The sequence below is a fragment of the Triticum urartu genome, chromosome 4A, assembly GCF_056163025.1.
Source record: "Triticum urartu cultivar PI428250 chromosome 4A, HENAU_Tu73, whole genome shotgun sequence".
NCBI classification, from domain to species: domain Eukaryota; kingdom Viridiplantae; phylum Streptophyta; class Magnoliopsida; order Poales; family Poaceae; genus Triticum; species Triticum urartu.
The window spans coordinates 3,471,074-3,597,666 of NC_141876.1; the positions used below are offsets into that span (position 1 = coordinate 3,471,074).

The window sequence follows — 126,593 nt, forward strand, 5'->3', positions numbered from 1 at the left end:
GTTTAAAGGCTCCACAAAAGTCTATGCCAGTACACTGATCATGAAAATGCTCACCACTAAGTATGATGGTGCAAGCGGTGTGAGAGAACATATCATGACTATGAACGATATGGCCGCAAAATTAAAGGGCATGGACATGGAGATTTCTGAGGGCTTCTTGGTTCATTTCATTATGACCTCCCTTCCAGTGGAGTTTGGTACTTTCAAGATCAACTATAACACACAGAAGGAGAAATGGACCATGGGTGAGCTCATGGCTATGTGGGTTCGAGAAGACGAGCGACTTAAGATTGAGAGAAAAGATTACGCTCATCTTACTTCCAGGAACTCAGGGAAGAGAAAGTTGAATGGTGAAAATAAGACTCAGAAAAAAATTAGGTCCTTCACATAAGGCAGAGTCAAGCAAGTCTGGGGCCAAAAGGTCAAAGCCTTCTATTGCTAATGAGCCTTCTGCACCTAAGAAGCCTTATTGTAAGTTCTGCAAACATGACGAACATAAGCAGAAGGATTGTGATGGCTTTAAGGCATGGCTTGTAAAGAAGGGTATGGACACAATTTCCATGGTTGATGAATCCCTTTACACTGATTTGCCTCCTAATACTTGGTGGGTTGACTCAGGTGCCACCGTGCACATTTCTAACTCATTGCAGGGATTCCTTACCGTGAGGACGCTTCAAAGGGGGGAGCGAACTCTTAGAGTTGCAAATGGACAGGAGGCTAATGTTGAAGCTGTTGGGACTCTCCCGTTAGTGCTAAAAGATGGCTTCACCCTCCTTCTTAATAATGTTATTTATGTTCCTACCATGAGGAGGAACCTTATTTTTGTTTCTCTATTAGATGATGATGGTTTTGAGACATATTTTGGGAACAAACGATGTGTTATTAAGTTTGGTCATGATGATATTGGTCATGGCGTTCACCATGACAAACTCTATAGACTCCTTTTGAACGACTCCTCTGAATCTTTGAATGTTTGTGATGTAATAAATAAGCATGAGACTTCGTCGAAATTATGGCACTGTCATTTAGGCCATATTTCGAAGGGGAGAATGGAGCGTCTCATTAAGAAGAGATACTTCACCCCTTAGACTTCTCGGATTTCGATCACTGCATCGATTGTATTAAGGGAAAATTCGTAAAAGAAATTAAGAAAGGAGGAATTCATAGTAGTGGGGTTTTCGAATTAATCCACACTGACATTTGTGGTCCATTTCCTATTACTTCTGCCGATGGATATGACTCCTTTAGTACTTTCACCGATGATTATTCTCATGATGGATATTATTTTCCTATTCGCGAACGATCTGAAGCACTCGATAAATTTAAAATCTACAAAGCTGAAGTAGAAAATAAGCATAATTTGAAGATTAAAGTAGTGCGATCAGATCGAGGCGGAGAATATTATGGGAGACATGCTCCTTATGGACAAATTTCTGGTCCCTTTGCTCTATTTCTTCAAGAAAATGGAATAATCGCCCAATACTCAATGTCGGGTGAACCTCAACAAAATGAAGTCACTGAAAGACGCAATCGTACACTTATGGATATGGTACAGAGCATGGTTTCCAACTCCAGTTTACCGGTTAATTTGTGGATGGAAGCATTAAAGACAGCCGTGCATATTCTTAATCGGGTTCCTAGTAAATCAGTACCCAAGACAACTTATGAATTGTGGACTGGGAAGAAACCAAGATTAAATTATTTGTGTGGGATTGTCCTTCTGAAGCTAAGATTTTTAATCCACACATTGGAAAATTAGATCCTAAAACCATCAGTTGCCATTTTATTGGATATCCCGCAACATCCAAAGGCTTCCATTTCTATTGTCCAACACGTACCACTAAATTTGTCGAAACGAGGCATGCTAAATTTTTAGAGAATGTTAATGTCAATGGGAGCTCCGAGACAAGAAAAATCACACTTGAGGAAAATGGGACTGACATACCATTACCGATGATCCCAGAGTCTGTTTTTCCCTCGTCTTCAAGCGCAACACCTCCAGTTAATGATTCTGGGTTTATTGGTGCAGCGCCTAATAATGAGCCTCACATCACTCAGGCTTCTGTGATATCTAATGAACCTTTACGTAGATCACAGCGGGATAGAAGAGCTGCCATTAATACAGATGAATATGTTGTTTACATGACTGAAGATGGAAATGACATTAGTAAGGAAAATGATCCCACCTCCTTTGAGGAAGGCATGACAAGCGGACACTCATCTAAGTGGCTTGAGGCCATGAATGATGAAATTAAGTCAATGAGTATTAATGATGTTTGGGATTTAGTAGAAATTCCTGAGGGAGTCAAAAAGGTGGGCTATAAGTGGGTCTACAAAACTAAGCATGACTCTAAAGGAAATGTCGAACAATTCAAAGCAAGACTTGTCGCTAAAGGTTATACACAAAGAGAGGGCATAGACTATGTTAACACATTTTCTCCCGTCTCGCAGAAGGATTCGCTAAGAATTGTTATGGCTCTTGTTGCTCATTATGATTTAGAGCTACATCAGATGGATGTTAAAACCGCATTCCTTAATGCTGACTTGCACGAGAATGTATATATGGCTCAACCGGAAGGTTTTGTCGTAGAAGGCAAGGAACATATGGGATGTCGACTTAAGAAATCTATCTATGGGCTAAGACAAGCGTCGAGACAGTGGTACCTTAAATTTGATGAGGTTATAAAGAAATTTAATTTTAAAGAAAATGAAGTGGACAATTGCATATACATTAAGACCAGTGGGAGCAAGTTTATCATATTAGTACTTTATGTGGATGATATCTTGCTAGCCAGCAGTGATTTAGACATGTTATATGAGACCAAAAGATTTCTTTCATCTAATTTTGACATGAAAGATCTTTGGGATGCCTCTAATGTTTTGGGCATAGAAATCCACCGAGACAGGTCTAAAGGGACATTAGGACTGTCCCAGAGGGCATATATTGACAAAGTCCTTAAAAGATACAACATGCATAACTGTTCTTCCACTCCCGCACCTATTGTTAAAGGTGATAAGTTTGGTCTATTTCAGTTTCCCAAGAATCAATTAGAGATTGATCAAATGAAGACAATTCCTTATGCCTCAGCTGTTGGGAGCATTATGTATGCTCAAGTATGTACGCGTCCCGACTTAGCGTATGTAACTGGAATGCTTGGCAAATATCAGTCTAATCCACGCTTAGATCACTGGAAAGTTGTCAAGAAAGTAATGCGCTATCTGCAAGGGACTAAAAATCATATGCTTACATATAGAAAGACTGACAACCTAGAAATTATGGGTTACTCAGACGCTGATTTTGCAGGGTGTAAGGATACTATGAGATCCACATCAGGCTATATCTTCACACTTGCAGGGGGAGCAATTTCATGGAAAAGCTGCAAACAAACACTTACTGCATTTTCAACGATGCAATCAGAGTTTGTCGCGTGTTTTGAGGCTACCAGGCAAGCCGTATGGCTTAAGAACTTCGTCCCTGGACTTAGAGTGGTAGACAACATAAATAAACCACTTACATTATTCTGCGATAATCAAGCTGCAGTTTTCCTTTCGAGTAACAACAAGTCAAGTGGTGCTGCCAAACATATTGACCTTAAGTACCTTGTTGTGAAAGATAGAGTCCAAGATCAAACAATTAAAATTCATCATATAAGCACTAAATTGATGATTGCTGATCCCTTGACTAAAGGCTTGCCACCAAATCTCTTTCGAGAACATATTGCTAGCATGGGTCTAATGGAAAGCCTATAAGTATTGGGGTAACTAAATGATGAGATCTCAATATTTGAACTTGGAATAAGGAAGTTTGTTTCGCTTACTAAGTGCACATAATGATTAATAAAGAAACAAACTATTAGGACCATAAGTAGGGAGTATGGATGCATGCCCATACAGACTCCCAACCATAAATAATTATTCATTCCGAAATGAAGTCTTAGCTATAGATTTTGGGGTTCCAGTAATTATTATACTATTGCTACGAATACATTATCTTGGTGTGATGCCTTTGTTGAAGTATGGACTAATGACATTAACCATTCAATCAAGTGGGAGAATGTTGGAAAATTAAATGATTAAATGGTTAATATGTTAATTACCATAAGTTAAAGTGGGCCCAATAGTTAATTACGGGATTAACACTAATTAACGGTAATTAGAAATTTGCGCCTGTGATTGGGGGGCTAATTAATATTATGGTTAAGTCCCACGTCATATACAACGCTATATATAAAGGAGGGCATCCCTGCACCTAATTGATCGTCGTATCGTTTAGGATAACAGTGCCCTCTGAAATTCACTCCAAATCCAATCGGGAGTGCGCTGGACGTTGACGTGAAGGCCTCTCCTTACTCCAGCGAGGTGCCGGAGTGATCTACTACGCTGCTGCAGTTCGTCATCAGACTCCACTTCCTCCACCGAGATGGCCCCTCCAAACGGAGATATAAACACACTATTGTCCACTAATTTCCACATTGAATCGAGTAGTGTTCATGTGTATTAGATGAGATCCGATTAGCAATTGCATAATCCCAGTAATATAATCTAGCAGAACCAGCAACCTACGTGAAGGGTGGCCACTTTGGCCTGAGTGACCCAGTAGACATCCTCTGTGCGTGCGAGTGCGAGTGCGACCGGACGAAGGAGAAGAGGATTACATGCGTGCGACTGGAGGAAGAGATAAGTCAATGGCGCGCGACGACAGCTCCAATGGCATGCGCGCGACCAGAGAACCAGATTGCATTTCTAAAATATTTATATGGACCAGAATGTTTTTTAAGAAATGTTTTCAGGGGCCCGACTCCATTTCAAAAATGTTTCTATGGTCCATATTACTTTTTAAAAATGTTTTCTGGGGTTATTTTGTCGAATTGAGGACCTAATTTTGAAGTTGTAAAAGAGCTGGGGGATTTCATGGAGACTGACATGTGGGCCCCACCTATCACACGTCCAACCTAACAGTCAAAGCTAATAGAATTGACTTCTATGCGACGTCATCCATTGAATGTGGGCCAAAACTATCATAAACATGATTAAATTTTAACCAGATAACAATTAGTGGTTTTATAAACACCGAACCCACAAGTGGTAGGTATTAGAAAATTTTGAAAAAAGGTAGTTGTTTGGGACCGTGGCCCAAATTACCGCAGTTTTATGCTATTCACTCAAGTTTTTGTGGTATTTTTGCAGCCATCGGGTGCAAAACAATGATCAAGTTGGGGAGAGAGAAAACTGCCAGCACATGATTTGTTTTATCAAGGAATTGGCGAAATATACTTAAAAACTTCCATAAGGCAATAACATGCAAAAATCACAAGATTTATCTCGGGGGAGGGTACACAGACAAGACCAGCAAAGCAGGTCTTCTGTAATAAGGAATCTATGCCAAAGTTCAGATATGATAGCAAATTTTTGAACCTTCTTTTCTTGTATGCTTTTGTTGCTCCTGTATACACTCTTTTGCAGCCCAGTTCTGCGCCTTTTGCAGCCCATACATATATATACTATCTTGGCGAGGGAAGGTGGATGTGGAAATCGATGGTTCTGGCGTATTTGGCAGAGGAGGGCGGACCAGGGATAGTTGCTTTTGGCAAGAGCTGGTAGCAGTCTCCTGATTTTGCTGTTGATAGTTTTTTCGTCGTTCGCTATGATCCTTGAGCTGGCGACATGCTTCGGTACACGTGTACACGAGGAGCGCAGGTGGCCGTCTGTTGATGTGGCGAGCCTCCTTTTTCCTCAACAGCCTAGCAGTAGAAAATAATACTACTAGTACTCTCGATTATCTCCATCATGCCTCTTTCCCTTGAAATAGAAGCTCCGTAGAGCGCTTGGTGCTTTTTGACTAGGAGGGATTGTGCAAGTGTTTTCCCAATGCATCCTATTTCAACATAATGTAAGTCACTCATTATTTTCATACACCCAGCTAGTTAAAAATAAATTGTGCTTCTATATTTCTTGTGGGCGAGTTAGATTATTTAGTGAACCTTTTGGTGTTGACCGGGTTCTGCGTAGGTGCACGTACGGTGAACATTTTGTTTTCTGGTGTATATCACTTTGATGACTATGGTGTCAATGGCTATGATTCTATAAAGATAAAAGATCAGATGTAATGAATGTTGAGTAATGCGTGCATGCACATGTGTACGCTGTGTGTTTAAACTTGGTCGCTGGTTTTGCCTGCAGATGGTACAGTAGTTTGCTGCCGCCGCAACATGAATGATACTATGATCGAGGGAGATTGACCACGAAAATATTTTGTACACCTGTTTTTTTTAACACCATGTTGGATGAATTTTAAAAGGAAAAGGTTCTATTAGGCTATTCATCGGAAGTTTCTTGGAACCAAATAGCCCTCAAGCCACATAAATTTGAAGAGATTTCAACATAATGTTAAGCTTACGGTCATTTCGTTTATGTCATATAGCTTAATTATCCATGTACACGGTACATGTTACTGCTCTAAAATACCTTTGTTTTACATCACAGCCTTATTTATTTTTATATATAAATAATGGACTGCCACCCTCTTGGCCTGTACATCTTGCAGTGTTGCAAGGTACATATATGGATACTTCATTTAAACGTAACATTGAACAGCTTAAGAAGGAATAAGGACACACAAGAAATATATCCCATCACCGATCACCGGTATAATGACAAAGCTGCAATGATTACAATCATGAACTGACGAGGCGCACAAACTTCCAACTAGTCTATAAACTGAATGTGAAACCATGCGGCCGTCACCCAGCTCCAGCATGAGTATGACATCCAGAAGATAAAAATCGCCTCTAGTTCTATTTTATCTTCTAGAATCTGCATTGTAATTCTCTGCCAAGCAACCTCGTTGCCAAATATCAATTTGTGCTCTTTGATTACGAGCCTAATTATTTGTAGCCAAACATGATGTTAGAGTATGGAGCAAATGATGCTTAGGACAACCTCACAAGAGTCCATGGTCAACTCCATTCACATATTTTCTTATTAATTAATTTAAACATATCTGTCGCCTCAAACATGAATAGCGTTGTGCATTAGATTATTAGAGGATAATATATAGAAGCCCATGTTACATGGAAGGCTAGTATTTAGAAAATTAATGGACTCGTTGGCGGTAGCCAAATAAAATACTCCGACACAGTATGTTACTCTATTGCATATATTGGTTGGACCTTCCGTATCAGCCATATGTAGGCAGGCTTTACTTTTCCCACCTTCCAAGTTTGCTTCCAGTTCCCGCCTTTTTTTATTCTGCATGTATATCTCACGGCACGAACCGGTACTAAAGGTTTGCCACGAACCGGTACTAATGAGAGCGGCCGGCTAGCCGTTGGAACCGGTACTAATGTACACATTAGTGCCAGCTCAAAATCAAACCGGCACTAATGTGCTTGACATTTGACTCTTTTTCTACTAGTGGAACAACATATGATCCACCATTTTAATTCAATGACATATTACATATACGCACAGCTATACTCATATTGTCTTGCAAAAACCTTTGATGAGAAACTTACTTAAAAAATCACAAAAAAAGTACATGATTTTTCTTTAACTAATAATGGGTTATAAGTCTACGAGGTTTGTCACCCCGAGCCTTGCAAATTTCTGAGTCGTCTCAATTCATTTCCATGAATACAGTCCCCTAACGATTTGAACATCATATCTCTCCTTAAAAAGAAACTGGGGTGGGTTGCTTCCGTCATGGCAGGTGGTACGCAAGAAAGAGTACAAAAAAATAAGGTCCTGGTCGAGGAGCTTTTCATTTGTGAATGGTTATGTATTGCTTTTTAATTTTTTTCGTTGAGATAAAGGTTTGCCAGTTCCATTAATTAAGTGTGTAGAAGGACGAGTTATGGGCTGTGCAATCTCAATGTATTGATTGGTGCACCAGGCACGTATATATAAGTACAGAGGTGGGCCACAACCTCAACTATACAAGAAAACAGGAGGTGGGCCCTACACACAAATATACACGTACACAATATACTCAACACCCCCCCCCCCCCCCCCCCCCGCAGTCGAAGCGGCGCCAGTGACGCAAAGACTGGAACGGAACTCCTCGGAGGTAGAAGTCAGCAGTCCCTTCGTCATCACATCGGCGAACTGTTGTCCAGTCGGCACATGGAGAACCCGAATACGTCCAAGAGCCACCTGCTCGCGCACAAAGTGAATGTCCAGCTCAATGTGTTTAGTCCGGCGATGATGAACGGGGTTGGTGGAGAGGTACACCGCAGAAACGTTGTCGCGGTAGACAACCGTAGCCTGGGAGACGTCGTGATGCAGCTCACGAAGTAACTGTCGTAGCCAGGTGCACTCGGCAACAGCGTTGGCCACAGCTCGGTACTCAGCCTCCACGCTGGAGCGTGAAACCGTGGGTTGTCGCTTGGACGACCACGAGACGAGTGAAGGACCGAGGTAGACGCAGTATCCAGAGGTGGACCGACGAGTATCGGGGCAGCCAACCCAGTCTGCATCGGAGTAGGCCACCATCTGCAGAGAAGTAGACGCCGTGAGTGTCAACCCGAGGGTCATCGTGCCGCGGATGCAACGAAGGATCCGCTTCACGAGAGTCCAATGGGAGTCATGAGGGGCGTGCATGTGGAGACACACCTGCTGAACAACATACTGAAGATCCGGTCTAGTGATAGTCAAGTACTGAAGAGCGCCGATGATAGACCGGTAGAAAGGAGCATCCGACGCAGGCGAGCCCTCAAGAGCAGAGACCTTGGCCTTCGTGTCAACAGGAGTAGCATCAGGGTGACAGTTGAGCATGCCAGCATGCTCAAGAAGCTCATGTGCATACTTCTGCTGGTGAAGAAAGAAGCCATCCGGACGCCGAACGACCTCAATGCCAAGGAAATAATGTAGAGCACCCAAGTTCTTAATGGCAAACTCGTCACGCAGCCGGAGAGTAATTTGCTGAAGAAGAGCTGCGGAGGAGGCCGTCAGGATGATGTCATCGACGTAAATAAGCAAATATGCAGTCGTGTCACCATGGCGATAGACAAACAGTGAGGCATCCGGGCGAGTAACGCTGAAGCCCAGTGTCTGAAGAAACCCGGCGATCCGCTGGTACCAGGCGCGGGGTGCTTGTTTGAGCCCGTAAAGAGAGCGGGACAGCAAACACACATGGCCAGGAAGTGAGGCATCGACGAAACCGGTGGGTTGCTCACAATACACCTGCTCCTCAAGATGGCTGTGGAGAAAGGCGTTGGAGACATCCATCTGGTTAACGGGTCAGCCGCGGGAGACGGCGAGCTGGAGGACGGTGCGGATCGTGCCCGGTTTTACAACTGGGGCAAACGTCTCAGTGAAGTCCACTCCAGCGCGCTGGCGGAAACCACTGACCACCCAGCGAGCCTTGTAGCGCTCGAGAGTACCATCCGAGCGAGTCTTATGGTGAAAGACCCACTTGCCGATGATGACGTTGGCGCGAGGAGGCCGGGGAACCAGTGTCCAGGTGCGGTTCCGTTGAAGAGCATCGAATTCTTCCTGCATCGCCGCAAGCCAGTGAGGATCACGGAGGGCGGCGTGAGCGGACGCGGGAAGAGGCGATGGCTCCGCAGTGGATGCTGCGAGGACATACTCGTCGCTCGTGTACCGGAGGCTCGGACAATGAACGCCGGCACGAGCCCGTGTAACTGGGCCAGACGGCGCCGTCGGAGCCACTGGCGAGGCAGCCGGCGAGGTGGCCGGCGTCGGAGCCGGCGAGGAGGTCGGCGTGGGGGCCTGCGAGGTGGCCGGCGTCGGGGCCGGCGAGGAAGCCGGCGTCAGGGCCGGCGAGGAGGCCGGCGTCAGGGCCGGCGAAGAAGCGGCCGAGCCAGCGGCGCCCGACCCTGCGGCGCCCGAGTCGGGGGCAGCGGGTGAAGGAGGGGCGCCAGCTGTGCCGGCAGGGTCGGCCGAGTCGGCCGAGGGGGCGGGCGCCTGCATGACGGCGCGAGGACCGCCAAGTCATCGAAGAGCCGCCGGTGGCCGGCGGTGACGAGGCGACAAGAGGTACCTGCTGCTGAAACGGAAACACCATCTCATCAAAGTAAACGTGTCGGGAGGTGAAAACACGATGGGAGACGGGATCATAGCTGCGGTATCCCTTAGTGTTAGGTGGGTAGCCGAGAAAGATGCAGGCGACGGAGCGGGGTGCAAGCTTATGAGGCGCAGTAGCGGCGATGCTGGGGTAGCAAAGGCAGCCGAAGATGCGAAGCCCATCATAAGAGGGGGGTGCACCGAAGAGAAGATGATGAGGTGTAAAGTTCCCGCGAGTACGACATGGGCGGATGTTGATGAGGAGAGAAGCGGTGGCGAGAGCGTCAGGCCAAAAGCGCGGAGGCACATTGGCATGAAAGAGAAGAGTCCTAACGCAGTCATTGAGAGTGCGAAGGATGCGCTCAGCGCGACCGTTCTGCTGCGAGGTGTACGGGCAAGTGAGACGAAAAATCGTGCCATGTGTGGTAAGAAGATTACGAAGAGCGAGGTTGTCAAACTCTTTCCCGTTGTCTGTCTGCAACGCGAGAATGGGACGACCAAACTGCGTGAGAACATAGGAGTAGAAGGCGGCGAGAGTGGATATAACATCCGACTTGCGGCGCAACGGGAAGATCCACACATAATGCGAAAAATCATCAAGTATGACAAGATAATAAAGAAAGCTCGTATTACTGGCAACAGGAGAGGTCCAAACATCACTATGAATTAACTCAAACGGGTACGATGCAACAAAAGAAGAAGCCCTAAATGGAAGACAAGCATGTTTGCCGAGGCGACATGCATGACACGAGTGATCCTCGTTCTTATTACACGTGAAAGAAAAACTCCAAAGTATGTGACGAAGGGTGGCAGGATTAGGATGACCCAAGCGAGCATGCCAAAGATCCACTCCGGTGGCGAGAGCGACAGGGGCGGCAGAAGTGGTGGAGGTGGCAGAATGAACCGGGTAGAGCTCGTCGGGGCTGTCACATCGTGTAGCGACCAGACCTCAAACAGTCTGATCTCTGTGCTCCAGTGTCATCCCTGGATCAGTAACGCTGACACCACACAGTACTCGAAGGATTTATAGCAGAGTAGCAATCACACACTTATTACATCGAGTGTCTCAAAAGAGAGCTTATTACAATAAATATGGCTTAAGGCCATCTAATAACGATAACAGCGGAAGGCTTGAAAGATAGGTGAGTCCATCAACTCCAACGGCATCACTGAGTATAGAACCACGACCTAAAAACTCCTTAATCGTCGTTTGAAAAGTCTGCAACATTAACGTTGCAGCCCGAAAACGGGTCAGCACATGGAATATGCTGGCAAGGTAACACATAGAGAGTAATGGAATGCAACAGCTATACTATATGCATATTTGGCTGGTGGAAAGCTCTATGGTTAAAGTTTTGCATAAAGCCAATTTTTCCCTACTTCAAAGGAATAAATTTAATTACTATCATGGTGGTTGTTAACCATTGAGAATGGTTGACAGCATTCTCAATCCCAATTAAGCATCATCATTAACCCAACAACATTAATTTTAGAGTAACATGTTGAGATTCACATGATAATTCAGGTACTAGATACTCAAGATGTCCATAACCGGGGACACGGCTAACCATGATTAGTTTATTCCACTCTGCAGAGGTTTGCGCACTTTTCCCCACAAGACTCGATCGCCTCCGTTGGATTTCTCGCACTACATGGTGTTTGAGAAACGGATGACTGAGACACAGTCTTTCAGAAGCGCTAGCACCTTACGATGGATAGACCGGTACACCTACTTTCCCCTACATATGCTAGTCTACCCTGTAAGAGGTCGCATGACTTAATCAACTATGCCAGAGCCCATAATGGCTTGTGGCTGCACACGGAAGTTTCTAGTATGAATAATCTCATGATCCCTTTGAGCCTGGGTGGCGGTCCAAAAAAACAGGCAAGTCCTGGTATACCCAGGTGCCTCAATCCACCCAGATGTGTGTTTAGGTTGCCACCTTAGATAAACCATTAATTAACAATCTCACATCTGTCATGGATATCACTCACCCAATCCACGTCTACTAGCATAGCATGGCATAATAAGCAAACGTAGAAATAACTCCCAAAGGTTTGATAATGAACAGGTAATAGGTACTACCTCATCTACTTCCCATCCCACAATTTAATTAGATCCTAATCATGCAATGTGTGAGGATTGATCTAATGCAATAAAACTGGGTTGTAGAAAAAGGTATGGTCAAAGTGTTTCTTGCCTTGCTGATGATCCGTGAAACCTAGAGATTCAAAGTAACAGGCGGCGCACTCCGGTTATTCTATAGCAGACGAACAAACAAGCATACAATAAGTACTCATCTAATGCACAGGTAAAACTCAAATAGAAGATCTAACCAGAAAGTTCAACTTAAGAGCCCTGGTTTGCAAAAAGAATCAAATCGAACGAAGCAAAAGAAATCAAACGACGAAAGAAAACAACTTCGTTCTAGAAGATCTAAGTCCAATTTTACAGTAGCAAAAACTTGTTTAAGTTGATTATTCGGAAAGAGGGTTTCAAGACGAAACTCCAGGCGCTTGAATCGCCTAATTCCGATAAACGAGTGAAAAGTTATAGTAAAACGAAAATCGGATCAGAAATCGCGATCAGAAAATAACCGCGGAAAAATCCGACGAAAAGAAAAAAACGACGAACGGAATTTTTTTTTAAACGGCACGGATTTCGAGGGGCGGCGAACCTCGGGCGACGCGCGGCTCCGGCGGATCGGCGGCGGGGCGGCGGCGGCGGCTGGCGGCGGCGGTGGTGGCGGCTGGCGGCGGGGCAGCGGCTAGGGCTAGGGTTTCGGGGCGGCTGGCCTTTGGGCTGGCTTGCCCTGGCTTATAAAGGGCCCGGCCAGGCGGAGTCCTGGCCGAGTACGGCCCAAAGTCGGTTCCGTTTTTTTTAAATAATCACGCTCGGAAGAAAAATAAAAAGAAATACTAAACGGACTCCAAAAATCACGAAATAAATTTCCCGGGTTTCTAAAATCAAGCCCGATAAAGTGAACATTTATTTGGGCCCTAAATGCAATTTTGAAAAACGCGCATTTTTCCTAAATTCAAATAAAAATACCGAAAAACTCCTAAATAAATCTTATTTGATTTTTTTATTAAATCCTCAATATTTCTATATTTTGGGAAAGTCATTTTATTCCCTCTCTCATATTTTTGTAATAGAAATAATTGATGATACAATAAATAAAATCAAATGATCCTGTTTTCAAAATTTGAGAAAACTCAAATATGTAAATAACGAAATCCCCAACTCTCTTCGTGGGTCCTTGAGTCGCTTAGGATTTTCTAGGATCAAAACCAAAAGCAAAATAAAATATGATATGCATGATGATCTAATGTATAACATACCAAATTGAAAATTTGGGATGTTACAAACCTACCCCCCTTAAGATGAATCTCGCCCTCGAGATTCGGGTTGGCTAGAAAATAGGTGAGGGTGGTCCTTGAGCAAATCTTCCTCTCGCTCCCAGGTGGCTTCATCCTCCGTGTGGTGGCTCCACTGAACCTTGCAAAACTTGATAACCTTGCTGTGAGTGACTCGGCTGGCAAACTCGAGAATCTTGACTGGTTTCTCCTCATAGGTCAAATTGTTATCCAACTGAATTGCTTCTAATGGCACTGTGTCTCTCAAAGGTATGTCAGCCATCTCCGCGTGACACTTCTTCAACTGAGAAACGTGGAACACATCATGAACTCCTGTCAATCCTTCTGGCAATTCCAACTTGTAGGCCACTTCTCCCATACGCTCCAAAACTCGATATGGCCCTACAAATCGTGGCGCTAACTTCCCCATAACTCCAAAGCGCTTAATCCCTCGAAGTGGGGATACTCGAAGATAAGCTCTGTCTCCGACTTCGTAAACTGTCTCCTTGCGTTTAGAATCTGCGTAGCTCTTCTGCCTGGACTGGGCTACCTTGAGCCTATCGCGAATCAACTTGACCTTCTATTCAGACTCTTTAATCAGATCTGGTCCAAACAACTGGCGGTCTCCAACTTCGTCCCATGACAACGGTGTCCTGCACCTCCTTCCGTACAGAGCTTCGAAAGGGGCCATCTTCAAACTGGTCTGATAGCTATTATTGTAAGAGAACTCTGCATATGGCAAATTATCGTCCCAACTAGATCCATAATCTAGCGCACAAGCTCTCAGCATATCCTCCAAAATCTGATTGACTCTCTCGGTCTGTCCATCTGTCTGCGGATGAAAAGCTGTACTAAATTCTAGCCTAGTACCCAAAGTCTCATGCAACTGCTTCCAGAACTTTGAGGTAAACTGGGTTCCTCTATCTGATACGATGCTCCTCGGAACTCCATGCAAACATACGATCCTGGTCATGTATATCTTTGCCAACTTAGCACTGGTGTAAGTGGTCTTTACTGGGATGAAATGGGCTACCTTCGTCAATCGATCAACTACAACCCAAATCGAGTCATAGCCTGAACGAGTCCTTGGTAATCCCGTGATAAAATCCATGCCTAGCTTATCCCACTTCCATTTGGGTATCGGCAATGGTTGCAACAATCCTGCTGGCTTCTGATGCTCTGCCTTTACTCTTTGACATACGTCAAAAACTGCTACATACTCCGCAATATCCTTCTTCATTCCGGTCCACCAAAAAATATCCTTCAAATCCAAATACATCTTGGTATTTCCTGGGTGAATCGAATACGGTGAATCATGTGCCTCTTGCAGAATCAACTTTCTGATCTCCGGGTCATTGGGTACATAAACACGGTCTTCAAACCATAGGGTGTCGTGCTCATTCTCACGAAATCCTTTAGCTTTTCCTTCTTTCATTTTTTTTATGGAAGCAATCTTCTTGTCAGTCTTCTGAGCTTCCCTGATTCTGTCCATCAAAGTTGACTGAATTTCCACCGTTGCTACATAGCCTCTCGGAACTATTTCCAAACATAGTTCACGAAGATTTTCTACTAACTCCTTGGGTATTTCTCCCATCATTAACGTATTGACATGGATCTTGCGGCTTAATGCATCAGCTACTACATTAGCCTTCCCGGGATGATAATGCAATTTCATATCATAATCCTTGATGAGCTCCAACCATCTCCTTTGTCTGAGGTTCAACTCCTTCTGTGTGAAAATGTACTTCAAACTCTTATGATCCGTGTACACCTCACAATGGTTTCCAATAAGGAAATGTCTCCATGTCTTCAATGCATGCACTACGGCTGCTAACTCCAAATCATGCGTGGCATAATTCAACTCATGGGGCTTCAGTTGTCTTGAGGTATATGAAACAACTCTCCCTTCCTGCATAAGCACTGCTCCAAGTCCTCGACATGAAGCGTCACAATACACCTCATAATCCTTGGTTTGATCTGGCAAAATCAACACTGGTGAGGTAACCAAACGGTTCTTCAATTCCTGAAAACTTGCCTCACACTCCTCAGTCCATTTGAAGTTGGTATCCTTCTTCAGCAACTCCGTCATAGGCTTCGCAATCTTTGAGAAGTTCTCAATAAATCTCCGGTAGTATCCTGCGAGTCCAAGAAAACTCCGGATCTCTCCAACTGTTGTTGGTGCTTCCCACTTGGTCACAGTTTCAACTTTAGCGGGATCTACTGCGATACCTTCTCCGGATTTAACGTGTCCGAGGAATCCTACTTCCTTCAACCAAAACTCACATTTGCTGAACTTGGCATATAATTGGCGTTCTCTGAGCTTTCCAAGTACCAAACACAAATGCTCCTTATGCTCCTCTTCATTCTTCGAATATACCAGGATATCATCAATGAACACTACGACGAACTTATCCAAAAACTCCATAAACACTTTGTTCATCATGTTCATAAAATAGGCAGGCGCGTTAGTCAGACCAAATGACATAACGGTATACTCATACAGCCCATACCTGGTGGTAAAAGCTGTCTTCGGAATATCCTGTTCTCGAATCTTCAACTGATGGTACCCTGATCGCAAATCGATCTTGGAAAATACTTTAGCCCCTTGCAATCGATCAAACAGATCATTGATCATTGGTAGCGGGTACTTGTTTTTGATTGTTACTTCGTTCAATCCTCGATAATCAACAACCATTCTTAAAGATCCATCCTTATTCTCCACTAGAAGTACTGGTGATCCCCAAGGCGAAGAACTTGGGCGAATGTAACCTTTATCCAGTAACTCCTTAATCTGCTTCTTAATCTCCACCAAATCTTTTGTGGGCATCCTGTATGGTCTCTTCGATATTGGCCCAGTGCCTGGCAAAAGCTCAATCAAAAACTCAATGTCTCTATCCGGTGGCATGCCTGGCAACTCTTCGGGAAATACATCAGGAAAATCCTTTACCACTGGTACTTCCTCCTGCACAACTCCTGATAAGGAATTTACTTGTGTCCTATTTGGCGCATGTCGGGATACATACTTGATCCTTCTCCCTTCTGGTGTGGTAAGCAAAATTGACTTACTAACACACTCAATATTCCCTTCATACTTTGATAACCAATCCATGCCTAATATCACATCCAATCCTTGGGATTCCAGAATAATTAAATCCGTTGGGAAAACATGCCTTCCTATACTTAATGGCACTTGAAAACATCCTTGTCCGGCCATGTACTCTGCTCCTGGCGAGCTTACTAGCATAGGTGTTTTAAGAACCCTAGTGGGCAGGCTATACTTTTCCACAAATCCCCTTGATATGTATGAATGCGATGCACCAGTATCAAAAAGAACGAGTGCAGTAAATGACTTAACCAAAAACTTACCTATTACTGCATCGGGCTGAGCTTCAACTTCCTCCACATTAACGTGGTTCACCTGTCCCCTGTTGAAAGGGTTCGGCTTCTTTCCAGAGCTTCCATTGCCGTTTTGGCCTTCAGGACATTCATTGGCATAATGTCCGGTCTTGGAACACTTGAAATAGGTGACTTGACTCAGATCTCTCTTGGCTGGGGTTGAGGGGGTGCTGCGGTTCTGGCCATTGCTTCCTCCATTCCCATTACCATTCTTGGTGCCATTGTGATTGTGCGAGCTACCTACTCCATGGGTATGCTGGAAATGTCCTCCCGGTCTAGGGGTAAAACGTGGCTTCTGCTGAGCTCCTGAATTATACTTTCCTTGTCCATACTTCCTCTTGCGGTTCTCAATTTGCTGCTGCTTCCCTTCAATCATAAGAGCACGGTCTACCAACTCCTGGTAGTTGTTGAAGGTGGCTACCATCAACTGCATACTCAACTCATCATTCAGTCCTTCCAGGAACTTCTCCTGCTTAGCTGCATCCGTAGCAACGTCATCTGGGGCATAACGTGCTAGCTTACTAAACTCCTCCACATACTGGCCAATTGTCCGTCCTCCTTGGCGCAAGTTACGAAACTCACGCTTCTTCATGGCCATTGCTCCTGCTGAAACATGGGCAGTATGAAAAGCCTGCTGAAACTGGTCCCATGTGACAGTGTCGACTGGGAAGGTGGCTGTGAAATTCTCCCACCAAGATGCTGCGGGTCCTTCTAACTGATGTGCGGCAAACTTCACCTTCTCCGCATCCGTGCATCCTGCTGTGGTCAACTCCCTAGCTGTCTTGCGGAGCCAATCATCTGCTACTATCGGCTCGGTGCTACTGGAAAACACCGGCGGATTTAGCCTAAGAAAACAGGCTAAGTGGTTAACAGGTGGTGGTGGTGGTGGTGGGTTGTTGTGGTTGTTCCCCTGATTCTGATTCTGAACTAGCAACTGCATCAAGGTGTTCTACTGCTGGATCAACTGGGTGAGCTCCGGCGGAAAGGCAAATCCGGGGTCACGTCTCGGAGGCATCTGAGGGTTTAGAAAAGATGAGATATAAGAATAGAGGGGGTCTAAAGAGAAAACACTACCCATATGCACATGAGGCAAAAGCAAACAATTCACTTCAGTCAAACAAACAAAGGCATACAATCGATCTAACTATCGCAAAGTGCTCGGACTACTATATTTACATGGTGGACTACTACTACTGATGAGGTGGTCTACTAGAAATATTCTACGGTTGTAGACTCCATGATATCTACTCCTGCTTCATCAACATAGTCATCATTGCTACTATCTTGTTCGGAGTCGGTGCCGTCAATGATGATGTAGTCTTCCGGGCTAATCTCCTTGGGTTCTTCGTCTTCATCTATTGGTGTCGGGCCTCCCATAAATATTCCAATCTTCTTGATCAGATCGTCATTCTTCTCCACCAATACTTCAATTTCTTCTTCATAATCTTCGCGTGTAACCTTGAGTTCTTCCTCCAGTTCCTTGATTCTAGTCTTAGCCTTCTTAAGATCTATCATGTCGGCGCACATCTGATTCTCCTGTCGTCGAATGGGCTGATTTGACTCCTGAATAAAAGCTGCAATTGATCTATCTTTCCTGGTGCTGATCATCTCCCAGTGTTCATCTCGGCGCCCACAAATCTGGTAGATAGTATCCTTGAGATCCTTGTGGTAGAGTTCTCCAAGGCGTCCCATGGCGATGTGAGCTGCCATACTCTTTCCTAGACTCCAAGTTGGTGCATCAAAAGAAAACTCTATGGGCTCAGTGACTGGCATGAACGTCCTTCCTGGAACTTGAACTTGAATCATCCAGCGCTCTTCTTCAGGTAAAGTGGCGTTGTAGGTTCCCGTGAAGCTTGGTATTCCTATGTTCAGATATCTAGTGACTTCCTTCAAGTGGCGTCCAAAGGGTGTATCTTCATCTGGTTGGGTGAACTTGTTCCTTGCATCCGCCATCCTAAAGAGTAGAAAAGATGAGAGGTCAGAAGAGAAGAGAGTGAGTAGTGATCTAGGTCTTTAGCTTAGTGGTCGTGTCCTACAGTCAGCGTGTGCTCTGATACCATCTCTGTAGCGACCAGACCTCAAACAGTCTGATCTCTGTGCTCCGGTGTCATCCCTGGATCAGTAATGCTGACACCACACAGTACTCAAAGGATTTATAGCAGAGTAGCAATCACACACTTATTACATCGAGTGTCTCAAAAGAGAGCTTATTACAATAAATATGGCTTAAGGCCATCTAATACCGATTACAGCGGAAGGCTTGGAAGATAGGTGAGTCCATCAACTCCAACGGCATCACTGATTATAGAACCACGACCTAAAAACTCCTTAATCGTCGTCTGAAAAATCTACAACATTAACGTTGCAGCCCGAAAACGGGTCAGCACATGGAATATGCTGGCAAGGTAACACATAGAGAGTAATGGATTTCTCGCACTACATGGTGTTTGAGAAACAGATGACCGAGACACAGTCTTTCAGAAGCGCTAGCACCTTACGATGGATAGACCGGTACACCTACTTTCCCCTACATCTGCTAGTCTACCCTGTAAGAGGTCGCATGACTTAATCAACTATGCCAGAGCCCATAATGGCTTGTGGCTGCACACGGAAGTTTCTAGTATGAATAATCTCATGATCCCTTTGAGCCTGGGTGGCGGTCCAAAAAAACAGGCAAGTCCTGGTATACCCAGGTGCCTCAATCCACCCAGATGTGTGTTTAGGTTGCCACCTTAGATAAACCATTAATTAACAATCTCACATCTGTCATGGATATCACTCACCCAATCCACGTCTACTAGCATAGCATGGCATAATAAGCAAACGTAGAAATAACTCCCAAAGGTTTGATAATGAACAGGTAATAGGTACTACCTCATCTACTTCCCATCCCACAATTTAATTAGATCCTAATCATGCAATGTGTGAGGATTGATCTAATGCAATAAAACTGGGTTGTAGAAAAAGGTATGGTCAAAGTGTTTCTTGCCTTGCTGATGATCCGTGAAACCTAGAGATTCAAAGTAACAGGCGGCGCACTCCGGTTATTCTATAGCAGACGAACAAACAAGCATACAATAAGTACTCATCTAATGCACAGGTAAAACTCAAATAGAAGATCTAACCAGAAAGTTCAACTTAAGAGCCCTGGTTTGCAAAAAGAATCAAATCGAACGAAGCAAAAGAAATCAAACGGCGAAAGAAAACAACTTCGTTCTAGTAATCTGGATCTAAGTCAAATTTTACAGTAGCAAAAACTTGTTTAAGATGATTATTTGGAAAGAGGGTTTCGAGACGAAACTCCAGGTGCTTGAATCGCCTGATTCTGATAAACGAGCGAAAAGTTATACTAAAACGAAAATCGGATCAGAAATCGCGATCAGAAAATAATCGCGGAAAAATCCGACGAAAAGAAAAAAACGACGAACGGAATTTTTTTTAAACGGCACGGATTTCGAGGGGCGGCGAACCTCGGGCGACGCGCTGCTCCGGCGGATCGGCGGTGGGGCGGCGGCGGCGGCTGGCGGCGGGGCGGCGGCTGGCGGCGGCTAGGGCTAGGGTTTCGGGGCGGCTGGCCTTTGGGCTGGCTTGCCCCGGCTTATAAAGGCCCCGGCCAGGCGGAGTCCTGGCCGGGTATGGCCCAAAGTCGGTTCCGTTTTTTTTAAATAATTACGCTTGGAAGAAAAATAAAAAGAAATACTAAACGGACTCAAAAGATCACAAAATAAATTTTCCCGGGTTTCTAAAATCAAGCCCGATAAAGTGAACATTTATTTGGGCCCTAAATACAATTTTGAAAGACGTGCATTTTTCCTAAATTCAAATAAAAATACCGAAAAACTCCGAAATAAATCTTATTTGATTTTTTACTAAATCCTCAATATTTCTATATTTTGGGAAAGTCATTTTATTCCCTCTCTCATATTTTTGTAATAGAAATAATTGATGATACAATAAATAAAATCAAATGATCCTGTTTACAAAATTTGAGAAAACTCAAATATGTAAATAACGAAATCCCCAACTCTCTCCGTGGGTCCTTGAGTCGCTTAGGATTTTCTAGGATCAAAACCAAAAGCAAAATAAAATATGATATGCATGATGATCTAATGTATAACATACGAAATTGAAAATTTGGGATGTTACACATCGGTGGAGCACCATCCGCGTGCGAGCGTCCTTAACAGAAAAACCATATTCGTCAAATTCAACGGTAACCGGATTTTCACGTGTAAGAGAACTAACAGAAACAAGATTTTTAATAAGTTCAGGAGAAACTAGAATATTAGACATGGATATTGGAGTGGAGTTAGACGAAAAATATGCATGACCAATATGGGTGATAGGAAGAGAAGATCCTGTTGGGGAACGTAGTAATTTCAAAAATTTCCTACGCACATGCAAGATCATGGTGATGCATAGCAACGAGAGGGGAGAGTGTAGTCCATGTACCCTCGTAGACCGAAAGCGGAAGCATTATAACAACGCGGTTGATGTAGTCGTACGTCTTCACGGCCCGACCGATCAAGCACCGAAACTACGACACCTCTGAGTTCTAGTACACGTTCAGCTCGATGACGATCCCCGGACTCCGATCCAGCAAAGTGTCCGGGAAGAGTTCCGTCAGCACGACGACGTCGTGACGATCTTGATGTTCTACCGTCGCAGGGCTTCGCCTAAGCACCGCTACAATATTATCGAGGATTATGGTGGAGGGGGGCACCGCACACGGCTAAGAGATCTCAAGGATCAATTGTTGTGTCTATGGGGTGCCCCCCTGCCCCCGTATATAAAGGAGCAAGGGGGAGGCGGCCGGCCTAGGAGCAGGGCGCGCCAAGGGGGGAGTCCTACTCCCACCGGGAGTAGGACTCCTCCTTCCCTTGTTGGATTAGGAGAGAAGGAAAGAGGGGGAGAGGAACAAGGAAAAGGGGGCTGCACCCCTTGTCCAATTCGGACCAGAGGGGGGGGGGGCGCGCCTCCTTTCTTTTGGCCTCTCTCCTCTATTCCCGTATGGCCTAATAAGGCCCATATACTCCCCGGCAAATTCCCGTAACTCTCCGGTACTCCGAAAAATACCCGAATCACTCGGAACCTTTCCGATGTCCGAATATAGTCGCCCAATATATCGATCTTTACGTTTCGACCATTTCGAGACTCCTCGTCATGTCCCCGATCTCATCCGGGACTCCCAACTCCTTCGGTACATCAAAACTCATAAACTCATAATATAACTGTCATCGAAACCTTAAGCGTGTGGACCCTACGGGTTCGAGAACAATGTAGACATGACCGAGACACGTCTCTGGTCAATAACCAATAGCGGAACCTGGATGCTCATATTGGCTCCCACATATTCTACGAAGATCTTTATCGGTCAGACCGCATAACAACATACGTTGTTCCCTTTGTCATCGGTATGTTACTTGCCCGAGATTCAATCGTCGGTATCTCAATACCTAGTTCAATCTCGTTACCGGCAAGTCTCTTTACTCGTTCCGTAATACATCATCTTGCAACTAACTCATTAGTTGCATTGCTTGCAAGGCTTAAGTGATGTGCATTACCGAGAGGGCCCAGAGATACCTCTCCGACAATCGGAGTGACAAATCCTAATCTCGAAATACGCCAACCCAACATGTACCTTCGGAGACACCTGTAGAGCTCCTTTATAATCACCCAGTTACGTTGTGACGTTTGGTAGCACACAAAGTGTTCCTCCGGTAAACGGGAGTTGCATAATCTCATAGTCATAGGAACATGTATAAGTCATGAAGAAAGCAATAGCAACATACTAAACGATCAAGTACTAAGCTAACGGATGTTAGAAATATGCCCTAGAGGCAATAATAAAAGTATTATTATTATATTTCTTTGTTCATGATAATTGTCTTTATTCATGCTATAACTGTATTATCCGGAAATCGTAATACACGTGTGAATACATAGACCATAATATGTCCCTAGTAAGCCTCTAGTTGACTAGCTCGTTGATCAACGGATAGTCATGGTTTCCTGGCTATGGACATTGGATGTCATTGATAACGGGATCACATCATTAGGAGAATGATGTGATGGACAAGACCTAATCCTAAGCATAGCACAAGATCGTGTAGTTCGTTTGCTAGAGCTTTTCCAATGTCAAGTATCTTTTCCTTTGACCATGAGATCGTGTAACTCCCGGATACCGTAAGAGTGCTTTGGGTGTATCAAACGTCACAACGTAACTGGGTGACTATAAAGGTGCACTACAGGTATTTCTGAAAGTGTCTGTTGGGTTGACACGGATCGAGACTGGGATTTGTCACTCCATATAACGGAGAGGTATTACTGGGCCCACTCGGTAATGCATCATCATTATGAGCTCAAGGTGACCAAGTGGTTGATCACGGGATCATGCATTACGGTACGAGTAAAGTGACTTGCCGGTAACGAGACTGAACAAGGTATTGGGATACCGACGATCGAGTCTCGGGCAAGTAACATACCGATTGACAAAGGGAATTGTATACGGGGTTGTTTAAGCCTCGACATCGTGGTTCATCCGATGAGATCATCATGGAGCATGTGGGAGCCAACATGGGTATCCAGATCCCGCTGTTGGTTATTGACCAGAGAGTCGTCCCGGTCATGTCTGCATGTCTCCCGAACCCGTAGGGTCTACACACTTAAGGTTCGGTGACGCTAGGGTTGTGAAGATATGTGTATGCAGTAACCCGAATGTTGTTCGGAGTCCCGGATGAGATCCCGGACGTCACGAGGAGTTCCGGAATGGTCCAGAGGTAAAGAATTATATATAGGAAGTGTTGTTTCGGCCATCGGGACAAGTTTCGGGGTTATCGATAATGTATCGGGACCACCGGAGGGGTCCCGGGGGCCCACCGGGTGGGGCCACCTGTCCCGGGGGAGCCACATGGGCTGTAGGGGGTGCGCCTTGGCCTAGATGGGCCAAGGGCACCAGCCCCAAAAGACCATGCGCCTAGGGTTCCACTTAAGGGAAGAGTCCCAATGGTGGAAGGCACCTCTAGGTGCCTTGGGGGGGGAGGGAAACCTCCCCTTGGCTGCCGCACCTAGGAGATTGGATCTCCTAGGCTGGCGCACCACCCCCTTGGCCCTCCTATATATAGTTGAGGAGAGGGAGGACTTCATACCTCAGCCTTTGGTGCTTCCCTCTCCCCTGTTACATCTCTCCCTCGTAGTACACGGCGAAGCCCTGCTACTGTGACGCCCTGCATCCACCACCACGCCGCCGTGCTGCTGGATCTTCATCAACCTCTCCTCCCCCCTTGCTGGATCAAGAAAGGAGGAGACGTCATCCGCTCCGTACGTGTGTTGAACGCGGAGGTACCGTCCGTTCGGTGCTAGGCTCTCCGGTGATTTGAATCACGTCGTGTTCGACTACATCAACCCCGTTCTTCGAACGCTTCCGCTCGCGATCTACAAAGGTATGTAGATGCATCTAATCACTCGTTGCTAGATGAACTCCTAGATGGATCTTGGTGAAACGAGTAGAAAAAATTTTGTTTTCTGCAACGTTCCCCTACAGTGGTTTCAGAGCTAGGTCTATGCGTAGTTCTCTTGCGCGAGTAGAACACAATTTGTTGTGGGCGTAGATGTTGTCAACTTTCTTGCCGCTACTAGTCTTATCTTGCTTCAACAGTATTGTGGGATGAAGCGGCCCGGGACAACCTTACACGTATGCTTACGTGAGACCGGTTCCACCGACTAACATGCACAAGTTGCATAAGGTGGCTGGCGGGTGTCTGTCTCTCCTACTTTAGTTGGAGCAGATTCGATGAACAGGGTCCTTATGAAGGGTAAATAGAAGTTGACAAATCACGTTGTGGCTTTCACGTAGGTAAGAAAACGTTCTTGTTAGAACCCTACTTCAGCCACGTAAAATCTGCAACAACAATTAGAGGACGTCTAACTTGTTTTTGCAGCAAGTGCTTTGTGATATGATATGGCCAAAGTTGTGATGAATGATGAATGATCTATATGTGATGTATGAGATGTTCATGCTATTGTACAAGGAATCACAACTTACATGTCGATGAGTATGACGGTGACAGGATGATCATGAAGCCCCAAGATGGAGATCAAAGGAGCTATGTGATATTGGCCATATCATGTCACTATTATTATTTGATTGCATGCGATGTTTATCATGTTTTGCATCTTGTTTACTTAGAACGACGGTAGTAAATAAGATGATCCCTTACAACAATTTCAAGAAGTGTTCTCCCCTAACTGTGCACCGTTGCTACAGTTCGTCGTTTCGAAGCACCACGTGTTAATCGGGTGTGATAGATCCTTACGTTCACATACAACGGGTGTAAGACAGTTTTACACATGCAAAAATACTTAGGGTTAACTTGACGAGCCTAGCATGTACAGACATGGCCTCAGAACACAGAGACCGAAAGGTCGAACACGAGTCGTATGGAAGATACGATCAACATGAAGATGTTCACCGGCGATGACTAGTCCGTCTCACGTGTTAATCGGACACGGCCTAGTCGACTCGGATCCTGTAACACTTAGATGACTAGAGGGATGTCTAATCTGAGTGCGAGTTCATTAATAATTTGATTAGATGAACTTAATTATCATGAACTTAGTCTAAAATCTTTACAATATGTCTTGTAGATCAAATGGCCAACGTCGTATTCAATTTCAACGCGTTCCTAGAGAAAACCAAGCTGAAAGACGATGGCAGCAACTATACGGACTGGGTCCGGAACCTGAGGATCATCCTCATAGCTGCCAAGAAAGATTATGTCCTACAAGCACCGCTAGGTGATCCACCCGTCCCACAGAACCAAGACGCTATGAACGCTTGGCAGACACGTACTGATGACCACTCCCTCGTTCAGTGCGGCATGCTTTACAGCTTAGAGCCGGGGCTCCAAAAGCGTTTTGAGAGACATGGAGCATACGAGATGTTTGAAGAGCTAAAAATGGTTTTTCAAGCTCATGCCCGGATCTGGAGATATGAAGTCTCCGATAAGTTCTTCAGCTGGAAGATGGAGGAAAATAGTTCTGTCAGTGAGCACATACTCACTATGTCTGGGTTACATAACCGCTTGACTCAGCTGGGAGTTAATCTCCCGGATGACGCGGTCATTGACAGAATCCTCCAGACGCTTCCACCAAGCTACAAGAGCTTTGTGATGAACTTCAATATGCAGGGGATGGTAAAGACCATTCCTGAAGTATTTGCTATGCTAAAATCAGCAGAGGTAGAAGTCAAGAAGGAACATCAAGTGTTGATGATGAATAAAACCACTAAGTTCAAGAAGGGCAAGGGTAAAAAGAACTTCAAGAAGGACGGCAAGGAAGTTGTTGTGCCCGGCAAGCAAGCTGTCGGGAAGAAGTCAAAGAATGGACCCAAGCCTGAGACAGAGTGCTTTTATTGCAAAGGGAAGGGTCACTGGAAGTAGAACTGCCCCAAATACTTAGCGGACAAGAAGGCCGGCAACACCAAAGGTATATTTGATATACATGTAATTGATGTGTACCTTACCAGTGCTCGTAGTAACTCCTGGGTATTTGATACGGGTGCCGTTGCTCATATTTGTAACTCACAGCAGGAGCTGCGGAATAAACGGAGACTGGCGAAGGACGAGGTGACGATGCGCGTCGGGAATGCTTCCAAGGTCGATGTGATCGCCGTCGGCACGCTACCTCTACATTTACCTACAGGATTAGTTATAAACCTCAATAATTGTTATTTAGTGCCATGTTTGAGCATGAACATTGTATCAAGATCTCGTTTAATACGAGATGGCTACTCATTTAAATCCGAGAATAATGGTTGTTCTATTTATATGAGAGATATGTTTTATGGTCATGCTCCGATAGTCAATGGTTTATTCTTAATGAATCTCGAGCGTATTACTACACATATTCATAGTGTGAGTACCAGAAGATGTAAGGTTGATAATGATAGTCCCACATACTTGTGGCACTGCCGCCTTGGTCACATAGGTGTCAAACGCATGAAGAAGCTCCATGCAGATGGACTTTTAGAGTCTCTTGATTATGAATCATTTGACACGTGCGAACCATGCCTCATGGGAAAAATGACCAAGTCAGGAACAATGGAGCGAGCAACCAACTTATTGGAAATCATACATACTGATGTGTGCGGTCCAATGAGTGTTGAGGCTCGCGGTGGCTATCGTTATGTTCTCACCCTCACTGATGACTTGAGTAGATATGGGTATGTCTACTTAATGAAACACAAGTCTGAAACCTTTGAAAAGTTCAAGGAATTTCAGAGTGAGGTTGAGAATCAACGTGACAGGAAAATCAAGTTTCTACGATCAGATCGTGGAGGAGAATACTTGAGTCACGAATTTGGCACACACTTAAGAAAATATGGAATAGTTTCACAACTCACGCCGCCTGGAACACCTCAGCGTAATGGAGTGTCCGAACGTCGTAATCGCACTCTATTAGATATGGTACGATCTATGATGTCTCTTACCGATTTACCGCTATCCTTTTGGGGCTATGCTTTAGAGACTGCCGCATTCACTTTAAATAGGGCTCCGTCGAAATCCGTTGAGACGACACCGTATGAATTATGGTTTGGGAAGAAACCTAAGCTGTCGTTTCTAAAAGTTTGGGGATGCGATGCTTATGTCAAGAAACTTCAACCTGAAAAGCTCGAACCCAAGTCGGAAAAATGCGTCTTCATAGGATACCCTAAAGAAACTGGTGGGTATACCTTCTACCTCAGATCCGAAGGCAAGATCTTTATTGCCAGGAATCGATTCTTTCTAAAGAAAGAGTTTCTCTCGAAAGAAGTAAGTGGGAGGAAAGTAGAACTTGATGAAGTATTGCCTCTTGAACCGGTAAATGGCGCAACTCAAGAAAATGTTCCTGAGGTGCCTACACCGACTAGAGAGGAAGTTATTCATGATGATCAAGATACTTCTGATCAAGCTCCTACTGAAATTCGAGGGTCCACAAGAACACGTTCCGCACCAGAGTGGTACGGCAACCCTGTCTTGGAAGTCATGTTGTTAGACAATGGTGAACCTTCGAACTATGAAGAAGCGATGGTGGGACCGGATTCTGACAAATGGCTAGAAGCCATGAAATCCGAGATAGGATCCATGTATGAAAACGAAGTATGGACTTTGACTGACTTGCCCGTTGAACGGCGAGCCATAGAAAATAAATGGATCTTTAAGAAGAAGACAGACGCGGATGGTAATGTGACCATCTATAAAGCTCGGCTTGTCGCTAAGGGTTATCGACAAGTTCAAGGGGTTGACTACGATGAGACTTTCTCACCGGTAGCGAAGCTAAAGTCCGTCCGAATCATGTTAGCAATTGCCGCATTCTACGATTATGAAATATGGCAAATGGACGTCAAAACGGCATTCCTTAATGGTTTCCTTAAGGAAGAATTGTATATGATGCAGCCGGAAGGTTTTGTCGATCCTAAGAATGCTGACGAGGTGTGCAAGCTCCAACACTCGATTTATGGGCTGGTGCAAGCATCTCGGAGTTGGAACATTCGCTTTGATGAGATGATCAAAGCGTTTGGGTTTACGCAGACTTATGGAGAAGCCTGCGTTTACAAGAAAGTGAGTGGGAGCTCTGTAGCATTCCTCATACTATATGTAGATGACATACTTTTGATGGGAAATGATATAGAACTCTTGGACAGCATCAAGGCCTACTTGAATAAGAGTTTTTCAATGAAGGACCTTGGAGAAGCTGCTTATATATTAGGCATCAAGATCTATAGGGATAGATCGAGACGCCTCATAGGTCTTTCACAAAGCACGTACCTTGATAAGATTTTGAAGAAGTTCAAAATGGATCAGTCCAAGAAAGGGTTCTTGCCTGTTTTGCAAGGTATGAAATTGAGCTCGGCTCAATGCCCGACCACGGCAGAAGATATAGAAGAGATGAGTGTCATCCCCTATGCCTCAGCCATAGGTTCTATTATGTATGCCATGCTGTGTACCAGACCTGATGTAAACCTTGCCGTAAGTTTGGTAGGAAGGTACCAAAGTAATCCCGGCAAGGAACACTGGACAGCGGTCAAGAATATCCTGAAGTACCTGAAAAGGACTAAGGAAATGTTTCTCGTTTATGGAGGTGACGAAGAGCTCGTCGTAAAGGGTTACGTCGACGCTAGCTTCGACACAGATCTGGATGACTCTAAGTCACAAACCGGATACGTGTATATGTTGAATGGTGGAGCAGTGAGCTGGTGCAGCTGCAAGCAGAGCGTCGTGGCGGGATCTACATGTGAAGCGGAGTACATGGCAGCCTCGGAGGCAGCACATGAAGCAATATGGGTGAAGGAGTTCATCACCGACCTAGGAGTCATACCCAATGCGTCGGGGCCAATCAAACTCTTTTGTGACAACACTGGGGCTATTGCACTTGCCAAGGAGCCCAGGTTTCACAAGAAGACAAGGCACATCAAGCGTCGCTTCAACTCCATTTGTGAAAATGTTCAAGATGGAGACATAGAGATTTGTAAAGTACATACGGACCTGAATATAGCAGATCCGTTGACTAAACCTCTCCCTAGGGCAAAACATGATCAACACCAGAATTCCACAGGTGTTCGATTCATCACAATGTAACTAGATTATTGACTCCAGTGCAAGTGGGAGACTGTTGGAAATATGCCCTAGAGGCAATAATAAAAGTATTATTATTATATTTCTTTGTTCATGATAATTGTCTTTATTCATGCTATAACTGTATTATCCGGAAATCGTAATACACGTGTGAATACATAGACCATAATATGTCCCTAGTAAGCCTCTAGTTGACTAGCTCGTTGATCAACAGATAGTCATGGTTTCCTGGCTATGGACATTGGATGTCATTGATAACGGGATCACATCATTAGGAGAATGATGTGATGGACAAGACCTAATCCTAAGCATAGCACAAGATCGTGTAGTTCGTTTGCTAGAGCTTTTCCAATGTCAAGTATCTTTTCCTTTGACCATGAGATCGTGTAACTCCCGGATACCGTAAGAGTTCTTTGGGTGTATCAAACGTCACAACGTAACTGGGTGACTATAAAGGTGCACTACAGGTATTTCCGAAAGTGTCTGTTGGGTTGACACGGATCGAGACTGGGATTTGTCACTCCATATAACGGAGAGGTATCACTGGGCCCACTCGGTAATGCATCATCATTATGAGCTCAAGGTGACCAAGTGGTTGATCACGGGATCATGCATTACGGTACGAGTAAAGTGACTTGCCGGTAATGAGACTGAACAAGGTATTGGGATACCGACGATCGAGTCTCGGGCAAGTAACATACCGATTGACAAAGGGAATTGTATACGGGGTTGTTTAAGCCTCGACATCGTGGTTCATCCGATGAGATCATCATGGAGCATGTGGGAGCCAACATGGGTATCCAGATCCCGCTGTTGGTTATTGACCGGAGAGTCGTCCCAGTCATGTCTGCATGTCTCCCGAACCCGTAGGGTCTACACACTTAAGGTTCGGTGACGCTAGGGTTGTGAAGATATGTGTATGTAGTAACCCGAATGTTGTTCGGAGTCCCGGATGAGATCCCGGACGTTACGAGGAGTTCCGGAATGGTCCGGAGGTAAAGAATTATATATAGGAAGTGCTGTTTCGGCCATCGGGACAAGTTTCGGGGTTATCGATAATGTATCGGGACCACCGGACGGGTCCCGGGGGCCCACCGGGTGGGGCCACCTGTCCCGGGAGGGCCACATGGGCTGTAGGGGGTGCGCCTTGGCCTAGATGGGCCAAGGGCACCAGCCCCAAAAGCCCATGCACCTAGGGTTCCACTTAAGGGAAGAGTCCCAATGGTGGAAGGCACCTCTAGGTGCCTTGGGGGGGGGGGGGGAGGGAAACCTCCCCTTGGCTGCCGCACCTAGGAGATTGGATCTCCTAGGCTGGCGCACCACTCCCTTGGCCCTCCTATATATAGTTGAGGAGAGGGAGGACTTCATACCTCAGCCTTTGGTGCTTCCCTCTCCCCTGTTACATCTCTCCCTCGTAGTACACGGCGAAGCCCTGCTACTGTGACGCCCTGCATCCACCACCACGCCGTCGTGCTGCTGGATCTTCATCAACCTCTCCTCCCCCCTTGCTAGATCAAGAAAGGAGGAGACGTCATCCGCTCCGTACGTGTGTTGAACGCGGAGGTACCGTCCGTTCGGTGCTAGGATCTCCGGTGATTTGAATCACGTCGTGTTCGACTACATCAACCCCGTTCTTCGAACGCTTCCGCTCGCGATCTACAAAGGTATGTAGATGCATCTAATCACTCGTTGCTAGATGAACTCCTAGATGGATCTTGGTGAAACGAGTAGGAAAAATTTTGTTTTCTGCAATGTTCCCCTACAACGGAATGGGTCAAGTCAATCACATCATTCTCCTAATGATGTGATCCCGTTAATCAAATGACAACTCATGTCTATGGCTAGGAAACATAACCATGTTTGATTAACAAGCTAGTCAAGTAGAGGCATACTAGTGACACTCTGTTTGTCTATGTATTCACACATGTATTATGTTTCCGGTTAATACAATTCTAGCATGAATAATGAACATTTATCATGAAATAAGGAAATAAATAATAACTTTATTATTGCCTCTAGGGCATATTTCCTTCAGTCTCCCACTTGCACTAGAGTCAATAATCTAGTTCACATCGCCATGTGATTTAACACCAATAGTTCACATCGTCATGTGACCAACACCCAAGGGGTTTACTAGAGTCAATAATCTAGTTCACATCACTATGTGATTAACACCCGAAGAGTACTATGGTGTGATCATGTTTTGCCTGGGAGAGATGTTTAGTCAACGGGTCTGCCATATTCAGATCCGTATGTATTTTGCAAATTTCTATGTCAACAATGCTCTGCACGGAGCTACTCTAGCTAATTGCTCCCACTTTCAATATGTATCCAGATTGAGACTTAGAGTCATCTAGATCAGTGTCAAAAATTTGCGTCGACGTAACTCTTTACGACGAACCTTTTTTTCACGTCCATAATCGAGAAACATATCCTTATTCCACTAAGGATAATTTTGACCGCTGTTCAGTGATCTACTCCTAGATCACTATTGTACTCCCTTTCCAAAAATTAGTGTAGGGCATACAATAGATCTGGTACACAGCATGGCATACTTTATAGAACCTATGGCTGAGGCATAGGGAATGACTTTCACTCTCTTTCTATCTTCTGCCGTGGTCGGGCTTTGTGTCTTTACTCAATTTCACACCTTGTAACACAGGCAAGAACTCTTCCTTTGACTGTTTCATTTTGAACTACTTCAAAATCTTGTCAAGGTATGTACTCATTGAAAAAACTTATCAAGCGTCTTGATCTATCTCTATAAATCTTGATGCTCAATATGTAAGCAGCTTTACCGAGGTCTTTCTTTGAAAAACTCCTTTCAAATACTCCTTTATGCTTTGCAGAATAATTCTACATTATTTCCGATCAACAATATGTCATTCACATATACTTATCAGAAATGTTGTAGTGCTCCCACTCACTTTCTTGTAAATACAGGCTTCACCGCAAGTCTGTATAAAACTATATGCTTTGATCATCTCATCAAAGCATATATTCCAACTCCGAGATGCTTGCACCAGTCCATAGATGAACCGCTGGAGCTTGCATATTTTGTTAGCACCTTTAGGATTGACAAAACCTTCTGGTTGCATCATATACAACTTTTTTTAATAAATCCATTAAGGAATGCAGTTTTGTTTATCCATTTGCCAGATTTCATAAAATGCGGCAATTGCTAACATGATTCGGACAGACTTAAGCATAGATACGATTGAGAAACTCTCATCGTAGTCAACACCTTGAACTTTGTCAAAACCCTTTTTCGACAAGTCTAGCTTTGTAGATAGTAACACTACTATCAACGTCCGTCTTCCTCTTGAAGATCCATTTGTTTTCTATGGCTTGCCGATCATTGGGCAAGTCAACCAAAGTCCATACTTTGTTCTCATACATGGATCTCATATCAGATTTCATGGCCTCATGCCATTTTGCGGAATCTGGGCTCATCATCGCTTCCTCATAGTTTGTAGGTTCGTCATGGTCAAGTAACATGAGCCCCAGAACAAGATTACCATACCACTCTGGTGCGGATCTCACTCTGGTTTACCTACGAGGTTCGGTAGTAACTTGATCTGAAGTTACATGATCATCATCATTAGCTTCCTCACTAATTGGTGTAGTAGTCACAGGAACAGATTCTTGTGATGAACTAATTTCCAATAAGGGAGTAGGTATAGTTACCTCATCAAGTTCTACTTTCCTCCCACTCACTTCTTTCGAGAGAAACTTCTTCTCTAGAAAGGATCCATTCTTAGCAACGAAAGTCTTGCCTTCGGATCTGTGATAGAAGGTGTACCCAACAGTCTCCTTTGGGTATCCTATGAAGACATATTTCTCCGATTTGGGTTTGAGCTTATTAGGATGAAACTTTTTCATATAAGCATCACAACCCCAAACTTTAAGAAACGGCAACTTTGGTTTCTTGCCAAACCACAGTTCAGATTGTGTCGTCTCAACGGACTTAGATGGTGCCCTTTTTAACATGAATGCAGCTGTCTTTAATGCATAACCCCAAAACGATAGTGGTAAATCGGTAAGAAACATCATAGATTGCACTATATCCAATAAAGTACGGTTATGACGTTTGGACACACCATGATGATGTGGTGTTCCAGGTGGCGTGAGTAGTGAAACTATATCACATTGTTTTAACTGAAGACCAAACTCGTAAATCAAATACTCTTCTCCATGATCAGATCGTAGAAACTTTATTTTCTTGTTACGATGATTTTCCACTTCACTCTGAAATTATATGAACTTTTCAAATATTTCAGACTTCTATTTCATTAAGTAGATATACCCATATCTGCTCAAATCATTTGTGAAGGTCAGAAAATAATGATACCCGTTGCAAGCCTTAATATTCATCGGACCACATACATAAGTATGTATGATTTCCAAAAAAAACTGTTGCTTGCTCCATTGTTCCGGAGAACGGCGTTTTAGTCATCTTGCCCAAGAGGCATGGTTCACAAGCACCAAGTGATTCCAAAATCCCATCGGCATGGAGTTTCTTCATGCGCTTTACACCAATATGACTTAAACGGCAGTGCCACAAATAAGTTGCACTATCATTATTAACTTTTCATCTTTTGGTTTCAATATTATGAATATGTGTATCACTACGATCGAGATCCAACAAACCATTTTCGTTGGTGTGTATGACCATAGAAGGTTTTATTCATGTAAACAGAACAACAATTGTTCTCTAACTTAAATGAATAACCGTATTGCAATAAACATGATCAAATCATATTCATGCTCAGCGCAAACACCAAATAACACTTATTTAGTTTCAACACTAATCCCGAAAGTATAGGGAGAGTGCGATGATGATCATATCAATCTTGGAACTACTTCCAACACACATCATCACTTCACCCTTAACTAGTCTCTGTTCATTCTGCAACTCCCGTTTTGAGTTACTACTCTTTAGCAACTGAACCAGTATCGAATACCGAGGGGTTGCTACGAACACTAGTAAAATACACATCAATAATCTTTATATCAAATATACCTTTGTTCACTTTGCCATCCTTCTTATCCGCCAAATACTTGGGGTAGTTCCGCATCCAGTGACCAGTCCCTTTGCAGTAGAAGCACTTAGTCTCAGGCTTAGGACCAGACTTGGGCTTCTTCACTTGAGCAGCAACCTGCTTGCCCTTTTCTTGAAACTAGTGGTCTTGTTAACCATCAACACTTGATGTTTTTCTTGATTTCTACCTTCGTTGATTTCAGCATCACGAAGAGCTTGGGAATTGCTTCCATTATCCCTTGCATATAATAGTTCATCACGAAGTTCTACTAACTTGGTGATGGTGACTAGAGAATTGTGTCAATCACTATCTTATCTGGAAGATTAACTCCCACTTGATTCAAGCGATTGTAGTACCCAGACAATCTGAGCACATGCTCACTGTTTGAGCGATTCTCCTCCATCTTTTAGCTATAGAACTTGTTGGAGACTTCATATCTCTCAACTCGGGTATTTGCTTGAAATATTAACTTCAACTCCTGGAACATCTCATATGGTCCATGACGTTCAAAACGTCTTTGAAGTCCCGATTCTAAGCCGTTAAGCATGGTGCACTAAACTATCAAGTAGTCACCATATTGAGCTAGCCAAACGTTCATAACGTCTGCATCTGCTCGTGCAATATGTCTGTCACCTAGCGGTGCATCCAGGACATAATTCTTCTGTGCAGCAATGAGGATAAACCTCAGATCACGGATCCAATCCGCATCATTGCTACTAACATCTTTCAACTTAGTTTTCTCTAAGAACATATCAAAAATAAACACATGGAAGTAACAACGAGAGCTATTGATCTATAACATAATTTGCAAAATACTATCAGGACTAAGTTCATGATAAATTTAAGTTCAATTTAATCATATTACTTAAGAACTCCCACTTAGATAGACATCCCTCTAATCCTCTAAGTGATTACGTGATCCATATCAACTACACCATGTCCGATCATCACGTGAGATGGAGTAGTTTCAATGGTGATCATCAATATGTTGATCATATCTACTATATGATTCACGCTCGACCTTTCGGTCTCCATGTTCCGAGGCCATATCTGTTATATGGTAGGCTCGTCAAGTTTAACCTGAGTATTCCGCGTGTGCAACTGTTTTGCACCCGTTGTATTTGAGCGTAGAGCCTATCACACCCGATCATCACGTGGTGTCTCAGCACGAAGAACTTTCGCAATGGTGCATACTCAGGGAGAACACTTATACCTTGATAATTTAGTGAGAGATCATCTTATAAAGCTACCGTCAAATTAAGCAAAATAAGATGTATAAAAGATAAACATCATAATATGTGACATGATATGGCCATCATCATCTTGTGTCTTTGATCTCCATCTCCAAAGCATCGTCATGATCTCCATCGTCACCGGCATGACACCATGATCTCCATCATCTTGATCTATATCAATGTGTTGTCACATGGTCGTCTCGCCAACAATTGCTCTTGCAACTATTGCTATCGCATAGCGATAAAGTAAAGCAATTATTTAGCGCTTGCATCTTATGCAATAGAGAGACAACCATAAGGCTTTTGCCAGTTGCCGATAAGTTCAACAAAACATGATCATGTTATACAACAACTTATATCTCATCACGTCTTGACCATATCACATCACAACATGCCCTGCAAAAACAAGTTAGACGTCCTCTACTTTGTTGTTGCAAGTTTTACGTGGCTGCTACGGGCTTAGCAAGAACCGTTCTTACCTACGCATCAAAACCACAACGATAGTTTGTCAAGTTGGTGTTGTTTTAACCTTCGCAAGGACCGGGCTTAGCCACACTTGGTTCAACTAAAGTTGGAGAAACTGACACCCGCCAGCCACCTGTGTGCAAAGCACGTCGATAGAACCAGTCTCGCGTAAGCGTACGCGTAATGTCGGTCCGGGCCGCTTCATCCAACAATACCGCCAAAACAAAGTATGACATGCTGGTAAGCAGTATGACTTATATCGCCCACAACTCACTTGTGTTCTACTCGTGCATATAACATCAACACATAAAACCTAGGCTCGGATGCCACTATTGGGGAACGTAGTAATTTCAAAAATTTCCAACACACACGCAAGATCATGGTGATGCATAGCAACGAGAGGGGAGAGTGTAGTCCACGTACCCTCGTAGACCGAAAGCGGAAGTGAGGGAGTTCTGGATTAGGGGGTGTTCGGGTAGCCGGACTATACCTTCAGCCGGACTCCTGGACTATGAAGATACAAGATTGAAGACTTCGTCCCGTGTCCGGATGGGACTTTCCTTGGCGTGGAAGGCAAGCTTGGCGATGCGGATATTCAAGATCTCCTACCATTGTAACCGACTCTATGTAACCCTAACCCTATCCGGTGTCTATATAAACCGGAGGGTTGTAGTCCGTAGGCAATCAACTCCATATACAACAATCATACCATAGGCTAGCTTCTAGGGTTTAGCCTCCTTGATCTTGTGGTAGATCTACTCTTGTACTACCCATATCATCAATATTAATCAAGCAGGACATAGGGTTTTACCTCCATCAAGTGGGCCCGAACCTGGGTAAAACATCGTGTTCCCCGCCTCCTGTTACCATCCGGCCTAGACGCACAGTTCGGGACCCACTACCCGAGATCCGCCGGTTTTGACACCGACATTGGTGCTTTCATTGAGAGTTCCTCTATGTCGTTGCCTTTAAGCCCGATGGCTCCTTTGATCATCAACAACGATGCGGTCCAGGGTGAGACTTTTCCCCCCGGACAGATCTTCGTCTTCAATGGCTTCGCTCTGCAGGCCAATTCACTCGGCCACCTGGAGCAGATCGAAAGCTATGCCCCTGGCCATCAAGTCAGGTTTGGAAGCTTAAACTACACGGTTGACATCCGCGGAGACTTGATCTTCGACAGGCTCGAGCCACGGTCAAGCGCGCCGCACTATCTCGAGGGGCATGATCTAGCTCTGCCCCCGGACAATGTCCTGGAGGCCGCACACGCATCGGTTCCGACCCCTAACTCGGAGCCTATTGCGCCAATCGAGGATGAGCGGTTGGACGTCACCTCGGGGGCTGCGATCCCGAAAGCGATCGAGCCGAACGCTAGCCCCACACTCTGCACGACCCGTGACTCCAAGGATCCGGACTCCTCCCCGGACTCCGAACCCCCCACGCCCCTGATTGGGCGCCGATAATGGAGTTCACCGCCGCAGACATCTTTCAGCATTCGCCTTTTGGTGACATCTTGAATTCTCTTAAGTCTCTCTCTTTATCAGGAGAGCCCTGGCCGGACTACGGGCAGCGAGGTTGGGATACGGACGATGAGGAAATTCAAAACCCACCCACCACCCACTTTGTAGCCACTGTCGACGATCTAACCGACATGCTTGACTTCAGCTCCGAAGACATCGACGGCATGGACGACGATGTAGGAGACGAACAGGAACCAGCATCTATAGGGTGCTGGAAGGCCACCTCGTCATATGACATATATATGGTGGATACTCCAAAAGATGGAGATGGCGATGGAACAGTGGGGGATGACGCCCCCAAGAAACAGCCAAAGCGCCAGCGTCAGTGGCGCCGCTCTAAATCCCGCCAAAGCAAAAACGGTGATTCCGGCACGGGAGATAATACTACCCCGGATAGCGCCAAAGAACACCCACCTCAGCAAGATTCGGCACAGGAACATGGAGAAGCCAGCCCTCACGAGAGAGCGGCAGACCGAGAGGTCGAGGATGATAACTATACGCCTCCCTCCGAAGACGAGGCAAGCCTCGATGACGACGAATTCTTCATACCATCAGACCCTGCCGAACAAGAGCGTTTTAAACGCCGGCTTTTAGCCATGGCAAGCAGCCTCAAGAAAAAGCAGCAACAGCTTAGAGCTGCCCAAGATTTGCTAGCTGACAGATGGACTAAAATCCTTGCGGCCGAAGAGTATGAACTCGAACGCCCCTCCAAGAGCTACCCGAAGCGCAGGCCGCTACCCCAATCAGAGGAGGAAGCACATACATCACCAGCGCATGACATGGCAGACCGGCCACCTCGCGGCCGCGACAGAGAGGCCTCTCGGCCCTCCACCCAAGCCATGCCCCGACGCCGCTCAACTAAGGCACGGGAAAATGCGCCCGACCTGCGAGACATACTGGAGGATAAGGCAAGACAAACAAGATCGATCTACGGATCGCGCAGGCGCCCTACGGCATGTGACAATGATCTTCACTCCGGATACAACAAATCCGGCCGGGCCGAACACAACAGATATAGCTCTTCTGAGCTGCGTCGTGATATAGCCGAGTACAGAGGCGCCGCACACCCGCTATGCTTCACGAATGAAGTAATGGATCATAAAATCCCAGAGGGTTTCAAACCCGTAAACATCGAATCATACGATGGCACAACAGATCCGGCGGTATGGATCGAGGATTATCTCCTTCACATCCACATGGCACGCGGCGATGATCTACACGCCAACTTAAAGGACCAGCCCGACATTGGCTTAACAACTTGCCAGCAGACTCAATCGGTTCTTGGGAGGACCTGGAAGCCGCATTCCTCGACAACTTCCAGGGCACTTACGTGCGACCACCGGATGCCGATGACTTAAGCCACATAATTCAGCAGCCAGAGGAATCGGCCAGACAATTCTAGACATGGTTCCTAACAAAGAAAAACCAGATAGTCGACTGTCCGGACGCAGAGGCCCTAGCAGCCTTCAAGCATAACATCCACGACGAGTGGCTTGCCCGGCACCTGGGACAGGAAAAGCCGAAATCCATGGCAGCCCTCACGACACTCATGACCCGCTTTTGCATGGGAGAAGACAGCTGGCTAGCTCGCAGTAACAACTTATCAAAGAACCCTGGTAATTCGGATACCAAGGACAAAAGTGGCAGGACACGTCGAAATAAGCAAAAACGCCGCGTTAGCAGCGACAGCAATGAAGACACGGAAGGCAATGCCGGATTCAAAGGCTATAAATCCGGTCAGCGGAAAAAGCCATTCAAAAAGAATACTCAGGGCCCGTCCAGTTTGGACCAAATACTCGATCGCTTGTGCCAGATACATGGCACCCCCGAAAGGCCAGCCAATCACACTAACAGGGATTGTTGGGTGTTCAAGCAGGCAGGCAAGTTAAGGGCCGAAAACAGAGACAAGGGGCTGCACAGCGACGACGAGGAGCCCAAGCCGCCGAACAACAGTGGACAGAAGGGCTTTCCCCCACAAGTGCGGACGGTGAACATGATATACGCAACCCACATTCCCAAGCGGGAGCAGAAGCGTGCGCTACGGGACGTATACGCGATGCAGCCAGTCGCCCCAAAGTTCAACCCATGGTCTTCCTGCCCGATCACTTTTGATCGAAGGGACCATCCCACTAGCATCCGTCATGGCGGCTTCGCCGCATTGGTTCTCGACCCAATCATCGACGGATTTCATCTCACAAGAGTCCTCATGGACGGCGGCAGTAGCCTGAACCTGCTTTATCAGGATACAGTGCGGAAAATGGGCATAGATCCCTCAAGGATTAAGCCCACAAGAATGACCTTTAAAGGCGTTATACCAGGTGTAGAAGCCAACTGTACAGGCTCAGTAACACTTGACATGGTCTTCGGATCCCCGGACAATTTCCAAAGCGAAGAGTTAATCTTCGATATAGTCCCGTTTCACAGTGGCTATCACGCCCTGCTCGGACGAACCGCATTCGCAAAGTTCAATGCGGTGCCGCACTACGCATATCTCAAGCTCAAGATGCCAGGCCCTCGAGGAGTAATTACGGTCAACGGAAACACCGAACGCTCCCTCCGTACGGAGGAGCATACGGCGGCTCTCGCAGCGGAGGTACAAAGTAGCCTTCTCAGGCAATTCTTTAGTCCGGCCATTAAAAAGCCAGACACTGCCAAGCGCGCCCGGAGTAACCCACAGCAGGACCGCCTGGCACACTCTGAGCAAGCATAGCAATGCGGCCCCAACCCCAGCTTTCGCGACATAGCGAAACCAGTACCTCGCGTACATAACTACGCCCTTGAAATACCATGGGCACAAGGGAAGGGGCACAAGAACGGCACGCCCAAAATACGGCTTAAAACGTACTAGGGGCTGCCGGATTCTTTTTTTTCTTACTTTCAGGACTCCATACTTCGGACGACCTGTTCGGCAATTCGACTGCCGCACAAACGATGCAAGATCCAGGGAGGCAGACAAGCCATGCCGCATTATGGAACTCCTAGGTGGTCTCTGTTACGAGCGGTATACCTGTTTTAAATACAATTCTGCGGCCTGCCCCTGGTCAGGACATACTGAATAGTCCAATATCTTTTGCTTACCGCACTATTTGTATCGTTCGGCTTTGATAAATAGCCTCTCTATAAACAATGCTTAGCTTCTTGTGTATTTTTTGCATTATCTTCTTTTCACATTTATGTTTATTAAATGACATGATTGCACCCGTACACCATGGTACGGCAAACACGCCAGGGGCTTCAGTACCCCTCATAATGGTGTGAGAAGTCCGTACACTTTTACAAGTGCGGCACCCCGAACTTATAGCACTATATGCATCGGCTCCGAATCATGATTTGGGTCAATAGTTGGGTTTGCCCGGCTCCTATGTTTTGGTGCCTTACGTTCCGCTTTATCGGGTAAGGTAGCACTAGGAGAACCACTGCGATTGTGCCCCGGTTCAGCTGGGTTAAGCACCTCAGTGGAGAAAGCTAAAACTGGCTTTCATGATGTGGCGAGAGACCGGTCGCTGTTCGAGAGGTTTTTCGAGTCCCTAAAGGCTTATGCCGCTTCGAGCGAGGAGCTGGCTTTGTCCGACCAAGGCGTGGATAGCGCCCCGAACTCGGTCTTCCGAACTAGGGGCTTCGCCGAAATTTAAAATTATAGACTTCTATGGCTAAGTGAGAGTGTTCAAGCATTATAGTCCGATTGCCTGCTTCGTTGTGCTGAGCGCCTCCCTCGAAGGACCCAACTATGGGAAAAAGAGCGCTCAGGTTTATCCCGAACACCCCAGCACTAGTGGCACGGGGGCAGAAGCCGACGACTGGCCATCTCTCAATTTTTGATAAACGGCCGCACAGAAAGTAATATTTTAAATTCAATAAGCATTGCTTAGCGCATATGAACAAGTTTTCAGCGCACGGGATAAACACGAGCGAGTTCATTCAAATATCACATCCTTGGTACATTCATCCGCCACAAGGCGGGCACCTGCAAGAACATCCTTGTAGTAGTTCTCGGGCTTGCGATGCTCCTTCCCCGGCGGCGGCCCGTCCTTCACAAGCTTCTCACCGTCCAGCTTACCCCAGTGCACCTTTGCACGGGCAAGGGCCCGACGGGCACCTTCAATGCAGACGGAGCGCTTGATGACCTCAAGCCTCGGACAGGCCTCCACCAGCCGCCGCACCAGCCCGAAATAGCTCCCAGGCAGGGCCTCTACGGGCCACAGCCGAACTATGAAGCCCTTCATGGCCTGCTCGGCCGCCTTGTGGAGCTCGATCAGCTGTTTCAGCTGGTCGCTCAAGGGCACAGGGTGTCCGGCCTCAGAATACCGAGACCAGAACACCTTCTCCGTCAAGCTACCCTCTTCAGCTCGGTAGAATGCGGCGGCGGCGGATACGCTGCGGGGAAGATCTGCGAATGCCCCTGGAGATCTCCGGATTTGGGTAAGTAACAGGTAGTTCACTTTTATATTTCTGCTTTGCATAAAGAATGCCTTACCCGCTGCTATCTTCCTCATCTCCTCCAACTCTTGGAGGGCCTTTTGGGCTTCGGCCTTGGCAGACTTGGCAGCCTCTAGGGCCGTTGCAAGCTCGGATGCTTGCACCTTCGACTCCAGCTCCAAACTCTCATGTTTTTTCATGAGAGCCTGAAGCTCTTGCTGCACCTCGCCGACCTGAGCCCCAAGTCTGTCTCGCTTGGTGCGCTCCGCGGCTGTTTTCTTTTCGGCCTCAGACAGCGCCTGCTTAAGGGTCGCCACCTCAGTCATGGCCCCTACAATAAGCAGTACAATCCTGTTACTCTTTTTTCAATCAAGCCTTTTTATAGGCACTTTTTCTGTAAGGTATTTCTTACCTTCTTCCTCCTCGAGCCGCCGCTTGGCAAGGCCGAGCTCTTGCTCGGTCCGCTCGAGGTCCTGCTTCAGGACACCCACCTCCGCAGTCAGTGCGGCGGTGGATAGCAGCGAAGCCTGCATACGCATATTGACTCTTTTTTTAGACTCCTGCGAAATTTAATAGATCCTCTATTCAGCTTTTCTTTCCGAACGCCAAACAGAGCATCAGGGGCTACTGTATATGCGGTAATATTTTTACATATTTTTACTTACCTTGAAGCCTGTTAGAAGGCTAGCGCAAGCTTCAGTCAGTCCGCTCTTGGCGGACTGAACCTTTTGGATCATCGTACTCATAATAGTACGGTGCCCCTCGTCGATGGAGGCGTCGTCAAGCACCTCCAGCAGATTGTCCGGCACCTCCAGTTGGACAGAGGCCGCCAGCTCAGAAGGCTTGCTCCTCTTGGAAGGAGTTCGCCTACCGCGGTCCGGATCTGTGGAAGATTCCGGCGCGGTGTCTGGCACAAAGCCGGACTGAGAGCCCTGGGGAGCCTTATCCCCTTCACTCCTGGAGTCCGGGAGGTTGCCTTGCGGCTCCTCCGGGACCACCTCCTCCTGTCCCAGAGCTTGTCGCGACGCCACTTCGGCGTCGTCTGCAGTGCGGGGGGAGACAGCGGGCGGAACTGAGTTCACGTCCGATGAGTCCAGGGAGCCGCCCGACGATTCGTCGAATTCGGCCCGGGGCGGACTGCATAATTACATTCGACATTAGGGAAAGCTGTGCAACAAAGGAACATCATGAGTTACTCTGATATCCGAACTTACGATTTCGCCGGACGCTTGGCCCTGTTTGGTCACTCCTCTTTTCCCTCTTCGGCGTTGGGGGCGTAGTCCGGCGGAGGGGTCTTCCTTTTCCTAGACCCCTCGGCCTCCCCCGTTGGGGCGGCCATCCTCTTCTCTCCTCCCTCTGCTGGGGGGAGAGTTTTCTTCTTCCTCCTCGTTTTCGCGGGAGGAGGGCGTCTTGACGAGTCCGACACCACCACGTTGCGGGCACTCTTTCGAGTCCCCGTGGTCTTCTTCTTCTTAGCCTTCTTCTCCGGCACCACATAAGGCACCGGAACCAGCAGCTTCGCTAATAGAGCTGGGGCTGGGTCTTCGGGCAGCGGAGCCGGACAGTTAATCGGTCCGGATATCGCCCGCCAAGCCTGTCAAAGGTAAGGGAGTTTAGATCCCGCATAGAGTCAAACTATGAAAAAAGCTTAACATCCTGTAAAAGGTGTAGATGGCATACCTCGCTAGCGTGACGCTGCGAGCTGTATCCGCGGTCCTCGGAAGCGGATGCGGGAGCCTCGGCGCCCTTGAATAGTATCTTCCAGGCATCTTCGTACGTCGTGTCGAAGATCCTGCTGAGGGTTTGATGCTGCGCCGGGTCGAACTCCCACAGATTAAAATCCCGTTGTTGGCATGGGAGGATCCGGCGGACGAGCATAACCTGGATTACATTAACAAGTTGGACTGGCTTGTTCACCAGGGACTAGATGCATGTTTGCAATCCGGTCACCTCTTTTTCGTCACCCCACGACAGGCCCGTCTCTTTCCAGGACATAAGCCGCGTGGGGGGTCCGGATCGGAACTCGGGGGTTGCGGTCCATTTTGGATCGTGCGGCTCGGTGATATAAAACCACCTGGATTGCCATCCCTTTAGGGTCTCCACGAAAGAGCCCTCGAACCATCGGACGTTGGCCATCTTGCCCGCCATGGTGCCTCCGCACTCCGCCTGGCTGCCGCGCACCACCTTGGGCTTGACGTTGAAGGTCTTGAGCCAGAGGCCGAAATGGGGGCGGACGCGGAGAAAAGCCTCGCACACGATGATAAACGCCGAGATGTTGAGGATGAAGTTCGGAGCCAGATCGTGGAAATCCAGGCCGTAGTAGAACATGAGCCCCCGGACAAATTGGTGGAGTGGAAAACCGAGTCCGCGAAGGAAGTGGGGGAGAAATACTACCCTCTCATGGGGCCTTGGGGTGGGGAGAAGCTGCCCCTCTTCGGGAAGCCGGTGCGCGATGTCCTTGGACAGGTATCCGGCCTTCCTTAGCTTCTTGACTTTACCCTCCGTGGCGGAGGAGACCATCCACTTGCCTCCCACTCCGGACATTGCTGGAGAAGGTTGAGGTGGGAAGTGCGGGCTTGGGCGTTGGAGCTCGGGTGCGCAAGAGATGGATAGGCAAAGGAGGAAGAAGGCGTAGGTAAAAAGGTGGATCCTTGTCCCCTTATATGGGCGGATGCGGTTGTGCGTCCCCACCTGCCTAGTAAAACTCGCTTGCCTCCCAAGCGCCGTGATAAGTGGCGCGGTTGGGTTACCCACGTCCGTATTGATGAGAATCCTGCAAAAGGGGGGTACACGATCTCTGCTTTGACAAGACGTGCCAAGGAAACCGCCTCGCAAAACACGCGGAGGTGGAAAAGTGAAAACGATTCGAGTGAAGGACTTGGCTGTAGTGTGATGACGCACTGCGGAATACGTCAGCAGATTTGATTTGTGTTAATATTATTCTCTCTATGGCAATATGTGGAAGCTTATTTTGCAGAGCCGGACACTACTCTTGGTGTTTACAATCTTCTATGAAGTACTTGGAGGAGGAACCCGCCTTGCAATGCCGAAGACAATTTGCGCGCCGGACTCGTCGTCATTGAAGCCTGGTTCAGGGGCTACTGAGGGAGTCCTGGATTAGGGGGTGTTCGGGTAGCCGGACTATACCTTCAACCGGACTCCTGGACTATGAAGATACAAGATTGAAGACTTCGTCCCGTGTCCGGATGGGACTTTCCTTGGCGTGGAAGGCAAGCTTGGCGATGCAGATATTCAAGATCTCCTACCATTATAACCGACTCTATGTAACCCTAACCCTATCCGGTGTCTATATAAACCGGAGGGTTGTAGTCCGTAGGCAATAAACTCCATATACAACAATCATACCATAGGCTAGCTTCTAGGGTTTAGCCTCCTTGATCTCGTGGTAGATCTACTCTTGTACTACCCATATCATCAATACTAATCAAGCAGGACGTAGGGTTTTACCTCCATCAAGAGGGCCCGAACCTGGGTAAAACATTGTGTTCCCTGCCTCCTGTTACCATCCGGCCTAGACGCACAGTTCGGGACCCACTACCCGAGATCCGCCGGTTTTGACACCGACAGGAAGTGTTATAACAACGCGGTTGATGTAGTCGTACGTCTTCACAGCCCGACCGATCAAGCACCGAAACTACGGCACCTCCGAGTTCTAGCACACGTTCAGCTCGATGACGATCCCTGGACTCCGATCCAGCAAAGTGTCAGGGAAGAGTTCCGTCAGCACGACGGTGTGGTGACGATCTTGATGTTCTACCGTCGCAGGGCTTCGCCTAAGCACCACTACAATATTATCGAGGATTATGGTGGAGGGGGGCACCGCACACGGCTAAGAGATCTCAAGGATCAATTGTTGTGTCTATGGGGTGCCCCCCTGCCCCCGTATATAAAGGAGCAAGGGGGGAGGCGGCCGGCCTAGGAGCAGGGCGCGCCAAGGGGGAAGTCCTACTCCTACCGGGAGTAGGACTCCTCCTTCCCTTGTTGGAGCAGGAGAGAAGGAAAGAGGGGGAGAGGAACAAGGAAAAGGGGGTTGCACCCCTTGTCCAATTCGGACCAGAGGGGGGGGGCGTCCGCCTCCTTCCTTTTGGCCTCTCTCCTCTATTCCCATATGGCCCAATAAGGCCCATATACTCCCCGGCGAATTCCCGTAACTCTCCGGTACTCCAAAAAATACCCGAATCACTCGGAACCTTTCCGATGTCCGAATATAGTCGTCCAATATATCGATCTTTACGTCTCGACCATTTCGAGACTCCTCGTCATGTCCCCGATCTCATCTGGGACTCCCAACTCCTTCGGTACATCAAAACTCATAAACTCATAATATAACTGTCATCGAAACCTTAAGCATGTGAACCCTATGGGTTCGAGAACAATGTAGACATGACCGAGATACGTCTCCGGTCAATAACCAATAGCGGAACCTGGATGCTCGAGATACGTTGTTCCCTTTGTCATCGGTATGTTAATTGCCCGATATTCGATCGTCGGTATCTCAATACCTAGTTTAATCTCGTTACCGGCAAGTCTCTTTACTCGTTCCGTAATACATCATCTTGCAACTAACTCATTAGTTGCATTGCTTGCAAGGCTTAAGTGATGTGCATTACCGAGAGGGCCCAGAGATACCTCTCCGACAATCGGAGTGACAAATCCTAATCTCGAAATACGCCAACCCAACATGTACCTTCGGAGACACCTGTAGAGCTACTTTATAATCACCCAGTTACGTTGTGACGTTTGGTAGCACACAAAGTGTTTCTCCGGTAAACGGGAGTTGCATAATCTCATAGTCATAGGAACATGTATAAGTCATGAAGAAAGCAATAGCAACATACTAAACGATCAAGTGCTAAGCTAACGGAATGGGTCAAGTCAATCACATCATTCTCCTAATGATGTGATCCCGTTAATCAAATGACAACTCATGTCTATTGCTAGGAAACATAATCATCTTTGATTAACAAGCTAGTCAAGTAGAGGCATACTAGTGACACTCTGTTTGTCTATGTATTCACACATGTATTATGTTTCCGGTTAATACAATTCTAGCAAGAATAATAAACATTTATCATGAAATAAGGAAATAAATAATAACTTTACTATTGCCTCTAGGGCATATTTCCTTCAGATCCGTCACCGACGGTGATGCGGTTGGAAGTGTGGACAGGATGGGCGGTGTGGAGGTTACCGGGGTACGCCGCCATGTCAGCGGTGGCGCCGTTGTCCATGTACCAGTCGCCGCCGCCGGTGTAGTTGGACGGGGAAGGAGTGTTGTGAAGAGCCGCCAGAAGGGTCGGGTCCCACGGTGCCGGCGGGAGAGGCAGCGCGGCCGTCAGGGGCAGCAGCGGCTGCGGCACACCTGGTTGCGGCTGCTGGCCGTTGGGCGCCGCGTAGGGCGGCGACACGGCGTAGAACACCTGGTGTGGCTGTGGCCGGGCGCCGAGAAGTCCCGGGGCAAGGGCCCGAGGAACCGGCATGGAGTAGGCGTGCACAACACCGGTCCATGGGTTCTGGCCGGCGTACCACGGGGCCGACTGATAAGCCTGCTGCGGTGGGCGGGGTGCTCCTCCCTGGGTGTCGGCGCCCCCCTGCTTGCGGCCACCACGACGGCCGCCGCGATGACCCCCCCATTGGCCGCCGGCTGGGGTGGCGGGAAGGGGGCGGCCGGGGCGGGCGGGAAACCTGGCGGGAAGGCGGGCACCGCCGGCTGTGGCGGCGTCGGGCGCGGTGGTGGCGGGACAGGACCCCCGCGGGTGCCGGCGACGAGGGCGGTGTAGGTCGCGCGAGTCCGCGGCACCCGCATCCGGCGCTCCTCCAACTTGTGGTACGCGACCACCTTAGCGAAGGTGGGCTCCGGGATGAGGGTGAGGTTGGAGGCGGCGTTCCCGAAGTCCTCGTTGAGGCCGCCGGAGAGGGTGCTGATGAGGAGCTCGTCGCCGATCTTTTCCCCGAGATCACGGAGCTCATCGGCGAGCTTCTTGAGGCGCATGCAAAAATCATCGATGGATGAGTCAAGTTGCTGGCACCCGTAAAACTCACCGTAGAGCAGGACCTTGCGCTGCAGCCGGTTGTCGGTGAAGAGGCCGTTGAGCTTGGTCCAGACCGCACGGGCGTCGTCCTCGTCGTCCACCACAGTGTGGAAGAGGTCGCTGGAGATGGTGAGGTAGAACCAGCGGATGATGGTGGCGTCGAGGATCATCCACTCCTCGTCGTTGATCATGAGCGTCGAGTCCACGGTGCCATCCACGTGGCCGTGCAGGAGGTACTCACGGAACACAAGCGAAAAGTACCGCTTCCAGGCGGAGTAGGACGCGGTGGTGTGATCAAGCTTGACCGGAACACGCTCATGGATGTTGAGGTCGCGGACGAGAGTGATATCGGGACCGGCGAACGGGTTGGAGACGATGGACGAGGAGGAGCTCATGGCTAGGGTTCGGCGCGGGTGGAAGGAGACGGGGTGCGGGTGCGGCGCGGGTGGGAGGGGAGGGGGAGGTTAGCGGCGCGGGTGGGAGGGGAGGGGAGGGTTGCGGCGCGGGTGAGGGTGGCGGAAGCGGGAGCCCGCGGCGGCGGCGGCCTTGGAGAGGCGGCGGCGGCGAGCGAGGTGGTGGGAGAGGCGGTGGTGACCAGCGGCGGCGGCGGCGACCGGAAGGAGGGTGGCGGCGGCGGCGGCGGCTGGTGACAGCGGCGGGGAGGAGCGGCGGCGGCGGCGGCGCGGAGGCGCGGCGGTGGCGGCGGCTAGGGTTAGGATCGTGCTGCGATAGATACCATGTAGAAGGACAAGATATGGGCTGTGCAATCTCGATGTATTGATCGGTGCACCAGGCACGTATATATAAGTACAGAGGTGAGCCACAACCTCAACTATACAAAGGAAACAGGAGGTGGGCCCTACACACAAATATACACGTACACAATATACTCAACAGCCATCGAGCGAAGGTCGGCGATGAAGGCTGAGATGGCGTCGCGGTCCTGGGGGCGGCTAAGCGGCCGCCAAAGCTGCAAGAAATCAAACAGTTTGAAGATAGCGTCAGTAGCTCGTTGAAGAGGAGCGCGCTGGATTACAAGCTTATTGCGGATCGTCCAGAGGGTCCATGAGAGGACACCGATCTCAAGCCACCTAATGTGGCGAGAAGACAAGGGGGAGGACTGGAGCTCGTCAAATAAGTCAGGGAAGTTGGTGTGACACCAATTTCCGTCCACCACGTCATGGAAGCAACTCCATATGAATCGGGCGGAGACGCAGGAAAAGAAGATGTGATTCGAGTCCTCGGAAACGCCTTAAAGAGGGCAGAGGCCGGAACCCGGGCCATTGCGCTTGCGGATCTCAACGCTAGACGGGAGTCGACCGCGAATCCACTGTCACATGAAGATCCGGATTTTCAGTGGCAGACGGATGGAACACACCGTCACAAGGGGCAAGGGGCGGAGGAGGGAGCGATGGCCTGGTGGTCTGACGAGGACGTAGGGGCTGTTTGGATTGAACCCAAACCAGCCCCGCCAAAACGATGGCCTGCCAAATTTTTGGCGAAGGAAATCGCCGCCAAGAACTCATCCATGTACTAGTACAGAATCACAACGGCTGGCCAAAAAATTGACAGCCATTGGGAGATTCGGCTGCAATCCAAACGGCTGCCCATCTTATGGTCAACGACCAAAATTTTAAAAAGGCAGCCTTTGACAGCCATCTAAACAGGCCTGTAGCGCCGCGGTCGCCCCACGCATGCACGCCCTGGCGATCCGGTCTCCTCCAAACGTGAGCCGCCTGCTCGTCCGCATTACCTGGACGCCAGGTCGCTTCCGCTGCGCCCGCTACGTCCATCCTTCGTCCACATACAATCACAGGCCTAGCCACAACCAGCTTACGCGGCAACGCACCGGCCCTTGGACTCGGCATAGACATGGACACACACACATGCTGACGCCGGTCGCCGCCATGGGGCGTGGCTTATTCTAACAAACTATGAGCTTCCTGCTAGGCAAATCGATGCTCTCTATTGCACAACAATTGAAATTAAAGACTCCCAATTAATAAACAAATCTGATGTTCGAAATACACAATTCCGGATCCAAATAAAAACCAGCCCTTCTTATTTAGGTCTTGTATGTACTGCACAAATCAAAAACAAATCTTTGCACTAAACGAAGCCATTCTAGTATGGAAATCAAGGCTTCAAAAACGGAATCCCACAAATAGAGCTTCCTGCTACGCACATGAAAGCTTTATCGAAAAAGGGTTTTCCTCCGCTTTATATTCCAAAGCAAACCACCATTGTACACATCGCAATGCTGGGGCGAGCAGCACATCAAGCCCAAAGAAAAGCAAGAAGAAATAAATGCCAACAGCGGCAGCTCGACAAAACGCGGAAGACCCGCGACCGCTGCGCCCTCCGGAAACGAACCACCACAGCCCGAGGCTCCGTTCTACCGTGAACTAAGCAGCACCTCCGAGAAGGGATGCGACGCCGATGTCTCTGCTGCCCGGACAAGTCCTAGGGTTTCCCCCAGTACGCGGAGGGAGGTGGGGGATACCTACTCCCGACACCCTCCAAGAAGGGATACTGGCACCCGTCGGTGTCACCGCATCGGAGCCGGACGAGCCGGCAAGGATTTCTCCCGCACGCCAAACCCCACCGGCCAACCGGAGCCGACAAGCCAAACCACCGCCCAACACCATGCGCCATCACGGTTGCGCCGCCCCAACGCGGTCTCGCTGCGAGCACCACCACGAGGCCAAGAAGACCAGAGAGAATATCCAAGCGACGGGAGCAGCAGCACCAAGGCCGAGCGGGAGGGAATCACCTCCACCGTCGTCGTGCGGGAGGCCCGCGCCTCCGGCATCGTCGCGATAGCCGTCCGGACATGAAAGCGGGGCATACCAGGCCACCCCTGGCCTGGCCAGTCCCAAAACGGGCCCGCTAACCCCCGCCGGCCACGCTGCAACAGGCTAGCGTCGACGCCGCCAGCACCCCGCCGTTCATCGCCGCTCCCCCACCTCCCAGGAGTCACGCCGTAGACCTGTCCCGCCGCCGGCCCGCCTAGGCCCAAATGGGCCCCGGAGGGCCTAGATCTGGGCCGAGCGCCGCCGCCAGGCCGCGCCGCTGCGCCACCCCGCCGCCCGCCCACGCCGCGTCAGGGAACCCCGCCGCTAGCCAGACCGCCGCCGCCTAGGAGCATCCCCCCCCCCCCCGGTGCAGCTCCGCCCCGCGCCGGAGAGCCACCGGGACGGGAAAGTCAGGGGGCCGCCGCCACCAGCGTTCCCGGGGCCAGGCCGGCCGCGGGCGCCAGCGACGGCGGCAGAGAGAAAGGGGAGAGGGGGGGCTGGAGGAAGAGGAGGGTGTCGCGTGTCCGGTCGCCCGCAGGGGCAACGCGGTCGCGAGAGGGGATGAGGGGGGGGATGTAGAGCTAATTCGGACATGAAAGCTTTCAATCACACAAATAAAAAACAAAGCTTCTCAATAAACAAATCTGAGATTCCAAATAAGCAAATCCGCCATGATGTGCTTGAGCTGACACTGCTGCTCAAAACATAAATACAAATAGGGGAAAAAAGTGTGAGCTTTATTTGTACTGCAGTACCAAAAATGGAAGTTTTGCACTAGACTAGTCGGAGCCTCCTACTACTGCGAAAATCATATACTGTATACTACCTCCGTCCTGATTTATTAGTTCCCATCGTATTTTGTGCTGAATTTTGATCTTAAATTTAACTAACACATATTAATGCATGTCACCAAAAATAACATTGCTAGAATCTATGTTGAAATACATTGATTTTTTTCTTAGTGAAATTCATGGTCAAAGTTTAGGACAAAATACAAAAAGGACCAATAAACCAGGACAAAGGTAGTAGCTTACAAACTCGGTGCTTTGTATCAAAAAAAATTGGACCTAAACAAGTCAATATCAAAGCTTTGTAGTAAACAAGTCTCAGCTTGTAATCCTGGAGAACCTAGAATCGTCCCCCATAGTCAGATCTGAGGAGATCCGTACTGGCTTGGACGAAGAGGAAGGGGGGCCCTCACCTTGTACAGCGGCGGCTGCAATGTTAGAGGAAGCAACCGTCGGCAGCACCGAGCAGCTCGCTCCGGCAGCTCCGCGAAGTGTGTGGCCCGTCGGCGATGCGTCTCCTCGCAGTGGAGACTCAGGGTGAAAGAGTAAGAGTGGTCACCCAGCCAAGGGTAGGAGAGGAGGGACGGCAAGGGAAAAAGGAGCTAATCAATGAGCAATAGTCAGTCAATGGATCACATTTAAAGGCGCGTCAGATGGTAGCGGGTATGCACACCTCCTGTACACAGACAACTGATCCACGGCCAATAATATGGCTCTCGCTCGCTTTTTATCCGTTGATAAGATTTCACAAATGGAAATTGCCTGATGAGAAGCTGAAATCTGCCAGTTATTAGGGCATCTTCAAATGTCCATTTTTATGTCCGTACGTGATCCGCGAACATGACGTGGGAGGAACCCATCCAATACTAATCACAAAGTATCTGGTTGGGAGGTGAAAATGTAAGTGGGGACCATATGCATGTGGCGTGTGGTTTAGTGTCTGGTTGGGAGAATAGACAGCAGAGGGGGACCATGCATGTATGGTTGAGAGGAGAGATAGGAGAGGGACCATGCATGTGATTTATCAAGTGCATGTCTGGACTCCAGCAAAACCCCCCACGTTTGTCTCTTGGATACTGAAATCCGTATGTCCGGACTATTAAGTGGACATATATAGGTTTCCATTGAATGGCAGAAATTATCCGGACACTATGGTCTAGACATATAGTGAAGGTTTGAGGTCCGCTTTGAAGATGCCATTATACCCATATAAATTGCAGAGAGCATCAAACCAAATTAAGAGCAGCCACATATGGCAATATTACATCTACACACGAAGAAAATTAATATATGGGGAGCAACACTATATGCACTAAAGACCAGACCCATCCTCCGTCCGTGCGTCGCTCCCATGAGCAGACGATGGAAACCCTAGCGCCCCGCCCCTCACACTTAGGCAGAGCCCGGCTATTGTGTGGTAGCAGCGAAGGTCGCGCTGGTCGGGTGGATGCAAGCAGGCTTGCATCCGGCTAGATAAGGCACGGGTCGTAGTGCATGGTGGGGGTGGCCACTCGTGGTCTCTATTGTGACTCCGGTAGGACGGCGCGCGCCAGCGGGGCGGCGCGGCTCTGCCTAAGTGTGAGTCAGGTGGCAGCTTGTTGATGCCGGGGTCACATGGTGGTTGTTCTGGTCAACGAGGCAAGTACAGTCGCTTCGGTGGCGACTTTTGTTTTTGGCGGCGAGGTGGTGCGTGTGCTGGTGGCTCTTCTCTTCTCTTGGGTCCAGGCTGGCGGCGCGGGCTGCCTGTCAGTAGAGACGGCGGGGACCTGGAGCTCGCTCTCGGGCGGTTCGGAGTTCCTGCTTTAGATAGCGTCTGTGGGAGATGAGGTCCCTCTCCTCGCGGGTGCGGTCGTAGTTGGTGGTGGTCAGGACTCCGCAAATTTGTCTGACAGGTCGGTGCTCAAGAGCACAGACATCGCATCATATGAGTATGCTCGGCGATGACTGTCTGTAGTCACGGGGTTGTATCTACCCGGCCCATCGGGACTGGCGGGAGAGGCGGGTGTGGGTGTTGCACCTCACTCTATGGCTGATGTTGGGTTAGGAGTGAAAACAGACAATCACAGAGGCTTTGCTTTAAAGAACGGAGAGCTTCATCTTTGTTCAGTTACAAACAGCAAGTAATTAGTCGAGTGGTAAGTAGTGTAATTAGAAGGATGAGGTTATGAGTTTGATTCCTTCCGTAAACTCGCTCCTTTTCCAGGATTTTTGGCCTTGTATCGGAGGTCTACCCTTTATTACGTAGGGGTATGACGTAATCTCAGCCAATGATGTGTTTAGAGGGTGTACCGAAGTCGAAGTGTAATCATTTCTTATTATTTTAAGCTAAGATTGATTCAAAATTTATTAGTTTAGTACCTGGAAGCCATTGTGGTCAGCAACAAGTTACTCTCAACTACTGGCTATTATCACTTCACATGCCTTCCCGTGTTATGTGAGCATGGATGATTATTATTTTCATAAATAAGTCCCAAGAGTGGTTGCAGCTGGGTTTAGCACGTACTTCTTATTCAAATCCGTGTCTAGCTGAGCTAATTTGATCCATTCCAACTTACTTAGTGGCAACTGGAATGGTCGCGTTGTCACGTACACTATGTATGTATGTATGTAATTCATGCATGCATGCATGTTCCCGGCTGATTTCCCATTCTGTCGCTGGTGGCATCAACGGCCAGTGTGGAATGTGCTCCTGTGAAAATATAATGGATGAACTATATATTAGAGAAATAATAGAATGTGGTCGAGGAGAACTGGAGGCGAAACACACAAAGCTGTGTGCGTCTGAGTGCTTGCACTAATTTGCCCGTGTATGATGTACACTAAACCCTTTGCTGAATAGTTGGCTTATTTATCAGATCCATGCATCTATTAACCAGTTATTAATTGTTACTGATTCCTTACTACCCATCGAACAAAAAATATTGGAGTAAAAAACGGTGGCCGGCGGCCAGCGATGCCAAATGATTGTGATCTGGCTCTGTAGAAGGCATATGCATCCATCCATGATCCATCATCCATCTACTATCAAAATACGTACAACTGCTCACTTAAAGATTTGCAAGTGGATGGCCAACTTGAAACATAAATGTATATACTACATTTTATGTATGAGCTTTCAGCCAACAACTCCTGGTAATGCAAGAGAAGAGGCCCAAAGGATGCGACAAGAGAGAGGCGCGGTTCCCCTGCCCCACAAATATATTTTTTTGAAGAGAGGCAAAAGATTTGCCTCATTCATTAAATAAGAGGAATAGAGTTTATGTTCGTGTTACAACACTGACAGCGCCGCAACACCCGAAATATAGTAGTAGCAAAGATAAGCAATTCTCTGTCGAGTGCAATATCAGCTGTAACAATAAACAAAACTACATTATTTTGTTAGTACCGATGGCACTAACGATAGAAGGTCCAAACTAGAAGATTTCAAATGCGTATTAACTACTGGTAGTACAGCTCATGAGTTTGGCAGCCTGTCTCAATCTCATTAGGGAAGACTGCAAAAGTATGCTTCTCTTAAGGTCTTCCTGGCTATTAGTCTTTTTCATTTTTGTGCTGACTCGGACCATGGATGTGCATGTGCTGCTACCACACTGGAGCCTGGTCTTTGATAGGGAAATATTGATGGATCAACCGGCAGTACTATATTACACAACCTTCGTATAATATAGATGGAACGGAGGGAGTAGTATATAGGTGCTAGATGAAATCAACATACGCAGACGTCTCGCTATAAGCAATTGCAGGTTAGGTTGTGGGTAGCTATCTCAGATTAGTTTACTCTCGGATTAGTGCCAATAGGTTCATTCATTCATGTGCTGGAAATCCAAGAAACAGGTGTCATCAATGACATATGGAGGGAGGGTTGATATATTACTACCTCCGTCCTGGTTTATTATCCCTCCCTCATATTTATGGTCATATTTTGACCATAATTTTAACTAGTAAAACATAAGTTATACATAGAAAAAATAATATTATCGAAAACTAGGTTCAAATATGAATCCAAGGATATAATTCTTGATGACATGTATTAACGTTTTGTTAGTTAAATTTATGGTGAAAATTTGAGACAAAATACAAAGGGACCAATAGACTAGTACGTATTGTCCAATAGACTAGTACGTATTGTCCAAATTTATGGTGAAATTTTAACTAGTAAGCATGTAGTCGCTGGTGTAACTTCAGACACGGGATGGTTGACCGAGGAGCAGCAGGTGGTGTGGATACAGTAGTGCTCCATTTTGACAGGGCAGACATTTAGATTGAGCAAGGCAAAATAATATGACGCCTCTGTTTGATATACATCCGTTCGATTGGCTCATATACAATGCGTTTACCCACGATTTTGGCCATATTTAGCCAGGATCTCACCATCATTTGTTTGGTCCTGTATACATCACTCTGAATTCCTATGACATACAGTTACAATTCTGCAGCCGGGAGCTTGAATTAGCTCCACTTTCTGACAGTCATTTGTGTTGATGCAGTACAAATTAAAAGCTGAAATACCAGTATTGTATTGATTGATGTATCCAAAAAACCATAGTTTTTCAGAGAACCAACGCAAGACACCCACGAAAAAGAAAAAGGAAAAATGCAGCTGCTTCAGAGAACCTGCAACCTGAGCTGCTTTCAAAGAGCAGAGCAGAGTAGCCTAAACTCCAAATTAAAAGCTGACAGTCATTTACATGCACTGCACAAAGAACTGCCTTGCCAAGGTTACCATATTACTGCACCAGCTAGATAGCCCGCCATGAAGTGTACATCTTCAAATTCATAAGTGTATATGTCACACTTCTCAGGAAATTAGTAAGAATACTCAAAATAGTAGAGTTTGTCTGTTGCTCTGAATTCATATGTGTGGACTCTGAATCTTTGCAGGTAAGTGTGTCTGTTGCTTTCCCAGTATCCCTGCATGGATTCGATCATCACGTTAACATGAGCTTCCAATGGTCATGGCATTATTAGTAAGAATACTCAAAACTAGTAGAAGTTGTAACAGCAGACGTACATATATCCTTGCATCATATGGTCCTTTCGCCTAAAATGATATACCCTTCCTCGTTCTGCTGGAGTTGCAGCCTAGTCCTCTTCTTCCACCAATCGACCCTGGCAAGCAAAACAGAATAGTGGGAGATACATTCAGCTATCCTATATCAACTAGATTGAAACAAATATTAGCTAGATTGAAACAAAGAGAGACCGAAGTATTACCTGATGAATATTTGTCTGTATGTTGCAGGATTCAGATGTGTAGAGCACGTGCCATTTCTTCTCATCCTGTCCATCCTCTGCATAAGCCTCGACTTGCTTAATATGAATGAACTTGCCCCACTCGGAGCTAGATTCACCCTCAGCCATGGAAGTGAGTACTGCTAGGTTGCAGGTCAGCAGCAAATGACTAGGCTTTATAGTTTGCAGGTAGTCTGGAAGTTGGCTTTCCCAGGGAGAAACACTCAGCTGGAGTCTTCGGAGTGTAGCCATCTGCTGCAGAGTCTTGAGCTTCGGGCATAAAGCGATTTCAAGCTTCTGTAATTCTGGAAGATTGGAGATCTTGCCCAATTCGGGTATGTCATACAAGTAGAGCTCAACTACAGAAACAAAGTTCTCTAGAGAGTGGAGACCTTGGACGCTCCACATGTCTAGCTTCTTCAAAGCCTTTGCATGAGACATAAGACCCGGAGGCATACGGCCCAGTTTGCAAGAAGTGATACGAAGTTGCTCCAATAAGGGCATAGCTTTCACTTCCGTCTCCCAAACCCACTCCTCCCATTCCTCCATTCCGTGAAAACTCAACTTCTGGAGTCTGGGAAACGTAGCAGCCAACTGAGATGAAGGACGGTGCAGCTGATTGTACTGTTGAACGAATTCAGGACCAATGCACTTGATTACTGGAGCCCCGTCCACTTTTATCCACTCCAAATACGGGAGCCTGCACAAGCCATCTGGGAGTTGGGTGCAGCAGGGCAGGCGTTTGAGGACAAGAATCTTCAAGCTCTCGAGAGGTACCATAGTTGTGGACGTCATCCATTCTGGGAGCCGATGACCAAAATATCTCTCGATGTTGATTTGTTCTATGCAAGGCTGAGGACATAGTACATCAAACACTGCCTCAATCATCTGCTCCTCCTCCTTAGACTCAGAGACTTCTCCTTGGACCAACCCATCTCCCACTCTACCACCACATTTTAAACCAAGAGAGATAAGTTGTTTCTTTGCATTTAGCCTTGCCTTTGCAGACAACAAGGCACTAGATACATTTTCTAGACTCCGTATTGAAAGTTCATTGAGTTGGGAAAGAGACCCCAACTCTTCCAGACTACACCAGTCACCATCAATATAGGCTGGAAACCCAAATAGTGAAGTCAAATTTGTAAGAGCTCGGAAACCCCTAGGAATACTACTTACACGTGTGTCATCCATATCAAGATATCTCAACCCTTGCAGCTTGATAATACTATCAGGAATTTTCATAAAACTTTCACAACCTTCAAGGTTAATATGCTGTAGGAATTTCATCTCATGGATGTTCTCTGGTAGTCTACACACATCAGTCCTCTTTAATGCCAAATATCTCAGGTGCTTCAGTTGGTACATAGATTCAACTAGTGCAGCAATATTTGCAGATTCTATATGCAAAAGACGTAGACTTGGGAAGTAAGTCAATGAATCCCCAAGATGACTTTTGAGGTTTCCAGTTAATATTAGTGACCTAAGCAATTTCTGCTCTCTTAAATATATCCACTCAAATTCATCTGATCCCACACCTTTGGTTTCTACAGACAGTCTAAGAAAATTGGATGATTTAAGGTTTTCTTTAGCAGTATCTCCATTGTGAACTACTAGTGTTTCATCCCTAGCCATAAATTGAGCAAATGAGCGGATGACATCATGCATGTTGCAGATAAGTTGGCTAGGAAATGATGGATCTATCTCTATAAGGTTCCTTAATATTAGCTCTTTATAGTTCCTTTTCCCTTCTTCTTCCAAACTAGTTGAGCCTCCTTGAAGCAATCCTTCACAAATCCACATGGACACAGTTTCACCAAGAGTTAGCTCAGACTTTTTGGGTTTAAGGGAGAAGTGCAGGAAGCATTGTTTTAAGCAAGAGGGCAAGTCCTTGTAGCTAAGATAAATTGCATAGTTTAGTTCATCTGACATTGGAGATACTGACCAGATGTCATCATTCAGGACATCTTCCCATGCAAACTGTGATTTCTCCTTGCTGCATAGAAGTCCCCCCATTACTTTTATAGCGAGTGGTAAACCGTCACAATTTTCTACAATTTGCAACCCAATTTCCTTTAGCACATCAACCTCGTGTCCATTCTCCTCTGTAGTGAGTACCTACAAGCAGTTTAAATGTATAGCTTGAATAAGGGCAACAGAACATCTGAAAGTGGTGATCAGCTTATCTAGTTATTTCATTTACTAATAATATGTTAGTTCAGCAAAGAAACCAAACTAATACTCCTTATGACCATAAATGTATTCTGGTTTGTATATGGGCATAGTTTTCATGGTGAAACAAGCTTTCTGAATCAAATGAAAATTGTTGCTTCAAATGAAAATAATACTACACTATGAAAGTATATTGCACATGGATGTAGTAGTGTCAATTTGATGGTATCAACATCGGTACAAAATCTACAGTTATATCGATGTTTTGAAATATTTGACTGACCCAAGTCCGAAGATAACCTATATTCATAAGGAATAAAAGTTATGCACCACCAAAATTAAATGGCAGTAGAGAAGTTTAAAGCCATTCGCTAATTTCTTATCTACTAAAGCTGACATCATGCACATGCATATTATTCTTTTATGTAATATGTATTATCATGCAAAACAGAGGCTTAGGCACACACACACATACAAAATGAATACTTCATCGGTTCCTGAATATAGTTTATTTAGGATTTGACACGGTCCTGATGTTGATACATTGAACATGGAAGTTATGTGCATGTTAGTTGCCTCACATTACTTTATAAAATTATGTTTTATGATGAATATAAGTGATATTTCAGATGATAGTATTTTCTTTATAGATGCTCAAAATTAGAGACACTTGTCTCGTAAAATTCTAATAACGACCAAGATTTTGGATCATAGGTACTACTAGTTAATTACTATTTATACAAACAAGTAAATATATGTGAATTGTATTTACGTGAACTCGTGTTAAGACTGAAACTTACGGCAAGAGCAGTATAGTTGCATGGTGTACAACGGTACCCATACTATTCTTCTGACAAACAATTATTAGTAACTAATACTAGTCATCAATCAACTGAAGACATGTACAATGACGCACTAGACGGTATGGAGGGACACAATAAATTATATTTAAATTGATTGTAACACCATGAAGTCAAAAGTTCATCTCACATATGTTACCCTGGAATCACTACGTATTGATCCAACAAAGATACATATCTAAATACAGCTCAAGTCAAATTAACAGTGTGTGTGTGTGTGTGTGTGTGTGTGTGTGTGTTGAGTTTGGGGCAGTGCTAACCTGATTCTTGAGCAATGACCATGCATCTTCGCGCCCTAACTTGTCAACGTGGTGGCAGTGTGCAGCTTTCATGTTTCTCGCCACAGTTTCACTTCTTGTGGTGATGAGGACTCGGCTGCCCGGGCCACCATAGCCAAAGGGAGTCATGAGCAGTTTGTTCCATGCATCAGCTCCCCACATATCATCGAGCACAAGAAAGAACTTCTTGTCCTCGATGGCGTTTTTGAGAGAATCAACAAGTAGGGCCCTATCTCGAGTCCCACCCCCTCCAGGTTGGTCTCCCCCAGCGGCAGTAATGGCTGTACTTAATAGCTCAACATCGGTGAAATCCTGTGTGATACTAAGCCATATCTTCTTAGTGAACTTGCCTTTGATAGCCTCGTCATTGAAGACCTTCTTGCCGAGGGTGGTCTTGCCAATCCCACCAACACCAACAATGGCAACCACCATGTGGCGACCAGTCTTGTCGCTGCCCTCCTCACTTGTGAGCACCTCCACGAGTGCTCTTGTGTCCTCCTCAATCTTCTCGCCAACAATACCTGACCGCTCCAACAATGAATCTGTTTTCCGGTCAGTGGCAAGAGATCGAGTCATCTTCATGTCTTGGTACACTTCTAGCTTGGCAAATTTAAATTTATTGCCCCGCTCGCAGATGCTATCCAGCTCCTTGTTCAATGCCTTGATGCGGGTGCCGATGTCGTGGGAGTGGAGAGGATTTCGCATGCAGAAGAGGAGTGGGTTAAGGCACCCCATGTCCTTGGATGGACGCTGCTCCATGGCCTTGAGCTGACATAGGTCGACGATGTCGGTGGCCAGGTACATGGCACGCTTCAGTTCCCCCACCCACCCCCGCACACTCTCATCGGTGATGTTCCGCCTATCAGCGTCTGCAAGGAAATTCTTGAGGTCCCCAAGCTTGATGCTCAGATCTCTGATCCCGTCAGACACGCCGATTAGCATGGCCACCTCCTCTTTGGCCATCTCGGTGAGCATGTTGGTCACGTAGGATGCCAAAGCATCCAGAACCCCCGCCATTGGTTGCAAGGTTTGCTCACGCTTGAACTAGTACTGAAAAGAAGCATGGAAATAAAAATTAGTCCTTTGTATTACTACCTCGCTTTTTCACATCAACAATCCCATGCTAACAGGAAGGATAATCAGATTCACTCACTAGAGGCTAGTAACAAATCCAAAGGAAAATGTGGCTTGCAAAGACGGTGCACAGAAATTCGGCTCGAAATAAAACCGATATAGTATTTGCACAGCACGGGCTCAAAATCTCGGTGCTTCCTAGCTACTAAAAGAAGATCTGAGCTCAATTTGCACAGCACAAAACAAAATCAAAGCTTTGTACGTACTCAACAAATCGGAGCTTTCTATGACTGCGCAAACCCAGAACCCGGTGATTTCTTCTGCTGAGAAAATAGGAGTTCTATACGTGGTACGGAAATCATCTCAAAGATTTGTAAGAAACAATTTAGTCTGAGCTTGCTGCGGCCCCACTCAGATCAGATCTGAGGATCCGCTGGCTAGGACGAAGAGGAGAGGAAGGGGGTCCTCACCTTCTACTTGTATGGCGGCTGCGGCAACGTCGGGGGAAGCGGTCGTCGGCGTCGTGCTGTGCACGGCCGGCTGCGCCGTAGAGAAGAAAGAAAGAGTGAGAGTGAGCAGAGTGCTCACCCAGGGTAGAATGGGAAAAGGGAGGTAGTAATCAATTAGCAGACGGGAAGGGTGAATATAATCTCGGTGGCCGACCAAGGTCTGTAGCTTCACGAGGGCTGATGTCCCAATCAATCAGCCAAAGGTGGTAGCCTCCCTCCGGCCACATCGCCGTCTCTGTCCAGAGCAGTGAGCTCTGCTTCATTGATTCATTGATTGAGGTCCCAGCCAGCGTGCGAGCGAGCGCCACCTTCCCCACCCTACCCCACCCGGCCAAATTTGATGTTTTGATTTTTTTTTATGTTCATCCTAATATGACTCCGGTATAAAAAAATTGAGATCTGACCTTTTTCCTACCAACAGGTAGGTTGACGGTAGGGTTGCATAGCTTACCGCCGAGCATCATCTAACTTTATTATTGCTGACGTGTCCTAACGGCCATACCGCCAGCTATCTGGCGGTAGGGTGTAATAAGCTACCGCCGCACTGTTAGGCGGTAGGGTCTTGCATCTGTGCATAGTGCTTTAGCCTCGCCGACACCACACCGTCGCCCCCAACCAAGGTCAACCTCTCTCCACGGCGCCCAACAATGCGTGAGAATAAACGGCTTATTCTTGTGTCGGGCCTTCAAAGCCTTCAAAGATTGAAATGCCTACACAATTAAAGATGCGGCCACAATTGTAACATGAAAGGACACAAAATGCATCAAACATAAATGGCATGCCAACATGAATGGACACATGATAAAAAAAATGAGAGGCTCATACCAAGTCACCAAGGTCTAAGCCGCTCACGGGACAGGCCTTGATGCTCTCAAGCACGGCACAATACTTGTTGCACTTTTGTTGGATGAACCCCCATCTCTTTTGGATTTAGTTGATGCCGCGGGTGCTAGCAAATTGGAAGGGGGCAAACTTCCTTCGCTCATGAAACTTCTTGTGAACTCTTGACCAAAAGATGGATACTTTTTGCTCGACACCTTTCGTGTGATCTTGGCCTATCTCCATCCAACTCGCAAATCAAAGTGTCCTCATCTTGGGTGTACGATCCCGTGCGAATTCTTTGCCTCCTCTTTTGTGCCACGGCCCTTTGGGCGAGCTTATCGACAAACACCAATGGCTTGCCCGAAATGTCAACCTATTCTTCCTCATCTTCACAATACAAGTCCTCATCTTCATCCCAAGAGTTGCCATGGCCGTCCTCATCTTCATCATGGCCGGTGAATTGAGTGTCTTCATAATGGCCGCGTCCGTCCTGGCTTTGGGTGGCGTCGCAATCAATAGATTGTGCGTGGCCATCGACGTGGAAGGCCTGGCCACGACCCTCGAAGATGACGTTCTACATGAACTCCGCGAACTCAGGGTCGTTGGCCGTGGGCGTCGGTATTGGCATTTCGTCGAACAACCTGCGGGCGTCGGCCATGCTCGCTGAAGGGAACGAACGGGGCTGCTTTCTTTGCATCCTGTCGGACGACTGGCCAACGCTGTTGTACCCCGGCGTGACGTTGAGGTCGATGACTCCCGCGGGCGTGGCCGGAGCGACCACGTTGCAGTCGGCGAGGTGGAGAACCGTGTCTGCCCATGGCCGTGGAGCGGCGGCGCACGATACGTTTCGGGCGTGACAGACGAGCTCGGGGAACCGTACTATGGAGGGCGAGCGCCCGACGAGCCTATGCTGGCCGCGACCATGGCAGCGACCGAGAGGATGGCCTGCAGGGGTCAGCACAACCCTAACATGAGGGGGGGCGTGCGCCTTGGTAACGATGGCGTCCTTGTCGTTGACGTCCGCCTAGTGCTGCGCGGCCCGCCGGCCGCGTGGCGGCCTCGGAGGCGTAGCCCGCAGCGACCTTTTTCTCCTTGTCCTTTGCCCGCCTGTTCCTCCTCTTGTTCGATTCGGCGTCGAGCTTGGCGACCTCCACCGGCGTGAGCTCCCACCTCGGCTTTTTGGTGCCCTTCTCCGTTCAGCCGCAAACGTTGCCCAAAGTTGGGCCGGAAACAGGTCGAAAGTGAACAAAAAAGGACAACAGTCCGTTTGCTTCCGTGCGTTGGGCGGCCTGTTATGTCTTTTTAGCCTCAAACGAATGCGCCCGAACCATTTGGGGTCACGCGTTGGAGTTGGCGTCAAGACGGGGACGAGGGTCACGTGTTGTCTAGGAGGAGACGTCCCTGTGGCCTTGGTCGTCGGCTAGCAGTGGCGGCCGGAGCCCACCGGTGACTCCCCTGCCCTGTTCCTTGATAGTCCCTCCGTCCGCAAATAAGTATACTTCTACGCTTTGGTTTAAGTTAAAGTTTTAAAATTTTGACCAGTTTTATAAAAAAGAGTAGTAACATATATGACATCAAATTGGTATATTATTAAACTACATTTCAAAAGGAATCTAGGGATACTAATTTAGTGCCATAAATACTGGTACTTTTTCCTATAAAATTGATCAAAGTTTTAAAACTTTGATTTAAGACAAAGGCTAGATGTACACTTATTCACGGACGGGTGCGTACGCTCCCCTACCCTGTTGCCACCTGTGGTGTACACAGCACAGTGATGGCCGGAGCCCACCGGTAGCTCCCCGCCCTGTTCCTCCACAGTGCCGTCCAACCTCGCTTTCCCCTTCCCGTCCCTCCAACCCCGACCACTGTGCTCAGGCTTTTTTTTTGAAGTAGTAGCTACTGGGAAGCCTTCATTTGTGTGGTAAGTACTCCTAGGAAGGGACTGTTGATGTTGTACAAATTAATCTGAGATTTTTTTTTTCAGTAGGAAGCTTTCATTTGTCTGTTAATGTTAGTAGGAAGGAATGGATTGTTGATGTTGTTTATTTCGAACCTCAGATTTGTTTGTTAATTAGGAACCTCAGATCATGTTAACTTTCTCCAATCAGAGGGTGAAGATGGACTGCCTCGTTTAGCTGCCTTGATGGAATCTGCGGATGAAGATGAGTAGGATGCAGACAACCCAGAAAAAATAGAGGAGGAAAGCAACAGCATGCAGTTAATTTCATGCGGCTAGTTATGTACAGTAGGTGCTACTCGCACAGCCGGGGACTGAATCTGCTGCTCTTATTGTGCATGCAAATGAAGTGCAGTTAGTCAGAATGAAGTTGCATGTAGGCAGCCCTTGCTCTTGATTTCTCTGTACCATGATTGCAATGCGTGGAAGGAAACAAACATGTAGACAAACTTCTACCCCCCCCAAGGTAATATATATAGTGAATTTGTTTTATTTAATCTCTTGCTGTTGATTGCATTCCATATTAGTAATTCAGTGGTGTATATGCTAGGGCCTGAATATGCTCTTGCCACTGTTTCGTTTTGCTTCGTATATACGAGTGGTCATGGTCTGAAACAGAGTCTGAAGATGTGGAGGATGTACAAGACGACCAATACCAAAATGACCCCGCCGTGAATCATGGAGAAAAGGAGGAGCAGAACTTTTCATGCAGAAGGGCTTACAGTTCACAACTTGGCATGCATCAAGGGGACGCGGATTTTTAGAGCTTAGGCTTATGGACACCTCCTATCCATACCATCTAGTATAGCTTTGAGATCCGTGCTATACAACTAACTTACTGCGTGAAATTTTCTCTTTCTTGTTGCTTCCAAATAAAACAACATATGAACTTCAAACTTTGCAAGATAGCAAAACATTCTTACTACAATGAGAGAAAAAACTTACAGATTTTTTTGACCAACATAAATATACAAAATGAGATTTTCTTTATTTAAAAATGTTATTTTTAGTACTTATGATGCACGAAAAAATCTGAAAGTTTTTTCCCACATTCTAGTTAGAATGTTTTGTTGTGCTGCAAAGTTTAAAGTTCATATGTTGTTTTATTTGGAAGAAACAAAAAAGAGAAAAGTTCTTGTACGAATCGCAATGCAGAGATGGATGGCTAGATAAGGGGGTGCAACTAAGCCTAAGCTCTACAGAATATTTTCCATGCAGCAAGACTAGCTGGACTACTGGATAGTGGACACAGAGCAGGTAGGTACACCAAGTTGGAACAGAGATGTAGCTTGCTCGCTGTTTTGGATCCCTCCCTGTTTTCTTTTGTTTCTAGTACTAGACGTAGTTATTTAATTTGGCCAGCATATAAATTAGCTTAGCTAGATACCTGTTGCCCAAATTGAATTGCATGTACTACTCATGTGTTGATGATGGGTTTCATTTCTACTGACATTCTATCAAGAAAGAAAGAACCATTGGTACTGCCGATTTTGACTCCAGAATGATTGATATCAATTTGTTCGTTGAATCACATAGACGAAGCCCGGAAAAGAACTGTATATGTATGGTACTTTTCAGTTTGTTTCTTGTACTCTGACTTGAAACCTACGTAGCGAATTAAGGAGGCCTTGCAGCTAGCTACTGTCCATGAGTTAGCAAATTAATTGCACATGACTCTTACTTGAAAGCTAGCATTACTTGCTGTTGATTAAGATCTTCTTAGCAGCTCTTTGAATTCATGGAAAATAAACAGGCCAGCCAGCAAGAATTATGGTTGTGAAACTGAAACAGAGCAAAAGCAGGGTGGTGCACAAATTCAGGCCTCACACTGATTTGAAACTGTATATCATGGTTCCTCTGTTTGCCATATGGTTGTGAAACTGAAATAGAGCAAAAGCAGAGTGGTGCACAATTATGGTTGTTCCGCGCGTTTGCTATATTTTTCAGCACATCTCTAAAAGTCTGAATCATGGTTCCTCTGCATAATCTCCATATGGTTGTTCCGCGAGTTTGCAAGATAGTAGTTATGTTTTACAAGTTGTTGGCCTGTTATTTTTGTTTATTGTTCCACGATTTGTAGTCTAAGTAGCGGCGGTAAGCATTCGTAGTGATATTTTTATTATTAGTTGCTTCAGTCAACTCATTTTATTTCCATTTTTTAGATTCTTCCATAGTAGAGCTACATATGTACCCGGTACTGAAACTGCATGCATGCATGCTCTGTTCTTCAGACGATGAACTTAGTTTTGAGAAACTGACATTACATGCGTCGCATGGATGCTGGCTAGTTTTGATGGAATGGATTCAGAGCCTCAAGTGCTGCAGCGCAGAGCTACCGTCGAGGCCCTTGGCCCTGCTGTGCCGGACCAGGTCCGCCATCGTCGTGCTCCTGTACCGCGCCTCGCCGTCGGCGATGATTGGCGCTAGCACTCTTGTGGACGTGGCCGCGTCCTGCCTTCGGAAGAAGCTTGCCACAGAGACGCGAGGCCCGACGCTCTGGGACACCACACGGTGCTCCACGCTCTTGAACCTGTCGTTGGAGACGATCTGCAGGAAGTCGCCGACGTTCACCACCAGCGCACCTTCTACCGCCGGTACATCCACCCACACAGCAGACGACTTCTTCTTGTTGTTGTTGCCATCGCAGTCTTCCTCGAGAAGCACCTGGAGGCCACCGACGGCGTCCTGGAGAAGCACGACGAGGAAGCAAGGGTCAGAGTGATGCGTGGTGCCGAGTGTCAGGTGCGGCTCCGGGCAGGGCGGGTAGTATTGGCCGGCGAGCCTCTCCAGGCATGCGGCGTCCTCCTCCAAGTGGCCACTGCGAAGGCCCAGCGCCTCCGACAGCAGCTCAAGCAGGGTGCGTCCCAGCTGCTGCATCATCCTCACGTACTTGGGTGCAATTCTCCTGCATGTGGGTGGGATCTCCTCGGGCGGCGGCAGCTCCGGCGTCGTATCGATGATCAAGGTATCGCGCCAGTTGGCCGCCTGTGACTAGAACAAGTCAAAGATGCTCCAGTACCTCACAGGCCGACCATAGTCCCGGCCGTAGTAGAGCGCCTTGGCCCCTACCGGCTCCTCGTGGAAACCCAGCACTGCTGCGAGCATCTCCGACATGACCACCTTGGGCACGCCGTGGTTCACCACCTGGAAGCCCACCATTTCTGCGGCCGCCTTCACTGCTGCAAACAGCTCAGCTCGCATGGATGGTGTGGTAGTAGTACCACCTGTGGCAGCCGCGAGGTCGATTACCGGGATGGTGAAGCGGTGATCATGATCTGTGTGTTCTATGGCCCTTGACGCCGGCCTTGGTGTCGTCGAAGGCCTTGCGGACACGAAGATGATCGGAGGCAGAGGCCATCAATTGTTGTACTACTCCACTAGATGATTATTGCTGCTCCTTTAAATCAACCCTGCAGGGCCGGTGCAAAGCGTGCGAGATCGAAAAGCTCGATCCACTATTAATTTTCTAGATTACCTTTCTCTTCCCAACTACTGTGAAAGAGACAACCTAACTTGCACTTCTAATTTATGCAATCAGTGCGGTGGTTGATCCATCATTGTGGCAGGTTATTCTTTCTGCAGTGCAACTAGTGGAGTTTAGGATACCAGCTCAGGTTGCAGTTCTCTAAATCAACATTTTCCTTTTTTGCGGGTGAGTTGTGTGAGTTCTTTATGTTAGAACAAATCCGAGGCACTCCGTTGATCATCCGATGACCAAGCAATCACATAAGCACGACACCGAGATTTGTTCTAACAAGGTTCACCATCATCAAGGCCGGTCCTGAGAAATTGGGGGCCCCTCAATGCTAATAGAGGTAAATACTTTGCACGTAGAGAATTATATATGATCACATCACCGCATTTAATTCATAAGTAAATTTCTAAAAGAAGTATAATTTTCCTTTTTTTCTTTTGAAAGGATGGATTCTAGTAGAATGCACGAAAATATTAAACACCATGGCTTTCTTAATTTCATAAGAATCCAAAGAAATTGAATTTGTAATGATGTGAGTGAGCACGAATATAATAAACATAATGAAAATTTGTAAGAGCTCTAAACTCAAATCAAATGAAAATAAATGTGTAGCAATGTTCTACAAAAATCATACGAAACTATATCCTTTTTTTGTGGGACATATGAAAATATCTCAATCAAATCTGAAACCTTCAGCTTTAAAAATCTACAGGGTACTATAAACTGAAAGATAGTCACTCCATAATTGGTCTAATTAATTATGTCTAGCACAAGTGGTTGATTTTTTAGTGCGATGACCAGCATGTATACTCGGAAGTGGTTGAATTTCAAAACAGTAGTATACCTCGAATTGGCATCGGTCGGTCGGTGATCGGGCTTTTGGCGATCAACCGATGTGGAGTAGACTGGCATCTAGCAGGATGTGCTCGGCGATGTAGTCTAGCCAGCACGCGTGTACATCCAGCGCTTGGAGATCGGAGTTCGTAGGCGTCGTCGTGTTGCGGCTGCCGCTCGCGATTCGTAATTGGAGCAACGGGGCCAGGTAGAATTAGGGATCGTAGCCATGGAAGGAAAAGAAGGCAGGGCGATATCCTGGGCTCGTGGCGTCCTGAGATCGCGGGCAATCTGCATGCCATCTTTCTTTGTCTACGCGCGCACCGTGTCTACCTGGAAATGCCCACTGTTTTCCAGAACTTGGCCTTGACTATCCCGCTGAATACCTGGGCCATGGGCTAGTGTGAACCTGAGGAGGGGCCCCTGCATCTTGGGGGCCCGGGGCGGCCGCCCCCCCTGCCCCCCTCAGGGCCGGCCCTGACCATCATGGCTACATCCCCGGGGCCTGACTACGGGCGCTCCTTCCCGTGACACCGTCACAATACCGCACCCCGGCCGCCCAGGCGTTGGCACACGCCGCCGGCTCCCCCACGTGCCTGTGCTATTATGTTGGCATAGGTTACATCGTGTGTCTACCCCCGCTATATATGAGAGGCCTAGGATACAAGTGTCCTACTTGGACACGACTCCGTATCCTGTCTACACACCGTACGACTCCGAGTCCAACTGTAACCTAACTTGTACAATAATATTCGACACAACTCTAACACTTTCATTTGGCTCTGTGGAAAACTATGATTTTTTTGGATAGACCAACCAATAGTATACTGGTATTAATATGGTTTCTTTAATTTCAAACCCCGCATCTCTCGGTTTGTTGCATAGTATCCTAGAAATTTAGAGAGGGTAACCAAAGATCATATGACACAATGATCTCCAGAGATGATGAGATTCGCCGCATCGCATGGTGCGTCGCGACGTCCCAACTTGCTCTTTGCATTATTGTGTGGATGGAAAGCAACTAATGTAGTTTCAGGTTCTAAAACTGCAACTGTACACGCTGCGCTCTTCTTCCCTTCATTCATCACTCTAGCTAGGAAGGAAGATGATGCAAATCGAGCCGTATGTAATCAACCCAATTGACAGAACCAGTAACCTGAGTAGCAGAGCAGAGTAGCCTAAACTCCATTGGTTGCACTGCATAAAGAACAATCTGCAAAGGACACCATATTTCCTCACCGGCTAGCCTGCCACGAATTTTACTTCTCTAAATTTGTTTGTATGTATGGCCCAATTCCCGAAAAATTGATATGGAATCTGAATTGCTGCACGTAGTGCATGGTTGATGCTTTCCCCGTGTTCAGTTAGCAGCTCACAATACAGAAGGTATCACCTACACTTCAGAGACAAATTAATGGAAGAACTGGGCTATGCGGCCTGACCATCAACAGAGATATAAAATATACTGTGGGTCACAACTTCAACAACATACATCACATTTTTTTAATCTTAATTAATAATGTCATGTTGTCAATGGGTGATTCATCTCTGAATTACGTTACCATACCATTTTCCTCCAAGGCACTGATCTGGAGGGCGGTGGCGCGCCGGTTTCTCCAGCGATGGTGTTGCGGTGCGGCGGCAGCCGATGAGTGGCTCGGCAGGATAGCCTAGTGGTTTGGCCCTAGCGCTCTTCTTCCATCAAATCATCTTTCTGCCGGATGTCCACCTGTTGGATCTGACCGCGGGCGAGTTCCGGTCTTCCCCATCGGAGATCTATACGGATTGGCGTATGTCGCCAATGGATATCTAGATCGGTAAGCCCCCGGTCGCACGCGCTCATATTATCAGCCAACACATCCTCAAGAGGGCGTGACACGAAGCTTCGATTTCTTATTGGTATCATGGGACATGTCTAAGTGAAGATTCTCAAGGCATTGATAGAGGTAGAGAAAGTCATGGCGGCTGCGATCAGTTGAAGGGTGTATTGGATGCGATGAAGACTGTCTGTAAGGTGTTTGGTGACTTGCAACAGTGGCCTCGGCAAGCGGGGGCGGCATCATTGAAGGACTGCATTTTTTTACGGTGCGGGTCGAGTACCGAGTCTCGATTGCTAGGGTGAAAACCCAAGGTCTGACCTTTATTGGTTGTACCTAGAAATGGCCTTGTTGAAGACATTGTTTTTGGTTGAATTCAGACTTTCTAGAGGGTGAAAACCCAAGATCTTCGATCGGACAACAACAACGATTGTGCATTGTTTTCTTGTTGGAGGTGTTGCTCTTGAAGAACCACTTTTGTAATTCAGGTGTTGTATTCGGTGGTGGTTAGAGTGCTGCTGATGCTAGTGATTGATCACCATGACGGGGTGTTTTTTGTTCTTCTCTTCTTTCTATTTTCTTTTTTGGCTATGTGTGTCATTGATGCCTTTGGATATCTTGTTGGTACAGAGGCCGGGTGTGTAATTGATCTTCCGGATATTAGTGTATCCCTTTTGTCGAAAATAGCTACTAAAATTGATGGTATATATGCAAGCCACATTTCCCCTTAAGAACTGTTGATGGTCTCTACTGAGTGAATCTGGTTGTCTTCTTTTTCCATTGGGAAGTCTCGATCAAGACTAGAGTAACCCTAGTGGCTAGTGTGAGCTAAAGAGATTTAGTCAAGAGAAGCACGTGTACAACAGACGCATTATTTTAACTTATATTTAACTACCGTCTTGTTCATGGTAAATTCTTGGATTAAAAAACAGTTTTTCTAATTCAAAACTAGAATTATACATAATTTGGAATACTCCCTGATGGCCAGGTTCATCTAACATGAACTCAGAATAGAAATTGAAAATAAACTGGCTAGCCAAGCATGGACACAAAGCACCAAAAAAGTGCACTAATACTTCGACAGATGGCAAGCGAAAACAAAATCCAGGCTCTAAAAAGGTGAGTGTGACCGGGACCAAATCCAATAGTCGTATTGCGAGTTGCGACAAATCTCTTCCTGCTTTTTGTAGGATGAAACGAGGACCTTGCAGCACCTCTCAAGTCATGGCTTCATCGGCTTAACTGCCAGTCACCCCTCTAGCTTCCGTCCCCTCTACCCCCTCTACATTCTACCCTTTCCTCTGTATATATTCCATTGTAAATGTTTGTTTCTCAAACAAATTTAATCATCAGAGCCCTCATACAGTTTCTAGTTAAGAAAACACTAGTATTAAGAAATTAAAATAGGTATTACTAGAACTATACTGACATCCTAGATTGTAAATTTGATTGAACAAGATACGTATAGTTCAAAAAAGAATTAAGAATTATTTTGGCTATTTGGCAACTCTGCAAGCGCACAGAGACCAGCTAGCTTACATTGAGCCTCATCTGTAGATACCGTCAAGCGTTTCAACTTTCAAGAGGTACATTAGTGATTAGATAATTATATTATTATAAGTTTGGAAGGAAAATGGTAATCCATGGACGATCAGGAAGGCCAAAATTTACACATCAATCCAATACATAAAGACAGATTTACACTTTCTTATGCCAGCCAATTCATAAAGTCATACATTATTCAGATATATACTTTAAAGCCACTATATTTGCATCGCGAATACAACAAACCTACATGTGTATTGCATTATGCAGTGCCCAGTACCTAAATACAGTGCTATCATCAGTATAAGTCCCACGGAAACATGGTAGAGAAGAATGCAGCAGAACAGGAAACGGAGATAACCAAGTACACGTAGTTCACACAGGGAAGACTGGGGTTACAGCTTACCAGTTAAAAAGTAGCTGAGACATAATGATATGCTCAGCATGTCTCTTCAAATGTCACACACTTGTGACTCCCACCAATTGCTCCCGACAGCGAACCATCACTTAAAAAAACTCGCTGTAACACTTTGATCTGCTGTGATAACGTAGCTCTCCAGAGCTTTCTCCTCCTATGGTTTCCCCCCTCTAGAGCACATTTGTCGTTCATGGACTTCATTGTCTGAATCCCAGATTTATATAAACCCCGTGAGATTTCATCCTCCCTGTTGCCCAGAGCTTGTTTCTCTAACAAAGCCATAAGTTGATTCCAGTTTAGCCATTCAGAAGAGAGATATTCAAAATGAAACATCCCACTGGACATCAGAAAAGCAGCTACTGACCTTGAACGCTACGATCTGAACAGAACATCACTCCTGTGTATACATAAAGAAGGTATAAATAAAGAGAAGGCCCTGGACCACAGAAATTTAGCACTTGCTACTAGGCATTGAGACATTGAGTCATGAAGGACTATGAAACTAATGCAGTTAGTTGCAACATCTTATTTCCTGAGAAAGGTAACCATCCATCTAGTCGGTTAGTCATATATAGAAAGTTCAAAGGAACATGTGCAGTATATACATTAAGTAAATGACAAAAAAAATATTGGTGTGATAGACTGCTCTAATATGCCACATCAATTTCCAAGTAAAAAACTTAAGCTATCACCCTAACACGGCAACAGTGCTACAACTCGAAAATTCGGTGACCTTAGATCTAGATGATAAATATATCACTATTAACCTATAAAGCTGTAACAACTGACATGAATGCAATTTGATTTTTTTTCTGAATGACTATGTAACTGAATTTGGCAAGAATTTATTCTTCTACTAAGTGAGTTTGTTCATCTTTTTACCTTTTCTCTTGAACTCTTCCATGATTCCATGGTTTGATACATTCTAGCACTTCCGTCTCCTCAACTTTCTGCAGTTCATTCCTTGCGTGGTTTGATAAATTCTAGCAGTTCTGTCTCCTCTACTTTCTCCAGTTTATTCCTTTTGAATGGTTGACTTATCCCTGTGAGCTTAGGGCAGCTCAATATGTCAACATACTTCATGTATAGAAGAGCGCTAGATCCTTCGATGGATGACAGTTCCGAGCAATGACGAAGAACCAGACAACTTAGCATGTTTGTGTTGATCGAGTTCAATCGAATGAGCCTTATAGTGAGACACGCTTCCAAATGCAAAAGGGTGAGAAAGTTGAGATTCTCCAAGCAATCTGGAAATGAATTGCCAAGCTCACCGCAAAAGGAAACAGAAAGTCTTCTGAGTGCAGGGGGCAAAACCATTTCCCTAGGGCACGCCAACTTGAAGCACTGGTGGATTCTCAGATCTTGAAGGAAAACAAAACCCACAAAACTGTGCACAGGGACCGATACTAGATTTGGACACCAATCAAGCTCTATTGACTGGACAAATGGCAAATGTTCTGGGTCCAGGCACTGATCAAGATTTCTCAGACCACAACACCAGGAAAGGCGCAGAGTAGTGATGGGAAAACAAAGTGGCATTGATAAATATTTCAAGCTGCAATGGGAAAGATCTAGATTTCTTAATGAAGGTAGGTTTTCAGGAGTTAGCCAACTTGGAGCTAAGTTATCAAACCGAAAGCCTTCGAGTACAAGACGTTCAATTCTTGAATGAGGATGCAAGCCTTCGAGTGTATTGCTATTGTCATGTTCATGTTCCTTCGGGAAGAATCTACATTGTCGCCAATGTATAATTAATACCTTAAGGTATTGCTTGTCAACAATTCTAGCCTCGGCAGTTTCTTCCATAGTCTGAACGTTAGCAAAAGATTTGATAGATAGCATTTCTCTCAGCTGATTCATGTTCTTCAACTCACTAATTCTCCTCCCATTACCTTCTCCAACCGTAAAATAGCTCAAGTTCCGCAGAGAACACAAATTTCCAAGACCACTTTTTGTTGACAAATTATGTGAGGCATTCCCTGGCAGTGCTAGATTACGCAAGTTGACTAGCGTTGTTATGCCATCAGGAATTGTTTTCAGTCTTGAATGACTAGCATTGAGAACTTGTAGGCTGTATAGGCACCGAAAACACTCAGGTAGCTCAATTATTCTGCTATGAGATATATCAAGGTGACGAAGATGATTCAAGACACAAATGCTCTCAGGTAGGTTTTTCAGCTCGCAGCCTTTTAGACTCAAAAAGAGGATGTTGGAAAGCTTATTTAACCATGAAATTCTAACTTCGGATCTAGTCCCGAACCTAAGTGAATGCAATTTATCCAAATGGTGAATGTCTGCCATTCTGTTCTGAACTTCACTGTGGACCTCAATTGACATATGGCGAACTGTGGGTGGTATTTTCCTCTGATTAGGATAGTTCTTATCTTGCAACAAAAAACATTCATCTAGTGAAACAGATTGTGCCATGGCATGGATCAAGTCATGCATTACATATCTACTTAGATCACGGAACCTAGGATCAGTTTGAAGAAGGAATCTGCTTCTCAAATCATCCAAGTATGCAACACCCAACTCTTCGGGATCCATGCTTCCTTCCGGCACAACAAAGCCATGTGTCACCCAAATGTCAACTATCTCATCTCTTTCAAATCTATAACCTTTGGGAAACATTGAACAAAGTGCAAGGCATCTCTTAAGTTCCGGTGGAAGATAGAGGTAGCTGAGTTGAAGGGCTGGCAATATCTCATTGTCCTGATGTGGCAGCTCCCACAATTCACTATTCTGGACAGTTATCCAATGGCGTTCTGTGAGCTCCATATTCAACAAGCGGCCAAGAGTTTTAGCTGCCAAGGGAGACCCACACAACCGAGAGGCCACGTCCTGACCAATGACCTGCAACTTTGGATACGATTCTGCACAATCTGTACCAAATGCACAGATGTTGAAGAACTCCAAAAATGTATCTTGAGGCAATCCTTTGAGTTCAATGGTCCTAGTGTTTGTGACAAGGCTGACAATAGTCGCAAATCTTGTAGTCACTAAGATGACACTGCCTTCAAGTACATTCCTGAATGGTGCAAAAAATGTCTGCCATTCATCAATAGCATTTGGCCATATATCATCCAACACTAGAAGAAACTTTTGCTTCATCAGAATTTTCCTTAGTTCCCCTTGAAGAACATTTAAACTGCGGGACCTATCACACACCCCATCAGTGGCACACTCAATGATATCTTTGATTATCTTTTTAATGTCAAAAACGTCAGAAATACAAACCCACATCCTCAAACCAAAGTGGTTTTTCACCCTTGTATCATTGTAAACCAGCTGAACGAGAGTGGTCTTCCCCACTCCACCGATGCCAACAATTGGCAAAACAGAAACAACTCCGTAAGTGTTTATGGTCTGATTGCACAATCCTGTTGCGCTACTCTCACCTTTCAGTTTCTTTGCTCTGGATTTTGAAGTAAAAGCAGCTGCTGCTGTTGTTGTTGTCTTCCCAGAGGAGTAAGAGCTGGAACTCCTGAGTGGCACATGCAGCAAGTCAATCACCAGATCTCTTTCACTGTCACGTCCAAACACTACGGGCTCCTTGATCATTGAACTTGTCTCTGGCATGAGCGGCTTTCCAAGCTGCACTGGCTCAACGTTTAGACCCAACAAGTTGAGTAGCCCCTCTAGCTCAGTGGTAAGTTTGTCAATCCTGGCCTGGATTGCAGTCACTCTACTTTTGCTAGCATGGTATAGGTTTCTTGCAAAGTTAGCAGAGTATGATAAGAGTTGACCTGCCTTTCCTCTGTGGGTGGTGTGTATCTTTTGCCGCAGCTCTTGGTACTCGAACTCGCGGAGAAGATCCTCCGCGTCGCAGCTGGTGTCCCTGAGTTGTGAGAAGAGTACTGAAAGGTCCTTGTTTTTGAATCTGCCCCAGTCAGCACGATGCATGAGGGCACGAGAGCTCTGGGCAAGCTGGTCCGGAGTTGCACCAACTCGTCTTGGAGCCGGAGCGCGTCGAGGAATGATACACCAGTTGAGATGATCCACTGGATCGTGTCTTTCCAATCCATGGTTATGTAGGCGGAGCAGAGGAGAGGGGCGCTCGGGAGGAGGAGCAGAAAGAAAGAAGGTAGCGGCGGCGGAGACAAGGATAGGGAGGGAGAGTGAGAAAATAAGTGCTACACAGGCGCTTTTTATACCCCTGAAACCAACCCTAGTGGACTTGGTGGGCTTCAGCTCAGCAGCGGGTGAGGCCGGCCCAAATCTGACATGTCCAAAAAAAAGATAAAAGTATGTACACAGAGATCTAACCACTAAAAAAATGTATATAGAGATCTAACACGTATATTTGTAAACTTACCTGAGACTCTTGTAAGATTTGGGGCAACCTGTCGGCGAGCTACTCATGAAAGTTCTCCTGGAGTTATTTACCCAGAACCACCACACTTGGGGCTAGGGTAACAGGTCAGTACCATATTTGAGCCATGTCACAAAAAACCACCAACTCTGGGACTAATCGGTAACCCGGAGCACTGACTGGCCGTTTCAGCCGCGGAAACAGCGAATCCGACAAGTCGGGCCCACCTGTTGGGTCGACGTGGCGCGGGCTAACAGACGACGTTAGACGGGGGTTGACGGCCGTTTCCGCGCACGTGTATTAGGTCACGCCCTGCCGTTTCATCCTCCAATCCTCGATTCAGTTTCCCTCCCGCGCGTTCCTCCCGCTCTGCTCATGGCGACCAGCTCTGGCGGCGGCGATGGCAGAGAAGGTCTCGACGGCTCCGGCGGCGGTGGTCGTTCTTCCGGTGGCCGCCGGCCGCAATGCGACCCCGTTGGCAAGTTGGGCCCCAACCCCGATGGCAATTCGCACTCGTCGGCGGATTGGGGAAAAGTTGTCCTGCCGCCGCCGTCGCAGTATGCGGAGGAGGCAGAGAAGGCTGCTGCGAACGCAGAGAAGGCGGCGACGGCAGCTGATTTGTTGGGGGAGGAAGTACCCCTCGGGCATCCATCTCCACCCAGGTAAATCTCAGTGCAAAAAACCTAGGGTTAGGGTTCTAGCAATACTGCTTAGTTAGAGTACTCGCTTAGTTAGGATACCTAGGGTTACTTGTAGCAATACTGCTTCGTTCGGGGAGGAAGCTCCTATGCCTAGATGAAATTGAAGTTTTTTCTTTGTTTTTTTCTGAATTACTAAATGTATCATAGTTTATTCTGCATTTGTTGGCTCTTGTGGCATAGATCTTATTGTTGTTACTTTGCTTTACATGTGAATATGCCATAGTTTTTATTGTGGCACTCAAAATGTCATGGTCCTGAATTTGATTTGTGTTCTGTAGGCCTGAAAATGTTACTGCAAATGTCATGGTCATTAATATGTTTTAATATGTTTTGTGTTCTGTAGGCCTGAGGAGCCATGGTCATTATATTTTCAGTTTCCTTCTAAAGATGCTGCCAAAAAATATGCCCTTGTGAAGATGTATGAGAGAGACATCACTTATGGCAGTTTGCTTAATGTGATGGTCAGAAATGGCTATGGAAGTGATGACAGTATTTGCTATTTGAGGAAGGATGGCACAGGGCTGCAAGGGATTACTTTCATCAGAAACAACACTGAAGTTGATGAGATGATAAAGCAGTTTAAAAGCAGTCAGACACTTTGTTTGTATGTTAAAGAGGGGAAATTAGATATAAAGCAAGCACCAGTTTACAAAAGTGCAGAAGATGAAGAAGTGGACCCAGATGAAACAATTGAAGATTTAACAGTGGACCCACCAGTTGTATTTGCTGTTAATGAGTCAGGTGTTGTGCATAAAACAATAGATGATTATGTTGGTACACAAGAAAGTGTGAACTATATGCCAATAAAATCAGTTCCTCCACCATGCCAGTTACTGCTTGGGACAGAAGATCACCCAATTGAGCCAGAGATGCTAGATGCAGATGAGGAAAACAATGCATTGCAACAGGTTAACACTCAAGTTAGTGTTAATTATGCAGATTTCCAGTTTGATACAGATGAGAAGGAGCATGCAGGAAATGAGGACACATCTGATGAAGATGATGACTCAGTATTTGATGAAGACTTTGTAGCTCATGAAGACCTCCCAGATGCAGATTCAGATTCAGATTCCATGGACTATGAAGAAGAAGATAATGTAGCTAGAGAAGAAGAACAGAGGAGGAAGGTGGACAGTGATTTGAAAGACACAATAGCTGACATTAAGAGGAAGAGAGCTCAATACATGAGCAGTACACACTGTGAAGGGGACACAGACCCTGAAGATTTGTATGACATAGAAATGGAGGAAGAGGATGATGAGTGTCAAGAGATACCTGTTCCTGAGCCTGTTGAGAAGAAGATAAAGAGGCCTGGGCCTACTAGTAGGTCCCACTCTAGTGCTAACAGAAGCATGAATAAGGACTGGTATCCATCTTCAGAAGAGGATGATACAGGCTTTGAAGCTGATGATGATGGCAATGAACCAATGTCCTTCATAATCCCCTCTGGAAGAATGAGCAGAGCTAAGAAAAGACCACCCAGGGTCTGGTATGATGAGAACATGCTGCATCCAGAGCAGCAATTCCAGCTCAGGCTCTGTTTCAGAGATGTGTACCGATTTAGAGAGGCTCTTGTAAATTTGCATGTGAAACAACTTAGAAGATACAAATATCACAGAAACTGCAGTGACAGGGTGATAGTGTGCTGTGATGGAGAGGGTTGTCAGTTCCACATGGTTGCAGCAAAGATCAGTAATGAGCCCACTTTCTGCATTAAGAAGATGTTATTGGAGCACACATGTCCCACCCAATCTGAGAAGACAAGGATCAGCTCAAAGTGGCTTGGCAACAAAATGCTTGAAACTATCAGATCAGACCCCAACACTACTGTACCTGCTATAGTTGACAAAGTAAAGAGGCAGTTTGGTGTTGAGGTGCCCAAGATGATGGCATGGAGAGCAAAGATGAAAGCAAAGGAGATTGTGCTTGGAGATCACAAGAGGCAATACAAGAGGTTGAGAGATTATTTGGGGACTGTGAAAGCTACAAATCCTGGATCAAGATGCATTGTTGCTACTGTGAGTGGAAAAACAAGAGAAAATCCTACTGCGGGACCAAGGTTTCATGGTCTTTTTTTCTGTTTGAATGCATGTGTTGAGGGATTTCTGAATGGATGTAGGCCATTCATAGGCCTAGATGGTTGTTTCATTAAGTTGACTAGTGGGGCACAAATACTAGCTGCTACTGGAAGGGATGCAAACAACAATATGTACCCCATAGCATTTGGAGTGGTTGGAGTTGAAGACACACCAAACTGGTCTTGGTTTTTGACTCAACTGTAGTATGCCCTAGGAGGGACTGAGGAGGGAAAATTTGGGAAGTATACATTCATGTCTGATAGACAGAAGGTGAGTTTATTTTGCACTTAGTTATCTTAGTTCATTATTTTGTTGTGCATTTAGTTAATTTTGTTCATTATTTTGTTGTGCACTAAGTTAATTTAGTTCATTATTTTGTGTTGCATTAAGTTAATTTAGTTCATTATTTTGTTGTGCACTTAGTTAATTTAATTCATTATTTTGTGTTACACTAAGTTATTTTAGTTCATTATTTTGTTGTGCATTAAGTTAATTTAGTTCATTATTTTGTGTCAACCTAGGGTCAAGGTAGGCTAGGGTCACCACTTTGGGTCAACCTAGCCAAAAACAACCCCATCCACCTTAGATGGTATTTGTCGAGTGGTAACGCTTCTTGTCGACACTTTGGGTCAAGGTAGGCTAGGGTCACCACTTTGGGTCAACCTAGCCAAAAACAACCCCATCCACCTTAGATGGTATTTGTCGAGTGGTAACGCTTCTTGTCGACACTTTGGGTCAAGGTAGGCTAGGGTCACCACTTTGGGTCAACCTAGCCAAAAACAACCCCATCCACCTTAGATGGTATTTGTCGAGTGGTAACGCTTCTTGTCGACACTTTGGGTCAAGGTAGGCTAGGGTCACCACTTTGGATTAACCTAGCCAAAAACAACCCCATCCACCTTAGATGGTATTTGTCGAGTGGTAACGCTTCTTGTCGACACTTTGGGTCAAGGTAGGCTAGGGTCACCACTTTGGGTCAACCTAGCCAAAAACAACCCCATCCACCCTAGATGGTATTTGTCGAGTGGTAATGCTTCTTGTCAACACTTTGGGTCAAGGTAGCCTAGGGTAGAAGAACAACTAAATTGAATAATAGAACAACTAAATTGAATTAAAATCAATTTAATAGTAAAAGAATTTAATTTAAAATGTTTTTATAATGTAAAATTAATTCAAATTCCTTTGCAGGGTCTGTTGAATGCAGTCACAACAGTCTTTCCAAGCTGCCCTCATAGGTACTGCTTGAGGCACATTTATGCCAACTTTCAGACACTAGTGCAGAACCGGGCAATAGCACTGGTTCGTAAGGCCCTTTAGTGCCGGTTTAGGAACCGGCACTAAAGTTTCGGCACTAAAGGCCCCCCTTTAGTACCGATTCAGCACGAACCGGTGCTAAAGGGAAACCACGTGGCACGAGCCAGCTCCGGGGGCCGGGAGCCCTTTAGTACCGGTTGGTAACACCAACCGGTACTAAATGGTTGTGGGTTTTTGTTTTATTTTGTATTTTTCAATTAAATTTGTGTTATCAATTTAATTTAGGATTGTTTTACGTTATAATGAGTTGTAGTCGTCGTCATCATCATCATCATCATCATCGCATATTAATAAATAAATAAACTCTAGCTAGCTAAAAATCATCATAGTCGTCTAATTACCACTATTTAATCATCATAGTCATTACCGCTAGCTATCTAATCATCATCAACGCTGGCTAGCTTAAAGAGGAAACATTCACTTTGTAACAGAAGCAAAGATATCATCAAGTTCAACATAATCATCACCAACATCGAAGTTCAGGACACGGACATGAGACAAGTACTAATTAAGAGCATGAACTAGTAGCTACTGATCCTGCTGCTCCCTCTCAGGTAGAATAGCATAGAACATGTATAGCTCCCCTGATTCATCATACTGGAGCATGCAGATGAATCTGTCTCCTAATCTTGGGTTGCGCTTCTCCTTGCTGCCCCCTAGTACTTCTCTGCGATCGTTAACAATTTTGCTCCAATCTTTCACTATTAAGCATTCTTCGCTTTCAGAAATCCTGAATGCACTCATGTGCAATATAGGAAATCTTGGTCGTAAGCTAACCATTGACATGCGACCTTTTGTCTCGATCCACTGAGGCACAACTGTCATCGGAAGTCCCTGTTGAAGAACATCGTATAGTAATTAATATACTAAGCAATGAAAGTTTAGCTTCAAAAATAATGTATGCAAAAGATGCACTAATTAAGGACAAATATTTAAAATCTTACCATCTTTCGATTATAGATGTGATCGTAGTTCAATACGATCACCATTGGTCGCACGTTTTGAGTACTAACATTTCTAAGTCCAGGAAAAAAATTTGTCTTGACAGTATTAAGATCCTCAAGCCATGAAACATAATGACTTATCTCCTCGCAGTTTAGTTGAGCCCCGGGGCAGTAGTAGGTCCTGTCTACCAAGCGCCGGACATGTTTACTTGAACCGAAATAAGCTGACAATACAAATTAGTTGTCAACTATTTTTGAATAAACTCTATCAAAGACATAAACACATATGCATGCATGGTTGAGAAAAACTCACCAAATGGTAGAACTGGAGGCGTTTGCACATCGACCCAGATGTCTATATTACCTTCAATATCATCTTCCGGACGAATATCAAAGGTGATAACCATATCAGGCTCAAATGCATAAGCCTTGCATAGTGTTTGCCAAGTTTTGCATTCAAAATGGGTGTATGTGTCTCCATTATATAATTTGACGTTGAAAGTATACCCATGCTCCGTCTTCAAGTAAACTCTCTTTACCTCCATATCATCTATAGCACTAAAACCTATCTTATCCAAGATAAAAATTCTTGCATGGCAGGGGATGCGCTAGTAGAATAGTGAAAATTTAAAATTATAAGTTGAAGCAAATGAAGCATAAGTTCTGCATTCAAATAATAATTGACAAAGTGACTTACTGTATCAACTTCGAATGTCTCATCCAGCTTGATGCTGAAGCGCCTACCATCAACAAGGAATTTTTTGTCGCACAGGCCGCGCTGGTCTTCACAGTGTTCGCACATAATGAAATCTTTTTCGTCGTCAGATGACATTTTCTATGTTCATATAGGTGAAACATTAAACACCTATATCTAGCCAAAAATATATTCATCTAACATTTGACATTAATATATCTAACTATATTCATCTCTAACAATTGACATTACTTTTCTATCTAATTCATCTAACATTCGACATTAATCTAACATTTATATAAACTCAAATTATATATAAAAAATTAAATGAACAGAAAAACGCGTTAACAAATAATATTTTACTTAGATCATCAAATCTTAGATACCTAAATTTTCTTACTAAAAATAAACTAGTTATATTAATTATTGAATTAGTTCAAATCTCATATACCTAAATAAACTAGTTCGACAATTTTCTTACTAAAAATAAACTAGTTATATTATTTATTCAAGTAGTTCAAATCTCATATACCTAAATAAACTAGTTCGACAATTTTCTTACTAAAAATAAACTAGTTATATTAATTATTCAACTAGTTCAAATCTCTAGTTCGATAATTTTCTATCTATAGCTAATTCATCTAACATTCGATCATCTAATTAACTTGTCTAAAAAACAGAAAATAAGTAAAAAAATGTGTGTGTGTATGTGTGTGTACGTATATATGTGTGTACGTATGTGTGTGTGTGTATGTGTGCATGTACATGTACGTATATATGTGTGTGTATATGTGTGTGTGCCCCCGTACGCCGCCGCACCGTACGTACGAGCGGGGGTGCCGGCGTACGGGGCGGGGGCGGCGTACGTACGGGTGGGGGCGTACGGGGCGGCGGCGTACGTGTGCGACGACGACGGTCGACGACGGCGGGGAGAGCGCGAGAGACGTACCGCGAACGACGACGGACGGCGGCGCGCGGCGATCGGGGCGGCGGCGCGAGACGGCAACGACGACGGGCGGCGGCGGGGACGACGACGACGACGATGGACGACGGGCGCGCGCGAGAGGTTGAGACGAAAGAAGTGGAGATCTAACTGAATTTCGCAAGTGTTGTATATATAGGAGATGCCTTTAGTACCGGTTGGAGCCACCAACCGGTACTAAAGGCCAACTTTGGCCAGACAAAGAGGCGGGAAGAGCAGGCCTTTAGTATCGGTTGGTGGCTCCAACCGATACTAAAGGGTAGTCTTTAGTACCGGTTGGAGCCACCAACCGGTACTAAAGGCCTCGCGCTGCCACCCCAAAGTTTAGTCCCACCTCGCCCGGCGAAGGGCAGCCGCACTGGTTTATAAACCCAGCCACGGCTACCTCTTCGAACTCCTCTATATAGCAGGCTTCTGGGCCTAATTAATTAGGGCGCGCTGCCCTGTGAGTCTGCTGGCCCTTCTAGGCCTGCATTTGCACACCCTAAGTCTGGCAGGCCCACTGGGCAGCGCGCCAACAAATTTTTTATATAGTTTTTTCTTTTCTGCATTACTTATTTTCTTCTATTTATTTTTGAGTAGTTTTTTATATAGTTTTTTCTTTTCTGCATTATTTATTTTCTTTTATTTATTTTTGAGTAATTTTTTTGTATAGTTTTTTTATTTTCTACATTATTTATTTTCTTCTATTTATTTTCTTCTGGAAATTGAATGCTGCATACTGAACAATTAGGTAAATGACCGAAAAACAACAAATGATGTCAGAACATGTTGAAATTGATGACATCGCTTTAAATGCTGCATACTGAACACAAAAGAAGCCCGGAGTTCAAATAAGTTTAAAAAACATTGAAGTGGCCATGTAACAGATGAGTTCTCGTCCGAAACCCTGATACTCCGAAAGAGTTTGTCCAGTTTGTACACGAAGTGCGTCCAGCTTTTGCCTGTTGGGGAACGTAGCAGAAATTCAAAATTTTCTACGCATCACCAAGATCAATCTATGGAGTAATCTAGCAACGAGGGGAAGGAGAGTGCATCTACATACCCTTGTAGATCGCTATGCGGAAGCATTCAAGAGAACGGGGTTGATGGAGTCGTACTCGTCGTGATCCAAATCACCGATGATCCTAGTGCCGAACGGACGGCACCTCGCGTTCAACACACGTACAGCCCGATGACGTCTCCCATGCCTTGATCCAGCAAGGAGAGAGGGAGAGGTTGAGGAAGACTCCATCCAGCAGCAGCACAACGGCGTGGTGGTGATGGAGGAGCCTGGCAATCCTGCAGGGCTTCGCCAAGCACCGCGAGATATGAGGAGAAAGAGAGGGAGGGCTGCACCAACAGGCAGAGATCAGATCGCGTGTTATGGGCAGCCCCAGGCCTCACTATATATAGGGGAGAGGGAGGAGGGTGCGCCCCCTCTAGGGTTCCCACCCCTAGGGGGGGCGGCAGCCCTAGATGGGAAAGGGGAGGCGGCCAAGAGGGGGAGAGAGGGAGGCGCCCCCTAGGGTGGGCCTTAGGCCCATCTAAGCCTAGGGTTTCCCCCTTTTTTCTTCTAGCTGCCCCTTGGGCCTTGTGGGAGGCGCACCAGCCCACTCAGGGGCTGGTCCCTTACCACTCTTGGCCCATGCAAGCCTCCGGGGCTTGTGGCCCCACTTGGTGGACCCCCGGGACCCTCCCGGTGGTCCCGGTACGTTACCGATAAACCCCGAAACTTTTCCGGTGACCAAAACAGGACTTCCCATATATAAATCTTTACCTCCGGACCATTCCGGAACTCCTCGTGACGTCCGGGATCTCATCCGGGACTCCGAACAACATTCGGTAACCACATACAAACTTCCTTTATAACCCTAGCGTCATCGAACCTTAAGTGTGTAGACCCTACGGGTTCGGGAGACATGCAGACATGACCGAGACGTTCTCCGGTCAATAACCAACAGTGGGATCTGGATACCCATGTTAGCTCCCACATGTTCCACGATGATCTAATCGGATGAACCACGATGTCAAGGACTTAATCAATCCCGTATACAATTCCCTTTGTCTATCGGTACGATACTTGCCCGAGATTCGATCGTCGGTATCCCAATACCTTGTTCAATCTCGTTACCGGCAAGTCTCTTTACTCGTTCCGTAACACATCATCCCGTGATCAACTCCTTGATCACATTGTGCACATTATGATGATGTCCTACCGAGTGGGCCCAGAGATACCTCTCTGTTTACACGGAGTGACAAATCCCAGTCTCGATTCGTGCCAACCCAACAGACACTTTCGGAGATACCTGTAATATACCTTTATAGCCACCCAGTTACGTTGTGACGTTTGGCACACCCAAAGCATTCCTACGGTATCCGGGAGTTGCACAATCTCATGGTCTAAGGAAATGATACTTAACATTAGAAAAGCTTTAGCATACGAACTACACGATCTTTGTGCTAGGCTTAGGATTGGGTCTTGTCCATCACATCATTCTCCTAATGATGTGATCCCGTTATCAATGACATCCAATGTCCATGGTCAGGAAACCGTGACCATCTATTGATCAACGAGCTAGTCAACTAGAGGCTTACTAGGGACATGGTGTTGTCTATGTATCCACACATGTATTTGAGTTTCCTATCAATACAATTCTAGCATGGATAATAAACGATTATCATGAACAAGGAAATATAATAATAACTAATTTATTATTGCCTCTAGGGCATATTTCCAACAGTCTCCCACTTGCACTAGAGTCAATAATCTAGTTCACATCGCCATGTGATTAACACTCACAGGTCACATCGCCATGTGACCAACATCCAAAGAGTTTACTAGAGTCAATAATCTAGTTCACATCACTATGTGATTAACACTCAAAGAGTTCTGGGTTTGATCATGTTGCTTGTGAGAGAGGTTTTAGTCAACGGGTCTGAACCTTTCAGATCCGTGTGTGCTTTACAAATCTTTATGTCATCTCCTAGATGCAGCTACCACGCTCTATTTAGAGCCATTTCAAATAACTGTTCTACTTGGAGTTATTCTAAATTGTTGCTCCATTATACGTATCCGGTATCTCTACTCAGAGCTATCCGGATAGGTGTTAAGCTTGCATCATCGTAACTCTTTACGTCGAACTCTTCATCACCTCCATAACCGAGAAAATTCCTTAGTCCACTGGTTACTAAGGATAACTTTGACCGCTGTACTGTGATCCATTCTTGGATCACTCTTGTACCCCTTGACTGACTCATGGCAAGGCACACTTCAGGTGCGGTACACAGCATAGCATACTGTAGAGCCTATGTCTTAAGCATAGGGGACGACCTTCGTCCTTTCTCTCTATTCTGCCGTGGTCGAGCTTTAAGTCTTAACTTCATACCTTACAACTCAGGCAAGAACTCCTTCTTTGACTGATCCATCTTGAACACCTTCAAGATCATGTCAAGGTATGTGCTCATTTGAAAGTACCATTAAGCGTTTTGATCTATCCTTATAGATCTTGATGCTCAATGTTCAAGTAGCTTAATCCAGGCTTTCCATTGAAAAACACTTTCCAAATAACTCTATATGCTTTCCAGAAATTCTACATCATTTCTGATCCATAACATATACTCATCAGGAATTCTATAGTGCTCCCACTCACTTCTTTGGAAATACAAGTTTCTCATAAACTTTGTATACACCCAAAATCTTTGATCATCATCAAAGCATACATTCCAACTCCGAGATGCTTACTCCAGTCCTTAGAAGGATTGCTGGAGCTTTGCATACTTATTAGCATCTTTCAGGATTGACAAAACCTTCCGGTTGTATCACATATAACCTTTCCTCAATAAAATCGTCGAGGAAACAATGTTTTGACATCCTATCTGCAAGATTTCATAAATAAAGCAGTAATCGCTAATATAATTCCAACAGACTCTTAGCATCGCTACGAGTGAGAAAGTCTCATCATAGTCAACTCCTTGAACTTGTCGGAAAACATCTTAACGACAAGTCGAGCTTTCTTAATGGTGATACTTACCATCATTGTCCGTCTTCCTTTTAAAATCCATATGTACTTAACAGCCTTACGACCATCAAGTAGTTCTTCCAAAGTCTACACTTTGTTTCCATACATGGATCCTCTCTCGGATTTTATGGCCTCGAGCCATTTATCGGAATCCGGGCCCACCATCGCTTCTCCATGGCTCGTAGGTTCATTGTTGTCTAGCAACATGACTTCCAAAACAGGATTACGTACCACTCTGAAGTAGTGTGCATCCTTGTCATCCTATGAGGTTTGGTAGTGACTTGATCTGAAGTTTCATGATCACTATCATAAGCTTCCACTTCAATTGGTGTAGGTGCCACAGGAACAACTCCCTGTGCTCTGCCACACACTAGTTGAAGAGACGGTTCAATAACCTCATCAAGTCTCCACCACCCTCCCACTCAATTCTTTCGAGAGAAACTTTTCCTCGAGAAAGGACCCGATTCTAGAAACAATCCCTTATTGCTTTCGGATCTGAGATAGGAGGTATACCCAACTATTTTGGGTGTCCTATGAAGATGCATTTATCCGCTTTGGGTTCGAGCTTATCAGCCTGAAACTTTTTCACATAAGCGTTGCAGCCCCAAACTTCTAAGAAATGACAGCTTAGGTTTCTCTAAACCATAGTTCATATGGTGTCATCTCATCGAAATTAGGTGGTGCCCTATTTAAAGTGAATGTGGTTGTCTTTAATGCCTAACCCATAAACTATCGTGGTAATTCGACAAGAGACATCATGGTATGCATCATATCCAATAGGGTGCAGTTATGATGTTCGGACACACCATCACACTATGGTGTTCCAGGCTGTATTAGTTGTGAAACAATTTCCACAATGTCTTAATTCTGTGCCAAATTCGTAATTCAGATATTCATCTCTATGATCATATCATAGATATTTTATCCTCTTGTCACGACGATCTTTCAACTTCACCCTGAAATTACTTGAACCTTTCAATAATTCAGACTCGTGATTCATCAAGTAAATATACTCAACATCTACTCAAATCATCTGTGAAGTAAGAACATAACGATATCCACTACACGCCTCAGCACTCATTGGATTGCACACATCAAAATGTATTACTTCCAACAAGTTGCTTTCTAGTTCCATTTTACTGAAAACGAGGCTTTCAGTTATCTTGCCCATGTGGTATGATTTGCATGTCTCAAGTGATTCAAAATCAAGTGAGTCCAAATGGTCCATTTGCATGGAGTTTCTTCATGCATATACACCAATAGACATGGTTCGCATGTCTCAAACTTTTCAAAAATGAATGAGCCCAAAGATCCATCAAAATGGAGCTTCTTCATGCGTTTTATACCGATATGACTTACGTGGCAGTGCCACAAGTAGGTGGTACTATCATTACTATCTTTTGGCATGAACATGTATATCACTACGATCGAGATTCAATGAACCATTCATTTTAGGTGCAAGACCATTGAAGGTATTATTCAAATAAACAGAGTAACCGTTATTCTCCTTAAATGAATAACCGTATTGCCATAGACATAATCCAATCATATCTATGCTCAACGCAAACACCAATCTCGATGGTAGAGGGAGCGTGCGATGCTTGATCATATCAACATTCGAAACACTTCCAACACATATCGTCAGCTCACCTTTAGCTAGTCTCCGTTTATTCCGTAGCTTTTATTTCGAGTTACTAACACTTAGCAACCGAACCGGTATCTAATACCCTGGTGCTACTAGGAGTACTAGTAAAGTACACATCAACACAATGTATATCCAATAACTTCTATCGACAGTCTTCTCATCTACCAAGTATCTAGGGTAATTCTGCTCCAGTGGCTGTTCCCCTTTATTACAGAAGCACTTAGTCTCGGGTTTGGGTTCAACTTTGGGTTTCTTCACCAGAGCAACAGCTGATTTGCCGTTTCATGAAGTATCCCTTCTTGCCCTTGCCCTTCTTGAAACTAGTGGTTTCACCAACCATCAACAATTGATGCTCCTTCTTGATTTCTACTTTTGTGGTGTCAAACATCGCAAATATCTCAAGGATCATCATATATGTCCCTGATATATTATAGTTCATCACGAAGCTCAAGCAGCTTGGTGGTAATGACTTCGGAGAAACATCACTATCTTATCTGGAAGATCAACTCCCACTCGATTCAAATGATTGTTGTACTCAGACAATCTGAGCACAAGCTCAACAATTGAGCTTTTCTCCTTAGTTTGTAGGCTAAGAAAATCGTCGGAGGTCTTATACCTCTTGACGTGGGCACGAGCCTGAAATCCCAATTTCAGCCCTCAAAACATCTCATATGTTTTGCGACGTTTCAAAAACCGTCTTTGGTGCCTCAATTCTAAACCATTTAGCATTACGCACTGAACTATCATGTAGTCATCAAAACGTGTATGTCAGATGTTCGCAACATCCACAGACGACGTTCGAGGTTCAGCACACTGAGCGGTGCATTAAGGACATAAGCCTTCTAAGAAGCAATGAGGACAATCCTCAATTTACGGACCTAGTCCGCATAATTGCTACTATCAACTTTCAACTAATTTTTCTCTAGGAACATATCTAAACAGTAGAACAGAAGCGCGAGCTACGACATAATTTGCGAAGACCTTTTGACTATGTTCAGGATAATTAAGTTCATCTTATGAACTCCCACTCAGATAGACATCCCTCTAGTCATCTAAGTGATTACATGATCCGAGTCAACTAGGCCGTGTCCGATCATCACGTGAGACGGACTAGTCATCATCGGCGAACATCTTCATGTTGATCGTATCTACCATACGACTCATGCTCGACCTTTCGGTCTTCTGTGTTCCGAGGCCATGTCTATGCACATGCTAGGCTCGTCAAGTTAACCCTAAGTGTTTTGCATGTGTAAAACTGTCTTACACCCGTTGTATGTGAACGTAAGGATCTATCACACCCGATCATCACGTGGTGCTTCGAAACGACGAACTTTAGCAACGGTGCACAGTTAGGGGAGAACACTTCTTGAAATTGTTATGAGGGATCATCTTATTTACTACCGTCGTTCTAAGCAAATAAGATGTATAAACATGATAAACATCACATGCAATCAAATAATAGTGACATGATATGGCCAATATCATATAGCTCCTTTGATCACCATCTTGGGGCTCCATGATCATATTGTCACCGGCATGACACCATGATCTCCATCATCATGATCTCCATCATCGTGTCTTCTTGAAGTTGTCTCGTCATCTATTACTTCTACTACTATGGCTAACGCTTTAGCAATAAAGTAAAGTAATTACATGACGTTTAAGTTGACACGCAGGTCAAAATAAATAAAGACAACTCCTATGGCTCCTGCCGGTTGTCATACTCATCGACATGCAAGTCGTGATACCTATTACAAGAACATGATCAATCTCATACATCACATATATCATTCATCACATCCTTTTGGCCATATCACATCACATAGCATACCCTGCAAAAACAAGTTAGACGTCCTCTAATTGTTGTTTGCATGTTTTACGTGGCTGCTATGGGTTTCTAGCAAGAACGTTTCTTACCTACGCAAGAACCACAACGTGATATGCCAATTGCTATTTACCCTTCATAAGGACCCTCTTCATCGAATCCGATCCGACTAAAGTGGGAGAGACAGACACCCGCTAGCCACCTTATGCAACTAGTGCATGTCAGTCGGTGGAACCAGTCTCACGTAAGAGTACGTGTAAGGTCGGTCCGGGCCGCTTCATCCCACGATGCCGCCGAATCAAGATAAGACTAGTAACGGCAAGCATATTGAACAAAATCAACGCCCACAACTACTTTGTGTTCTACTCGTGTATAGAAACTACGCATAGACCTAACTCATGATGCCACTGTTGGGGAACGTAGCAGAAATTCAAAATTTTCTACGCATCACCAAGATCAATCTATGGAGTAATCTAGCAACGAGGGGAAGGAGAGTGCATCTACATACCCTTGTAGATCGCTATGCGGAAGCGTTCAAGAGAACGGGGTTGATGGAGTCATACTCGTCGTGATCCAAATCACCGATGATCCTAGTGCCGAACGGACGGCACCTCGCGTTCAACACACGTACAGCCCGATGACGTCTCCCATGCCTTGATCCAGCAAGGAGAGAGGGAGAGGTTGAGGAAGACTCCATCCAGCAGCAGCACAACGGCGTGGTGGTGATGGAGGAGCGTGGCAATCCTGCAGGGCTTCGCCAAGCACCGCGAGATATGAGGAGAAAGAGAGGGAGGGCTGCACCAACAGGCAGAGATCAGATCGCGTGTTATGGGCAGCCCCAGGCCTCACTATATATACGGGAGAGGGAGGAGGGTGCGCCCCCTCTAGGGTTCCCACCCCTAGGGGGGGCGGCAGCCCTAGATGGGAAAGGGGAGGCGGCCAAGAGGGGGAGAGAGGGAGGCGCCCCCTAGGGTGGGCCTTAGGCCCATCTAAGCCTAGGGTTTCCCCCTTTTTTCTTCTAGCTGCCCCTTGGGCCTTGTGGGAGGCGCACCAGCCCACTCAGGGGCTGGTCCCTCACCACTCTTGGCCCATGCAAGCCTCCGGGGCTTGTGGCCCCACTTGGTGGACCCCCGAGACCCTCCCGGTGGTCCCGGTACGTTACCGATAAACCCCGAAACTTTTCCGGTGACCAAAACAGGACTTCCCATATATAAATCTTTACCTCCGGACCATTCCGGAACTCCTCATGACGTCCGGGATCTCATCCGGGACTCCGAACAACATTCGGTAACCACATACAAACTTCCTTTATAACCCTAGCGTCATCGAACCTTAAGTGTGTAGACCCTACGGGTTCGGGAGACATGCAGACATGACCGAGACGTTCTCCGGTCAATAACCAACAGCGGGATCTGGATACCCATGTTAGCTCCCACATGTTCCACGATGATCTCATCGGATGAACCACGATGTCAAGGACTTAATCAATCCCGTATACAATTCCCTTTGTCTATCGGTACGATACTTGCCCGAGATTCGATCGTCGGTATCCCAATACCTTGTTCAATCTCGTTACTGGCAAGTCTCTTTACTCGTTCCGTAACACATCATCCCGTGATCAACTCCTTGATCACATTGTGCACATTATGATGATGTCCTACCGAGTGGGCCTAGAGATACCTCTTTGTTTACACGGAGTGACAAATCCCAGTCTCGATTCGTGCCAACCCAACAGACACTTTCGGAGATACCTGTAATGTACCTTTATAGCCACCCAGTTACGTTGTGACGTTTGGCACACCCAAAGCATTCCTACGGTATCCGGGAGTTGCACAATCTCATGGTCTAAGGAAATGATTCTTGACATTAGAAAAGCTTTAGCATACGAACTACACGATCTTTGTGCTAGGCTTAGGATTGGGTCTTGTCCATCACATCATTCTCCTAATGATGTGATCCCGTTATCAACGACATCCAATGTCCATGGTCAGGAAACCGTGACCATCTATTGATCAACGAGCTAGTCAACTAGAGGCTTACTAGGGACATGGTGTTGTCTATGTATCCACACATGTATCTGAGTTTCCTATCAATACAATTCTAGCATGGATAATAAACGATTATCATGAACAAGGAAATATAATAATAACTAATTTATTATTGCCTCTAGGGCATATTTCCAACATTGCCGTGACCCTCTCTACTCTTTCACGTATGCTATGCAGATGATATGATGATACCATGCAAAGTTTCAACATTTTCAGGATTCATTTTGTAGTGATTTTCAATTTCACGGTCATTTAGCTCTCTAAACAATTAGGTAAATGACCGAAAAACAACAAATGATGTCAGAACATGTTGGAAATTGATGACGTCGCTTTAAATGCTGCATACTGAACACAAACGAAGTCCGGAGTTCAAATAAGTTTAAAAAACATTGAAGTGGCCATGTAACAGATGAGTTCTTGTCCGAAACCCTGATACTCCGAAAGAGTATGTCCAGTTTGTACACGAAGTGCGTCCAGTTTTTGCCGTGACCCTCTCTACTCTTTCGCGCATGCTATGCGGGTGATATGATGATACCATGCCAAGTTTCAACATTTTCAGGATTCATTTTGTAGTGATTTTCAATTTCACGGTCATTTAGCTCTCTAAACAATTAGGTAAATGACCGAAAAACAACAAATGATGTCAGAACATGTTGGAAATTGATGATGTCGCTTTAAATGCTGCATACTGAACACAAAAGAAGTCCGGAGTTCAAATAAGTTTAAAAAACATTGAAGTGGCCATGTAACAGATGAGTTCTCGTCCGAAACCCTGATACTCCGAAAGAGTTTGTCCAGTTTGTACACGAAGTGCGTCTAGTTTTTGCCGTGACCCTCTCTACTCTTTCGCGCATGCTATGCGGGTGATATGATGATACCATGCCAAGTTTCAACATTTTCAGGATTCATTTTGTAGTGATTTTCAATTTTACGGTCATTTAGCTCTCTAAACAATTAGGTAAATGACCGAAAAACAACAAATGATGTCAGAACATGTTGGAAATTGATGACGTCGCTTTAAATGCTGCATACTGAACACAAAAGAAGTCCGGAGTTCAAATAAGTTTAAAAAACATTGAAGTGGCCATGTAACAGATGAGTTCTCGTCCGAAACCCTGATACTCGGAAAGAGTTTGTCCAGTTTGTACACGAAGTGCGTCCAGTTTTTGCCGTGACCCTCTCTACTCTTTCGCGCATGCTATGCGGGTGATATGATGATACCATGCCAAGTTTCAACATTTTCAGGATTCATTTTGTAGTGATTTTCAATTTCACGGTCATTTAGCTCTCTAAACAATTAGGTAAATGACCGAAAAACAACAAATGATGTCAGAACATGTTGGAAATTGATGATGTTGCTTTGAATGCTGCATATTGAACACAAAAGAAGTCCGGAGTTTAAATAAGTTATTAAAAATAAAAAAGAGGTGCAATGCTGGTTAATTTGCTTCAAGCCATTCGGAATAGTGTAGACTGCACTGCACATAGCTCAGTGCAATCTATGCTATTCCGCAAGGCTTGAAGCTAATCAACATGTAGGTGAGCATTGCAACTCTTCGTCATTGTCTGTGCACTAACGGCTTATAAACCACTCATACTGCCTCTCTCTTGGCGAGGTGGGACTAAAAACATCTTGCCATAACCTCATTAGTACTGGTTCGTGGTACGAACCGGCACTAAATGGTGATGGTGGGGCCATAGCCTGACCGCAGGCTGACACAGCCTCTTTAGTACCGGTTTCGTGGCATGAACCGGTACTAAAGGTTCGCCACGAACCGGTACTATTGATCGCCGCCACGAACCGGCATTAATGTGCTTCACGTTTGACCCTTTTTCTACTAGTGAGAGAGCAGGATTCAGAGGAGAAGACTTGAAGAAATGCATGGATGAAGCTGCATATGCTTACACTGAACATGACTTTCAGTTGGCAATGGAGAGCATGAAGGCTGAGTGTAAGGAAGCTTGGGAGTGGATGTCAAGGATTCCTGCAAAAGCTTGGTCAAGACATGCAATGGATACTAACTGCAAAACTGATCTGGTGGTCAATAACTTAAGTGAAGTTTTTAATAAGTACATACTTGATGTAAGGAACAAGCCAATTGTCACCATGATCAATGGGATCAAGGACAAACTTCTGGTAAGGTGTCAGCAAAAGAGAGAGGGTGGACTAGTTGCAAGATGGGAAATTGCACCAACTTATGTTGAGAAGTTAGAGATGAACAAGAGATTTGCAAGGGACTGCAAATCATTGATAGCTAGACCAGGTCTTTTCCAAGTGAGTAGTGGGGACAAGACCTACTCTGTTGACACTAACCTGAAAACATGTGGCTGTAAGAAGTGGGACATCTCTGGAATTCCTTGCAACCATGGTTGTTCTGCCATCTACAGGTCCAAACAACTACCAGAGGACCATGTAAATGTGTTCTTCAAAAAGGCTATGTACTTGGAGTCATACAAGCCTATAATTTACCCAGTTCCTGGTCCTGATTGTTGGGTGAAAACTGCAACTCCTGACATTGACCCACCTCAGTTCAAAGAAGACAAGAAGGGACCAGCAGAAGAAAAAAGGAAGAAAGGCAGGTTTGAGCCTCCTCAAGCAAAGCAGACATCAAGGATGGCTACAATAACTTGTAGTAACTGCAAGTTGCAGGGCCACAAATACACAAGTTGTGCAAAGCCATTGAGGCCAGATCTGCAAATCAGGAAGAACAAACACATGGTATGTTCTTTTTGACTTCCTTCTCTGTCTCCTCATTCATTAAGTATCACTGAAATTTATGCAACAAAAATGATTGCAGGAAAATAGGACAGCCCCTGCATGGCAGTAAGGTGGAAGCTCAACATCTGGTACAACAACTCCTAGGGGTGCAAGCTATGCATCTGCTTCAAGGGGTTCTTCTGCTGCTGCTTCAAGGGGCAAATCTGGTAGAGTTGCTGCTACATCTGCTAGAGCTGCTGCTACAGGCACTAGAGCTACTGGTTCATCTGCTAGAGCTGCAAATTCTTCTCCTTCTGGTGTTGGTACTGCTGCTGCTTCAACAGGTGCAAGAAGAGGTGCAAGAACAGGTGCAAGAAGCTTCAATCCTCCAAGAACTACTGCAGAAGCTTCAACTAGCCAGCCAACAGGAAATAGGTCCAAAAGGACAAGATACATGAGCAAAAGGATGGAGGGGTACTTCTATGCCAGTGGGAACTACTGAGAGTTCTTGTTTGACTATGTATCCAAGTGCATTTGTGCTCCATCAGGCACTAGAGCACTTTATCTATGCCAAGACTAAATTTGAACTTATGTAATGCTATGTTGAACCTATGTGTGGCACTAAGAACTACTGCTGTGTAATGCTATGTTGAACCTATGTGTGGCACTTTATCTATAATTCTGTGCTTGCACTGCTATATTTACTTTGTCCTGCTATGTTGATTGCACTCCCTGATCATCACATTATGTGCATAATAATAATGCCAGAAAGTTCCTGGTATACTCATGGCATAAGTTACTAGTATATCAAATTTTTCTGTGCACAAAAATTTGACTATCACACCAGTTTCACCTGGAGTGAGGTAATTATAATAGAGTACTCAATATAATACAAGAGATAGTACTGCAAATTAAGTTCAAATTCATGCCATAAGTTCAAATTCTAGACTTGCATAATTCAGTACAAATTTAACCATTACAATACCAGTAGAATACCACATTACAATACCATTACAAACTTGTAGTTAGGTCTGGTTATTCAGTGCAACAGAGCACAACTACACCAGTACAATACCACATTACATAATTATAATTCATCACATATCTCCTTCAACTTCTTGATCTTGTCCTTGTAGCCATGCTTCTGTTTCAGCAAATCAGAGATGATGTACTCTAGCTTTTTCTTCTCTTCCTTTAGTTGGTCTCTCTCTGTCAGCACTTGGTCTCTCTCTACCACAAGCTTGTCCCTCTCCTTCTCTGCCTTTGCCCTGAGTAACTGATGTAGGTTTGTGCAACCATGGTCTGCCAGCTTCTTCTTCTCCATCTCCTCTTTCAGATCATTGAGAGCCAACCTAGTTTTGCCCAGCTCAGTAATAGCATCCTCCTTGTCAGCCACCATTTTTGCAAAATCAAGTTTGAAAAATCTCAGCTCTTCTTCCATCTTCCTCTTTTCTCCAACTACTTTGTAATTGTGTTCAGCAAGCTGAACATTGTCTCTCAGTCTGTCCTTGTTTTCTTTGTCATACATGCTCCACAATTCAGTTAGGCAAAACTGCAAAACCAGTGACCACTCAGGGTCTATCCACTTCAGATAGTTGCACTTTAGTTCAGCCTATAATTTAGAAAAAATATTGTCAATCATACTACACAATAAATTGTGTTCATTGAAATGCACAAACAATTAAGAAAGCCTATGAAATTAATATGTGTTGTCAATAAGAATTTTTTGTCACTTTTAACAACATATAAACTAAATATATGTTGTCACTCATTATAACAACAATTGTATTATTTCCACCAAATTATTTAACATAGCATAATTTCCTACTGGCACTAACAATGTTGTACACTACTAAATTATTTGGAACAAATTACACTGTAAGAGCATAATTATATCCAACTGTGGGCAGTGACAATTCTTCACACTAATAAGCAGAGCAAAATTTCCTTCTGGCATTTGAATGGAGCAAAAACTAACAAAGATTAACTAAAGACAGTACTAACCAACATACCTTCTCCTCAGCACAAGCAAGAAAGCGTCGGCTAGTGTCCGTAGAGTCAAATGCTACTAGCCTGAGGCAAGGCTCGCGATGCAGACAGCGAGAGGAGAGCTCATGAGCAATGCCACTCCATTCATAGCATGGGATGGTCCTAGGAAGCTTAAAACCAAAGAGATTGAACAAATGAGCGAGTTGGTAAGAAATCCCCAACTCAAGAACCCTAACCCTAAATGCTGGAATCCCCAAATGAACGTACCTGGCTAGTCACTGACTCGTCATCGGAAGAAGAAGAGCTTGAACCCTCGCTCCAGGAAACCATGGCGTACCGGCGGACGGCGGCGAGACGACGGTGGCGGCGGCGGCGGCGGTCGTCGAGGTCGAGACAGAGTGGTCGGATGTGGATGAGTGCTCTGGTGCGGTCTGGTCGGACCAGCGACCCGCGCGGCTCCTAATACACGTGCGCGGAAACGGCCGTCAACCCTCGTCTAACGTCGTCTGTTAGCCCGCGCCACATCGACCCGACAGGTGGGCCCGACCTGTCGGATTCGCTGTTTCCGCGGCTAAAACGGCCAGTCAGTGCTTCGCGTTACCGATTAGTCCCAGAGTTGGTGGTTTTTTGTGACATGGCTCAAATGTGGTACTGACCTGTTACCCTAGCCCCAAGTGTGGTGGTTTTGGGTAAATAACTCGTCCTCCTGCAATGACGGCGGCTGGGTGGAGAGGATCCGGAGGATCTCAGCCGGAATGTTGCAGCCCGTGTACTACTCGACGAGGCAGCGTCCGGAGGATATCGAATTACATCTTTGATTTTCTATGTACAATATTAAATCACTACATGAACTCATTGGTTACTAACTTGGATCACTTTCGAGATACATCTTCTGTTAGAGGAATAAGAAATAAATACTTTGGTAGCTTTTTGTGTGAGAGAAAGACAATTTGGTAGCTCATGTGGTACTCTTTCAATTATATGATGAATGGATGTAGGGTCATATAGACCAAATATGTGTAGCATAGACATTAGGTAAAGTCAGATGGTTCTTGAGTGGATAAAAGAAATAACAAATACCACTATTAGCGATTAAACATTTCAAATTTGATCCACCGGGGGTGCCCCTCATTACCATAGAATTCCTCGCTGAGGTTCTGGCTCCTCCCTCTCTAGCTAGTTCTCCACGAATAGCCTCTCCGAAGGGCTGCTCTTGCCTGTAGATCTTCTCTGCTACGGCCTAGCTCTGGACGGCGAAGCCCTTGCATTTGAATGTGTGAAATCAGACAGAGGAGGCAGAGTCGCTGGAGCAAAGGACGATGACCTCCCCACCAGACAGCCCCGCCTCGTCAATAGCCCCCTTCTTGTATTACTCGAGACATCAAGAGTCCTTGGTGACAAACCCTTGATGATTCAAGCAGAGCTTGGCCAGGTACTCATCATGGGTGTGCGCCACGTCGAGCCGCTTGAAGGCATCCCAATTCTCCTGCTCCTCGCCGCGGGAGACCACTCGAGGGTCAATGGTGATGAACTCCGGGACCTCCCGGTTGCTGAGGGGGAAGTTGATATTGGTCCAGTTGCCATAGACACCCACTGCCTTCACATTGTACGCCCTCACCGCTAGCTCCTCCGTCTGGAAGGAAACAATCCAGTAACGTTGGATCGTGTCCCTATCCTTGATTTCTGACACCAGCATCCCCCACAGCCACCGCCGCATGTCACGGTTCTTCCTCTTAGGTGGCGGCATGTTGATGAAGCAGTTGGAGGAGGCTGCGCCGCCACGTTTGTGCAGCATGATGCGCACGATGCGTGTCCACGCTTCTAAGTGGCGGCGGGGACCTCAAACGGCTGAATCCCGCCATTTCGGGGGCAACGCCGGTCTATTGAAAGTGCTGGCGTGGGAGCGGTGTGGCTGCGGTGCTGGCGTGCCACGTCAATGCGGTGAGAGAGAGAGAGAGAGAGAGAGAGAGGCGGCACAGGGGGGGTATTTATCCTCAGATTCAGCCGCATCTCGGTAAATATTAGCGATGGTCAATGGGAGGAATATAACTTTTTAGGTGCTAAACCAGATAAGTGTTTGGCTAGGTCTGGTTTAGCTCCCTAAAACATAATTTTTACTCCTTTAACAGGTTTTGAGGGATCGGGTAGAGATGCTCTTACATTGCTAGTGGTACATGTAGCCATGTCTACGTTAGTTTTCTTGAGTGTGAATGCCATTCATAATTATACCATATATATTCTTGCGCAGTTCACCACGATCTACTTATTATTTGCACTTAAAGTCAAAATCAGTAGCTCAACTTTCATTATAATATATAATTGCACAGCTACTACTACACAATGATCCATCATCCCTAGTTGAACAGTTTCCCTCTTGCCCTTTGTGTGCTCCATCCCGGATGAACTTCTCTTGTCGAGTTGTAACGGTTAGTAGGGACAGAAGAGAGACTAGCTTCCTGGATATACGAGGATGATGGTCATTGGGGTGTATCCATGTGGTTCATGGTGGGATTCAATATTACAGACTGTGAATAGGATGCATCGGCCGGGAATATAGGTCCCAGCCTGAAAAAGAGACTCTGTATGCCTTGGGAGTATGAGTTGAAGCCATAACTGTGGTGTTTCGTGTGCATTGTATATCTTGAGTTTGTATGTGGGATGGAGTTTGTATGTGGGCTTCTTGAGTTTGTATGCGGGCATATTTATATTGTTATCTGCAGCATGGGCGTCTTGTCCGCCTCCATGAAGAATTCATCCTCAATCCACAAGATAAGTGTTGGGTTAAGCTCATCAACTGCTGGGCTGTGTAGTTTAGGGTCATTTTGCTTTTCTGTTTTTGTTGTAATAATGTGTGTGCATGGACATGACATGCGCATGCACGTAGATGGCAGAGTGTGGCGTGCTCGCCCACTCCCCAACTCCTTCCTACTTTCTCTCCCGGTGGACTTGGTGCTTTGGTTCGTGGTCGTGGGATGGCGTGGCCGGCTCGGATCATGGCATTTCCACCGGGAGTTGGTTAGCTAGGCTGTTGTATCTAGCATATAGGAAGGAAGAGAAATAACAGAAAAGCTGTGAGGTTTGACAGCGCAATACTCTCTCTCACTCGCGAGTTCTCCTTCCCCTCTCCCTCAAGCTCGATCCGGCAACGACAATAAGTATGCCCGCATCAGTTGGTCGATGAGCCATCGCTAGTCACTCCTTGCACCTACTTGCATGACTGGAGTTTATACAGGCTCATCTCAACTACTTCTCTACAACGTGAATAGACAATAAAAAATGTCTTATCATTCCCGACGTTCTTTCCACGCTGAAGTTGACATTTCCTAACAAACGGAACAGGGGACTCGGGCAAGACCATGATGTTCTGGCGAAAGATCGTCTAGAATATGCTGAGACGATATTTTTTTTGTAGTGAACTCACATGTACAAAGCTGTCCCTTTGTTATATTACTTGAAACATATAGTACAGTGTCGAAGGTGGCTAGAATATATGGTACAAATAATTGGTCATTCATGGTTCATACTAGATAGTAAAACAATCTCATATTATATCTAGGAGTTCATCAGGCTGTGTTTATTCTATATATAGGAGTAGCATTGACTACTACTAATGATATATATTTTTAATAATTAATTAATGGATCTTGTGCTTCCGTAGGTTCATGCGACAGGGTAAGATGCCAGCTTGTTAACGCCGCAGGCGCCCTTGCCTCTCTGGAGCTTCATGCTGTTAAACACAATATGGTGTAGCGTGACAGCCTTGGCGAGAATATAGACTTGTGCGGCATAATTAGGTAGTTAGATGAGATAACTCAACTATGTAACCATATATTCTTATCTCTATCTTTTCTTCTCCCTCAAGTTGTAATCTCTAACTGTATGCGCTATCCAGGGAGGTGCGCCCCTGTCTATAAACACGCAGCGCGTCCCCTCTCGCTGAGGTAAGACGCTTTCGCCTAAAGCACACATGTAACCTTCTTCTCCCCAGTTTTGGCCCCATGAGTTCCTGATGAGCCAGTAGCTTGTCCCATCCAGCTCGACACCGTAGCCCACCACGGTCACCGCGTGATTTGGTGGGTCTTTCTCGATGTGATTCTGTTGTATCCGCTAAGAAACCCATATTTATATGGGGAAATTTCTGCGTTGGTACTTGTATGTACTATATTAGTGCTACAATATCACATGGTGGCATTTCTTTTTTGTAGGTGGTGGGAGAGATGCGGAAGATTGATATGTTTTTATAGGCCGGTTGCTGTTGATTGATTTGAAAAAGGATTGGCTCTATAATTGAATACCTCAATCGAATTGAAGAGCTTCAAAATTAGGTAAATAGTGACTTAAAATAATTGAATGGGAGAGCTCCTTGAGCAATTGTTGACCCAGTAAAAATTGAGTGACTTAATTTAAATTGAAGACCTTAATTAACTGTGAGGCCTAAAAAATTAGAAAGTACTTCCTCCATTCCAAAATAGATGACCCAACTTTGTACTATAGTTAGTATAAAGTTGAGTCATCTATTTTGGAACGGAGGGAGTAGTGTGTAGTATAAAATAATTGAATGTGAGCGCTTTGAAAAATTGTTGATGGTCAAAATCGGGCGACCCAATTTCAATTGGAGACCTTAATTGATTGTGAGCCCTTTAAAATTAGGGAGCTTAGTGTTATAGAAGATATTAATATTCTCTCCATTTCCGCCCTTCAGATATGGCCTCTTTCAAAGTCTGAATAGCGGACAATACGCTTTGCCATGTGTAAGAGCTTCCCTTTTTCAACTCACAGCTTAAGAGATCACCTTATGGATAGTACTTAGTCCTTAGAACTTGAGCACCAATAGAATCAGGTTCCAAAAGTAAACGCCAACATTGTTTCGATAACATTGGTATATTAAAAGTGAGGGCCCGTATGCGGGTAGTTGGGGATGAGGCATTCCGTCTGATCATTCATGGAATTTTTGCCTGACGGAATTGACATTTTTCATGACGGACCGTGGGTAGTTTGGGTCTGGGGCATCCTATCTTAATTATCATTCCTGATGTTCTTAATTTCCACACTGAAATTGACATTTCCTAGCAAACGGAAGAGGGGCGAAAAATCACCTAGAATATGTTGAGACAATATTTTTTTTTGTAGTGACCTCACATGAAACATACAGTACAGTGTCGAAGGTGGCCAGAATGGATTGTACAAATAATTGCTCATTCATAGTACATATTAGATAGTAAAACAATCTCATGTTACATCAAGGAGTGCCCCTTAATAATCTCTTCAAAGCAAGCACATGCGGTTAATCAGGTTGTGTTTATTCTATATATAGGAGTAGCGTAGTAATAATTTTAATTAATGTATCTTGTGCTTTGGTAGGTTCACGCGACAGGGTAAGATGCCAGCATGTCAACGCCGCAGGCGCCCGTGCCTCTCTGGAGCTTCATGTAGCCTCCTTCTCCCCAGTTTTGGCCCCACGAGTTCTTGATGAGCCAGTAGCTTGTCCCATCCTGCTCGACACCGTAGCCCACCAGGGTGACCGCGTGGTTAATTTCTGTGCCGCAGGCGTCGCCGGTCATGATGCCGCCATTGTACATCTGGAAGCTCGGCTGCTTTCCATCGATGCCGACGGACACGGGCTAGTTAGCGACGGCGGCGGCGAGCGCGTCCTCGTTGTTGGCGGGCACGACCTGGTAGCCGCGGATGGTGGCGGCCGGCTGCGTGGCATCGGAGTCGCACCTGCCTTGGGCCGTGACGTATGGGTAGGCGTCCTCGGTGGTGATGCCTCCGTTGTCCACTATGTACTCGAAGGCAGAGGTCATGAAGCCGCCGCCGCACCCGTGGTTCTCGGTGGTGCAGTCGAGCAGCTGCTGCTCCGAGAGGGAGACCAGCTGGCCGGTGGTGATCTGGTGGATGCCCTCCACGGCAGCCACCGCTGAGAAGGCCCAGCAGCATCCTGTACGTAGCAAACCAAAGGTCGTCGTGTAAGTTTTACTTATCACAGACTACTCACGGTAAGGAACGATGCATGCATGCACTGAGTTGGTACGTACCACACCGTCCTTGGTACTTTACACCGGTAACTGCGCCTGTGGTCCTCCAGTCAACGCCCTGCTCGTCAGCGGCGGAGAGGCTGACGTTCTCGTACTTGAATCCCGGCAGCATTTTGGGTCCCGGCGGCGCGGGCTTGAACCCGGTGTACCTGGCGGCGAACTCCTCGCTGGTCAGGTCGGCGAACTTGTTGACGGCCAGGTGGTACTTCTTGGTGCCGTCGGCGTTGGACCTGGCGACAAGCTCGGAGTTGGCCTTGAACACCTGGAAGCGCAGCGCCTTCTCTGCGTCATCCTTGTACTTGCGCCCGTGCTTGGCCATCCACTCCTCGTGGCGCGCCTGCATCGCCGCCTCCTCGCCGCCGGCCAACTCACGGGCCGCGACCACGCTGCTCATTAGGGCAATGAGGAGCAGCAGCAAGAAAGGGGTGGTCATCTTGGTCCCTGCCATGTACGCAGCTAGCAAGCTAATTAAGTGAGTAACAAGAGTGGTAGTTGTAGTTGTAGTTGGTGCTGAAGCTATCGGAATCGGGTGCTTAAATAGGCGGCCTGCTGAAACGGCTTGATCGTAGGTCACGGCAGATGTGGCTGAATATTCCCAGCCCCAGACAACACGGTGATCCTAGGTCACGGCAGATGTAGCCTAATATTTCCAGCCCCACACAACACGGTGCTAATTTTTGGAGTTGTGTGTGGAAAAATAATACGTAATTCTAAGTTTGAACTTCATCGAGTTTGGCAATTTTAGCCGAATACGGAATACGCTTGTGGACTCATATATATACGGTCACTGGTCTACTGTGACGCACGTCGTATTTATCCACTTGGCAAGATGTTGACACAGTCTGTTTGCAAAAAGAAAACTGTAAGAGACTTCATTGAGCTTTTCCATCGCCCTCTCTAATTTGGTACGTATGAGTTTGACTGCTGACCAGAGATTCAATCGAACCTTCCACAAAGAGTGCCATTGTCCAAGTTCAGCATCCGTTTACTTGCTGCCTGGTAGTACTAGCATAGTATCCTAACGTGTGCGTCGTGCACAATGTCATACCCAAATGACCGTGTCCTCGTTGAGCTAATTAAGGGTATACGATTAAGATAAGTTGAGTATGTAAAATGCTACTCCTTAGTTACAACCTACAAGCTTAGCTTAATGGTCCATCTAATGAGTTAATCCAGAGGGAGAACCAGCCCGTAGCTGGATATTTTTCGCTGGAGCCCACTCCTTTAAAGCCGAATGACGCCCAGCTCACCTTCGTCATGACGCCCTCTCTCCTTTACACCGTACGTTCACCACGCACCGCCAAGGTGGAGTTCCCCGCCACCGTTATCTGGGCGAGGAGGCGTGCGCTGCCCGTGACACCCAAGAAGGCAGATCCAATGTCTCATGAGTCTTTGTCACATTGTAACATATAGTTGAATGTCATGCATTCCGACAAAATAAAAATATGATATCCATTCAATCACGCCACCGTGTCCGTTATTAACTCCTGAGTCAACCTACCAATACTTTTACCCTTCTATACAAAGATAAGAAGTTGTATGATTTGATGAAAAAAAATACAAACCTCTCACTCATGCAATTTACAGCAAAGCCATCTCTAATGAAATGCAATTTGCCACATTTTCCAGAATAGAAAGAATATTCTGCTCAAGACAACTGTTACTGAACAGGACAACTCCAACCCGCACCCCGCTCACTCTCAACCCTTACTCTTATCACAAAATTCCACTAACTCGTGTTCTAAGTTCTAACTGAGCCAGTGATCGACGCCATCAAATGCTTCAAGAAAGTAGGCGGTAGCACCAAAAATAAAGCAAACTTCCTACTGGGTTGGCAACTCATCCAAGTATATTTGCATGGACCATTATAATTAAGGCAAGATAGATAAACTTAAACATAAAAAACAACAATGAACACAGGTCTACTGTTGCTCGAAGATCACTTTCCTTCTCATCCCGAGCAAAAACTTCAGCTTTGTTTTCACATGATCTCTCTATAGCGTAGGTCAGGGCACTTGGTTCTCTACAAACATACAACTTGAATTAGACATCACCGATGCATGCAAATCATTAATGGGAGAAAGTTATTCCGTGCTTTCAACAAATAAAGGTCAGCGGATGTTTTGCTAGAACAACTCTCAGAACTAGCATGAATAGTAGAAGAATGGAATGGTTATATGGCTCTATGTAAATCCACCCATGGAAACCGGACAACAAAGCAAATAATGGAGAGCTAAGAATGACATGTACATCAAATAAGATTTCTAAATTAGCTGTGGAAGATAGTATGTTCTGTTGAACTACTCAATATGGCATTTCATACAATGCAATTAAGAAAAACTGAAAATTTCTTTAAACCTAAATTAAATCATGCTATTCTCTGTTGACTACTGTACTTAACAATTAAGCATTTAAAAAAATGTAAAAATAAAACAGATCATGATTCAAACAACCAGGGTGCTGAGAACTTCTATTCGATGGCAAAGGGGGAAATCAATTTCTAGTAGAAACCATAGTATTTGTTTATGGAAAATAAAAGGAAACATCAACATCATGATCAAACACCAGATCACCGAATGATTAAACGAAAACCATTTTGTTCAGGGCCAAACGCTGACATACACCGTCAAACGACACTGTTGACAACATATATGCAAAAAATATTTCAAAAATGAGAACGGAAGAGGAAAACATAACCAGTTAATTATACTGATATGAACTAAAACCCCCAAACAAGATTAGACTCCATAAATCATAAACCTTAACGAGTAGCGCACTACAGCAACCCATTCTATATAGAATTGTATTCATCATACATGATTCTGGTAATAAGACCTTCCTACATCCAAACCAAGGCTATCTAAAGATAAGATTTCTCAAGGCTCAAGCTGTTCTGAATGGAGTTCTTTTATCAAACCAGCTAGGTTGCCAAAATATCTTTGTTGAATCTGACTGTCTAGAAGTTCTTGGTACGCTACAGGTTAGAGGATTTTCGGCAATAGCAGCATTCAAGTTTCTTCTTTTGTTAAAGTTTTGTATTTCTTTAGCCCGAGAGAAGTCAATTTTGCTATAACAGTTGTATTTGGGTAGATGACAAGGCCACCAGTCGTAGGCATCATCCGAAACTATTGAACAGGAGTAACAAAGACGAATACCGAAGAACAATTATTGCATGCAAAAAGGAAGATAATATCACAAGTGTTATCACTACCCCACGAATTCCACAATGCCATCAAGAGGAAAGTTGAAAAAAGGAAAAAAGATCAGTTTGATTTACTAGATTTACCAATAACTACAGATATTCTATAACATTTGAGGCTACCAACTATGAATTTAGGCACTTCTATTTCTTCTAATACTGCAAAATTAACTACACAGTGGTCAACTAACCTTTCCATCTATATTTCATAGCATTTACAAGAAAATAATGATAAGGCATTGCCAACGGCTCCAAATTGCAATAAGCTAATACTAGTTTTTAATCTTGGGCCACCATATTTTTTTACTCTCTTTAGTTAAAAAACATGGCTTGATGCTCACAATTTTTTGAATTGAACAAAATAAGCATGTAAGAGATCAGTTAGCTCCCTCTAGTGAATGCACACCAGTGGTGTTACGAATAGGTCTTCCTTCTGATCTCTAGTCAAAAGAACAAAAATAAATATCAAGTGGAGGATTACATAAATTGGACTTACTAAGCGAAATAAGAAAACCATTCAATCACTAATATAGATTTGTGTAACCAGCTTCTTGACAAGGCCAATTACCATACAGACTGAATATGTGGACATACATGTACTGATTCTTCATTCTTGTACACACAGATATGCATATAGTAATTAGTACTATTCATGCACAACCAAACTAGAAAAGGATATAAGATTGTCTTCATACATGAAATCCACTTAGCTGTGATCATTTCAATTCTGATAGAGAGAGTAGATATGTCCCAAAAATAATGAGAATACAAGATTACACCTGCCGTAAAATATTGGAATGATCTAAAATTATGTGTGAGATTTCATAAGAAAGCATAATTCATGAAGTGCGATATTTCTCTTGCTTTTATTCTTCTGAAGGGATAGCTCAACATAAGTTGAAAAGAAGCGACTAATGCCATTGAGTATTTTAATCAAACACAATGTGCCCAACTATATATGCCACCAAGTCTAATAAAACTGAACATGGTAAAACATATCCATATTGGTACCGTCCCTAGTAGAAGCTCCATGTAATTTAATGAGAAATGAAATTAGCATGAAAAAGGACCATATCTAGTTCAATTATCTTTAATGGGATATGGAAGCACCCCTATGCATATCCCAAACAAACAATGCCCTATGGCGACACGGAAAATAGCATGCGCGACAGAATAATTTACTTAAAATATTAGAATACAAGTTGTATGGCATCAAATAGAAGAATTTGTTTTGTAACTATGTATTTGCAGGACCTTTAGCGAATATTGTTGTGTTCTGAGTATTCTGATGTGGGCCAAAATGGTGAGCATTTAAACATAAGCCCGAATTAATAAAACTGATAAGTTCTACTTTCAATAAACAGATGAACCTAGATGCAACAAAGCTCTTTCATTAGCCATGGGGATTATCAGTTCATGTGTATTGTGGTCTTTTTGTCGGTTAATGTATTTTCTTGTTGGTGAGGTAGTGTGCATGTTTGTTGTCAGTTCATATCTATGTGTATTGGTGATCACTGCTATTGCTCCTCGCTATCGATCAGACTGTGGTATTACTTCGGCTGCTCCATGTAATTAGCCCTTTGTTGGGTGAATCTCCTACTACTTGCTAGCTTTGGAATTGTAAAAACACAATAAGTTCACAATTTAAAAAGTTGTAAGTTCAACACAACGTCCTAGATAAGTTTTAGGAAAAAGTTGAAACACAAAAAAACCCCAAAGAAATTCAAATGGTAACGTTCAAGTCGCGGGATGAAAGAAGTCCAGAACAGCGTTGAAAATGGTAGAGTTGACACACAATATTTTTTTTAAAGAAAATGTCATTCAGTTCAACGATATAAAACCATGCAAGTTCGGGGACGATAATATCGTAAACCGTTGAAAAGTTACAAAGAAAACGATACCGCAAAAACAGAGTAAAAGTCTAGTATGTGAAAAACACGCTCAGTACAAAACCATACGGCCATGCGTTCAAGTACAATTTTTTGGAACCATTCAAAACTAATGTAAAAAATACCTCAGTACAAACACATACATACAACAGTACAAGTATTTTGTTTTTAGACAGGAAAAAACAACATGTTGTGTTTTACCTTATTCAAAATTACTCTTAAACGGTTGCGAAGTAGAGAAAACGTTCAACATGACTAAGTTTTGCATTTTTGATAGCTATCCAACGGTATATTATTTGCCCCATTTCGACAAACTTTTAGAAAAATCACGTTCAAAATCAAATTTGACCATATACAAATTCGTTTTTAAACAGTAGGGAATTAGAAAAACATTTCTGTACGAAAAAGTTGCGCATTTTCCATAACTTTCCAACGCAGTATCATTTGCGTCAATCCGACAAACCTTTTGCAAAAAAAAGCAAAAATACGTTTCGCCCAGAATTTCACCGTTTTTAAAATTACATTTATATTGTATATAATTTGAAAAAACAGGAGATATATGGAAGGTGCGTATTTTTACCAGCTTTCCAATGCCATCTTATTTGCCCAATTCCGACAAACCGTTTGAAAATTGAGTCCAAAATACGATTTGCATTTTCCGTTTTGAAAAAAACGGTTTTTCAAAACTGCTCTTAAACCATGATGATTTTGCAAAAAAAAATCCTATATATTTGTAATGTAGATGTCAAGAGTTTTCCAACGATATATTACACGCCCCATTCCGACGAAAAACATCAGTTCGACGAGATGAAAATCATCAGTACAACCGCCTGAAACCATCAGTTCAAATATTCTGTTATATGGGACCGTGGGGCTCACTTAAAAAGGCTGGCGTCATATGGGAGCAAGACGTGGATAACCTATGCATATTCAATTGCTATATGACCGTTGCCTCTAAGAATTCTTTTCTTGGATAGCAGAGCAGCCGTAGAGAAGGCATGATTAGAACCTAGTGGCATCTGGCCCATTTTTAAAAAAATCTATTTTCTAAGGCGATTTAAAATGTTAAAATAAATTGAAACAAAATTTGAGTGTATAATTCCACAAAACATGTGTGCTACATAAAGTTTTTGAAAAACATATTGGATGTTTGACACCGAGATACAGCGATTTCCTAGAACACCCAGACAAGGTATAGTCCCTAGCAAGCATCAGACGCCAACTATGGATCTTGATCTTCGCCGGTGCATGTAGTGACTAGATGGCCCTCCATACGGGATTTGACGCTGACCATGCTGGAAATCACACTCATAGTTAGACGATATAACTAAGAAAATCCCATTCTTATTAGAGTGCAATGATAGAAAACCATTCATAATCCCCCTCAGCCAACGAAATTCTTATAATTCTTTCTATGTCCACCTGCCAGAATAATTCTCTGATGAATTCCTTCTACCATGATCAGGTCTCAATACTAATCAATTTCAAAAATTTCCCGTCCTCGTCATAACCGTTTTTGCTTGTGCTGCCATTGGTGTTGTTGGGTTTCTTTGAAACTTTACTCAGTATGTTTCAAAATATAAGACATATTACATTTTTAAAAGTAAACCTTTTTAAGTTTGATCAAATTTGTAGAGAAATATATCAAAATCCATAATAATTAATCGGTATAATTAGATTCATCATGAAATGAATTTCCATTTTTTGTGTTTAAAATTGTGGATGTTGACAATTTTAGCTCTGAACTTGGTCAAAGTTAAAGGAATTTGACTTTCCCAAAAATAATAGTGTGTTTTATTTTTTTCTGGTTTGATGATTTGGTGGGTCTTTCTCAATGTGATTCTATTGTATCCGCTAAGAAACCCATATTTATATGGGGGAAGTTTCTGCGTTGGTACCTGTATGTACTATATTAGTGCTACAATATCACATGGTGGCATTTCTTTTTTGTAGGTGGTGGGAGAGATGCGGAAGATTGATATGTTTTTATAGGCCGGTTGCTGTTGATTGATTTGAAAAAGGATTGGCTCTATAATTGAATACCTCAATCGAATTAAAGAGCTTCAAAATTAGGTAAATAGTGACTTAAAATAATTGAATGGGAGAGCTCCTTGAGCAATTGTTGACCCAGTAAAAATTGAGTGACTTAATTTAAATTGAAGACCTTAATTAACTGTGAGGCCTAAAAAATTAGAAAGTACTCCCTCCGTTCCAAAATAGATGACCCAACTTTGTACTATAGTTAGTATAAAGTTGAGTCATCTATTTTGGAACGGAGGGAGTAGTGTGTAGTATAAAATAATTGAATGTGAGCGCTTTGAAAAATTGTTGATGGTCAAAATCGGGCGACCCAATTTCAATTGGAGACCTTAATTGATTGTGAGCCCTTTAAAATTAGGGAGCTTAGTGTTATAGAGGGTATTAATATTCTCTCCATTTCCGCCCTTCAGATATGGCCTCTTTCAAAGTCTGAATAGCGGACAATACGCTTTGCCATGTGTAAGAGCTTCCCTTTTTCAACTCACAGCTTAAGAGATCACCTTATGGATAGTACTTAGTCCTTAGAACTTGAGCACCAATAGAATCAGGTTCCAAAAGTAAACGCCAACATTGTTTCGATAACATTGGTATATTAAAAGTGAGGGCCCGTATGCGGGTAGTTGGGGATGAGGCATTCCGTCTGATCATTCATGGAATTTTTGCCTGACGGAATTGACATTTTTCATAACGGACCGTGGGTAGTTTGGGTCTGGGGCATCCTATCTTAATTATCATTCCTGATGTTCTTAATTTCCACACTGAAATTGACATTTCCTAGCAAACGGAAGAGGGGCGACAAATCACCTAGAATATGTTGAGACAATATTTTTTTTTGTAGTGACCTCACATGAAACATACAGTACAGTGTCGAAGGTGGCCAGAATGGATTGTACAAATAATTGCTCATTCATAGTACATATTAGATAGTAAAACAATCTCATGTTACATCAAGGAGTGCCCCTTAATAATCTCTTCAAAGCAAGCACATGCCGTTAATCAGGTTGTGTTTATTCTATATATAGGAGTAGCGTAGTAATAATTTTAATTAATGTATCTTGTGCTTTGGTAGGTTCACGCGACAGGGTAAGATGCCAGCATGTCAACGCCGCAGGCGCCCGTGCCTCTCTGGAGCTTCATGTAGCCTCCTTCTCCCCAGTTTTGGCCCCACGAGTTCTTGATGAGCCAGTAGCTTGTCCCATCCTGCTCGACACCGTAGCCCACCAGGGTGACCGCGTGGTTAATTTCTGTGCCGCAGGCGTCGCCGGTCATGATGCCGCCATTGTACATCTGGAAGCTCGGCTGCTTTCCATCGATGCCGACGGACACGGGCTGGTTAGCGACGGCGGCGGCGAGCGCGTCCTCGTTGTTGGCGGGCACGACCTGGTAGCCGCGGATGGTGGCGGCCGGCTGCGTGGCATCGGAGTCGCACCTGCCTTGGGCCGTGACGTATGGGTAGGCGTCCTCGGTGGTGATGCCTCCGTTGTCCACTATGTACTCGAAGGCAGAGGTCATGAAGCCGCCGCCGCACCCGTGGTTCTCGGTGGTGCAGTCGAGCAGCTGCTGCTCCGAGAGGGAGACCAGCTGGCCGGTGGTGATCTGGTGGATGCCCTCCACGGCAGCCACCGCTGAGAAGGCCCAGCAGCATCCTGTACGTAGCAAACCAAAGGTCGTCGTGTAAGTTTTACTTATCACAGACTACTCACGGTAAGGAACGATGCATGCATGCACTGAGTTGGTACGTACCACACCGTCCTTGGTACTTTACACCGGTAACTGCGCCTGTGGTCCTCCAGTCAACGCCCTGCTCGTCAGCGGCGGAGAGGCTGACGTTCTCGTACTTGAATCCCGGCAGCATTTTGGGTCCCGGCGGCGCGGGCTTGAACCCGGTGTACCTGGCGGCGAACTCCTCGCTGGTCAGGTCGGCGAACTTGTTGACGGCCAGGTGGTACTTCTTGGTGCCGTCGGCGTTGGACCTGGCGACAAGCTCGGAGTTGGCCTTGAACACCTGGAAGCGCAGCGCCTTCTTTGCGTCATCCTTGTACTTGCGCCCGTGCTTGGCCATCCACTCCTCGTGGCGCGCCTGCATCGCCGCCTCCTCGCCGCCGGCCAACTCACGGGCCGCGACCACGCTGCTCATTAGGGCAATGAGGAGCAGCAGCAAGAAAGGGGTGGTCATCTTGGTCCCTGCCATGTACGCAGCTAGCAAGCTAATTAAGTGAGTAACAAGAGTGGTAGTTGTAGTTGTAGTTGGTGCTGAAGCTATCGGAATCGGGTGCTTAAATAGGCGGCCTGCTGAAACGGCTTGATCGTAGGTCACGGCAGATGTGGCTGAATATTCCCAGCCCCAGACAACACGGTGATCCTAGGTCACGGCAGATGTAGCCTAATATTTCCAGCCCCACACAACACGGTGCTAATTTTTGGAGTTGTGTGTGGAAAAATAATACGTAATTCTAAGTTTGAACTTCATCGAGTTTGGCAATTTTAGCCGAATACGGAATACGCTTGTGGACTCATATATATACGGTCACTGGTCTACTGTGACGCACGTCGTATTTATCCACTTGGCAAGATGTTGACACAGTCTGTTTGCAAAAAGAAAACTGTAAGAGACTTCATTGAGCTTTTCCATCGCCCTCTCTAATTTGGTACGTATGAGTTTGACTGCTGACCAGAGATTCAATCGAACCTTCCACAAAGAGTGCCATTGTCCAAGTTCAGCATCCGTTTACTTGCTGCCTGGTAGTACTAGCATAGTATCCTAACGTGTGCGTCGTGCACAATGTCATACCCAAATGACCGTGTCCTCGTTGAGCTAATTAAGGGTATACGATTAAGATAAGTTGAGTATGTAAAATGCTACTCCTTAGTTACAACCTACAAGCTTAGCTTAATGGTCCATCTAATGAGTTAATCCAGAGGGAGAACCAGCCCGTAGCTGGATATTTTTCGCTGGAGCCCACTCCTTTAAAGCCGAATGACGCCCAGCTCACCTTCGTCATGACGCCCTCTCTCCTTTACACCGTACGTTCACCACGCACCGCCAAGGTGGAGTTCCCCGCCACCGTTATCTGGGCGAGGAGGCGTGCGCCGCCCGTGACACCCAAGAAGGCAGATCCAATGTCTCATGAGTCTTTGTCACATTGTAACATATAGTTGAATGTCATGCATTCCAACAAAATAAAAATATGATATCCATTCAATCACGCCACCGTGTCCGTTATTAACTCCTGAGTCAACCTACCAATACTTTTACCCTTCTATACAAAGATAAGAAGTTGTATGATTTGATGAAAAAAAATACAAACCTCTCACTCATGCAATTTACAGCAAAGCCATCTCTAATGAAATGCAATTTGCCACATTTTCCAGAATAGAAAGAATATTCTGCTCAAGACAACTGTTACTGAACAGGACAACTCCAACCCGCACCCCGCTCACTCTCAACCCTTACTCTTATCACAAAATTCCACTAACTCGTGTTCTAAGTTCTAACTGAGCCAGTGATCGACGCCATCAAATGCTTCAAGAAAGTAGGCGGTAGCACCAAAAATAAAGCAAACTTCCTACTGGGTTGGCAACTCATCCAAGTATATTTGCATGGACCATTATAATTAAGGCAAGATAGATAAACTTAAACATAAAAAACAACAATGAACACAGGTCTACTGTTGCTCGAAGATCACTTTCCTTCTCATCCCGAGCAAAAACTTCAGCTTTGTTTTCACATGATCTCTCTATAGCGTAGGTCAGGGCACTTGGTTCTCTACAAACATACAACTTGAATTAGACATCACCGATGCATGCGAATCATTAATGGGAGAAAGTTATTCCGTGCTTTCAACAAATAAAGGTCAGTGGATGTTTTGCTAGAACAACTCTCAGAACTAGCATGAATAGTAGAAGAATGGAATGGTTATATGGCTCTATGTAAATCCACCCATGGAAACCGGACAACAAAGCAAATAATGGAGAGCTAAGAATGACATGTACATCAAATAAGATTTCTAAATTAGCTGTGGAAGATAGTATGTTCTGTTGAACTACTCAATATGGCATTTCATACAATGCAATTAAGAAAAACTGAAAATTTCTTTAAACCTAAATTAAATCATGCTATTCTCTGTTGACTACTGTACTTAACAATTAAGCATTTAAAAAAATGTAAAAATAAAACAGATCATGATTCAAACAACCAGGGTGCTGAGAACTTCTATTCGATGGCAAAGGGGGAAATCAATTTCTAGTAGAAACCATAGTATTTGTTTATGGAAAATAAAAGGAAACATCAACATCATGATCAAACACCAGATCACCGAATGATTAAACGAAAACCATTTTGTTCAGGGCCAAACGCTGACATACACCGTCAAACGACACTGTTGACAACATATATGCAAAAAATATTTCAAAAATGAGAACGGAAGAGGAAAACATAACCAGTTAATTATACTGATATGAACTAAAACCCCCAAACAAGATTAGACTCCATAAATCATAAACCTTAACGAGTAGCGCACTACAGCAACCCATTCTATATAGAATTGTATTCATCATACATGATTCTGGTAATAAGACCTTCCTACATCCAAACCAAGGCTATCTAAAGATAAGATTTCTCAAGGCTCAAGCTGTTCTGAATGGAGTTCTTTTATCAAACCAGCTAGGTTGCCAAAATATCTTTGTTGAATCTGACTGTCTAGAAGTTCTTGGTACGCTACAGGTTAGAGGATTTTCGGCAATAGCAGCATTCAAGTTTCTTCTTTTGTTAAAGTTTTGTATTTCTTTAGCCCGAGAGAAGTCAATTTTGCTATAACAGTTGTATTTGGGTAGATGACAAGGCCACCAGTCGTAGGCATCATCCGAAACTATTGAACAGGAGTAACAAAGACGAATACCGAAGAACAATTATTGCATGCAAAAAGGAAGATAATATCACAAGTGTTATCACTACCCCACGAATTCCACAATGCCATCAAGAGGAAAGTTGAAAAAAGGAAAAAAGATCAGTTTGATTTACTAGATTTACCAATAACTACAGATATTCTATAACATTTGAGGCTACCAACTATGAATTTAGGCACTTCTATTTCTTCTAATACTGCAAAATTAACTACACAGTGGTCAACTAACCTTTCCATCTATATTTCATAGCATTTACAAGAAAATAATGATAAGGCATTGCCAACGGCTCCAAATTGCAATAAGCTAATACTAGTTTTTAATCTTGGGCCACCATATTTTTTTACTCTCTTTAGTTAAAAAACATGGCTTGATGCTCACAATTTTTTGAATTGAACAAAATAAGCATGTAAGAGATCAGTTAGCTCCCTCTAGTGAATGCACACCAGTGGTGTTACGAATAGGTCTTCCTTCTGATCTCTAGTCAAAAGAACAAAAATAAATATCAAGTGGAGGATTACATAAATTGGACTTACTAAGCGAAATAAGAAAACCATTCAATCACTAATATAGATTTGTGTAACCAGCTTCTTGACAAGGCCAATTACCATACAGACTGAATATGTGGACATACATGTACTGATTCTTCATTCTTGTACACACAGATATGCATATAGTAATTAGTACTATTCATGCACAACCAAACTAGAAAAGGATATAAGATTGTCTTCATACATGAAATCCACTTAGCTGTGATCATTTCAATTCTGATAGAGAGAGTAGATATGTCCCAAAAATAATGAGAATACAAGATTACACCTGCCGTAAAATATTGGAATGATCTAAAATTATGTGTGAGATTTCATAAGAAAGCATAATTCATGAAGTGCGATATTTCTCTTGCTTTTATTCTTCTGAAGGGATAGCTCAACATAAGTTGAAAAGAAGCGACTAATGCCATTGAGTATTTTAATCAAACACAATGTGCCCAACTATATATGCCACCAAGTCTAATAAAACTGAACATGGTAAAACATATCCATATTGGTACCGTCCCTAGTAGAAGCTCCATGTAATTTAATGAGAAATGAAATTAGCATGAAAATGGACCATATCTAGTTCAGTTATCTTTAATGGGATATGGAAGCACCCCTATGCATATCCCAAACGAACAATGCCCTATGGCGACACGGAAAATAGCATGCGCGACAGAATAATTTACTTAAAATATTAGAATACAAGTTGTATGGCATCAAATAGAAGAATTTGTTTTGTAACTATGTATTTGCAGGACCTTTAGCGAATATTGTTGTGTTCTGAGTATTCTGATGTGGGCCAAAATGGTGAGCATTTAAACATAAGCCCGAATTAATAAAACTGATAAGTTCTACTTTCAATAAACATATGAACCTAGATGCAACAAAGCTCTTTCATTAGCCATGGGGATTATCAGTTCATGTGTATTGTGTTCTTTTTGTCGGTTAATGTATTTTCTTGTTTGTGAGGTAGTGTGCATGTTTGTTGTCAGTTCATATCTATGTGTATTGGTGATCACTGCTATTGCTCCTCGCTATCGATCAGACTGTGGTATTACTTCGGCTGCTCCATGTAATTAGCCCTTTGTTGGGTGAATCTCCTACTACTTGCTAGCTTTGGAATTGTAAAAACACAATAAGTTCACAATTTAAAAAGTTGTAAGTTCAACACAACGTCCTAGATAAGTTTTAGGAAAAAGTTGAAACACAAAAAAACCCGCAAGAGACCAGCTAGCGCACAGAGACCAGCTAGCGCACAGAGACCAGGAATTATTTTGGCTATTTGGCAACTCTGCAAGCGCACAGAGACCAGCTAGCTTACATTGAGCCTCATCTGTAGATACCGTCAAGCGTTTCAACTTTCAAGAGGTACATTAGTGATTAGATAATTATATTATTATAAGTTTGGAAGGAAAATGGTAATCCATGGACGATCAGGAAGGCCAAAATTTACACATCAATCCAATACATAAAGACAGATTTACACTTTCTTATGCCAGCCAATTCATAAAGTCATACATTATTCAGATATATACTTTAAAGCCACTATATTTGCATCGCGAATACAACAAACCTACATGTGTATTGCATTATGCAGTGCCCAGTACCTAAATACAGTGCTATCATCAGTATAAGTCCCACGGAAACATGGTAGAGAAGAATGCAGCAGAACAGGAAACGGAGATAACCAAGTACACGTAGTTCACACAGGGAAGACTGGGGTTACAGCTTACCAGTTAAAAAGTAGCTGAGACATAATGATATGCTCAGCATGTCTCTTCAAATGTCACACACTTGTGACTCCCACCAATTGCTCCCGACAGCGAACCATCACTTAAAAAAACTCGCTGTAACACTTTGATCTGCTGTGATAACGTAGCTCTCCAGAGCTTTCTCCTCCTATGGTTTCCCCCCTCTAGAGCACATTTGTCGTTCATGGACTTCATTGTCTGAATCCCAGATTTATATAAACCCCGTGAGATTTCATCCTCCCTGTTGCCCAGAGCTTGTTTCTCTAACAAAGCCATAAGTTGATTCCAGTTTAGCCATTCAGAAGAGAGATATTCAAAATGAAACATCCCACTGGACATCAGAAAAGCAGCTACTGACCTTGAACGCTACGATCTGAACAGAACATCACTCCTGTGTATACATAAAGAAGGTATAAATAAAGAGAAGGCCCTGGACCACAGAAATTTAGCACTTGCTACTAGGCATTGAGACATTGAGTCATGAAGGACTATGAAACTAATGCAGTTAGTTGCAACATCTTATTTCCTGAGAAAGGTAACCATCCATCTAGTCGGTTAGTCATATATAGAAAGTTCAAAGGAACATGTGCAGTATATACATTAAGTAAATGACAAAAAAAATATTGGTGTGATAGACTGCTCTAATATGCCACATCAATTTCCAAGTAAAAAACTTAAGCTATCACCCTAACACGGCAACAGTGCTACAACTCGAAAATTCGGTGACCTTAGATCTAGATGATAAATATATCACTATTAACCTATAAAGCTGTAACAACTGACATGAATGCAATTTGATTTTTTTTCTGAATGACTATGTAACTGAATTTGGCAAGAATTTATTCTTCTACTAAGTGAGTTTGTTCATCTTTTTACCTTTTCTCTTGAACTCTTCCATGATTCCATGGTTTGATACATTCTAGCACTTCCGTCTCCTCAACTTTCTGCAGTTCATTCCTTGCGTGGTTTGATAAATTCTAGCAGTTCTGTCTCCTCTACTTTCTCCAGTTTATTCCTTTTGAATGGTTGACTTATCCCTGTGAGCTTAGGGCAGCTCAATATGTCAACATACTTCATGTATAGAAGAGCGCTAGATCCTTCGATGGATGACAGTTCCGAGCAATGACGAAGAACCAGACAACTTAGCATGTTTGTGTTGATCGAGTTCAATCGAATGAGCCTTATAGTGAGACACGCTTCCAAATGCAAAAGGGTGAGAAAGTTGAGATTCTCCAAGCAATCTGGAAATGAATTGCCAAGCTCACCGCAAAAGGAAACAGAAAGTCTTCTGAGTGCAGGGGGCAAAACCATTTCCCTAGGGCACGCCAACTTGAAGCACTGGTGGATTCTCAGATCTTGAAGGAAAACAAAACCCACAAAACTGTGCACAGGGACCGATACTAGATTTGGACACCAATCAAGCTCTATTGACTGGACAAATGGCAAATGTTCTGGGTCCAGGCACTGATCAAGATTTCTCAGACCACAACACCAGGAAAGGCGCAGAGTAGTGATGGGAAAACAAAGTGGCATTGATAAATATTTCAAGCTGCAATGGGAAAGATCTAGATTTCTTAATGAAGGTAGGTTTTCAGGAGTTAGCCAACTTGGAGCTAAGTTATCAAACCGAAAGCCTTCGAGTACAAGACGTTCAATTCTTGAATGAGGATGCAAGCCTTCGAGTGTATTGCTATTGTCATGTTCATGTTCCTTCGGGAAGAATCTACATTGTCGCCAATGTATAATTAATACCTTAAGGTATTGCTTGTCAACAATTCTAGCCTCGGCAGTTTCTTCCATAGTCTGAACGTTAGCAAAAGATTTGATAGATAGCATTTCTCTCAGCTGATTCATGTTCTTCAACTCACTAATTCTCCTCCCATTACCTTCTCCAACCGTAAAATAGCTCAAGTTCCGCAGAGAACACAAATTTCCAAGACCACTTTTTGTTGACAAATTATGTGAGGCATTCCCTGGCAGTGCTAGATTACGCAAGTTGACTAGCGTTGTTATGCCATCAGGAATTGTTTTCAGTCTTGAATGACTAGCATTGAGAACTTGTAGGCTGTATAGGCACCGAAAACACTCAGGTAGCTCAATTATTCTGCTATGAGATATATCAAGGTGACGAAGATGATTCAAGACACAAATGCTCTCAGGTAGGTTTTTCAGCTCGCAGCCTTTTAGACTCAAAAAGAGGATGTTGGAAAGCTTATTTAACCATGAAATTCTAACTTCGGATCTAGTCCCGAACCTAAGTGAATGCAATTTATCCAAATGGTGAATGTCTGCCATTCTGTTCTGAACTTCACTGTGGACCTCAATTGACATATGGCGAACTGTGGGTGGTATTTTCCTCTGATTAGGATAGTTCTTATCTTGCAACAAAAAACATTCATCTAGTGAAACAGATTGTGCCATGGCATGGATCAAGTCATGCATTACATATCTACTTAGATCACGGAACCTAGGATCAGTTTGAAGAAGGAATCTGCTTCTCAAATCATCCAAGTATGCAACACCCAACTCTTCGGGATCCATGCTTCCTTCCGGCACAACAAAGCCATGTGTCACCCAAATGTCAACTATCTCATCTCTTTCAAATCTATAACCTTTGGGAAACATTGAACAAAGTGCAAGGCATCTCTTAAGTTCCGGTGGAAGATAGAGGTAGCTGAGTTGAAGGGCTGGCAATATCTCATTGTCCTGATGTGGCAGCTCCCACAATTCACTATTCTGGACAGTTATCCAATGGCGTTCTGTGAGCTCCATATTCAACAAGCGGCCAAGAGTTTTAGCTGCCAAGGGAGACCCACACAACCGAGAGGCCACGTCCTGACCAATGACCTGCAACTTTGGATACGATTCTGCACAATCTGTACCAAATGCACAGATGTTGAAGAACTCCAAAAATGTATCTTGAGGCAATCCTTTGAGTTCAATGGTCCTAGTGTTTGTGACAAGGCTGACAATAGTCGCAAATCTTGTAGTCACTAAGATGACACTGCCTTCAAGTACATTCCTGAATGGTGCAAAAAATGTCTGCCATTCATCAATAGCATTTGGCCATATATCATCCAACACTAGAAGAAACTTTTGCTTCATCAGAATTTTCCTTAGTTCCCCTTGAAGAACATTTAAACTGCGGGACCTATCACACACCCCATCAGTGGCACACTCAATGATATCTTTGATTATCTTTTTAATGTCAAAAACGTCAGAAATACAAACCCACATCCTCAAACCAAAGTGGTTTTTCACCCTTGTATCATTGTAAACCAGCTGAACGAGAGTGGTCTTCCCCACTCCACCGATGCCAACAATTGGCAAAACAGAAACAACTCCGTAAGTGTTTATGGTCTGATTGCACAATCCTGTTGCGCTACTCTCACCTTTCAGTTTCTTTGCTCTGGATTTTGAAGTAAAAGCAGCTGCTGCTGTTGTTGTTGTCTTCCCAGAGGAGTAAGAGCTGGAACTCCTGAGTGGCACATGCAGCAAGTCAATCACCAGATCTCTTTCACTGTCACGTCCAAACACTACGGGCTCCTTGATCATTGAACTTGTCTCTGGCATGAGCGGCTTTCCAAGCTGCACTGGCTCAACGTTTAGACCCAACAAGTTGAGTAGCCCCTCTAGCTCAGTGGTAAGTTTGTCAATCCTGGCCTGGATTGCAGTCACTCTACTTTTGCTAGCATGGTATAGGTTTCTTGCAAAGTTAGCAGAGTATGATAAGAGTTGACCTGCCTTTCCTCTGTGGGTGGTGTGTATCTTTTGCCGCAGCTCTTGGTACTCGAACTCGCGGAGAAGATCCTCCGCGTCGCAGCTGGTGTCCCTGAGTTGTGAGAAGAGTACTGAAAGGTCCTTGTTTTTGAATCTGCCCCAGTCAGCACGATGCATGAGGGCACGAGAGCTCTGGGCAAGCTGGTCCGGAGTTGCACCAACTCGTCTTGGAGCCGGAGCGCGTCGAGGAATGATACACCAGTTGAGATGATCCACTGGATCGTGTCTTTCCAATCCATGGTTATGTAGGCGGAGCAGAGGAGAGGGGCGCTCGGGAGGAGGAGCAGAAAGAAAGAAGGTAGCGGCGGCGGAGACAAGGATAGGGAGGGAGAGTGAGAAAATAAGTGCTACACAGGCGCTTTTTATACCCCTGAAACCAACCCTAGTGGACTTGGTGGGCTTCAGCTCAGCAGCGGGTGAGGCCGGCCCAAATCTGACATGTCCAAAAAAAAGATAAAAGTATGTACACAGAGATCTAACCACTAAAAAAATGTATATAGAGATCTAACACGTATATTTGTAAACTTACCTGAGACTCTTGTAAGATTTGGGGCAACCTGTCGGCGAGCTACTCATGAAAGTTCTCCTGGAGTTATTTACCCAGAACCACCACACTTGGGGCTAGGGTAACAGGTCAGTACCATATTTGAGCCATGTCACAAAAAACCACCAACTCTGGGACTAATCGGTAACCCGGAGCACTGACTGGCCGTTTCAGCCGCGGAAACAGCGAATCCGACAAGTCGGGCCCACCTGTTGGGTCGACGTGGCGCGGGCTAACAGACGACGTTAGACGGGGGTTGACGGCCGTTTCCGCGCACGTGTATTAGGTCACGCCCTGCCGTTTCATCCTCCAATCCTCGATTCAGTTTCCCTCCCGCGCGTTCCTCCCGCTCTGCTCATGGCGACCAGCTCTGGCGGCGGCGATGGCAGAGAAGGTCTCGACGGCTCCGGCGGCGGTGGTCGTTCTTCCGGTGGCCGCCGGCCGCAATGCGACCCCGTTGGCAAGTTGGGCCCCAACCCCGATGGCAATTCGCACTCGTCGGCGGATTGGGGAAAAGTTGTCCTGCCGCCGCCGTCGCAGTATGCGGAGGAGGCAGAGAAGGCTGCTGCGAACGCAGAGAAGGCGGCGACGGCAGCTGATTTGTTGGGGGAGGAAGTACCCCTCGGGCATCCATCTCCACCCAGGTAAATCTCAGTGCAAAAAACCTAGGGTTAGGGTTCTAGCAATACTGCTTAGTTAGAGTACTCGCTTAGTTAGGATACCTAGGGTTACTTGTAGCAATACTGCTTCGTTCGGGGAGGAAGCTCCTATGCCTAGATGAAATTGAAGTTTTTTCTTTGTTTTTTTTCTGAATTACTAAATGTATCATAGTTTATTCTGCATTTGTTGGCTCTTGTGGCATAGATCTTATTGTTGTTACTTTGCTTTACATGTGAATATGCCATAGTTTTTATTGTGGCACTCAAAATGTCATGGTCCTGAATTTGATTTGTGTTCTGTAGGCCTGAAAATGTTACTGCAAATGTCATGGTCATTAATATGTTTTAATATGTTTTGTGTTCTGTAGGCCTGAGGAGCCATGGTCATTATATTTTCAGTTTCCTTCTAAAGATGCTGCCAAAAAATATGCCCTTGTGAAGATGTATGAGAGAGACATCACTTATGGCAGTTTGCTTAATGTGATGGTCAGAAATGGCTATGGAAGTGATGACAGTATTTGCTATTTGAGGAAGGATGGCACAGGGCTGCAAGGGATTACTTTCATCAGAAACAACACTGAAGTTGATGAGATGATAAAGCAGTTTAAAAGCAGTCAGACACTTTGTTTGTATGTTAAAGAGGGGAAATTAGATATAAAGCAAGCACCAGTTTACAAAAGTGCAGAAGATGAAGAAGTGGACCCAGATGAAACAATTGAAGATTTAACAGTGGACCCACCAGTTGTATTTGCTGTTAATGAGTCAGGTGTTGTGCATAAAACAATAGATGATTATGTTGGTACACAAGAAAGTGTGAACTATATGCCAATAAAATCAGTTCCTCCACCATGCCAGTTACTGCTTGGGACAGAAGATCACCCAATTGAGCCAGAGATGCTAGATGCAGATGAGGAAAACAATGCATTGCAACAGGTTAACACTCAAGTTAGTGTTAATTATGCAGATTTCCAGTTTGATACAGATGAGAAGGAGCATGCAGGAAATGAGGACACATCTGATGAAGATGATGACTCAGTATTTGATGAAGACTTTGTAGCTCATGAAGACCTCCCAGATGCAGATTCAGATTCAGATTCCATGGACTATGAAGAAGAAGATAATGTAGCTAGAGAAGAAGAACAGAGGAGGAAGGTGGACAGTGATTTGAAAGACACAATAGCTGACATTAAGAGGAAGAGAGCTCAATACATGAGCAGTACACACTGTGAAGGGGACACAGACCCTGAAGATTTGTATGACATAGAAATGGAGGAAGAGGATGATGAGTGTCAAGAGATACCTGTTCCTGAGCCTGTTGAGAAGAAGATAAAGAGGCCTGGGCCTACTAGTAGGTCCCACTCTAGTGCTAACAGAAGCATGAATAAGGACTGGTATCCATCTTCAGAAGAGGATGATACAGGCTTTGAAGCTGATGATGATGGCAATGAACCAATGTCCTTCATAATCCCCTCTGGAAGAATGAGCAGAGCTAAGAAAAGACCACCCAGGGTCTGGTATGATGAGAACATGCTGCATCCAGAGCAGCAATTCCAGCTCAGGCTCTGTTTCAGAGATGTGTACCGATTTAGAGAGGCTCTTGTAAATTTGCATGTGAAACAACTTAGAAGATACAAATATCACAGAAACTGCAGTGACAGGGTGATAGTGTGCTGTGATGGAGAGGGTTGTCAGTTCCACATGGTTGCAGCAAAGATCAGTAATGAGCCCACTTTCTGCATTAAGAAGATGTTATTGGAGCACACATGTCCCACCCAATCTGAGAAGACAAGGATCAGCTCAAAGTGGCTTGGCAACAAAATGCTTGAAACTATCAGATCAGACCCCAACACTACTGTACCTGCTATAGTTGACAAAGTAAAGAGGCAGTTTGGTGTTGAGGTGCCCAAGATGATGGCATGGAGAGCAAAGATGAAAGCAAAGGAGATTGTGCTTGGAGATCACAAGAGGCAATACAAGAGGTTGAGAGATTATTTGGGGACTGTGAAAGCTACAAATCCTGGATCAAGATGCATTGTTGCTACTGTGAGTGGAAAAACAAGAGAAAATCCTACTGCGGGACCAAGGTTTCATGGTCTTTTTTTCTGTTTGAATGCATGTGTTGAGGGATTTCTGAATGGATGTAGGCCATTCATAGGCCTAGATGGTTGTTTCATTAAGTTGACTAGTGGGGCACAAATACTAGCTGCTACTGGAAGGGATGCAAACAACAATATGTACCCCATAGCATTTGGAGTGGTTGGAGTTGAAGACACACCAAACTGGTCTTGGTTTTTGACTCAACTGTAGTATGCCCTAGGAGGGACTGAGGAGGGAAAATTTGGGAAGTATACATTCATGTCTGATAGACAGAAGGTGAGTTTATTTTGCACTTAGTTATCTTAGTTCATTATTTTGTTGTGCATTTAGTTAATTTTGTTCATTATTTTGTTGTGCACTAAGTTAATTTAGTTCATTATTTTGTGTTGCATTAAGTTAATTTAGTTCATTATTTTGTTGTGCACTTAGTTAATTTAATTCATTATTTTGTGTTACACTAAGTTATTTTAGTTCATTATTTTGTTGTGCATTAAGTTAATTTAGTTCATTATTTTGTGTCAACCTAGGGTCAAGGTAGGCTAGGGTCACCACTTTGGGTCAACCTAGCCAAAAACAACCCCATCCACCTTAGATGGTATTTGTCGAGTGGTAACGCTTCTTGTCGACACTTTGGGTCAAGGTAGGCTAGGGTCACCACTTTGGGTCAACCTAGCCAAAAACAACCCCATCCACCTTAGATGGTATTTGTCGAGTGGTAACGCTTCTTGTCGACACTTTGGGTCAAGGTAGGCTAGGGTCACCACTTTGGGTCAACCTAGCCAAAAACAACCCCATCCACCTTAGATGGTATTTGTCGAGTGGTAACGCTTCTTGTCGACACTTTGGGTCAAGGTAGGCTAGGGTCACCACTTTGGGTTAACCTAGCCAAAAACAACCCCATCCACCTTAGATGGTATTTGTCGAGTGGTAACGCTTCTTGTCGACACTTTGGGTCAAGGTAGGCTAGGGTCACCACTTTGGGTCAACCTAGCCAAAAACAACCCCATCCACCCTAGATGGTATTTGTCGAGTGGTAATGCTTCTTGTCAACACTTTGGGTCAAGGTAGCCTAGGGTAGAAGAACAACTAAATTGAATAATAGAACAACTAAATTGAATTAAAATCAATTTAATAGTAAAAGAATTTAATTTAAAATGTTTTTATAATGTAAAATTAATTCAAATTCCTTTGCAGGGTCTGTTGAATGCAGTCACAACAGTCTTTCCAAGCTGCCCT

General features: G+C 45.1%; 6 protein-coding genes and 3 pseudogenes across 11 annotated transcripts; all 9 read right to left on the reverse strand.

The window, feature by feature from the left end:
* Window positions 1–45,339: 45,339 nt before the first annotated feature.
* On the reverse strand, window positions 45,340–48,604 carry LOC147974246 (uncharacterized; annotated as a pseudogene).
* Window positions 48,605–56,194: 7,590 nt separating this feature from the next.
* Window positions 56,195–62,037, reverse strand: LOC125550122 (putative disease resistance protein RGA3). The gene is made up of 5 exons (XM_087517364.1): window positions 61,785–62,037; window positions 60,223–61,290; window positions 56,916–59,048; window positions 56,713–56,810; window positions 56,195–56,612 (listed from the first exon to the last, which is right to left on the reverse strand). Exons 2-4 carry the CDS (start codon window positions 61,255–61,257, stop codon window positions 56,784–56,786), a joined length of 3,195 nt encoding a protein of 1,064 aa, XP_087373490.1. The 5' UTR covers window positions 61,258–61,290; window positions 61,785–62,037; the 3' UTR covers window positions 56,195–56,612; window positions 56,713–56,783.
* A 4,658-nt stretch (window positions 62,038–66,695) lies between these two features.
* LOC147974247 (1-aminocyclopropane-1-carboxylate oxidase homolog 1 pseudogene) lies at window positions 66,696–67,978 on the reverse strand (annotated as a pseudogene).
* A 4,416-nt stretch (window positions 67,979–72,394) lies between these two features.
* Window positions 72,395–76,797, reverse strand: LOC147974248 (putative disease resistance protein RGA3). 3 transcript variants are annotated; one of them, XM_087517367.1, is made up of 3 exons: window positions 73,577–76,797; window positions 72,683–73,091; window positions 72,395–72,556 (listed from the first exon to the last, which is right to left on the reverse strand). In XM_087517367.1, exon 1 carries the CDS (start codon window positions 76,595–76,597, stop codon window positions 73,652–73,654), a length of 2,946 nt encoding a protein of 981 aa, XP_087373493.1. In that variant the 5' UTR covers window positions 76,598–76,797; the 3' UTR covers window positions 72,395–72,556; window positions 72,683–73,091; window positions 73,577–73,651. The 3 variants fall into 3 exon arrangements, with proteins under 3 accessions (XP_087373493.1, XP_087373491.1, XP_087373492.1); XM_087517366.1 differs by having other exon boundaries at window positions 72,397–72,963; window positions 73,059–73,091; XM_087517365.1 differs by having other exon boundaries at window positions 72,396–73,091.
* A 20,226-nt stretch (window positions 76,798–97,023) lies between these two features.
* Window positions 97,024–98,255, reverse strand: LOC147974249 (uncharacterized). The gene is made up of 3 exons (XM_087519408.1): window positions 98,193–98,255; window positions 97,949–98,095; window positions 97,024–97,548 (listed from the first exon to the last, which is right to left on the reverse strand). Exons 1-3 carry the CDS (start codon window positions 98,253–98,255, stop codon window positions 97,024–97,026), a joined length of 735 nt encoding a protein of 244 aa, XP_087375534.1.
* Window positions 98,256–99,306: 1,051 nt separating this feature from the next.
* Window positions 99,307–99,720, reverse strand: LOC147974250 (ethylene-responsive transcription factor ERF043-like). Its single transcript, XM_087519409.1, has one exon. The coding sequence runs from the start codon at window positions 99,718–99,720 to the stop codon at window positions 99,307–99,309; it is 414 nt and encodes a 137-aa protein (XP_087375535.1).
* Window positions 99,721–103,091: 3,371 nt separating this feature from the next.
* Window positions 103,092–104,476, reverse strand: LOC147974251 (senescence-specific cysteine protease SAG39-like; annotated as a pseudogene). Its single transcript, XR_015600076.1, has 2 exons — window positions 103,961–104,476; window positions 103,092–103,863 (listed from the first exon to the last, which is right to left on the reverse strand). The product of XR_015600076.1 is annotated as a senescence-specific cysteine protease SAG39-like (transcript).
* Window positions 104,477–111,971: 7,495 nt separating this feature from the next.
* LOC125553319 (senescence-specific cysteine protease SAG39-like) lies at window positions 111,972–113,344 on the reverse strand. Its single transcript, XM_048717127.2, has 2 exons — window positions 112,832–113,344; window positions 111,972–112,734 (listed from the first exon to the last, which is right to left on the reverse strand). Exons 1-2 carry the CDS (start codon window positions 113,277–113,279, stop codon window positions 112,160–112,162), a joined length of 1,023 nt encoding a protein of 340 aa, XP_048573084.2. The 5' UTR covers window positions 113,280–113,344; the 3' UTR covers window positions 111,972–112,159.
* A 4,627-nt stretch (window positions 113,345–117,971) lies between these two features.
* LOC147974252 (putative disease resistance protein RGA3) lies at window positions 117,972–122,374 on the reverse strand. Of its 3 annotated transcripts, none has more exons than XM_087517370.1 (3): window positions 119,154–122,374; window positions 118,260–118,668; window positions 117,972–118,133 (listed from the first exon to the last, which is right to left on the reverse strand). In XM_087517370.1, exon 1 carries the CDS (start codon window positions 122,172–122,174, stop codon window positions 119,229–119,231), a length of 2,946 nt encoding a protein of 981 aa, XP_087373496.1. In that variant the 5' UTR covers window positions 122,175–122,374; the 3' UTR covers window positions 117,972–118,133; window positions 118,260–118,668; window positions 119,154–119,228. The 3 variants fall into 3 exon arrangements, with proteins under 3 accessions (XP_087373496.1, XP_087373494.1, XP_087373495.1); XM_087517369.1 differs by having other exon boundaries at window positions 117,974–118,540; window positions 118,636–118,668; XM_087517368.1 differs by having other exon boundaries at window positions 117,973–118,668.
* Between the last annotated feature and the right edge of the window lie 4,219 nt (window positions 122,375–126,593).

Coding starts and splice junctions, on each gene's coding strand:
- LOC125550122 (XM_087517364.1), bottom strand. CDS start 61,257: ATGGCGGGGGTTCTGGATGCTTTGGCATCCTACGTGACCAACATGCTC. Junction 59,049..60,222: donor GGTCATTGCTCAAGAATCAG/GTTAGCACTGCC, acceptor AACTGCTTGTAG/GTACTCACTACAGAGGAGAA. Junction 56,811..56,915: donor TACAGACAAATATTCATCAG/GTAATACTTCGG, acceptor TTTGCTTGCCAG/GGTCGATTGGTGGAAGAAGA.
- LOC147974248 (XM_087517367.1), bottom strand. CDS start 76,597: ATGCATCGTGCTGACTGGGGCAGATTCAAAAACAAGGACCTTTCAGTA.
- LOC147974249 (XM_087519408.1), bottom strand. CDS start 98,255: ATGGTTTCCTGGAGCGAGGGTTCAAGCTCTTCTTCTTCCGATGACGAG. Junction 98,096..98,192: donor ACGAGTCAGTGACTAGCCAG/GTACGTTCATTT, acceptor TTTGGTTTTAAG/CTTCCTAGGACCATCCCATG. Junction 97,549..97,948: donor TTGCTTGTGCTGAGGAGAAG/GTATGTTGGTTA, acceptor TCTAAATTATAG/GCTGAACTAAAGTGCAACTA.
- LOC147974250 (XM_087519409.1), bottom strand. CDS start 99,720: ATGCTGCACAAACGTGGCGGCGCAGCCTCCTCCAACTGCTTCATCAAC.
- LOC125553319 (XM_048717127.2), bottom strand. CDS start 113,279: ATGGCAGGGACCAAGATGACCACCCCTTTCTTGCTGCTGCTCCTCATT. Junction 112,735..112,831: donor AAAGTACCAAGGACGGTGTG/GTACGTACCAAC, acceptor TGCTACGTACAG/GATGCTGCTGGGCCTTCTCA.
- LOC147974252 (XM_087517370.1), bottom strand. CDS start 122,174: ATGCATCGTGCTGACTGGGGCAGATTCAAAAACAAGGACCTTTCAGTA.